The sequence below is a fragment of the Orcinus orca genome, chromosome 15 (genome assembly GCF_937001465.1).
Source record: "Orcinus orca chromosome 15, mOrcOrc1.1, whole genome shotgun sequence".
Lineage (NCBI taxonomy): Eukaryota > Metazoa > Chordata > Mammalia > Artiodactyla > Delphinidae > Orcinus > Orcinus orca.
Window position 1 is genome coordinate 23,186,316 of NC_064573.1, and position 121,896 is coordinate 23,308,211.

General features: G+C 42.0%; 2 protein-coding genes across 51 annotated transcripts; both read left to right on the forward strand.

Annotated features, from left to right (window-relative positions):
* Nucleotides 1–18,192: 18,192 nt before the first annotated feature.
* MBD1 (methyl-CpG binding domain protein 1) lies at nt 18,193–35,886 on the forward strand. Of its 50 annotated transcripts, none has more exons than XR_004481426.2 (17): nt 18,194–18,399; nt 19,615–19,748; nt 25,906–26,020; nt 26,116–26,282; nt 26,368–26,450; nt 26,622–26,662; nt 27,039–27,407; nt 27,571–27,645; nt 27,776–27,895; nt 27,979–28,047; nt 28,639–28,806; nt 29,181–29,480; nt 29,574–29,711; nt 30,062–30,196; nt 30,280–30,341; nt 33,241–33,535; nt 35,029–35,886. XR_004481426.2 is itself a non-coding variant. In XM_033421409.2 (17 exons), exons 2-16 carry the CDS (start codon nt 19,639–19,641, stop codon nt 31,510–31,512), a joined length of 1,992 nt encoding a protein of 663 aa, XP_033277300.1. In that variant the 5' UTR covers nt 18,194–18,399; nt 19,615–19,638; the 3' UTR covers nt 31,513–31,544; nt 33,248–33,386. The 50 variants fall into 50 exon arrangements, 49 of the variants coding, with proteins under 49 accessions (XP_033277295.1, XP_033277294.1, XP_033277305.1 ...); XM_033421409.2 differs by lacking the exon at nt 35,029–35,886 and adding an exon at nt 31,473–31,544 and having other exon boundaries at nt 33,248–33,386; XM_033421408.2 differs by lacking the exon at nt 35,029–35,886 and adding an exon at nt 31,473–31,544 and having other exon boundaries at nt 33,241–33,379.
* A 146-nt stretch (nt 35,887–36,032) lies between these two features.
* Nucleotides 36,033–106,746, forward strand: CFAP53 (cilia and flagella associated protein 53). Its single transcript, XM_004266087.4, has 8 exons — nt 36,033–36,427; nt 40,459–40,688; nt 41,190–41,363; nt 67,976–68,279; nt 72,984–73,202; nt 92,048–92,264; nt 94,080–94,182; nt 104,027–106,746. The coding sequence occupies exons 1-8, from the start codon at nt 36,359–36,361 to the stop codon at nt 104,253–104,255; spliced, it is 1,545 nt and encodes a 514-aa protein (XP_004266135.3). The 5' UTR covers nt 36,033–36,358; the 3' UTR covers nt 104,256–106,746.
* Nucleotides 106,747–121,896: the final 15,150 nt, after the last annotated feature.

Genomic DNA, 121,896 nt, shown 5'->3' on the forward strand with positions numbered 1-121,896 from the left:
ATTCTGTTCAGTACCTCTAGTTGAAGTGGGTATTGTTGAATATTAGGCGGAGGCTTGGAGTTGTCAACAGTCATTTAAATAGGAGTGGCTGACACAGAGGCATATAGTGACAGGGAAACATTTTATAGGCTATACATGTTATCAATCATATTGACTTGTGCACAAACACTGTACGTGTACTTTTAGCAGTAGGATTTAAGCAAGCAGTGATACACGCCATGCGTAGCTTGATAGCTAGGAAAAGGATAATAATACATACAGTGAAAATAATAATCATCTGTAAAACAGAGCAAAAAAAATTACCTAATCCTGAGGAGAGCCAACTAAACGGATCGTTAAAAGGGTCTTTTTTTTCTTTTAATGTCATAACCATTTTGCCTCTTAAAAATTTTATCTAGGAGCATCTCTACTTCTGCACAGGTATTGATGTAAGTGCAACAAGTAGTGTGAGCAATAGCACAACTCCTTGTTTAGCTAGTAGAAAATCAAAGGTAGGGAATTCCCTGGCGGTCCAGTAGTCAGGACTTCATGCTTCCACTGCAGGGGACACGGGTTCGATCCCCAGTCAGGGAACTAAGATCCTGCAAGCGGTGAGGCCAAACAAACAAACAAAAGATTAGAAAAAAGAAAAGGATATCGAAGGTAACTATTATCCAATACTACTTAGGTTAAGGAATTGAGGGATGTCTCTTGTGCTGCAATGCTTTTTGTAGTCTCTTCGGCTATTTGACCAACGGGTGGCTGATAGATTTCTGACCATATCTCTCTTTACATATATTCCTTCACTAGGAATCAAGATTCTCAAAAGACTTTGCTACCAGGTATCTTAATAACATTGATCTCTTCTGTAATGGAGAGAGAAAGGAGTTTTATCTGTCTCTTTTATATAGACAATGGGATAACATAACATCCCAATAAGCATAAACCTTCTGCCTGTCAGCTCTTAAGATATTTATGTGCCCAGTTTTGGGAAGGTGGGTCAATTCCAATGCCGTATATGAAGACAAAACCTGAGGATGCAAGTGATCCCAAAGTTGCAAGTCCAACAATCGGTTAAATGGCCCCCAGTAGCTATACTCTGTGACAACTTTACTAAAGAATTTTCTTTCCATCCTAAACACTGGGTCAAAAGTATAGCCAGAAGAGAAACAATAACTCTCAATGTTGACAGAGAGACAGACAGTTGGTAAACGGTACAACTGAACCAGTAGGATGGGTCTTAAAGAGCTGGTCTGGACTCTTGGGTTAGCTGTCTGCTACTGTTGTCGATTTCTTCTCATCCCAGCTTGGTGAAGCTTGTCTTAGTTGAAGTCAGGTGTCAGAAACAGGGGTCACGGTCCATTTAGGAGCAGAAGCCTTTTTAAAAAATGAGAGATAGGAACCTAGGAGTTTACTCCTTTGAGCTTTGCAGCACAGGGGCTAGTACTAATACCTGATATGGCCCTTTTCAACGCAGCTGCAAAGCATATTGTATTTATGCCTTTTCCAATGGACAAAATCTCCAGGTTGCAGTCCATGATCCATAAGGTCTTCACCTCCTGGGAGCTCACGGTGAAAGGAATGTTGCCAGCTTTTCATTTTCTTTAAGTGCCTTAACGAGTCCCTGATGATAATGCAACATATCATACCCTTATGCAATGTTGGTTCATACATGCCTTCATCTGGGCACATAGGTCATCCAGCGGTTATTTCAAAAGGACACAGTTGCTGCTTACCAAAAGGAGTGGACCTAAGGTTGAGAAGCACCAATGGGAGAGCTTCTGGCCATGAAAGATGAAAAACCCCTGAGAGTTTTGTCAGTTGGGTTTTGATAGTGGTGTTAGTTCTTTCTAACAGTCCTGAAGATTGGAGGGGGGTGATAAGTGCATTAAAGATGCTGCATTATTGGCTAAACGTCATAAATAGATTTAATTATTTGTCTGGCAAAGTGAGTCCCTGGTCACTATGTAACTCAGAAGGAATTCCCCAAACAGGAATTATTATTTCCAATGGTGATTTACCTACTGTTATACCCCTTGCTCTCCTGCAGGGAAAAGCTTCAACCCAGTGTGAAAACATACAGATCATCACCAAGATTATTTATATCCTCGAGGTGATGGCATTTGGACAAAGTCCAATTGCCATACCTCAAAGGGTCCCTTAGGAAGAAGAACGTGGCCTTGTGCCCCATGAAGTGGTTTTCTGGGATTATATTTAAGACACAGAGTACAGCGAGTACATACTTTATGAGGCACCATGGGAGAATGTTTCCAAAACTATAGTTTCCCCCGTAAAACCATGTTTCAGGTGCCTAATGAGTTAAAGAATATACGTGCTGGAGTAACAACCATTGTGCTCTAAGAGACACTATAGGTTTTTAAAATCAGGTCCAAAGCATATTTGTGTGATGGGCTCAAAAATTCCCCCTTTTTGTAGCCACATCTGTTTATCTTCTTTAGTGACGATTTCTTGAGCCTGTGGAAGGAAATCTTTTACTGGGTTAGCAGGGTTCACAGAGAGCAGTGGAAGTTCTCAAAGCTGAACAGGATGAATTTTTAAAGTTGTCTGTTTTTCTGCAGCATCAGCAAGTTGATTTCCTTTAGCTTCCTTAATGTCAGATTTGGGATGCCCCAGTGTTTTAATACTTGCCAACTGTTTTGGTAGTGGTGTAGAACTACAACCTGCAGTTAAGAACTCTGCAACCTGTTTCCATTTTTCGTAGGCTGCCTGAGTTAAGATGGATTTTAAGGTGTTTATGGCCTCTTTTCCTTTTGGCATCCGCTCAACCAGATCAAGCTGGTCAGACTTAAGTAATGCATATAAAGGTTGAGAAATAAGTGGAAAATTAGGTACCCAATTGCTACAATATTCAGTCAGACCCAGAAATCCCCTCAATTGTTTCTTATTTTGGAGAAGTGAGAAAGCTAAAATCTCTTTAATTCTTTTAGAGTTGACTAATAGTCCTTCCTTAGATATAAAGCGGCCCAAATGTTTTACAACAGATCAGCAAATTGGAGTTTATCTTTAGGCAACTTGTGTCCCTTAGAAGCTAGTTGTTGTAACAGATGGATGGTGTCTTTTTGAGAATCCAATTCATTTCTAGAACATAAAAGCAGGGGCTTCCCAGGTGGCACAGTGGTTAAGAATCCGCCTGCCAATGCAGGGGACACCGGTTCAAGCCCTGGTCTGGGAAGATTCCCACATGCCGCGGAGCAACTAAGCCCGTGTGCCACAACTACTGAAGCACACGCATCTAGAGCCCGTGCTCTGCCACAAGAGAAGCCACCGCAATGAGAAGCCCGCGCACCACAAAGAAGAGCAGCCCCCGCTCGCCGCAACTAGAGAAAGCCCGCGCTTAGCAACGAAGACCCAACGCAGCCAAAAATAAATAAATAAAATGAATAAATTTATTTTTAAAAAAAGAACATGAAAGCAAATCATCTACACATTGAATTAAAGTGGAGCCACCAGGAAAGTCTACATCAGCTAAATCAGCTTTAAGCACTTGAGAAAAGTAAGTGGGGTTCTCACTATAGCCCTGTGGCATGGCAGTCCAGGTATATTGATGATTTTCCCATGTGAAGGCAAAAACGTACTGACTGTCCTTCTTTACTAGGATACTAAGGAAGGCATAAATCAATTACTGAAAAAATAGCAGCTATCGGCTGGAATGACTGAGAGCAGAGTGTGTGGATTTGGGACCACAGGACAATGGGAATCACAATGTTATTTATAGTTTTCAGATCTTGAACACATCTCCAACCTTTCCCATTTGCCTTTCTCACTGGTAAGATATGTGTGTGTGACAAGGACTGGTACAAGGAATTATAAGTCCCTTCTTAAGAAAGTCCTGAATAACAGGGTTTATTCCATTTAATGTCTCTGGTTTAAGTGATATTGTCAAATATTAGGTAGAGGTTTGGAGTTGTCAACAGTCGCCTCAACAGGAGTAGCCAATTTAATTTTTTCAATATCTGAAGAAGAAGATGACCATAATTCTTTAGGCACTGGCAATAACAGGTCATTCATTTCTTCTTGGTCTGTTTGAACCACTGATTTTTATAACCATCTATTTTTCAGTAACTAGATTTTGCTCAGCATTAAAATTTCTAAACCTAGAAGCATTTCACCTTTTTTTGAAAAGGCAATATGAGCATTGCTGGCTTCTGAAAGATCTCTTCCTATCAGATGAATTGGGGCACACTTTACTAGGAGAAACACAAGTTTCCCTGTGATAGTTCCTAACTGAAAGGTTAGCGACTCTGATTTTAAAATTTGCAAAGGTAAATTAGAAACCCCTACTATTTGTTTTTTTTTTTTTTTTTTTTTGCGGTACGCGGGCCTCTCACTGCTGTGGCCTCTCCCGTTGCGGAGCACAGGCTCCGGACGCACAGGCTCAGCGGCCATGGCTCACGGGCCCAGCCGCTCCGCGGCATGTGGGATTTTCCCGGACCGGGGCACGAACCCATGTCCCCTGCATCGGCAGGCGGACTCTCAACCACTGCGCCACCAGGGAAGCCCACCCCTACTATTTGAATTGACCTTATACTCCAAGGGAGAGGGCAATGAATAAGGGTAGGGTAAAGACCAGAGATTGTAGCCCCAGTATCTACAATGGCCTTTGAAGTTTCCCCTCTGATTGTTGTCTCAATTTCCCCTAAGGTATTGGCGAAGAGCTGGGGGAAGTACCCTCTCATAATTGTCAAGCACTCCTATTTCTTTTTGTTTTTCCATGTTCCAAATTCCATTTAAATGTCTGGCACTCTCATTTGAAGAGACCATGGCTTTTGCACTAAAAACAAGTGTGGGCATTTCGTTTTGGGCCAGGGTTAGAAGAAAAGTGTTTTAATAGGGCCTCTAAGTTGCTGTAGTTGTACCTTCATGACTTTAGTGACTCTTTCTTCTTCTTTGGAAGGTTTTAGAGAGATTCTCTGCAATAGTGACAAGCATGTTAGAATGTATTATGGCCCGTTCCAATTCATGTCTTTTAATTAGCTTTGCTATTTTTTCATCTAATCCCTCTTAAAGATTGAATTTAGAATTGGATCATTTTGATGATTTTGAAAACTTTCAGGAGCCATTCCAGGGTGCTATTTGAAGGTTTTCTCAAACCTCTCAAAGGAAAAAAAAGTTTCTCTGCACTTTTGCTTGCATTGGTGGATCATTGCCCACTCTATTTTCTCAGGAAAAATTTTGGGGATGGCTTGGTACAAGTTACGAGCAAGTTCTCGACACCTGTGAACATCTGCATGCTCATGCTTATGAAAATCTTCCATACGTGTCTTCCATTCTCCCTTTTGTAGCCATACTTGGCTTTACTTTTGGATACCAGCAATTGCTCAAGCTATTACAAATCTAAGTATCCTGGCTCATGTATCCTTACAGAATGAATTCTCTTAAAAACCCTAAAGGATCTTGTAAAGGGCCTGGAAAATCCTTAGTTAAATTTTTAAGTTCAGCTCTAGTCCAGGGAGTATATATTAGTTCAGGCTCACCTCTTCCAGTAGGTTTCTCTTTAAAGGGACCCGCAATGATTTTAGGGCTCTCATTTATTCCCTGGGGTCCAGTTAATTTTTCCTTTGGAGGTGGAGGAGGAGGTAGAACAGACAAGTTGAGATATGGACGTTCAGAAAGGAGAAGAAGGTATAAAGTTCAGAAAGGAGGGGAAGGAGGAGGAGAAAGGGATAGGGTAGCTTCTGAGCTTTTCTCCAATTTAACAACAGTTTCTAATAATTTTCAGTTAGTTTCCTGTAAAGGTGTCATTTTATCATTACCATGCTTCAAAGCTTCTAAGTACCAATTGAAATATGCTTCCCATCCTGTCTATGTAATTTTTTTTTTTTTTTTTTTTTTTTGCGGTACGCCGGCCTCTCACTGCTGTGGTCTCTCCCGTTGCGGAGCACAGGCTCCAGACGCGCAGGCTCAGCGGCCATGGCTCACGGGCCCAGCTGCTCCGCAGCATGTGGGATCTTCCCGGACCGGGGCACGAACCCGTGTCCCCTGCATCGGCAGGGGGACTCTCAACCACTGCGCCACCAGGGAAGCCCAGTGTCTATGTAATTTTATAGCCAGCATTTTCCAATTTTGCACGCAAGTAAACTAATTTTGGTAAGTCGAATGTTCCCCGTTTTGGCCATTTAAGTGTTAAGTTAGAGCCTCCCATTTTACCAAGTTCTTGCAAGTATCAGCTCCATACATACTGTACATGAAGCCAGCCGAAGTTCCAGTGGGTGGCTATCCATCTGGGAACTGGTAGGCTTTAGAAGCACGATTTCCCATTTTCCTTTTGTTTAATTTGTATTATGAGGTCACAATTTCTAAGGGCGCTGCAGGGTCAGAAGTGTGCTGCTGGTGAGCTTAGCTCCTCAAGGTGTCACCCTTGAGTCGGTTCAGATCTTCTGTGTCTCCGTTTCTCCTGTAAGCTGTCTAAAGCCACCATGGGGGCTTGGAACACCGTAAATTACCTAAAGTGTTAAAAGGGCGTTTCCTATGGGACTGCTACTCATTATAAGGATTAATCCTCAGACACTTCCTCTAGGTTCTCAGTCACCAGAGAAGGCCTGGTGGCTGGAAGGAGCAAATGTCCGTTTTCTTCAGAGATGAATAGGTTCAGTCTCTTGTTCTGCTGTCAAACAGTTTGTTCAAACCATTTATACACAATCTTTCCAACTTGAGCCAAATTTAAAAAGGCCAGCCAACCCAGTTCACTCCAGAGTTCCTTCTTGGCTTTCCCCTTCTAGGAACCTCCATCTAGCCCATTGCCTAGGAAATTCCCCCTCCGTCCCTTTTACCTGGAAATGTACCGGTACCCTGTTAAGACTATAAATCCTAAAATTTTAACAGATTGGATAAAATTCAGGATCATCATGCAAAGCAATGAGGTCCAGATATCAGGAGAACTCACCAAAGCAACTGAGGAATACCAAAAAGCCGGTGGGGCTCAAAGGGCCAGTGCTGGTACTGAGCGCTGGTTTAGAGTAGACTCCAGGTGTCCTCTGGTGGGTGTCTCTGATATCCTGCTAACTACGCCAAGCAAATATCAACAAAAAAGTAATCAATATCGATCTAAAGTAGAAATAGAGAATTTTATTTGAGCCAACCTGAGGATTATAACCCAGGAGACAGTCTTTCAGAAAACACTGAGGATTGTTCCACCTGTTAGAAGTCGAAGGCACAATTATATACATTTTAAGACAAAGGATCATACATTAAAATGACACACTGATGTTTTATATAAGGTTCACCAAAGATACATACAGCAGATCTACACATACAAGGCAAGCAGTCACCATGACCCCTAACAGGATTAGGAAAGGAAAAATTAATCTTCTCTGTAGGTACACTGCTGGTGTCAGAAGAAGGAAAAAATGATCTTTGCAATTGAGCAGACATTCTTGCCTTTGAGGAACGCTGGTTAATGTATAATACAGATGCACATTGCCCATTAGGGAGGGCCCAACATGGACAGGGAGTATGCTACACTTAAATTTTCTTGTCCTACCTCAAAACATAAATTTTATTCCATCACCTGTTATTCAGGAATTTCTTTTAAAAAGGCTTATAGTTCCCTGTACTAGTCCTTGTAACATGTCTATCCTGCCAGTAAGAAAGCTGAATGGAAAAGACTGGAAATTTGTCCAAGATCTGAGAGCAATAAATAATATTGTAATTCCTCTTTTGGTCCCAAATCCACACACCTTACTCTCAGTCATTCCAACTAAAAGCTGTTATTTTTCAGTGATAGACTTATGCAGTGTCTTCTTTAGCATCCCAGTAGAGAAGGACAATCATACCTTTTTGCCTTCACATGGGAAAATCATCAATACACCTGGATAGCCATGCCACAGGGCTATAGTGAGAACCCCACTTACTTTTCTCAAATACTTAAAGCTGATTTAGCTGATGTAGACATTCCTGATGGTTCTACTTTAATTCAACATATAGATGATTTGATTTTATGTTCTAAAATTGAACTGGATTCTCAAAAAGATACCATCCATCTGTTACATCAACTAGCTTCTAAGGGACACAAGTTGCCTAAAGATAAACTCCAATTTTGCTTACCTATTGTAAAACATTTGGGCTACTTAATATCTCAAGAAGGACTATTGATTGACACCAAAAGAATTAAAGGGGGCTTCCCTGGTGGCGCAGTGGTTGAGAGTCCGCCTGCCGATGCAGGGGACACGGGTTCGTGCCCCAGTCCGGGAAGATCCCACATGCCGCGGAGCGGCTAGGCCCGTGAGCCATGGCCACTGAGCCTGCAAGTCCGGAGCCTGTGCTCCGCAAAGTGGGAGGCCACAACAGTAAGAGGCCCGCGTACCACAAAAAATAATTAAATAAATAAATAATAATAAATAAATAAATATATATACATAAAGTTATTTATTTTTAGCTGCATTGGGTCTTCGTTGCTGCACATGGGCTTCCCCTAGCTGCAGCAAGCGGGGGCTACTCTTCGTTGCGGTGTATGGGCTTCTCATTGTGGTGGCTTCTCTTGTTGCAGAGCGTGGCTCTAGGCACATGGGCTTCAGTAGTTGTGACATGTAGGCTCAGTAGTTGTGGCTCGCAGGCTCTAAAGCTCAGGCTCAGTAGTTGTGGCGCATGGGCTTAATTGCTCCACAACATGTGGGATCTTCCTGGACCAGAGCTCGAACCAGTATCCCTTGCATCAGCAGGCAGATTCCTAACCACTGTGCCACCAGGGAGGTCCCTAACAAATGTCTTGAAGAGAAAAAGACAAGTTGTGCCAGCAACTCCCTTATGTCAAATACCATATAGATGGCTCTTGGAAAGCCTGCAAGAGCAGTGACCATGTTTAATACCATGTTAGCAAAATTTCCAATTGATGAGGCTATCAATGAGAGCTCTCTTGGAAGGATCACTTGCACTCTCTCAGGTTCTGTCTTCATATGTGGTATTGGAATTGACCCACCTTCCCAAGAATGGACACATAAATATCTTAATAGCTGGCAGATAGAAAGTTTATACTTATTGGGATGTTATGTTACCCCATTGTCTATATAAAAGAGACAGATGGACCTCCTTTCTCTCTCCATTACAGAATCAAGAGATCCATGTTATTAGGATACCAAGATACCTGGTAGCAAAGTCTTTTGAGAATCTTGATTCCTAGTGCAAGAGTACATGGTCAGAAATCTATCAGCCACCATTGGTCAAATCATTGGTCAAATACCTGGAGTGACTGCAAAATGCATTGCAGCACAACAGACATCCCTCAATTCCTTACCCCAAGTAGTATTGGATAATTAGAATCACCTTCAATTTTCTACTGGCTAGTCAAGGAGTTGTTTGTGCTATTGCTCACACTACTTGTTGAACTTATATCAATACCTCTGCAGAAGTAGAAATGCTCCTGGATAAAATTTCCAAAAGGCAAAATTGTTGTAAGACTGAAAAAGAAAAAACCCTTTAAAAATCTGTTTTGGTCACTCCCTACAGGACTAGGTAATTTTTAATTTTTTTCCCTCTGTTTTACAGATGATTATTATTTTCATTGTATGTATGATTATTCTTTTCATAGCTATCAAGTTACTCATGGCATGTATCATTGCTCACTTAAATTCTATTGCTAAAAGTACACGTACAATGTTTGTGCACAAGTCAATATGATTGATAACATGTATAGCCTATAAAATGTTTCCCTGTTAGCATATATCTCTGTGCTGTTCACTACGTTCAATTAACTAATTTCTCCTTTAGTTTGCTTAATTCTGAAGTTTTTATGATGAGGAAATCAGTGTTGCCAAACCAAATGGATCTTGACATTTTAACTGCTTGGCAAGGAAGAATGTGTGCTATAATCCAGACTGAATGTTGTGTTTTCATGCCAGATCTGTCCTCTAGTATAACTCATCTAATGAATCACATTAAAAATTAAATCTCTGCCTTAGGGAATCCCCTTCCTAGTCTAGGTTACATCTTGGGTAAATGGTTCAGCTCTGGGGGTTCATGGTTTAAATCTCTGCTTATGACTTTATTATCGTTGTTGGCTATATTGATTGTGTTCTGTATCGTTTATAGAGTAATAATCTATTGTGCTTTTTGCTGCATATACAAACCTACAAGTAAAATAATGATGTCTATAAGACTTGAAGCCATTGATCATACGTATAGCTCTATATAAAATACTGGACAGGCACAATGCACGTAGGAGGAAGATTGGACAATAATTGGCATGAGTTCTATTGAACAGCATGAGATTAGCTATGAGTCCTTGTCTGGTACTTTACTGACACATAAACCCCTGAAAGATAGAAGAAACTGGCCTATTGGGACCTGGTATTGCAGGACCGGATAGATCCAGGGCAGGTAAGACACCACCCTGGTGTCGAGGGACCAAGCATTTCATAACCTAATACTTTCTATTGAAAGATTAATGATCAAAAGTGGGAAACGATGGAATAAAATTTATGTTTTGAGGCAGGACAAGAAAATTTAAGAGTAACATACTCCCTGCCTATATTGGTCCCTCCCTAATGGGCAATGTGCATCTGCATTATATATTAACCAGACCTCCTGAAAGGCAAGAATGTCTGCTCAACCATAAAGATCATTTTTTCCTTCTTCTCATGCCAGAAATGTAACTCCTTAGAAGATTAATCTTTCTTTTCCTAATCCTGTAAGGGGTCATGATGACTTACCAATCTGGGAGCATTTGCAGCTGCACTCTGTGCTGCTAAAAGGAGTACAGGGGCATTTAGCGGGGCCAAAGCTAAAGACAGAATCTGAATACTAAGTGAGAAACACATCCACATAATAGGAACTGGTGTTTTCCCTCCCCCTGGGGTTCTCGTGACCGTCATTCCTCATGGACCATTAACCATCTGTGTCAGCAAACAGACAAACAAACAAACAAACAAACTAAATGACATTCTTTCACTTTTCACATAAGATGAAGGCAAGGGTAAAAGTTGAACAGGGAACTCATCTGGCTTGGGCACATTCCTTGTGAGTAGGCTAAAGCTCAGTCACACGGAAAGGGGAGGGGATAAGACTGCAGGCCTAAGATGGAGCTGAGAAAAATGGAGTCTGTGTGGTTCAGCCACACATTTCACCCCCAACATCTATATGGCCCACACAATCTTATCTGCCATTCTTCCTTGAATACCCTAGGGCCAGATATTGGGAGGTAACCTGCATGCCTAACCCACAACAGCAATATACACAACAGCAAGCACCAAGAATCCCTGCTAGACAAGGAAGGATGCCTAACAGGGCCATACCCCATATGCCAGGTAAGGAGGTCAACCAATGGATGAAGTCGTCTGCAAAATAAATATTCCCTACATGGTTAATAGCCTTTTTCATACGAGACGATAAATCAGTGATGTTAGATTCATAAGAGGGGCTGTAAGTGCAGCATTGTTGTTGAATTAGGACATGTTTCCCCTTGTGCCTCTGTCAACATGTCCAGAGTCGTATGGTTTTGTAAAACTACTTTCCTCATTTGTGCAGTTTCCTGATTTAGTAGAAAAATGCTTTATCTAGAATTATTTAATACAGAAGCAGTGAACTTGGCTAGGGCTTGTATTTCTAATTCAGCATGAATGCCTACATATTGAGGGAGAAAGATAGAGACCAGCCATTCACAACAGGAGAGACTATGGTTCCACCTAGTTTTGAGAGCCAGCAAGTTTGAGAGTGTCTGGCAATGAGGAATAGATCTTTCTTGACAAAGAGGGAAAAGCAAGGGTATAGTGGCCAGTCCACCCATATGGGAGATAAGGCCAAAGATTGGTGCCACGTATCCAGATGCACCTTTGGGTGATAAGAAAGCCCCTGCCTTGAGAATCTTATTTTCTTGACCTGTCCATTCAGTTTGTAAAACCAGGTGGACAAAAGAACAAGAGGTTGGTGGTAGCCACTCGATATGTTTATGTCTGGCGAACCAGGTGTGATTTTGTCCCTCTTTACAAAAAGGAGCAGCATGTCCCAGTTGACCGTGTATAGCACATAACCTCCCAAGATCATCTCAGACATGATAGGCAGTGTCAAGTTTAGAGGAGTTGGGTTCAAGAACAAGCCAAGGAGAAAATACTTTTTACTATCATTACAGTCAAAGGGGGAAATGTGAGCCATGGTGACATCTAGTGCCCCCAACAGGAGTTTACCTGCCATGCCCACCCATTGTCCCCATGCCATGAGGTTGAAAGGCAGAATGACCCATGCATTCCTTCAGTGCTAGACACTGGCAGCAATCTGTACACGCAACAGTCAGAGCAGTTATGGACTTCAGCATAGGTGGTGGCCCAGGACAGAAACACATTGTTGGAGGTAGGTGGCATGAATCCCAGAAGGAAAAGGCTAAGAATGATAAGCGTTTGAAAGGTGCCAAGAAAGGCAAATGCTCATTCAGAAACAACACCATAGAAGTTTGGTCTCCATGTACCAGGATCACCCCAGGCTTTGGCACTTTTCCCAGAGGACAATACCAGACATTTTTTCCCTTTATGTCAGAAGTGGGCAGGGAGATATTACATGTGGGACTTCTGGTAGAGCCCATAAGAGGAGCCCTACTTCAGTCCCCCATCTAATTTCAAGGAGAAGATCACCTTGTTTATGGGTGGGCCTTCTCTTAGAAAGGTTGGGGAAATACTATACCAGGGGCTACCCCTTTCCACAAAGATATAAGGATGCCAAGCCACCTGGGAGGGGGATACCATTTAAGTCTCCAAGGTGGGAGGTCCTGTGACACTCTTAGGACAATATCTGTATCCTGCTAGATGGGTCGCAGTCCTCCTTCCAAGACTTGTATTTTTAAGGCCCTAGCTGATAGAGCAGGTGCAGTCAGTGTCTCATAAATAGGTGTTTAGCCTGCTGTGGGCTGCAGTGTTTAATAGCTGGGTGGCCCTCTAACAGTCGTGAAGACCATCCTCTTAAAGACCTGTCCAGAGAAGTCTTCTTCAATGTCTCTTTCAGTAACCCATTAACTCTTTCTACCCACCTTGCTGCTGCTGGGTTATAAAGCAGATGGAAGGTTCATAAAATCTCACAGGCTTCTGCCTATTCTTGTACATCATGTCCAGTGAAATGGGTCCTTTGGTTGCTATCTATGTGAGTGGGGTCTCTTATACACTTTCCAACTTGGTCAAACCCCTTGATCTGTCCATTCAGTTTGTAAAACCAGGTGGACAAAGAACAAGAGGATGGTGGTAGCCACACCATATGTTTATGTCTGGCCAACCAGGTATGATTTTTGTCCCTCTTTACAAAAAGGAGCAGTATGTCCCAGTTGATTATGTTTAGCACATAACCATCCCAGATTTGCTCTTTTACTAGTAAAGGATTGCATCAGACCAGAGGTGGTAATGTGTGTTTGTGTCTCTCTGATAAGGGTAGTAGGTCGATATAGTGCACTTTCCATCCGGTCACTGGGTCAGAGGCTCATTCACTGTGACCAGGGGTATGTCTCAGAGGTTATTGCTGCAGGTTTCAGTGGGGGCAGTCCCAATCCCATTTTTGTCCCTTTTTAACTAGAGAGTATAGAGGTTGTATTATTAGTGCCAGATGAGGTATGAACAGATGCCAATAACCTAGTAAGCCCCCCCTCCAAAGATTGTAATTCCTTGACCAACTGTGGAGTGGGCAAGGCTCGGATTTTATCAATAACTTCAGCCAGCATAACTTTTGTCTTACCCAACCAGACAATTCTGAAGAACTTTACTGATTGCTCAGGTCCCTGGATCTTGTCAGCGTTTATTTCCCATCCTTGGTTTTGGTTTGTGTAAATGTGTCTGTAAAGGGGCAGCAGCTTAGGAGAGGAGAGATAAGTCATCACAGGTTAACATAATGTCATCAGTATAAGATAATTCCAACTCAGAGTGGGGCTTTTGCCAGATTTCCAGGTCCTGGGAGACCATACCAGGACAAATGGTGGGACTATGTAAACAACCCTGAGGCAAGACCTGAAAGGTCCATTGCCTCCTGTCCCAGGTGAAGGCAAATTGATCTTGAGGGCTAGCATCCAAAGGAATTCTGAAAAACGCATTAGACCGGTCAAGCATACAATAAAACATTTTCATCACAGGGATATTCTAAAATAGTAGCATTATTGGGAACTGCCATATGGATGGGAGGGACCACCTTATTTAATTGGCTATCATCAACAGTCATCCTCCAAGTCCTGTTGGGCTTCTTTAGCAGCCACACTGGGCTATTATAATTGCTATGGGAGTGTCTGATAACTCTCACCCTTTCTAGTTCTTTAACAGTAGCAGTAATCTCTTCATAGCCCCTAGGCAGCCTATACTGTTTGACATTAACAATACAGTGGGGTGTGGGTAAACGGACATGCATGGCCTACCAACATTGGTGTCACACTCTCCAGTGGTGGTGGTCAAATCTAGGTCTTGTAAAACATCAATACCTAGGATATATTCTGGTACCAGGGAAATGTATACGTGGAACAGTCAGGTTGGCAAACAGACAATTTGGAAATATAATCTGATTTGTCTTATTTGAATAGTTTGACCCCCATGTCTGTCTGTAGCCAATATTTCTCCCTGAAATTTAGAGGGTTTGCCATACAGCAATGTACACTCAGCTCTAGTATCTACCAATGCTAAGACTGTTTGTTTATGTGGGACCAATAAACTGTCAATTCTACATGAAGCCTCCAGTCACTCCCACACTGCATGCACTACAGGGAAACGTTGGCCCTGCACCTAGTTCCTCAGTGAGAGGACAATCCACCCCTGGCATTCTACTTTTAGCGGGGGACACTGAGATGCATTGCCACATGTTTATTGTCAGTAGAAAGAGGAGTAATTTGTTTGTCTTCTGCTAGGGACTTCCACAAAGATGACAGGACTGAATTAGGTTTTCTGTTCTTTGGTTTTGCTGTTGTTGCTGTTGTTGTCATTGTTTTATCACTGTTTTCCTTTGGAGTCCCTGCTAACATTAAATCCTGCCAAAGTTGTTTATGTGATACCTGGGTTGGTCCTTTCCCTGCTTATTCTCCACCCTTTGTTTGTTTCTCTTTTATCTCTTTATTTTTTTCTACTTTTCTATTTCCTCCATGGAGGACTCTTTCTGTTTCACTGAGATCTGCTATAATGGCAGCTACCAGAGCTATCACTTTACTGAATATAGTTGCCAGAACTGATACTAAGGTGTCATACCAAACTCCAGGAGCAGACAGTAAGATGCAGCCCTTCATACCTGAGATAAATTATTCTTCATCTGGCCCCATAAAGTTGTGTGGATATATAGCATGTCTCATTCCCAGTTCTCTAATGATGTCTTGTAGTTCTTCCATGGAGTTCCAGCGTAATGGAGGAGATGGGACATCTCCTTTGTTAGGCCAGGGCAGCTTTACCCCAGCCCTAATCCAAGTAACCAAGTCAGCCACCATCCTCAGTTCCCTCCCATTCCAGCAGCATATAACCTTTGTCTCAGGGCTGGCTGTGCTGTCACCAAATCCAGTTTAGACATCTCCAGGCCATTTAGCATGATACTATCTGTTCCTCTGTCCCACAGGCAGAGTAACCATGCAGTTACTCCTTTCCTGGTCTTTTGTTTGAACCTGGCTGTCAACCCAACTACTTCTGCAGAAGAATACTCCCTCATAGTTATCTTTTGGCTAGTTGGTATCACTTCTTGTTCATCTTTGGGCTCACGGGTTGCCTGAGTCTTTGTTTGAATGAGGGTGCAAGCCTTTAGGTCATCTTCCCCTTCAACAACTATATTTCCCTTCTCAGAGAAATCATTACACCATAGATCCCATCGTTTGGGATACCAATTTTCCTGTGAGATAATGGTCTTCACCCTGTTGGATGGTGCCACCCTTGCATTTTTGCCACTTTGCATACCATGACCTCTAGGTGTTCCTCTTGTTGTTGTACCTTTTTGGCTAGTAGGTCTGAATTAGAGAAACAAACACTCTTAGATCCTTTTCTAATGCGAGGGCCTCTTTAGTTTTCCCCTAGTTCCTGCCTGAGTCGGAGTTCTTTTTCTGCACTCAGTCACAGGGCCCAAAGCAGCAGCCACACTACTGCGGCTATAACATGTTCAATTTCCTACCTTAGCTTCTCTTTACCTACTGCTTTGGTTAGAATCTCCAGTAACCCTTATAGCGTTTTGGGGGTGTCCCTGTACTCACACACTAGTCTGAAGCATTCCAAAAACTTGGCTAAGTCTACCCACATGGAAGAGGCTGGCCATCCTGGGATTTCCCCCACTGACAACAGGCTGTCTCCCATCATGGTCCCCTTACCCATGCCTATTTCATTTTTGGTCTCCTGGCTGGCTCGCCAATTCTTTGAAGACAGGGTTATTGAATAAATCCCCTGAACTGAGAAGAAACTTTGAGACTGAAAAACAAAGCAGGCAACTCCATAAAGTACAATTATGAAGTTTATTGTGGGTAGGTTACATACAGGTAGGATCGGGCAGATTTCAATCCGGAATCATTCACAGCTGCACTATACACCTCCAAATGTGGTACAGGATTATATAAAGGGGCCAAAGCTAAGGATAGAATCTGACTACTGTTACCAAGCCAGATTCATTTGCCTGTATGCAGCAAGCCAAACGCTGAGATGCCAAGCTTTGTAGTAGAGAAAAGCTTTACTCACAAGGCAGCCAAACAAGGAGATGAATCTCAAATCCACCTCCCAAAGATAGGTTTTAGGAATATTTATGGGATAAAGAGACAGGATGGTCTGAGGCATGGGGAAAAGTGATTGGAAATAAGAAAAGCGAGGTAATCAGTGATCTGTGCAAGTGTAGTCAAGCTTCATGGTTCTTCATAGGACACATGTTCAAAAACTGGCAGTGTTAGCATGTTCTGAGGGTGGAGTTTTGGGCCTTCTGATGTTAAAAGGTCATCATGCAGGTCCAGTTAGATTGTCAGTAGTCTCAACCTGTCTGAATCGGGCAAGAACTAGCTCCAAGTTCCTGAAAAACAACTTAAGCAACCATTACTACAGTGACCCATATGTCAGGGATGTTATATATAAGGAAGCTAGTGGGAGTTTAGTTTAAAATCAACTAAAAGCAAACTAAAAGCAAGTGAGGCAGGTTAAATTTGGTGGGCCTACTCAGGTTAGCCCTCCGTTTCACTACTAAGGGAGAAGCACGTCCATGCCAACGGGAACCAGGGTTTTTTCTCTTCCCAGGGGTCTCAGGACTATTATTCCTCACAAATCATTAACCATCTGCGTCAGCAAAAGGCATTCTTCGAATTTTCATATCAGATGAAGGCAAGGGTAAAAGCTGATAGAGAACTTCTCTGGCGCTCGTGCATTCCTTCTGAGTAGGCTAAAGCTCCTTCACAGAGAAAGGGGAGGAGGGTAGGACTGTGGGCCTATGATGGAACTGAAAAAATGGAGTCAGTGTGGTTCAGCCATACAGCACCTTTGGCTAACTTAATGTAAAGTGTCAGTGCCAGGCTTCCCTGGTGGCACAGTGGTTGACAGTCTGCCTGCCGATGCAGGGGACATGGGTTTGTGCCCCGGTCCGGGAAGATCCCACATGCCGCGGAGTGGCTGGGCCCGTGAGCCATGGCCGCTGAGCCTGCGCATCTGGAGCCTGTGCTCCGCAATGGGAGAAGCCACAATAGTGAAAGGCCCGCGTATCGCAAAAAAAAAAAAAAAAAAAAAAAGTCAGTGCCATTTTGATGTTTGATCCTTTGTCTCAAAGATGTACATAACTGTGCCTTCCATTTCTAACAGATGGAACAGTCCTCAGAGTTTTCCAAAACACTGTCTTTCAGATTATAATCCTCAAGTTGGCTCAAATAAAATTTTCTATTTCTTCTTTAGATCGACTATTGATTAATTTTTCCTTGACAGGAGGAACGGTAGAGCACAGGCGCGACCAAGGTAACAGGCGCGAGAGGAGTGTTCTGGCACGACCCCAGCCTTCTCCGCTCCTCCCTCCCAGTTACTCCTTGTGGAGATCGCCAACCAGAGACCAGGAACCCCAATCCCCCTCCTCCCCTTAGGTTGGGACTGGAGAGCGCAGGCGAGAACGAGATGGACGGAGGGGCGCGAAGCGAGGTGCGCAGGCGCTGCAAGTCTCCGATGAGGCGCCGGCCTGAGTGGGACGTCGGCGCGCAAGCGCAGCAGGTCCCTTTAAAAGGGGCACGCTCCTCCACCGGACTCAGCACGCAGGCGTGGAGTCTTCCCCGCTAAGGGTTCGCGCAGGCGGGGTATTAGCGCGCAGGCGTCCCGCCAGGGGGCGGAGCCCGAGAGTTGGGCGGCGGATATCCGGTTCCTGGAGCAACGAACGGCGGCGGCTGCGGCGGCGACGGCGACGGCGACAGCTACAGCTTCTGAGGAAGCGGTTGCGGAGGAGGAAGAAGAGGAGCTGGGCAAGGCGAGAGCCACAGGCGGGACCCTCGCCATGGGTCAGCGGACCTAGAGCGGTGGAAGGTACCGGCCGGGAGCCGAGCTGGTGAGACAGTCGTGGGGGTGGAAATGGAGACCGCTCAGGCGGAGAATGGGGAAGAATTGAGGCTCAGAACGCTGACGGAGAGCAGTGAAGGGCCCTCAGGCCGATGAGTGGGAGGAATGGCGGCGTCGGAATATTGAAGGGGAGTAATGGGGGAATTTAGGGGAAGGACGGGGAGGAATGGGCTCAGAAGACTGACAGGTGGAAGTGTCGGGGTCTTGGACGAGGACGGAGAGGAATAGGGGAGGATCCGAACGCTGAGGGCAGATATCGGGGCCTCTCAGGTTAAGGAGAGAGAAATGGGGGTCCAGAACGCTCAAGGGGAGAAATGAGGGGCTCTCAGGCTGATGACGGGGAGAAATGCGTTGGAATGCTGAAAGGGAGGCACGGGGGTCTCATATGGAGGACGATGAAAAATAGGGGGTCAGAGCGCTGACAGTTAGGGATGGCATGATCCTGGCCCAAGAGGAGAGGAATGGGGTGGGGGGGGTTCAAACGCGGAAGGGATGTCTAAAGCTGATGGGAGGATGAGGACGCTGAAGGGAACTTTTTAGCTGCAGAAGAGGGGAATAGGGAGGTTTGGGGGCTTGGGAAGAAATTGTGGCTTAGAGCACCGACGGAGGGAAAATAAGGTGGGCGAGGTTGTCAACGATATGGAGGAGCTGGGGGCTCTGTGGCAGAGGACACAGAGGAAGTCGAGGCAATAATACTGAGGTAGCAGGATAAGAGGACAGCAGACAGGGAAGGAATGGAAGAGTTAAAAGACTGAAAGAGAGAGATTAGTGACTCCTGGGTCAAGGAAGGGAATGAATGGGAGGTTAGGATACTGAGGGAGAGTTTGGGACCTGGGTCTGGGGACGAGTCGTATGGGGGCCTCTTACGCTGAGGATGGGAGGACTGAGGTCTCTCAAGCTGAGACTGGGGGGGGAATTGGGGATTAGGACGCTGAGAGTGAGGAATGCATTGAGGATGGAGACCCTTAGGTTGAGAATGGGGCTACCCGGTCAAGAAGTGGGGGGAATGACAAGCTCCTGGGCCCAGGACAGGGAAGAATGGAGTGGGGATGGGGGTTTTTCTCTTCCTTACATTGGCCAGTTGCTTGTGGCAGGTCCTAGATCTTAAACAAGCATTAATATCTCCGTGGGTTTGTGCGGCCTGGGGCACAACATGTTCCTCCCTAGAGCCTCAGTTTCTCCCACTGCCCCCTCCATGTTGCAGGCCGCTGCTCCTTCTTGTGGCCCCATGGCTGAGGACTGGCTGGACTGCCCGGCCCTGGGCCCTGGCTGGAAGCGCCGTGAGGTCTTTCGCAAGTCAGGTGCCACCTGTGGACGCTCAGACACCTATTACCAGAGGTACTGGGTGGGTTGTGGACAGAGTCAGGGGTTAGGGCTGAGCCTGGTTAGGCAGGGTGAAATCAGGGGTTGGGGTTAAATTATGCATATACAGTTGGTCCTTATTATTTGCAGATTCCATATTTGCAAATTTGCTTACTAAAATTTGTTTGTACCCCCAAAGTCATACTCACTGTGCTTTCATGGTCATTTGTGGATATGCACAGAGCAGCGAAAAATAAGTCGCCTGATGCATGTGTTCCCAGCCGAGGTTGCACGAGGCTTTCTTATTTTAGCTCTTGTACTGTAAACAAGTATCCTTTTTGAGGTGTATTTAGTGTTCTGTTTTTTGCATTTTTGTACTTTTTAATGGTGATTTTGCTGTTTGTAGTTGCCCCCAAGTGTAGTGTTGAAGTGCTGTCCAGTGTTCTAAGTGCAAGAAGTCGGGGATGTGCAATATGCAGAAAATACATATTAAATAAGTTTTGTTCAGGCATGAGTTGCAGTGCTGTTGGCTGTGAGTTCAATGTTAATAAATCAAAAAGGCAGTATATCTAGAAAAAGAAGAGGAAATTTGCCAATTAGTACATGAGGCTGCTCCAGAAAGTGCTAAAGTAACATCTATAGTATCTGATGAAGCTAAGGAAAAGGTGTTAAAGTGGCTGAATTCGCGGAACCATGAGATGATGATTAAAGTGTAGTGGACAGCGTTGTGAGGCTGAAAGCAAAGGACATTGACAGTCATGTTACCCAGGGTTATGAAAATGTTAAGCCTGTCTCAACTAGTGCTGGCTGGCTCACACGTTTCAGAAGGTGATACATCGTGAAATGTGTTAAATTTGCAAGTGAGGCAGGTTCTGCAGATAAGAGACTGTGGAAGAATTTAAAAAACACCTGGTAAGTGTTATACAGGAAAAGGGTTATGTAGAAGAGTAGGTTTTCAGTGCTGATGAGACTGGCTTGTTTTACATCGACAAAGGAACCTATATGACACAGATGTCTTCCAAAGCTCCTGGCTTTAAATCATTCAAAGACCATGCAGTTAATTATTTGTAAGAGGACTGTATTAAGCAGGGTGTCTTTAAACAGAAACACACGTAAAACAAGGTTACATACTGATCAGCTGACAAAATGTGACCAGAGGCTTACAGGAACCTAACCTGTAGTTCCATTAGGAGCAGTGGTTCTGTACTCACTAATTCAGTGTTCAAGGTGACTTTATAGAACAGATTACTGTGAATAATGAGAATTGACTGTAAATACATGAAAATACATTTTTATAAACCAGTTACATTTAAGGATTTAAGGTCTTTTAGAATATGTTAGTGATACGGTTATTAAATTTCTTAAACTTTTTTTGTATGTAAGTTGTTGTTTCCTTGGAGGAATATAGTAAAATTGTACCTACAATTACACTTATTTATATGTTTATAAATAAACATATGGTGTTTTTTAAATGTTTATATGTTTATTTATATTAGTTGTACGTTTATCCACATATTTACAATTTTTATAAAACTTTCAAAATTTACAAATACAAGTGCAATGATCAAGAACTGAAAAGGCCAGAGATTTTACCCTAATTAAGGCAAGATAGCAAGTGAATGTGTCGCGGTTCTGTGGATGCTAGTAGGAGATATGAGGCTTCTGGTTCAGAGATGAAAGACCGTTTATTACTCACAGCATTAGCAGTATCCAGTATGTCATCGTTATTGTGCCAGTTCACCAAATGCCAGTTCCCACAGGGTGACGTGAAGAGAGTAATTAATTAGCACCTACACACGCACTGGTTTGTGTTGTAGGAGAGGAACCTTGAGCTTAAGGAATCCAGTCTTTTATAATGTTAGGACAGTAAGGATGCCTTCCCTTTGCTCTGGAAGGACACCCTATCTCTTATCTTCCAAGGCTGATGCTGTACACATATCCTTGAAAAGATAGTTCATAACAAAGGATAGTCAATGCTGCTCTTGAAAGACATGTAGAAATGTGAGAGACCTGTGGAATATTGTCTCCCAACATCAGTTACTTATACTTTGTTTTGTATGTAGTTGCATTTATTTGTTTACATATGTATTTGTATGTATATCTATATGTACACTTACTTATATGTGTACAGTTGACCCTTGAACAATGTAGGGATTAGGGGTGCCAATCCCCTGTGCAGTCGAAAATCCACATATAACTTTTGATTCCTTAAAAAGTTAACTACTGGGGACTTCCCTGGTGGTCCAGTGGTTAAGACTGTGCACTTCCACTGCAGGGGCATGGGTTCAATCCCTGGTGGGGGAACTAAGATCCTGAGTGCCATGTGGCGCGGCAAAAAAAAAAACACAAAAAAATTAACTACTAATAGCCTACTGTTGACTGGAAGCCTTACCGATAACATAAATAGTTAACACGTATTTTGTATGTTGTATATATTATATACTGTATTCTTACAGTAAAATAAGCTAGAGAAGAGATTAAGAAAATCATAAGGGAGTTCCCTGGTGGCCTAGTGGTTAGGATTCTGGGCTTCCACTGCTGTGGCCCGGGTTCAATCCCTGGTCGGGGAACTGAGATCCTGCAAGCCGTGTGGTGCAGCCAAAAAAAAAGAAAATCATAAGGAAGAAAAAGTTCATTTACAGTACTGTACTGTATTTATCAATACCATAAGTTTACATCATCTGTTTACAAGATAAATTGCTTGTATGTCAGTACCTACATCAATATTGTCTTATATGATACAAAACATTGTAGATATTATACATATTACTAATACCAGACATCAAAAATGAAAAGATAATTGAAAAATTTATGTTTATTTACAGGTATAACAATTCATGCATTGATAACTAAGAAGGAGCAATATGATTGCTTTATGATAGGGTACTATAATTGATACGATTGCTTCATGGATTGCTTCATGGTAGCCTCACCTGTACACTAATGAATGAATTGTAAAATTTTTATGGCATACAGTATTATAATCATATTCATAATACAGTATTGGGAACATTGTTACATTTTTAAAAACCACTTACCTGTGACGATAGGCAGTTTTCCTGATTGCCAGAGAGAGAGGCATACCATATGGTAATGTAATTCTTTGAAAGCAAAGTTATAAAACAGTAAGAAAACTAACATGTTAAGTTTATATTAAATATCTCTCACCTTATGCCTGTGTAAGTATAGGCAATCCACTTCAAGTCTCGCACAGATGAATACTTGGGTGATGAAACGTCTCATACAGTTCTTGCCGTACAGTTGTTAGGTTTTCACACAAAGATACCCACGCACAAACATGATAGGTAAGTATTAACTGTACAGCCTGATGATTATTTACTGTTCGTTAAGTGGAAGTGGATCATCATAAAGGTCTTCATCTTTGTTGTCTTCACGTTGATTAGGCTGAGGAGGAAGAGAAAGAGGAGGGGTTTGGTCTTGCTGAGGAGGGCGGCAGAGGCAGAAGGAGAGGAGGTGGAAGGGAAGGCAGGAGGGCCAGAACACTCGGTGTAACTTTACAGAAGTACATGGTAATTTCTGTTTGACCTTTTTGCTTTTTCACTTTTCCAAAAATGTTTCTACACAGTACCAATCTTTCTTCCACTGTTTGCTTTAGTTTGTGTCCATATCATAGAATGGTCCGTGTTGTAAAATAAGTCAAAGTATTCTTGAATATCGGAACCCTTCTGCTAGATTGTCTAATGTCAGTTTTTTTCTGGCACTCCTTTTTCTTCGTCTTCTTCCTCATCATCTGGCACTGGTTCGGCAGCGTTCATCTCCATCAAGTCGTCTTGTGTTAATTCCTCTGATGTGGTGTCTGATAGCTCTTGAATCCAAGATCCATGTCTTGAAACCCTTCATCCCCTCCCCGCTTTTTGCCGTACCCACAATCTCTTTCATGATATCCTTGATTGACTTGGTCGTAAATTCTGGGAATTCATGCACAACATCTGGACACAGTTTTCTCCAGCAGCAGTTATTGTTTTGGGCTTGGTGACTTTCACAGCCTTTTCTATAACGATGGCGTCTTCAGTGGTGTAATTTTTCCAGACTTTCATGATGTTCTGTCTATGAAGGCTCTCTTCCATAGTGTTGACAGTCTTTTCTGTAGAGTACTGTGTGTAATGAGCCTTAAAGGTCCTTATGACCCCCTGATCTAGAGGCTGAATTAGAGACATTGTGTTTGGGGGCAGGTGGACCACTTCGACACCTTTGGTGTTGAATTCATGGGGTTCTGGGTGGGCAGGGGTGTGGTCCAATATCAAAAGAACTTTAAAGGCTGTCCCTTACTGGCAGGGTACTTCCTGACTTCAGGGACAGAGCATCAATGGAACCAATAAAAAAAAGGGTTCTCGCTGTCCAGGTCTTCTTGTACAACCAAAAGACTGGCAGCTGGGGTCTGTCTTTTCCCTTCAGGGCTCTAGGGTTAGCAACTTTATAGATAAGGGCAGTACTGATCATAAACCTGACTGCATTTGCACAAAGCAGTAGGGTTAGCCTGTCCCTTCCAGCTTTAAATCGTGTTGCTCACTTCTCTTTCTTACTAATATATGTCGTTTCTGGCATTTTTTTTGCAGAATAGGGCACTTTGATCTGCATTAAAAACTTGTTCAGGCAGGTATCCTTTCTCCTCAATGATTTTCTTAATGGCGTCTGGGAACTTGTCTGCTGCCCCTTGGTTGGCAGAACCTGCTTCTCCTGTTATCTTGACACGTTCAAAGCCAAACCTCTTTCTACAATTATCAGACCATCCTTTGCTGGCATTAGATTCTCTGGCTTTAGAGACTTCACCTTCCTTTTGCTTTAAGCTGTCATTACAGTGACTTCATTTTTTCTTGAATTATATTGGAATTTATAGGTATGCCTTTCTTATAGCAATCCTGCATCCACATAAGAGCTGCATTTTCAGTGCGAGATAAAAAGGTGTTTTGCAAAAAATACAAGGTTTTCGAGCTGCTGGTGTAGCTGCAGCGATAGATTCATGAATTTCCTTTTTTTTTTTTTTTTTTTTTTTACAATAGTCCTTACAACTGGATTCATTAATCTTGAATTGGAGGGCAACCACCTGCAGATCTCAGTCTATGGTACATGTCAAGCAATTCTGCTTTTTCTTGTAATGTCATGACTTTTTTCTGCTTCTTGGGAGCACTTCCAGCATCACTAGTTACACTTTGTTATGGGTCCCATGATGTTATTCAGGGTTTACGGTATTGCGCTAAACGCGATGAAAATGACATGAGAACCACTGCAAGGGGTCACTTTCTACTGTGATGTGCAGTTTACTGGAGAAACAGTCTGCTCACTTGGAGATGATTAGCCTTCCATGGCATTTTAAGCAGATACTCACAACACTTGAGCTCACTGCGGTAGCAACAGGAGGTGGCTGTTAGATGATTATAGTAGTACAATATGTACTATAGTTAATTTTATGCAGTTATGGTATAATACTGCATCTTTATGTTTGTTTACATTTCTCTTGACTGCGAATGGTACCACATACAGTCTTTAAGTGTGTGATAAATAAGTTTTGATGTTTAAACTTTTATAATAGATTTATGTATATTTTATGGTGGTAAAAGATGAAATAGACTAGTACTACATATATTTTATGCATTCATGACACACCTAACTTTTTCTTAATTTTTTCAATATTTCTAGGCTACGTGGTTCATTGAGTTTTTTTAAATAGTCACAAATCTCCAAAAAATTTTCCAGTATATTTCTTGAAAAAAATCTATGTATAAGTGGACCTGCACAGTTTAAACCTGTGTTGTTCAAGGGCCAGCTATATTTAAAACATTTGTTTGTGTCTTATATAAGTTTTCTTTGTCTATGTATTTAGTATGTAATGCTAACACAGTTACATTATTCAATGTATTTGTGCTCCTATTTGTGTTTATTTTCACTTACATAGAATACCACTAGTAGTACACATTATAAATACATGCACATCTGTTTACATTTATATTACTTATTACTGTTTGTATACTTGCTGGTATTTATACACCTTTTATCTTCCTGCTGTTCAGGATTATTTGGGGTGGTTACTTGGTCGGGGCTCGTAGGCTGATCCCAGGCTGCCTCCTGTATCCCACCAGCTCTGCAGGCCTATTCACCAGCCCAGTGGGAGGGTTGTGGGGGTGGAGTGGCAGTGGTTCCACCTAGGTACCAACCCGTCCTGGCCCACCCCCAGCCCCACAGGAGACAGGATCCGAAGCAAAGTTGAGCTGACCCGATACCTGGGCCCTGCGTGCGATCTCACCCTCTTTGACTTCAAACAAGGCATCCTGTGCTATCCAGCCCCCAAGGTACTGTACAGTGTGGGATACCCAGGCAGGAGTGGCTGAGCCACCTAACACCCACCCGCTGACTTACATCTTCCTGCCCTTGCTCTTATCTCCAGGCCCATTCCTTGGCCATCCCCAGCAGGAAGCGGAAGAAGCCTTCGAAGCCAGCCAAGGCTCAGAAACGTCAGGTTGGACCTTCGAAGAGCGAAGTCAGGAAGGAGGCCCCAAGGGATGAGACCAAGGCTGATGCTGGCACAGTCCCAACCTCACTTCCTGCGCCTGGGTGAGTGTCAGCCTCAAGTGAGCCAGGTCCACGAGGGCTGTGGTTGGGGGTGCACTCGGCCCCACGCCCATGTTTCCCGTCCCAGGTGCTGTGAGAACTGTGGAATCAGCTTTTCAGGGGATGGAACCCGACGGCAGCGGCTCAAGACTCTGTGCAAGGACTGCCGAGGTGAGTGGCCCCTGGGGCACTGGGAGGTAGAGCCGGAGCAGGCTTGGTGTCAGGCTAGGACACAGGTGTCTGGCTGGAGATTGAATGGTAGATGTCAGGATGGAGACAGTCATGAGGTCAGGTATCTGATGCTCCCTTTACATTTCTCTTCTACTCTCTTCCTCCCTGCAGCACAGAGAATTGCTTTCAACCGGGAGCAGAGGATGTTTAAGGTAAGCACGACCTGCTTCCTCCTCACAAGTGTGCGGTGGGAGCAGGATGTGATAGGGGCTGGTGAGAGTTCGAAGGAACAGTGATGGATCCATAGGGTGTCAGAGTCATTTTGTAGGGAGCTAGCTACAGTCAGCTGACAGTAATGGGAGTTAATCAGTAGACACAGTGACGAGGTTCACAGGGGAACAGTAGACATCGTTATGGCCTCAATGATGGTGGCTAATCAGTAGTCATCAGACAGTGAGTGATGAGACAAATGGGGGATGAGCAGACATGATGATGGGGGCCAGTGTGGGGTCAGTAGACACACGAGGGGCAGTGCTCCTGGAGCCACTTTGCCTGGACCTGTGACCTTGCCCCGCCCATTCCTGGCAGCGTGTGGGCTGCGGGGAGTGTGCGGCCTGCCAGGTAACAGAAGACTGTGGGGCCTGCTCCACCTGCCTTCTGCAGTTGCCCCATGATGTGGCCTCGGGGCTGTTCTGCAAGTGTGAGCGAAGACGGTGCCTCCGGATTGTGGAAAGGGTGAGTCGGGCAGGTGGGGTGGGCCCGAGGCTCACCTGCACTCCTGACCCTCATAGCCCTGGCCCCATGCGTCACACCTCCGGCCCCCCACAGAGCCGAGGGTGTGGAGTGTGCCGGGGCTGTCAGACCCGAGAGGACTGTGGCCGTTGTCGAGTCTGCCTTCGCCCTCCCCGCCCTGGTCTCAGGCGCCAGTGGAGGTGCGTCCAGCGGCGTTGCCTGCGGGTGAGTCAGGCTGGAGGGGCCGGTGCTGGTGGGCCGCGGCAGAGCTCACTGTACTGTTACAGCTGCCGCTGCTTCCTCCCAACCTGGCCTTGCCCACCTCATGTCTTCTTTTCTCCTCCGTCCCGTGCTCACCTCCTCGGCCCCGCCTGCCCCTGTCTGCCAGCACCTTGCACACCGCCTCCGCCGCCACCATCAGCGATGTCAACGACGCCCTCCCCTAGCTGTGGCTCCCCCTGCTGTGAGTGCCCCGGCCCACCCTCTGCCTGCCTGTCCCACATGCATGCTTTCTGCACACCTCGGGGGAAGCAGGTGGTCCTGTGTCTACCTGGTACCACCAAGCCTAAACTGTCCTTCTGGCTTTCTCTCAGGGTAAACACGGCCACCGCAGGGGAGGCTGCGACTCCAAGGTGGCTCCCCGGCGGCGCCCTCCCCGAACCCAGCCACTGCCTGCACTTCCGCCCTCGCAGCCTCCAGAGTCTCCAGAGCTGGTGAGGCCCTGGTGGGCAGGGGGAAGGCACAACCGTAACCTCACCCACTACCTGCCCTGACCCCACCCCATTTGCCTCTGCAGCACCCCAGAGCCCTGGCCCCCTCGCCACCTGCTGAATTCATCTATTACTGTGTAGACGAGGACGAGCTAGTGAGTGGCCTCACCCTACCTGGACAAGCCTAGACTCTCCCAGGGCACTTGGTTAACCCCAAAGAAGCAGATGCTGCCATGGGCCTAATAAGGGAATAGTAAGGCACAGTGATGGGTGCTAGTGTGGGATGAGCAGACAGTGGGGTAGGCACTAATATGGGATCAACAGGTGAATTGACAGTACCTAATGTCGGATGAACCAGCACTCTAGTGGGACTAATAGAGGAACATGGTGACTGAAGTTCACGCAGGTTGAGCAGATGTTGCAGGTGCAGTGATGGGAGCTAAAAGAGTGTCAGCAAAATCCTGCTGGAGATGGGGGTCAAAGACATTGTCTTGGTAGCTAGTGGGGGACTAGCAGACAGAACGATGATACCGTGCTGGAGCAGCCACAGTCCTCGTGGTATCAGGGGCCATCCGGTACAGTGATACTGCCTGGTGCTCGACTAGCAGACACTGAGGTGTGACTAGTGGGGAGTCAGGCTAAGACCAGTGTCCAGCCAGTTCCCTCCAGTGGGGCTAGTGGAGGAGTAACAGGAGCAGCATTGTAACTGTCTTAGTGACAGCGTCCCCCGTCCCTCTGCTCCCCAGCAGCCTTACACGAACCGTCGGCAGAACCGCAAGTGTGGGGCCTGTGCGGCCTGCCTGCGGCGGATGGACTGTGGCCACTGCGACTTCTGCTGTGATAAGCCCAAATTCGGGGGCAGCAACCAGAAGCGCCAGAAGTGTCGTTGGCGCCAGTGCCTGCAGTTTGCTATGGTGGGTGCAGCAGGATGGGTCAGGTGGGTGGGGCGATCAGTGCCAGGCCCCCCGGTGCCTGAGAGGGATGGGCCGGCCTGGTAGGTGGGTGGGGACCGGCCAGATGGGTCCTGCAGCTTCGGAGCGGTGGGTGGGGCAAGGGGTTCCGCCAGCAATTAGCTGACGTTGTGCTGAGATAAATGAAGAATCTGGGTGGCACTGGCATTGCCAACAGGAGACTAGCAGGCTCGGTGACGAGGGGCTCATACCTGAGGAGACTCTGTGCTGGGATTAACGGGGGTGGGGGAAGCGGAGTCACAGGCACATTGATCGGGGCAGGGTAGTGTGGTTGGCCATCGTACCCAGCGGCCATAACACCCCATCTCTCCTCACAGAAGCGGCTGCTGCCAAGTGTCTGGGCAGGTTCCGAGGATGGCGCCGGGCCACCCGCACCTTACCCGCGTCGAAAGAGGCCTGGCTCTGCTCGAAGGCCCCGTCTGGGTCAGACCCCGAAGCCTCCCTTGGCCACGCCCATGGCCCAGCCAGACCGTGCCCAGACTCCAGTGAAGCAGGAAGCAGGCAGTGGCTTTGTGCTGCCCCCGCCTGGCACCGACCTCGTGTTCTTACGGGAGGGTGCAAGCAGTCCCGTGCAGGTGCCTGGCCCAGCTCCAGCCTCCACAGCGGCTCTGTTACAGGTGAGGGTCCCACCTTATCCTGCCCTTCCCGACCCCACCCAGCCTCGTGTGGGGAAGCTGGGACCAAGTCTGCTGCCATCCTCCTTCACGCAGGAGGCCCAGTGCCCTGGCCTGAGTTGGGTCGTGGCCTTACCCCAGGTGAAGCAAGAGAAGGCGGATGCCCAGGAAGACTGGACACCGGGCACAGCCATCCTGACTTCTCCTGTATTGCTGCCTGGCTGCCCCAGCAAGGTGGGGGTCAGTGATGGGTGGTCTGTGAGCAGAGTGATGGTGAGCCATGATGGTGGTTCTTTGAGCAAAGTAATAGTGTGCTGATGACAGCCTCTCACAGAATCATCCCGCCTGTCTGACAGATGCCCCACCCTCCCCAGGCAACTAGTTTTGCCTGCTTTGCTGCCCAGCTAACAGAAGAATGGAAATCTGTGAGGAATGGGAAAGGTTTGTAGGCAGAGAGATGGTTTTTCTGTGCTCAAGTGTGACAGAAGTGGGATTGTCAGCACAGTGACATGTTGGCTGATAGAGACACTTTCCTCAGGCCAGCCCTACCCTTCTGACAACTGCCCGTTTTCCACCTCCCCCAGGCAGTAGACCCAGGCCTGCCACCTGTGAAGCAAGAGCCACCTGACCCTGAGGAGGACAAGGAGGAGGAGAACAAGGATGACCCCACCGCTGACTTGGCCCCAGAGGAAGAGGCAGGAGGGGCTGGCACGCCCGTGGTCAGTGCTGGGGGACACCTCACTCTCCTGACCCTGCTTTAGCCCCACCAGCCATGTTGACCCTGGTGTTAATTCTTCCCCAGATCACGGAGATTTTCAGCCTGGGTGGAACCCGCCTCCGGGACACAGCAGTCTGGTTGCCAAGGTGTGCCCTCCACAGGGAGGGGTGGGGATGGGATTGGGTGGGGTGCCTGTCAGATGTGGGCCCTGAGTCTTAAAAGTACACTCAGCGTTTTGGCATGGTGTTGTGGGAGGTAAAGGCCCCACACCACTGCTCTTGTCACAGTCAGTGACGGGGTTTGTACAGGACCTTAGAGATTTCTCCTGAGGTCCAGGTCAGGGCTGTTCTTGAGGAGGGTTACAGGAGGTGATGGGGGGGAGAGGATTTGGTGACCTGTGATGAGATTTGAAAGAAAAAGAAAAGGAAAGCCTTGTCCCCATATCCCTAAGAAAATCCACAGAGGTCAGGCTTAATATATAAATTCTTATTCAGAGAATTATCATTCGGGGTCTTGAAGGCCTGTGGAGTCTCCAAAAGATGAATGGGTGGGCTGGGCAGTGGTGGGTGGGCAGGAGACCTGGGTCCTAAGATGGCTTTGTGATCTGGATCCACATACAACTGGAGTATCCTCTGTGGAAGGGATTAGGCTGTGTTTCTTCAGCCTTTCCAGAGCCCGTTGAGGTCATTTACTGTTTTAGCTGCTGCACAGGACTGTCCCCGCAGGCGTGGCAGTAGAAGGCAGGATAGGTGCCTGTAAGGACTGGGACGGTGGGAGGAGGACAGGGGGATGCTGCCTCCTGCAGAACTGCTGACAGCCCTGAACAGAGCCCCAGACACAGGCAACATAAACCTGTTGGCCTAAACTCCTGGATTCCTTTGTTCCTGCAAACTAGTGTCTGCAGGCCAGAGACTTCTCCACCTGCACCTGGGCAAGTACTGAGGTACTGATTGCGGCCCTTCTGGGTACACTGCAGTGTGGCATACAGTGGTGAATCAATGACCCTGGAAGGCTTATCCTTCAGAAGATACAGGATTTCTGCCGTCAGGGAGCTTATAATCCAACCGGGGAGACTTATTTCCCCTATGCATGAAGTCATTACATATTACCGGAGAAGGTAATGATGTGCTTGATGTGCTACATTGTCTGTAATGGAAGATTTTAGAAGAGAGAAGGGAAAATTAAGGGGAAATGGAAGAGTAGGGAATGGTTTGTGATGCTCCATTTTGCACATAGGGAACCTCATTCAACATACAGACCTGCTCCCTCTTCTCTAGGTCCAAGGACCTTAAAAAACCTGGAGCTAGAAAGCAGTAGACTGGAGGCTTCTGCAGACTGTAGGACTCAAGGTGATATTTACAGACCGACTTTATGAGAGACAACACTGATCTGCTCAGAGGCTGGACCATAGATGGATTGCCAGGGCTTGTGTGGGAGTCAGTAGGAACTGGGAAAACCTACCACCAAACCAGAGGAGCAGGCCTGTTCAGTACTTTGAGCTTATAGAGGAAGTAAGCAGAAAAGGAAGGAAAAGAGTAGAAAGTTGGTGCACCTGCTCCAACCGGTGCAAATCCCAAGAGCCTGAGAAGTGTGGATATTAAGGATGGGGGAGTTGGGATGGGATGTAATTAAAGCCACCTTCAGCCTAAACAAGCCATCATCATAAATAATTTTAAATACATTTGGATGAGACCTGGCCGTGACTCTAAACATTTCCTCAGGGAGACAGCAGTTGGGAATGTAATGTGAATAAATGAGGAAAGGAACTGCTATTTGGTGAGTTCCTCCCATGGACCTAGTTTAGTCCTCAGAAACATCTTTCTAGAAAGGCATTGGTTTTGCCCATTTTTGCAGACAGGAAAACTGAGATGCAGAGAAACTACATAACTTGTCCAGTGTCGAACAACTAACATTGATAGAGCCTAGAATCAGACCCAGGTTGTAAAAGCCTTGTCCTAAGTTAAGCCACTAAACTGTTAACTATAACCTATATCTAATAGTGTGTAATAATGTTATATTAACGCAAGTTTCCAGTGACCTTGAAAACAAGGTGGATTACTCTAAGCTTTATAACAAATCCCTTAACACTGCTGCCCTTAGGGTGGTTTAGGGAGCACCAAGCCATTGTGGATGGTGCCACCTTATCAGAGCACCCGCAACTCCTGAGACTGGGTTCTTCCCAGGCCTTGGGTGCTGCATAGGATCCCTCAAACCCAAAAGGCATCTTTCCCCATTGGCGCTGCTTGTCACCGTCACTCCCCGTCCTCAGCCAAAGCAGCCTTCAGAAGTAAAGCTCCTGGCCTGGCTCATCATTCCTCACAACTCGAATCCCCTGTCCCTTGGTGACCTTTGTGCTTGGTTTCTGCTCTCAGCCCCTATCTACTAGGAGTCCGAGTTCCTGCTTCACGTCCTGCCTAAGGGCCAGTCTTGGCTCAGCCCTGCCTCACTTTCCAATTCTGCATAAAGTGCCAAGAAAATTAGACCTGTGATTCATCACTTAGTTAGCTTTACAGTGGCAGGACTGAGTGCATGCCTCCCTCCTTAAATTTTGTAGCCTATGTGCTTTGCTTGCCTTACTCAAGTCCCAGCTCTGCAGCTTTAGATAATTCAGATGTAGATTAAACTTTTCTCTAGTTTAACTCATTATATAGCCCTCTGCCACCCTCCTCTTCTCCTTCCGTTGCCTCACCCTGCCTACTTCAGCCAGAGGCAAGACTGGATAATTTTATTGATACTGTTTTGCTCCCCCCCCACAAGGATCCAACCACTCAGCCCTAGTATTCTAGTGGTATTTTGACAGTGATGTCCTAAGTGAAATTTATTTGAATAGCATTCTGATTCATGAGATAAGAGTTTGGTTATTGTGTGTATGAGGATACAGTCAGAAAAGCAGCACCACTAATATAAAGATTTTATGTGTATATGTACATATAAATATGTATATTAAAAGATTTATTGTAGGGATTTGACCTTATGCAGTTGTGGGAGCTGGTTGAACAGTCTCTGTAAGGCTGTTGTTTTTACATCTAATGCTGGAGCTTGAAGTCTGCAGGGCAGGCAATCGGGAAGGGAAGATGGATGTAAAGAGTGGGAGACCGAGGAGACACTGGCGCCCACGAGCACGAGCTGCAAACCACGCGGATGGCCCGGAACCCATGTCAGCCTCTCACCACCTCCAACTTCGATGATGTGGGTTTCCTGCAGAAGAAGCTGGTGCCCTTCATCACAGAGTTAAATATGCATCTGGGCCAGGAATTAGAGAAGCTGAAGGAAGACCCTGGGGAAGGTGGAGCAGCTGCAGGCCTGGCTGCAGGCCTGACTGCTGCCCCATACCAACGAGGTGAGCCAGCAGATAAATGACATGTGTGAACTGCAACAGTGCCTGGTGCCCCTGCACCAACCTTCCGAGTGTGCTGCTGCTTCACTTCTGCCCTCCAGATATCACGCAAAATGTCTCTTGTGGCCCATCCTAACCGGAAGCGTACGGGGAAGGGAGTACTGGGAAACGTAGCCTAGTCAAGGTGACACGTTACAAAGCCACCCTGCCATGAATCAGCTCCCAAGGGTCTCACTACTCACCTGAGGATAAAGGATAACGTGATAAAGCTGCGTTGCTGAAAATGCAAAGCTGAAGACCATGGATTTCATGGTGACCCCAGCAAGTACAGAAATTCTGTCAAGCCCACCCAGAAAAAACTTGCTGGTCTCGGCTATTTTTGTGTCATTCGAGTATTGAGAACCTGGCCCATGGTAGGCACTGTACTTAATACTGGGATTCAGGAATGAAAAAGATATAGTCCATGCAGTTTTATTAAATACATCAATATGTATTTACAAATGGTGAATGGATTTCCAACTTTATCGTGGAATTTAATGGTGAAAACACAGAATTCAGGAAACTGTTGGGAGGACAGCCCTTGCGTGAACCTTGTTGGGGCACAATAGGCATTGGAAATAATATAAATAGTTTCTATCTCTATGCTGTTCTATTTTAAAATTATTTTTAAATGATTTTTATTGTCCCGTTTACTGATTTATACACTTAGTGTTTCTTTTGGAGACTCTTGATGGTGCTTAAGTGTTGATTGACTGCCTCTGAGAAAGTGGTATAGTGGGTGGCAAGAGCAAGGTCAGGTTCTGTCCGTGGACCTTGGGTGAATCACTTCTCTTAGGCCTCCCAGGAGGTTGAGACTTGGTTGAAAGCCTCGTCTCACCGGGCTTGGCTCCTGGCCCAGCCCCTCCACCCACTGAATAGGCCCGCCAGGGGGCTCCGGCGCCCGGACCGCGGTCCTCCCACCGGGGCTCGGGAGACGCTGCCCCTCACCCGCCTGCCTTGGCGGCCCTGGGGCGTGGGCGTGGCCTCCGCTGGGTCCAGGCTTCTGTTCCCAAGCCGAGCCGTCACGGTGGGAAGCCGAATCCCCTCTTCACAAAGTGGCTCAACAGGTAAAACCGAAGCGGAATTAAATTACGGGACACGCCCAGGGTGAGGGCGCGGCAAGACGAGCTCAGGACCAACGCTGGGATGTGCAGGGCAGCCGGGTATTGCAAAGGGTCCATTTCCCCTGTCTCGCTGAAAACTCCAGGCTGTAGACCTCGGAGGTTACTTACCGACGGGCGCCCAAGGATCTCAGTGGCTTTTACCAAAACCCGCTCCTAGGCCGAGGGCGTTTTCGTCGCTTCTCTTGCCCAAGGGTGTGGTGTCAGGGTGCTTCCACCCAGACCAGCCGGCGGGCCAGGCACCCGTGGGAATCGAAGATCAAGGAACTGGCCCTCAGGACCGTGTCCAGGGAACGGAGACAACCATCTAATTTCTTTCTTTTTTGTTTGTTTCAGGCTACGTAAACTCTTAGCAGTAAATGAAAATGAGTATTTTTCCGAACTGCAGTTGAAGGAAGAAGCTTTATAGGACATAAAAGACAAAATGAGAGAATTATTAAAAGAAAGTTTGAAAGAGAAGAGAGACACTGTTTTGTGGCTGAAAGCCTGAACCAGCAATTCAGGAAATGGAGTCCAAACCTAGAAACATTACTGCCTACAAAATCCGAAGTGGGCGCATTACAAATGATTAAGCAATGCTAATTTACCGTAAATTGCGGTCTTAAGATGGGATGCACAGTACTATTTGTACTTTGGTTGTTACACGTCAGTGACCGACTAGGTGCTGATTTTTTTTTGTGTTGTAGTGATGGTTCTATGTTCACCCCCACTATAGAAAGAGTACCAAAGTGTTATTTGGCTTTTAGGTATTAACTACCACCTTGCTCTTGACCAGAAGTACAGCTGTGGTCTCCACCTGTGCTGAGGGCCCCTTCTAGGTTTCCTGACCTGTGTTGTTTTCCTGCCTGGGATCCGGAATCTCAGAGCCCGATCACCTGCAATTCTAATCCACATCCTACCCCTGCCCTAGTTTTTATTGTGCCCAGCCAGGTCGTGTCACTGCCGTACCAGCCCATCTGATTGCCCCCCATCCTAGGGTACCTCAAGTCTAAGCCCCGGTTTCCTGATTTTATTAACAAATTTGTCATTACTGGTTGAGTTGGCTGACAAAACAGGCTCTCTCAGCTTTAATTGTTTAGTTGTAAAATGAGGATAATACCCGCTGTTCCATCAATCTTGTAAGATATTTGTGAGGCTCAGAGGTTTCATGTGTGAAAATAACTTGTAAATTCCTGTAAAGAACTACGCGAATAAGGTTGTCTTGTGATGATTTATGTCATGAAGATTAACTTAGAGATGGGCCTCAAATTTTAGCCTACCAACAAAATGCCCACTAACCTTTCTCATGCTTTTAGACCGATTACAAGATATAAATAGAAAAGTCAATTGGAATGTAGTTAGATCTTCGACTAAACTTCGGGTTAAGGAGGCTCTTTTTCTGCTATTTGATGAACCCTGGAAGAAGGGAGTGAGGTCGGCGGGAGGCCTGGCGGAGGGCGGGGAGAGGACTGCGCAGACTCAGCTTTTCCACTCCCAGAGGAAGTCGTGAGTGCTGGAGTCTATGGTCACCATGGTGACGGGACCAACTTCCGCCCCCCTCACCTGCCCTGATCCCCGCGAGGCGCACCATGGCAACCGGACCTCTGCGTCGCGGAATCTGGTCCCTCAGGTCGCTGTGGTTGGGTAACCGCGGCGGGCGTCGCCCCGAACCCGAGGGGACTCGAAAATGTACAGCCAGCGATTTGGCATCGTACAGCGGGAGGTTAAGGGCCCCACTCCCAAAGTGGTGATCGTGGTAAGCACGGGATGTGTGTGCGGGACCCTACCGCTTTCTGCGTTTCCCCCAACTCAGCGCAGCCCACCCTGGCCCCCAGCAGGGGCTCTCTCGAGGGAAGCAGGTGCTTGATGCAGCAGCTTGCATTTTGAAAGAGGGAAGGATAAGGTCTCTTGCCTAGCTCTCGTACTCCGTCCCTCCCTACCCCCCAACCCCCCGCGTCATATAATATTTACTTTCTGTATTTGGAGAAACACCACTTTAGATCTTGAGAGTTTTCAGTCTTCCAAGACTGCTGAAAGAGGTCGTCCCTTTGCAATGCGGAGGGTGTGTCAAGGAAACGGTGCTGGGTCAGGCGGCAGGAAATCTGGGGTCTGGACTGGCAGTGATGCAGCTGTACGGTCTTGGGCTAGTTCTACACGCCTAGGAAAATCGTGTGTTGAAGGAGTATTGGGCTGTGAGGGGTTGTGAGTGGTTATAGAGCCCTTTCTCTGCTGACTCAACCATAACAGAAGCGTCCCTGCAGGCCTGGGAATAGGAGGTTGGTTGCCTTTAAGGCAGGGGAGGTGGTAGGAGGCCAGGGGAATGCTGCGTGCTGCAGATCCTGCTCAGAACCCCAGACGCTTGGTCCATGCACCTTTGTTTCTACACACTGGTTTCTACAGGCTAGAAAACCACGTGTAGGCAGGCAATTATAGAGGTATTACTTGAGCCCCTGCTGTGTGCACAGCTCTGTGGAAAATACAGGGGTGAATACAGTGACCCTGGGAGGTTTACCCTTCTTTAGAAGTCTGATCCCTGCCTTCACGTTGCTTATCATCTAACTGCAGAAACAACTTGCTCATGCACAAAACCATCAAAGGTTAACACAGTATGTAATGATGTGCTATACTGTCTGTGTTGGAACATTGTGGAAGAAATATCAGGGATAATGAAGGGTGCAGTTTTATTATGGTCCATAGTGCGCATAGCAGTTCTCAATGCCCCCTCTTTTTTAGGTCCAGGGACTGTTGGATCTGGGTTTGGAAATCAGTAGAGTGGAGTCTTTTACAGTCTGTACGGTTCAAGGTGATCATTATAGACAGACTTTATGAGGGACAGAAATTGATGTACTTTGGGTTCTGTACGCGAACACTGAGCTCGGGCTGGGCCATTGGTCAGGTGATATTACTTGTGTTGGGAACCAATAAGGATTTCTGTTCCACCAAATTACCACCAAACTGGAGAAGGAGGCCTATTGAATACTTTAAGCTTATAGAAGAATAAAGAGGAAAAGGAAGAGGTCAGAGCTGGTGTATCTCAGGTGTCAGAGTGTGATAAGAAGTGTGGATGTTAGAGGTTGCAGAGTTGTGGTGGGAGAAGAATTAAAGCCACCAGAGATGAGACTTGGATGCTAAACAATTCCTCCAGGAGAAGTTGGTGAAAGATGAAATGTCTGAAGTAATGGAGAAGCAAAAGGAGCGGCTATTTGGTGAGTGCCTCCTAGGAACCCAGTTATTTACTTCTTGAAATAGTTTTTTAGGAGGACATTTATTTTGCTCATTTTGACAGGTGAGAAAACTGAGACTTAAAAAGATTAAGTAACTTGCTCAAGATCACACAATTAGTAATCAGTAGAGGCCAGGATCAAACCTAGGCTGTAAGACATCATTCTTTAAGACATTAAACTGTAAACTGTAATAGTAGAAACTAATTTGAGATGTTGCAGTAACAAAAGCGTTCAGTGACCTTGAAAGTACAGAGTAGTTATTAAACCCTTTGTTCTGAATTTAGCATGGTTTAAGAGTTGCAGTGTCCATTATGGTGGGCACTAGCCACAAATGGCTTTTGAGCACTTGAACTATGCGTAGAGTCACATGTTGAAATGATAATATTTTGGATATATTGGTTAAATAAAAATATATTATTAAAATTAATTTCCCCTGTTTCTTTTTACTTTTTAAAATACAGCTACTAGAAAATGTTATTAAATTACATATCTGGTTTATATTATATTTCTGTTAAACAGGACAGGTTTTGATTACATAATGCTAAGACTCTGCATGGATTGGCACCACCTCGTTGTTCGAGAACTCCAGATCATACCTGTTCATCCAGAGATAAGGTCCTTCCTGATCACAAAGTCCTACACAGGATGCCCAAGCCTTAAAGTGCTTCCTAATCCCCAGCTACTGCTCAGGCTGTTTCTCACCACCCTCCACCCCCATCCCCCTCTTCAGTCAAAATGTACCTCAGAACCTGGTTCTTGCCCTGACAATTTGACAATTGATTCCTTATGACCTTGGTGCTTGGTTCCTGTTCTCAGCCCATTTGTCTACTGGGAGCATGAGTTCCTATGTATATCCTGCCCAGGGTGCAGTCTTGACCCAGCTCTGCTTTGTTGTCACTGAATCCACGTTCATAAAATGTTTTATGTATTAGAGAACAGTAGTTTGTTAACTAAATCTAGGCTCTAAATAATTTGGATATGAATTAGCTACTTCCCATGATGTAACCCTCAACATCATCCTTTGTCTCCAACCTACCTCAGTTTTGTATTATCTTGTTCAACTAATCTAGGTGTGTGTGTGTGTATATATATATATATATATATAAAATATATATATATATATATATAATATATATACACCCTGAGCCCTGAATCTTTTCATGAAGCTATCTTTAAATGTTTATTTTCTTTCCCTAGGAGATTCCCTTACCAAGTCCCAATTCTAAGTGTAAATGATCAGATTGACTCTGCCACATGAGTTAAAAGTTTTGTTACTGGGCTTCCCTGGTGGCGCAGTGGTTGAGAGTCTGCCTGCCGATGCAGGGGACACGGGTTTGTGCCCCGGTCCGGGAAGATCCCACATGCCGCGGAGCGGCTGGGCCCGTGAGCCATGGCCACTGAGCCTGCGTGTCCGGAGCCTGTGCTCCGCAGCGGGAGAGGCCACAACAGTGAGAGGCCCGCGTACCGCAAAAAAAAAAAAGTTTTGTTACTGTGAATCAGCACACCAGAGTCTCACTACTCACCTAAGGATGATTTGATAAAACTGGCTGAAAATACAAAGCTCAAGACCATGGATTTCATGGTGGCCCAGGAGGAGCAGGAATCACATCAAGCCCACCCATAAACATTGTTTCATTCATTCATCTTTCCAATTCATATTGAGAACCTGATGCTGGTAGGCATGTTCATTGCTAGGAATACAGAAATGAAAAAGATATAGTCCATATGATTTTATTAAATGTGTCAATATGTATTCACAATGATATATGCATTTCCAACTTTCTGGTGGAAGTTTGTATAAAATGAACATATTTACAGAAATTCAATTTACCCCAAAATGTCAGGAGCACAGCTCTTACATTAAACTTCTGGGCACAATAGAAATAGGAAAAAAGTTCTACCACTAGGGTTTTTTTTTTTTTCCCCCTTTTCTTTTCCTTCTTTCCCTCCCTCCCTTTCTATCTTCCTTGCTTCCCTCTTAGTAAAGGGTTTTTCATTGTCACAACTTGTTATATATTGATATATCCTTATACTTAGATAGTAGTCTCTTAATTGAAAGAATTTTTATGTTGGTAACTATGTTGTCCACCCCTGAGAAACAATGTGGGGTAGTTGGTGGCAAGATCAAGGTCAGGAATTAGAAGACCTCTAATTCTTGTTCTATCCAGGCCTGCCCTAACTATTTAAAGCACTTTGAGCAAATAACTTATCTATTGTTAAGTTATAACTTATCTAGATAATCCAGAGATTATCTAGTCAATTATCTATTGACTAGATAATCTCTGGAGCCCTGTTCAAATTTTTAACTTTATAATTCCATGAACTTTTACTCAAATGGCATTTGAGAAATATTTGAGACTGATTTGATGACATCTTAGGTATAGGTTCAAAGAATCAAACAAGTTACATCTTAGGCACCTAAGTTTTTTGCAGTTGTAGCAGGATGTATTAGTTTTATATACCAAGTTTTGATTAATATGAGTATTGGTGGAGGTCATGATTAATTGAAAATATGCAATTGATTTTGGGTCTATCATAAGTGATAGTTGCTATTTGTTTTCAGAGAGCCAAGCCTCCCAAAGGCCAAGGGGCTGAACATCATCTGGAAAGAATCCGACGCAGCCATCAGAAGCATCATGCTATTTTGGCTTCCATTAAGTCAAACGAGCGGGATCGCTTGAAAGTTGAGTGGGACCAGCACAATGACCGCAAGTTTGTGGACAGTCTTGTGAAAGCAAGAGTCAAGGATGCCATGCAAGGGTTTATCATCAATACTGAAGAAAGACGAAATAAGTAAGGCTCGTAAACCAGCTGATCCAGACTCTGAAACATTCCTAAAACCACAGTTTGAGATTGATCAATCAAAAATCAAGTGAATTTTTACAGTAAGGATCATGGCTGAGCTATGCCTATTCCTACCAAACCAATAGCTATTGCTTGTTTCTATTTTCACTTGTGATAACCTATGTTTGATAGAAAGCAAAAGAACATATTGTTTCAGATTTCTTTATTTTTAATTAAAATCTGCTCATTTTGCTTTTTTGTTGAAGATATACATTACATATCTCATCTGTATGTGATCAAATAAAACATGGCATAGATTAGTATCTTTATTGCTTTAAATGGCAACTAGTCTTATTTTATGGAATACTGTAACGATCTTTCCTTCTTACAAAATTTATGACTGAACGTGTACTTCTGAAATCAGATTTAACAAAATAAAAATCAGTTAGTGAAATGTGGCATGATAGTTTTAATTTCCTTTTCTCTTGTCATTTTGTTTTGTGAACTTAGGTTACGTGAACTTTTAGCATCAGAAGAAAATGAATATTTTATTGAAATGCAATTGAAAGAAGAAACAATTGAGGAGAAAAAAGATAGAATGAGAGATAAAATCAGATTATTAAGAGAGAAGAAAGAAAAAGAGAGACAGGATTTTGTGGCTGAAAAGCTAGACCAGCAATTCAGGTAATGATATCAGAAAAACACACACAGAATCTGAAGTTGGTATATTAAAAATTATTTAGGAAAGCTAACTACAGTAAAGTGTAGCCTTAAGAGGGTATACACAGTAGTTGTACCTTTAAGTCTTGTTAATTATATATACATCATCGCATAATGCAGATACTGAGGAGTTTTGTTTGTTTTGTGGTGAGAATGCGTAAGATTCACTCTCTTAGCATATTTCAAATATATAATACAGTATTATTGCCTGTAGTCACCATACTGTATATTAGATCCCCAAAACTTATTCATTCATCTTATAACTGAAAATTTATATTCTTTGACCAATATGTTCAGATTTCTCCCACCTTATAACCCCTGAGAACCAGCATTCTACTCTCTGTTTCTATATATTCAACTTTTTTTTCTTAGACTCCACATTTAGTGAGATCATACAGTACTTGTCTTTCTCTGTCTGGCTTATTTCACTTAGTATTATATCCTCCAGGTTCATCCATGTTGTCTCAAATGGCAGAATTTTCTTTTTTATGCTGAATAATATTCCATTTCATACTTTCTTTATCCATTCATACATCAATGGACACTTAGTTTGTTTCCATATGGTAGTTCTGGTTTTAATTTTTTGAGGGATCTCCATACTGTTTTTCAGAACGGCGATACCAATTTATATTCCCACCAACAGTGTACAAAGGTGTCGTTTTCTCTACATCCTTGCTGACACTTGTCACCTCTTGTCTTTTTTATAATAGCCATCTGAACAGGTGTGAGGTGATATCTCATTGTGGTTCTGATTTGCATTTTTCTGGTGATTAGTGATGTTTTCACATACTTGTTGGCTATTTGTATGTCTTCTTGGAAAAATGTCTATTCAGGACTTTTGCTCATTTTTTTAGTCAGATTATTTGGTGGTTTTTTTTTTTTTTTTTGCTATTGAGTTAAATGAGTTTCTTATGTATTTTAGATATTAACCCTTTAACAGATATATGGTTTGAAAATATTCTCTTCCATTCTGTAGGTTGCCTTTTTATTTTGTTGATTGTTTCCATTGCTGTGCAGAAGCTTTTTAATTGGATATAGTCCTACTGGTTTATTTTTCATTTTGTTGCCTTTGCTTTTAGTGTCATATCCGAAAAATCATTGTCAAGACGAATGTCAAGGAGCTTTTTCTCTATGTTTTCTTCTATGGGTTTCAGGTCTTATGTTTAAATTTTTAATCCATTTTGACTTAGTTTTTTTTTTTTTTTTTTTTGTGGTACGCGAGCCTCTCACTGTTGTGGCCTCTCCCGTTGCAGAGCACAGGCTCCAGACGTGCAGGCTCAGCAGCCATGGCTCACGGGCCTAGCCGCTCTGCGGCATGTGGGATCTTCCTGGACCGGGGCACGAACCCGTGTCCCCTGCATCGGCAGGCGGACTCTCAACCACTGTGCCACCAGGGAAGCCCTTGAGTTAATTTTTTTGAATGGTGTATATAGGGATGCAATTTCATTCTTTTGCATGTAGATATCCAGTTTTACCAAGACTGTTTATTGAAGAGACTATCCTTTCGTCATTGTGTGTTCTTGGTCTCCTTGTAAAAGATTGGTTGACCATATATGCCTGGATTTATTTCTGGGCCCTCTATTCTGTTCCACTGGTTTATGCAACTGTATTTATGCAGCTACCATACTGTTTTGATTATGATAGCTTTGTAATATAGATGGAAATCAAGTATGTGATGCTTCCAGCTTTGTTCTTCTTTCTCAAGATTGCTTTGGCTATTCATGGTCTTTTGTAATTCAGTTGGAATTTTGGGATTTTTCTTTTTATGTTTCTGTGAAAATGCCATTCGAATTTGGATAAGGATTGCATTGAACCGGTAGATCACTTTGCGTAGTATGGACATTTTTTTAAATTAATTAATTAATTTTATTTTGTTTATTTATTTTTGGCTGTGTTGGGTCTTTGTTGCTGCGTGCGGGCTTTCTCTAGTTGCGGCAAGCGGGGGCTACTCTTCATTGTGGTGCACAGGCTTCTCATTGTGGTGGCTTCTCTTGTTGTGGAGCACAGGCTCTAAGGTGGACGGGCTTCAGTAATTGTGGCTCATGGGCTTAATTGCTCCGCGGCATGTGGGATCTTCCCAGACCAGGGCTCGAACCCGTGTCTCCTGCATTGGCAGGTGGATTCTTAACCACTGCACCACCAGGGAAGCCCCAGTATGGACATGTTAAAAATATTAATTCTTCCAACCCAAGGGCAAAGGATATCTTTCCATTTATTTGAGTCTTCAATTTCTTTCATCAGTGTCTCATAATTTTCAGTGTACAGATCTTTAACCTCCTTGGTTAAATTTATTCTTTCGTATTTTATTGCTTTTGAAGCTGTTGCAAAAGGGATTGTTTTCTTAATTTCTCTTTCAGATCGTTCATTATTAGTGTAAAAAATGCAACTGATTTTGTTTATTGATTTCAAATCTTATAGCTTTACTGAATTCATTGATTAGTTCTAACAGTTTTTGATGGAGTCTTTAGGGTTTTCTATATGCAAGATCATGTCATCTGCAAACAGATAATTTTACTTCTTCCTTTTCATTTTGGATGTCTTTCATTTCTTTTTCTTGCCTAATTGCTCTGATTAGGATTTCCAGTACTATGTTGAATACAAGTGGCAAGAGTGGGCACCCTTGTCTTATCCCTGATTTTAGAGGAAAAGCCTTCAGTTTTCTACTTTTGAGCATGATGTTAGCTGTGCACTTGTTATATATGGCCTTTATTGTGTTGAGCTACATTCCTTCTATAAGTAATTTGTTGAGAGTTTTTTTTTTATCATGAATTTGTCAAACCTTTTTCTGTATTAAGATGATCATATAATTTTTATCCTTCATTCTGTTAATGTGGTATATCACATTTATTGATTTGCATATGTTGAACCATCCTTGCATCCCAAGGATAAATTCCACTTGATCATGGTATCTGCTTCTTTTAATGTGCTGTTAAATTTGCCATGCTAGTATTATATTGAGGATTTTTGCATCTGTGTTATTCAGGGATATTGGAAGTGTTTTCTCTTCTTCAATTTTTTTGGAGGATTTGAGAATGATGGGTATTAATTCTTCTTTAAATATCTGGTAGAACTCACCAGTGAAAGCATCTGGTCCTGGACTTTTCTTTATTGGTAGATTTTTTTTTTTTTGCAGTACGCGGGCCTCTCACCGCTGTGGCCTCCCCCGCCGCGGAGCACAGGCTCCAGACGTGCAGGCTCAGCGGCCATGGCTCACGGGCCCAGCTGCTCCACAGCAAGTGGGATCCTCCTGGACCGGGGCACGAACCTGCGTCCGCCACATCGGCAGGCGGACTCCCAGCCACTGCGCCACCAGGGAAGCCCTATTGGTAGATTTTTGATTACTGGTTCAATCTCCTTACTCATTATTGGTCTTTTCAGATTTTCTATTTTGTCATGATTCAGCCTTGGTAGTTTATATGTGTCTAGGAATTTATCCATTTTTTAGATTATCTAATTTGTTTGCATATAATTGTTCATAATAGTCTCTCATGATCCCTTGTATTACTGCAGTGTCAGTTGTAATGTTTCCTCTTTCATTTCTGATTTTATTTATTCAAATCTTCTCTTTTTTCCTTAGCTAGTCCAGCTAAAGATTGTCAATTTTGTTTATCTTTTCAAAAAACTAGCTTTAGTTTCATTGATATGTTTTATCATTTTTCTAGTCTCTACTTCATTTATTTCTGCCCTGATCTTTGTTATTTTCTTCCTTCTGCTTACTTTGGGCTTAGTTTGTTCTTTTTATGGTTCCTTGAGGTTTAAAGTCAGGTTGTTTATTTGAGATCGTTCTTTTCTCTTAATATAGGTGTTTATTGCTATAAACTTCCCTCTTAAAGCTGCTTTTGTTGCATCCCATAAGTTTGGGTATGTTGTATTTCTGTTTTCATTTAAGATATTTTTTGATTTCCCTTTTCATTTCTTCTTTGACCCATTGGTTATTCAGGAGTGTGAGTTTAATTTCCACATATTTGTTAATTTTCCAGCTTTCTTCTGGTGTTTGGTTTCTAGTTTTATGCCATTGTGGTCAGAAAAGATACTTATATGATTTTAATCTTTTTAAATCTGTTAAGACTTTTTTGTGACCTAGCATGTGATCTATCCTGGAGAATGTTCCATGTGTACCTGAGAAGAATGTATATTCTGCTGCTATTAGATGGAATGTTCTGTGTATGTCTGTTAGGTGCATTTGATCTGAAGTATGGTTCAATCCAGTGTTTCCTTACTGATTTTCTGTCTGGATGATCTATGCACTGTTGAAAGTGGAGTATTGAAGTTCCCTACTATTACTGCACCGCTGTCTGTTTCTACTTTGATATCTGTTAATATTTGCTTAACATATTTGAGTGCTCTCATGTTGGGTGCATATATAGCTGACCCCTTGAACAACACAGATATGAACTCTGCAGGTCCACTTAAATGTGGTTTTTTCAATAAATGCAGTACTACATGATCTGGGATTAGTTGAATTCGCAGATGTGGAACCAGGGATGTGGAGGGCTGACTACAGGACTTGAGCATCTGTGGGTTTTGGTATCTGTAGCAGGTCCTCAAACAAATCCCCTGCGGATACCAAGGGATGAATCTATATTTATAATTGTTATATCCTCTTGATGAATTGCTCCTTTTATCATTATATAATGACTTTCTTTCTCTCTTATTACAGCTTTTGAGTTAAAGTGTATTTTATCTAACATAAGTGTAGCTACCTCTGCTCTCTTTTGGTTTCTACTTGCATGAAATATCTTTTTCCATCCCTTCACTTTAAAGATATGTGTATCCTTAAAGCCGAAGCAAGTCTCTTGTAAGCAGCATATTGTTGGATATTGTTTTTTATACATTCAGACACGCTGACTAGATGATTTCAAATTACCTGTCTTTGAGTTCTCAGATTTTTTTCCTTTGTTTTGTTTGTTCACGCCTGATGTTGATGCTGTCTCTTGGGTTTTTCATTTCATTCATTGTATTCTTCAGCTCCGGAATTTCTGTTTGGTTCTTTTTGATGATTTCTATCTCTGTTGAATTTCTCATTTTGTTCCTGTGTTGTTTTCCTGATTTTGTTGCATTGTCTATCTGTGTTCTCTGGTAGTTTACCAACCTTCCTTAAAACAATTGTTTGGAATTCTTCATCAGGTAATTTGTAGAGCTTTATTTCTTTAGGATTGGTTATTAGAAAATCATCGTGTTCCTTTGTTGGTGTCTGTTTCCTTGATTTTTTGTAAGCTTCGAAGCCTTGTGTTGCTGTCTTTGCATTTAAAGAAGTATTTACCCCCTCCAGTTTTTACTAGCTGGCCTCAGGAAAGAAATACCATCACCAATTAGCCCAGCAAGGGATTCTGAGACCTTTCTCAGACCTTTTCTATGGATGCACCTGCTCTACACTTCTTGTTCTCTCGAGTGTATGTAAAGCATAGCCTCACATCCTGTCTTTGGCAGGATCTGGATTCTCCCTACTGGCTGCTAGAGGAGAAGATGCTGTAAGGGGCAAAGGGGACACTGGGAAGTGAATTTCAATGAACCATTAATATATTTTCCACTCTCTAGTAAATGTTTTTTGACACAGTAATAAAAATGAAGTTTCATAAGTGGTTTGTGCTCTTAAAATACGTATTAATTTGGTAACAATTTTTACAGATTTCATAGAGAGATCTTATATAACTAAGTATACAACTTCAAGTTGTATAACTTGCTAGTTAGATGAATTATTAGAATTTTTGAAGAAACAGTTATATCCTGCAACAATATACAGTAGCCCCCCCTTATCCATCCCCAGTAAATGTCTGAAACTGGGGTGAGTACCAAATTCTGTATATACTATGTTTTTTCCAATACATACAGACCTATGATAAAATTTAATTTATAAATTAGGCACAGTCAGGGATTAACAACAATAATGAAATGGAACAGTTATAACAATATACTGTAATAAAATTCATGAATGTGGTCTATCTCTCTATCTCAAAATATCTTATTGTACTGTACTCACCCTTCTTCTCGTGATGATGTGAGATGATAAAATGTCTATGTGATAAGTAAGATGAAGTGAAGTGAATGATGTAGACGTTGTGATGTAGCATTAGGCTACTGGCCTTCTGACCACACGTCAGAAGCAGGATCACCTGCTTCGGGTGATCCTGGATCATTGATCAATGACGATGTTGATGGTTGATGTCAGGAGCAGAAAATGTTGACGGTTGGAGATCCCAAGTGGGTGCAAAATTTCATTACAGTACTTAGAACAGAGTGCAGTTGAAAAACTTATGAATTGTTTATTTCTGGAGTTTTCCATTTAATGTTTTCAGACCACAGTTGACTGTGGGTAATAGAAACTGTAGAAAATGAAATGGTGGATAAAGGAGACTATCATAATTCATTTGAAATCCAACTGTTTTCAGTGTTTTTAATGTAATACCACCAACTCTTTAATACAGAGCAGCAAATATAGTTTTAATTCATTATAACGGTGAAAGGGCAGTGTTAAATTTTGATCAAGGATGCTAAATCAGGCCCCATTACTGAAAATATAATTGAGGCTTTAATGTATACATAAAGTGAGATGAAATTTTTCCTCTTCCTCTCCTTTCCCTTCCTCTTCCTTTTAGTATTCCATTGTGTGAATATACCACAATTTATTCATCTTCCAGGTTATAGGCATTTCAGTCATTTCCAGTTTATTCTTATAAATAAAGCTGCTGTGGACATTCTTGTACATGTCTTCTGGTAGACAAGCACATTCATTTCTTTTAGGTATATTCAGTGGCATACCTAGAACATTTGACACTCTAGAACGGATCATTTTTATTGCTCCAGGTCTTCCAAACAGCAAAATTATTTTCAGTAATAATAATGAAATGAAATGAATAACAGTGACAAGATAACCAGTGATTTTAAATTTATTTATTTATTAATTTATTTTTTGCGGTACGCGGGCCTCTCACTGTTGTGGCCTCTCCTGTTGCGGAGCACAGGCTCCGGACATGCAGGCTCAGTGGCCATGGCTCATGGGCCTAGCTGCTCCGTGGCATGTGGGATCTTCCTGGACTGGGGCACGAACCCATGTCCGCTGCATCGGCAGGCGGACTCTCAACCACTGCACCACCAGGGAAGCCCAAAATTTTTTAAATTTTTAAATAATTATATATTCACAGAAATTGAAAAGATAGTACAAAAATGTCATGTATTCTTACAGTCCCAGTTTCCTCCAATGGTTATATCTTATGTAACTATAACACAGTATCCTACAAGGAAATTGACATTGGTATAATGTATGTATATAATTCTGTGCCATTTTATCACATGTGTAGATCCATCTAATCGGCCACCACAATCAAGATACAAAACTGTTCCATCATCACAAAAGTCTCCCTTGTGCTCCCCTTTATAGTCACAACCACCACTGTCACCCCCATCATTCCTAACCTCAGGCAACTTCTAATCCCTTTTCCGTCTCCATAATTTCATCATTTCAAGAATTTTATATAAATGGAATCATACAATATGTGATCTTTTGAAATTGGCTCTTTTCAGTCAATGAATTGCCTTTGAGTTTCATCCAAATTGCTGCATGTATCAATAGTTTGTCCTTTTTATTGCTGAGTGGTATTCCATTGCATGGATGTCCTTAAGTTTCTATAAATCATTCACTTATTGCAGTACATTTTGATTGTTTCTAGTTTTTAACTATTATAAATGAATCTGATATGAACATTTGTGTACAGATAGTTGTGTGAACATAAGTTTTCCTTTCTCTAGGATAATTGCCATATGCTGGGTCTTATATGTATGCTTAATTTTCTAAGAAACTGACACATTGTTTTCCAGTGTGGCTGTACGATTTTATATTTCTACCAATAATGTGTAAAAGATTAAGTTTTTCCATATCTTTGCCAGCTTTTCATACTGTCACTAGTACAGCAGAGGTGTGTAATGATATCTCTTTGCCACCTTTACTGGCATTTCCCTAATGAGTGGTGGTGTTGAACAACTTTTCATATGCTTATTTGCCATGTGTACATTCAATTTGGTGAAGTGTCTCTTCATATCTTTTCCCATTTTCTAATTGGATTAGCTGTTAAGTTTTGAAAAGTCTTTGTATATTCCAGATATGAGTCCTTTGTAGGATATGTGGTTGAGAAATAGTTTTTCCTAGTCTGTAGCTTGTTTTTTTTTTCCCTCTTAGGGGTGTCTTTCACAGAGAAAAAGTTGGTACATCATGAAAAAAACTTTTTTAATCTCCTACCCCTGTATTGCCTTTCCCCCCTTCCCTCTCCCCACTGGTAACCACTAAGTTTGTTCTCTATATCTCTGAGTCTGCTTCTTTTTAGTTATAGTCATTAGTTTCTTGTATTTTTTTGGATTCCACATGTAAGTGATATCATATGGTATTTGTATTTCTCTGTTTGACTTATTTCACTTAGCATAATGCTCTCCAAGTCCATCCATGTTGCTGCAACTGGCAAAATTTCATTCTTTTTTATGGCTGAGTAGTATTCCATTGTATATATATGCCATATCTTCTTTATCCATTCATCTGTTAATGGACACTTAAGTTGCTTCCATATCTTGACAATTATAAATACTGCTACTATGAACATTGTGGTGTGTGTGTCTTTCTGAATTAGTGTTTGTTTTTTTATTTTTGGATATGTACCCAGGACTGGAATTGCTGGGTCATATGGTAGTTCTGTTTTTACTTTTTAGAGAAACCTTCATGCTGTTTTCCAAAGTGGCTGCACTAATTTACATTGCTACCAATAGTGCAACATCCTTGCCAACATTGTTACTTATGTTCTTTTTGATGATAGCCATTCTTTTTTTTTTAACATCTTTATTGGAGTATAATTACTTTACAATGTTGTGTTAGTTTCTGCTTTATAAGAAACTGAATCAGCTATACGTATACATATATCCCTATATCCCCCCCTCTTGCATCTCCCTCCCACCCTCCCTATCCCACCCCTCTAGGTGGTCACAAAGCACTGAGCTAATCTCCTGTGCTATGCAGCTGCTTCCCACTAACTATCTATTTTACATTTGGTAGTGTATATATGTCCATGCCACTCTCTCATTTCGTCCCAGCTTACCCTTCCCCCTCCCCGTGTCCTCAACTCCATTCTCTACGTCTGCATCTTTATTCTTGTCCTGCCACTAGTTTCTTCGGAACCATTTTTGTTTTTAGATTCCATATATATGTGTTAGCATACGGTATTTGTCTTTCTCTTTCTGACTTACTTCACTCTGTATGACAGACTCTACGTCCATCCACCTCACTACAAATATCTCAATTTCGTTTCTTTTTATGGCTGAGTAATATGCCATTGTATATATGTGCCACATCTTCTTTATCCATTCATTTGATGATGGACACTTACATTGCTTCCATGTCCTGGCCATTGTAAACAGAGCTGCAATGAACATTTTGGTACATGACTCTTTTTGAATTATGGTTTTCTCAAGGTATACACCCAGTAGTGGGATTGCTGGGTCATATGGTAGTTCTATTCTTAGTTTTTTAAGGACCCTCCATACTGTTCTCCATAGTGGCTGTATCAATTTACATTCCCACCAACAGTGCAAGAGGGTTCCCTTTTCTCCACACCCTATCCAGCATTTATTGTTTGCAGATTTTTTGATGATGGCCATTCTGACCGGTGTGAGGTGATACCTCAATGTAGTTTTGATTTGCATTTCTCTAATGATTAGTGATGTTGAGCATTCTTTCATGTGTTTGTTGGCAATCTGTATATCTTCTTTGGAGAAATGTCTGTTTAGGTCTTCTGCCCATTTTTGGATTGGGTTGTTTGTTTTTTTGTTATTGAGCTGCATGAGCTGCTTGTAAATCTTGGAGATTAATCCTTTGTCAGTTGCTTCATTTGCAAATATTTTCTCCCATTCTGAGGGTTGTCTTTTGGTCTTGTTTATGTTTTCCTTTGCTGTGCAAAAGCTTTTATGTTTCATTAGGTCCCATTTGTTTATTTTTGTTTTTATTTCCATTTCTCTAGGAGGTGGGTCAAAATGGATCTTGCTGTGATTTATGTCATAGAGTGTTCTGCCTATGTTTTCCTGTAAGAGTTTGACAGTGTCTGGCCTTACATTTAGGTCTTTAATCCATTTTGAGTTTATTTTTGTGTACAGTTTTAGGGAATGTTCTAATTTCATACTTTTACATGGACCTGCCCAGTTTTGCCAGCACTACTTACTGAAGAGGCTGTCTTTTCTCCACTGTATATTCTTGCCTCCTTTATCAAAGATAAGGTGACCATATGTGTGTGGCTTTATCATTGGGTTTCTATCCTGTTCCATTGATCTATATTTCTTTTTTTGTGCCAGTACCATACTTTTGATTACTGTAGCTTTGTAGTATAGTCTGAAGTCAGGGAGCCTGATTCCTCCAGCTCCACTTTTCTTTACAAGATTGCTTTGGCTATTCGGGGTCTTTTGTGTTTCCATACAAATTGTGAAATTTTTGTTCTAGCTCTGTGAAAAATGCCAGTGGTAGTTTGATAGGGATTGCATTGAATCTGTAGATTGCTTTGGGTAGTAGAGTCATTTTCACAATGTTGATTCTTCCAATCCAAGAACATGGTATATCTCTCCATCTATTTGTATCATCATTAATTTCTTTCATAATTGTCTTATAATTTTCTGCATACAGGTCTTTTGTCTCCTTAGGTAGGTTTATTACTAGATATTTTATTCTTTTCGTTGCAATGGTAAATGGGAGTGTTTTCTTAATTTCACTTTCAGATTTTTCATCATTAGTGTATAGGAATGCCAGAGATTTCTGTGCATTAATTTTGTATCCTGCTACTTTACCAAATTCATTGATTAGCTCTAGTAGTTTTCTGGTAGCATCTTTAGGATTCTCTATGTAGAGTATCATGTCATCTGCAAACAGTGACAGCTTTACTTCTTCTTTTCCGATTTGGATTCCTTTTATTTGTTTCTCTTCTCTTATTCCTGTGGCTAAAACTTCCAAAACTATATTGAATAATAGCAGTGAGAGTGGACAAACTTGTCTTGTTTCTGATCTTAGAGTAAATGGTTTCAGTTTTTCACCATTGAGAAGAATGTTGGCTGTGGGTTTGTCATACATGGCCTTTATTATGTTGAGGTAAGTTCCCTCTGTGCTGACTTTCTGGAGGGTTTTTATCATAAATGGGTGTTGAATTTTGTTGAAAGATTTTTCTGCATGTATTGAGAGGATCATATGGTTTTTCTCCTTCAATTTGTTAACAAGGTGTATCACATTGATTGATTTGAGTATGTTGAAGAATCCTTGCATTCCTGGGATAAACCCCACTTGATCATGATGTATGATCCTTTTAATGTGCTTTTGGATTCTGTTTGCTAGTATTTTTTTAACATCTTTATGGGAGTATAATTGCTTTACAATGGTGTGTTACTTACTGCTTTATAACAAAGTGAATCAGTTATACATATACATATGTTCCCATATCTCTTCCCTCTTGCGTTTCCCTTCCTCCCACCCTCCTTATCCCACCCCTCTAGGTGGTCACAAACCACCTAGCTGATCTCCCTGTGCCATGCGGCCGCTTCCCACTAGCTATCCACCCTACGTTTGGTAGTGTATAGATGTCCATGCCACTCTCTCAATTTGTCCCAGCTTACCGTTCCCCCTCCCCATATCCTCAAGTCCATGCTCTAGTGGGTCTATGTCTTTATTCCCGTCCTACCCCTATGCTCTTCATGACATTATTTTTCCTTAGATTCCACATATATGTGTTAGCATATGGTATTTGTTTTTCTCCTTCTGACTTACTTCACTCTGTATGACAGACTCTACGTCCATCCACCTCACTACAAATAACTCAATTTCGTTTCTTTTTATGGCTGAGTAATATGCCATTGTATATATGTGCCACATCTTTATCCATTCATCTGTTGATGGACAGTTAGTTTGCTTCCATGTCCTGGCTATTGTAAACAGAGCTGCAATGAACATTTTGGTACATGACTCTTTTTGAATTATGGTTTTCTCAGGGTATATGCCCAGAAGTGGGATGCCTGGGTCGTATGGTAGTTCTATTTATAGTTTTTTATGGAATCTCCATACTGTTCTCCATAGTGGCTGTATCAATTTACATTCCCAACAACAGTGCAAGAGTGTTCCCTTTTCTCCACACCCTCTCCAGCATTTATTGTTTCTAGATTTTTTCATGATGGCCATTCTGACCGGTGTGAGGTGATACCTCAATGTAGTTTTGATTTGCATTTCTCTAATGATTAGTGATGTTGAGCATTCTTTCATGAGTTTGTTGGCAATCTGTATATCTTCTTTGGAGAAATGTCTATTTAGGTCTTCTGCCCATTTTTGGATTGGGTTGTTTGGTTTTTTTTGCTATTGTGCTGCATGAGCTGCTTGTAAATCTTAGAGATTAATCCTTTGTCAGTTGCTTCATTTACAAATATTTTCTCCCATTCTGAGGGTTGTCTTTTGGTCTTGTTTATGTTTTCCTTTGCTGTGCAAAAGCTTTTATGTTTCATTAGGTCCCATTTGTTTGTTTTTATTTCCATTTCTCTAGGAGGTGGGTCAAAATGGATCTTGCTGGGATTTATGTCACAGAGTGTTCTGCCTATGTTTTCCTCTAAGAGTTTGACAGTGTCTGGCCTTACATTTAGGTCTTTAATCCATTTTGAATTTATTTTTGTGTATGGTGTTCAGGAGTGTTCTAATTTCATACTTTTACATGTATCTGTCCAGTTTTCCCAGCACCACTTATTGAAGAGGCTGTCTTTTCTCCACTCTATATTCTTGCCTCCTTTATCAAAGATAAGGTGACTATATGTGCGTGGGTTTCTCTCTGGGCTTTCTATCCTGTTCCATTGAGCTGTATTTCTGTTTTTGTACCAGTACCATACTGTCTTGTTTACTGTAGGTTTGTAGTATAGTCTGAAGTCAGGGAGCCTGATTCCTTCAGCTCCGTTTTTTGTTTTCAATATTGCTTTGGCTATTCGGGGTCTTTTGTGTTTCCATACAAATTGTGATATTTTTTGTTCTAGTTCTGTGAAAAATGCCAGTGGTAGTTTGATAGGGATTGCACTGAATCTATAGATTGCTTTGGGTAGTAGAGTCATTTTCACAATGTTGATTCTTCCAATCCAAGAACATGGTATATCTCTCCATCTATTTGTATCATCTTTAATTTCGTTCATCAGTGTCTTATAGTTTTCTGCATACAGGTCTTTTGTCTCCTTAGGTAGGTTTATTCATAGATATTTTATTCTTTTTGTTACAATGGTAAATGGAAGTGTTTTCTTGATTTCACTTTCAGATTTTTCATCATTAGTGTATAGGAATGCAAGAGATTTCTGTGCATTAATTTTGTATCCTGCTACTTTACCAAATTCATTGATTAGCTCTAGTAGTTTTCTGGTAGCATCTTTAGGATGTTCTATGTAGAGTATCATGTCACCTGCAAACAGCGACAGCTTTACTTCTTCTTTTCCGATTTGGATTCCTTTAATTTCTTTTTCTTCTCTGATTGCTGTGACTAGAACTTCCAAAACTATGTTGAATAAGAGTGGTGAGAGTGGGCAACCTTGTCTTGTTCCTGATCTTAGTGGAAAAGGTTTCAGTTATTCACCATTGAAGACTGTGGGTTTGTCATATATGGCCTTCATTATGTTGAGGAAAGTTCCCTCTCTGCCTACTTTCTGCAGGGGTTTTATCATAAATGGGTGTTGAATTTTGTCAATAGCTTTCTCTGCATCTATTGAGATGATCATATGGTTCTTCTCCTTCAATTTGTTAATATGATTTATCATGTTGATTGATTTGCGTATATTGAAGAATCCTTGCATTCCTGGAATAAACCCCACTTGATCATGGTGTATGATCCTTTTAATGTGCTGTTGGATTCTGTTTGCTAGTATTTTGTTGAGGATTTTTGCATCTATGTTCATCAGTGATATTGGTCTGTAATTTTCTTTTTTTGTAGTATCTTTGTCTGATTTTGGTATCAGGGTGATTGTGGCGTCATAGAATGAGTTTGGGAGTGTTCCTTCCTCTGTACTTTTTTGGAAGAGTTTGAGAAGGATAGGTGTTAGCTCTTCTCTAAGTGTTGGATAGAATTTGCCTGTGAAGCCATCTAGTCCTCGGCTTTTGTTTTTTGGAAGATTTTTAATCACAGTTTCAATTTCAGTGCTTGTGTTTGGTCTGTTCACATTTTCTATTTATTCCTGGTTCAGTTTCGGAAGGTTGTGCTTTTCTAAGAATTTGTCCATTTCTTCCAGGTTGTCCATATTATCCGCATATGGTTGCTTGTAGTAATCTCTCATGATCCTTTGTATTTCTGCAGTGTCAGTTGTTACTTCTCCTTTTTCATTTCTAATTCTGTTGATTTGAGTCTTGTCCCTTTTTTTGTTGATGAGTCTGGCTAATATTTTATCAATTTTGTTTATCTTCTCAAAGAACCAGCTTTTAGTTTTATTGATCTTTGAGATCGTCTCCTTCTTTTCTATTTCATTTATTTCTGTTCTGATCTTTATGATTTCTTTCTTTCTGCTGACTTTGGGGTTTTATTGTTCTTCTTTCTCTAACTGCTTTAAGTGTAAAGTTACGTTGTTTATTTGAGGTGTTTCTTGTTTCTTAAGGTAGGATTGTATTGCTATAAACTTCCCTCTTAGAATTGATTTTGCTGCCTCCCCTAGGTTTTGGGTCATCGTGTTTTCATTGTCATTTGTTTCTAGGTATTTTTTGATTTCCTCTTTGATTTCTTCAGTGATCTCTTGGTTATTTAGTAGTGTATTGTTTAGCCTCCGTGTGTTTTTAGTTTTTACAGATTTTTTTCTGTAATTGATATTTAGTCTCATAGCGTTGTGGTCAGAAATGATACTTTATACTATTTCAGTTTTTTAAAATTTACCAAGTGTTGATTTGTGACCCACAATATGATCTATCCTGGAGAATGTTCTATGAGCACTTGAGAAGACAATGTATTCTGTTGTTTTTGGCTGGAATGTCCTATAAAATATCAATTAAGTCCATCTGTTTAATGTATCATTTAAAGCTTGTGTTTCCTTGTTTATTTTCATTTTGGCTGATGTGTCCATTGGTGAAAGTGGGGTGTTAAAATCCCGTATTATGATTGTGTTACTGTCGATTTCCCCTTTTATGGCTGTTAACATTTGCCTTATGTATTGAGGTGCTCCTATGTTGGGTGCACAAATATTTACAATTATTATATCTTCTTGGATTGATCCCTTAATTATTATGTAGTGTCCTTCTTTGTCTCTTGTAATAGTCTTTATTTTAAAGTCTATTTTGTCTGATATGAGAATTGCTACTCCAGCTTTCTTTTGATTTCCTTTTGCATGGAATATCTTTATCCATCCCCTCACTTTCAGTCTGTATGGGTCGCTAGGTCTTAAGTGAGTCTCTGTAGAAAACCTATATATGGGTGTTCTTTGGTATCCATTCAGCCAGTCTGTGTCTTTTGATTGGAGCATTTAATCCATTTACATTTAAGTTAGTTATCGATATGTGTGTTCCTGTTACCATTTTGTTAATTGTTTCGGGTTTGTTATTGTAGATCTTTTCCTTCTTTTGTGTTTCCTGCTTAGAAAAGTTCCTTTAGCATGTGTTGTAAAGCTGGTTTGATGGTGCTGAATTCTCTTGGTGTTTGATTGTCTGTAAAGGTTTTAATTTCTCCGTCAAATCTGAATCATATTCTAGCTGGATAGAGTAATCTTGGTTGTAGGTTTTTCCCTTTCATCACTTTGAATATGTCCTGCCTGTGCCTTCTGGCTTGTAGAGTTTCTGCTGATAGATCAGGTGTTATCCTTATAGGGATTCCTTTGTATGTTATTTGTTGCTTTTCCCTTGCTCTTTTTAATGTTTTTTCTTTTTATTTAATTTTTGATAGTTTGATTAATATGTGTCTTAGCATGTTTCCCCCTGGAATTATCCTGTATGGGACTCTCTGCACTTCCTGGACTTGATTAACTATTTCCTTTCCCATATAGGGAAGTTTTCAACTATAATCTCTTCAAATATTTTCTCAGTCCCTTTCTTTTTCTCTTCTTCTTCTGGGACCCCTATAATTTGAATGTTGGGGCATTTAATGTTGTCCCAGAGGTCTCTGAGACTGTCCTCAGTTGTTTTCATTTTTTTTTTTTATTCTGCTCTGCGTTAGTTATTTCCACTATTTTTATATTCCAGGTTACTTATCCGTTCTTCTGCCTCAATTATTCTGCTATTGATTCCTTCTAGAGAATTTTTAATTTCATTTATTGTGTTGTTCATCATTGTTTGTTTGATCTTTATTTCTTCTAGGTCCTTCTTAAACGTTTCTTGTATTTACTCCTTGTATTTCCAAGATTTTGGATAATCTTTATTATCATTACTCTGAATTCTTTTTCAGGTAGACTGCCCATTTTCTCTTCATTTTTTTGGTCTGGTGGATTTTTACCTTGCTCCTTTATCTGCTGTGTGTTTCTCTGTCTTCTTATTTTGCTTGACTTACTGTGTTTTTGTGTCTCCTTTACATAGGCTGCAGGTTTGTTGTTCCTGTTGTTTTTGTTGTCTGCCCTCAGTGGCTAAGGTTGGTTCAGTCGGTTGTGTAGGCTTCGTGGTGGAGGGGACTAGTGCCTGTGGTCTGGTGGATGAGCCTGGATCTTGTCTTTCTGGTGGGTAGGACTGCATCTGGTGGTGTGTTTTGGGTCGTCTGTGAACTTAGTATGATTTTAGGCAGCCTGTCTGCTAATGGGTGGGGTTGTGTTCCTGTCTTGCTAGTTGTTTGGCATAAGGTGTCTAGCTCTGTAGCTTGCTGGTCATTTGATGGAGCTGGGTCTTAGCATTGAGATGGAGATCTCTGGGAGAGCTTTTGCTGTTTGATATTACGTGAAGCCAGGAGGTCTCTGGTGGACCAATGTCCTGAACTTGGCTCTCCCACCTCAGAGGCACAGGCCTGACACCTGGCCAGAGCACCAAGACCCTGTGAACCACATGGCTGAGAAGAAAAGGGAGAAAAAAAGAAAGAAAGAAAGAAAGAAAGAAAGAAGAAAAGAAAGAAAGAAAGAAAGAAAGAAAATAAAGTTATTAAAATAAATTTTTTTTAAATTATTAAAAGTTATAAAGTAATTTAAAAAAAGAAAGAAAGAAGAGAGCAACCAAACTAAAAAACAAATCCACCAATGATAAAAAGTGCTAAAAACTATACTAAAAGAAAAAAGGGACAGACGGAACCCTAGGACAAATGGTAAAAGCAAAGCTATGCAGACAAAAATCACAGATAGAAGCATACACATACACACTCACAAAAAGAGAAAGGGGAAATATATATGTATGTGTATATATATGTATATATGTATATATATATATATATATAGAAGGAAGCAAGCAACCAAATCAATAAACAAACCTACCAATAATAATAAACTCTAAATACTAAACTAAGGTAAACATAAAACCAGAAACGAATTACATGCAGGAAGCAAACTGCAAGTCTACAGTTTCTCCCAAAGTCCACCGCCTCAATTTTGGGATGGTTCGTTGTCTATTCAGGTATTCCACAGATGCAGGGTACATCAAGTTGATTGTGGAGGTTTAATCCGCTGCTCCTGAGGCTGCTGGGAGAAATTTCCCTTTCTCTTCTTCATTCGCACAGCTCCTGGGGTTCAGCTTTGGATTTGGCCCCGCTTCTGTGTGTAGGTTGCCTGAGGGTGTCTGTTCTGCACCCAGGCAGGACAGGGTTGAAGTAGCAGCTGATTCGGGGGCTCTGGCTCACTGAGGCCGGGGGGAGGGAGGGTTACGGAATGCGGGGCAAGCCTGCAGCGGCAGAGGCTGTCGTGACGTTGCAACAGCCTGAGGTGCACCATGTGTTCTCCCGGGGAAGTTGTCCCTGGATCACGGGACCCTGGCTGTGGTGGGCTGCACAGGCTCCCAGGATGGGAGGTGTGGATAGTGACCTGTGCTTGCGCACAGGCTTCTTGGTGGCTGCAGTAGCAGCCTTAGCAATTTATGCCCGTCTCTGGGGTCCGCGCTGATAGCCACAGCTCGCGCCTGTCTCTGGAACTCGTTTAGGCGGTGCTCTGAATCCCCTCTCCTCATGCACCCCGAAACAATGGTCTCTTGCCTCTTAGGCAGTTCCAGACTTTTTCCCGGACTCCCTCTCGGCTAGCTGTGGTGCACTAGCCCCTTCAGGCAGTGTTCACGCAGCCAACCCCAGTCCTCTCACTGGGATCCGACCTCCGAAGCCCAAACCTCAGCTCCCAGCCTGCACCCACCCTGGCGAGTGAGCAGACAAGCCTCTCAGGGTGGTGAGTGCTGGTCGGCACTGATCTTCTGTGTGGGAATCTCTCCGCTTTGCCCTCTGCACCCCTGTTGCTGCACTCTCCTCCGTGGCTCTGAAGCTTCCCGCCTCTGCCACCTGTATCCACCAGTGAAGGGGCTTCCTAGTGTGTGGAAACTTTTCCCCCTTCACAGCTCCCTCCTAGAGGTGCAGGTCCTCTTCCTATTCTTTTGTCTGTTTTTTCTTCTTTCTTTTGCCCTACCCAGGTACGTGGGGAGTTTCTTGCCTTTGGGGAGGTCTGAGGTCTTCTGCCAGTGTTCAGTACGTGTTCTGTAGGAGTTGTTCCACATGTAGATGTATTTCTGATGTATTTGTGGGGAGGAAGGTGATCACGTCTTAATCCTGTGCCAGCTTGAAGGTCTCCCCCGACGATAGCCATTCTGACAGGTGCAAGGTGATATCTCATTGTGGTTTTGTTTCTTTCATTTTTTTTGGCCATGCCTCGTGCATCATGGGATGTTAGTTCTCCAACCAGGGATTGAGCCTGGGCCCCCAGCAGTGAAAGCATGGAGTGCTAGCCACTGGACCACCAGGGAATCCCCTCATTGTGGTTTTGATTTGCATTTCCCTGATGATTAACCATGCTGAGCATCTTTTCATGTGCTTTTTGGCCATTTGCATATCCTCTTTGGAGAAATGTCTTCAGTTCTTCTGCCCATTTTTTAATCGGGTTTTTTTTTCTTTTCTTTTGATGTTGAGTTGTATGAACTGTTTATATATGTTGGATATTAACCCCTTATCAGTCATATCATTTGCAAATATTTTCTCCCATTCAGTAGGTTGTCTTTTCATTTTGTCGATTGTTTATTTTGCTATGCAAAAGCTTTTAAGTTTAATTAGGTCCCATTTGTTTATTTTTGCTTTTATTTCCCTTGTTTAAGGAGACAGATCCAAAAAAGTATTGCTATGGTTTATGTCAAAGAGTCTTCTGTCTATGTTTTCCTCTAGGAGTTTTATGGTATTCGGTCTTACATTTAGATCTTTAATCCATTTTGAGCTTACTTTTATATATGTTGTTAGAGAATGTTCTGATTTCATTATTCTACATGTAGCTGTCCAGTTTTCCCAACACTTATTGAAGGGACTATATTTTCTCCATTGTATATTCTTGCCTCCTTTATCATAGATTAATTTACCATAAGTTCATGGGTTTATTTCTGGGCTCTCTATTCTGTTCCATTGATCTGTGTGTCTGTTTTTGTGCCAGTACCATATAGTTGTGATTACTGTAGCTTTGTGGTATAGTCTGAAGAAAGGGAGCATGGTTTCTCCAGCTGTATTCTTCTTTCTCAAGATTGCTTTAGCTATTTGGGGTCTTTTGTGTTTCCATACAGATTTTAAAATTATTTGTTCTATTTCTGTGAAAGATGCCATTGGTATTTTGATAGGGGTTGCATTGCATTTGTAGATTGCCTTGGGTGTGGTATGATCCTTTTTTAACAATATTAATTCTTCCAATCCAAGAACACAGTGTATCTTTCCATTTCATTTTGTCATCTTCAATTCCATTCATTAGAGTCTTTTAGTGTTCCAAGTACAGGTCTTTTACCTCCTTAGGTAGGTTTATTCCTAGGTATTTTATTCTTTTTGATGTGATGGTAAATGAGATTGTTTCCTTAATTTCTCTTTATGATAATTTGCTGTTAGTGTATAGAAATGCAGCATATTTCTGTATATTTATTTTGTATCCTGCAACTTTACCAAATTCACCAATGAGCTCTAGTAGTTTTCTGGTGGTGTCTGTAGGATTTTTCTATGTATAGTATCATGTCATCTGCAAACAGTTTTACTTCTTTGTTTCCAATTAGAATTCCTTTTATTTCTTTTTCTTCTCTGATTGCTGTGCCTAGGACTTCCAAACTGTTGAATAAAAGTGGTGAGAGTGGGCACTCTTGTCTTATTCCTGAGCTTAGTGGAAATGCTTTCAGTTTTTCACTGTTAAGTATGATGTTAGCTGTGGGTTTGTCATACATGGCCTTTATTATGTTGAGGTATGTTCCCTCTGTGCCCCAGACTTCTTTTTAAATGTCCTATATTTGTACACAGTCATTGGACCCCAGATTAAGGAAGGAATTTTTTGGCTTTTTAGTATTTTGTGGTGTTTTTATTAAATGAATATCCTAGGATGTGTGGTCAGAACACTTGATGATATAATGAAGTACCAAGGAACTCCAGGACCAGACTGCCAGGTCTTCAGTCCCTGCTCTACTACATGTTGAATGTATGAAATTACGTAAGATATTTAACAGCTCTGTGCCTTCATTTCCTCATCTGTAAACTGGGGATAAAATAATAAGAATAATTAGCTTACAATAGTGTTTGTTGCAAGACTGGTTGTTATGACGATCATAAGAGTTCAAATATGTAAAGTGCTTAGAACAGTGCCTGGCAAATAATAAGCACTTAATAACTGTTGCTAATAATATTACTACTCTTGGGTCTGTGGCTTGGAAAGATACTTAGGCTCCCTGAGTTTCTATTTCTTTCTTTCTTTTCTTTTATTACTATTTTTTATTTATTTATTTTTGGCTGCGTTGGGTCTTCGTTGCTGTGCGCAGGCTTTCTCTAGTTGCGGTGAGTGAGGGCTACTCTTCATTGCAGTGCATGTGCTTCTCATTGTGATGGCTTCTCTTGTGGCAGAGCATGGGCTCTAGGTCCACGGGCTTCAGTAGTTATGGCACACGGGCTCAGTAGTTGTGGCTCAAGGCTCTAGAGTGCAGGCTCAATAGTTGTGGCACATAGGCTTAGTTGATCTGCAGCATGTAGGGTGTTCCCAGACCAGGGCTCGAACCTGTGTCCCCTGCATTGGCAGGCGGATTCTTAACCACTGCACCACCAGGGAAATCCGTCTTTTTTAAAAAATATTTATTTATTTATTTGGCTGCGCCAGGTCTTAGTTGTGGCATGTGGTATTTTCATTGCCACATGCAGGATCTTTAGTTGCAGCACGTGGGATCTTTTAGTTGCGGCATGCGGGATGTAGTTCCCTGACCAGGGATTGAACCCGGATCCCCTGCATTGGGAGTGTGGAGTCTTAACCCCTGGACCACCAGGGAAGTGCCAGGTTTCGATTTCTTTAACTTTAAAATGGGGATAATACTTGCTGCCCCATCTAAGTTACAAGGCACTTATGAGGATGAAATAAGATTTTGTGTGTGAAAGTGCCATGTGAAGCACTGACAAAATGTTTTCCTCTTATTAATGATTATTATCATTAAAATAGATAGATATTCTATTTGATGTTTTTTAGCTCATCTATTTTAATTTTTGCATATAAATAATTTATATGATATAGTTACATATTAATAACCTCATATAATTTATAAACAATGTTGTGGGTGCTTAGAAGTTTTTTTACTGAAAGACATACATAATCAAAAAAGCTTGAAAACCTACTGATCTAAAGAAGTGTTTATGATATGAGCTCATTCATGCAGTGTTAACACATTATTGACTGGGGGATTTTTGCATAAACTAATGCCTGTGGCCAAAGATTTGTTTTGTAAGTGAATATTGAAACACCCACGTTTGAGTAAATATCAACAACTTTTTTTGCACTTAATGTATTTATTTGAAACTTTGTACATGTCTTACGAAAGCATTCTAATATTTCGTTAGAGTGTGATAGACCCTAGCAGGCACCTCTGTGTGGGGGAACAGAACATCTATTACAAATATACCATGTTTCACTGCACTTTCCCCTGGAAGAGCAGACTCTACACTTTCTGGTGACATTTTTTTTTTTTTAGTCCTGTGGATATTATTTCCTCTAGAATACGTTATTTTATTTTACTTGATAGTTGACAAGGTGGATCTTTGCGGTGGACTCTTTTAGAAACGCCACAAGAAGGACCGGGTGCGGGACTACCACTACATTCACCAGAATGGTCAGTTACCCATTCTCTAACTATTGCTAACAAAAGTTGCTTGTAAGTCATTTTATTCTGTGCATTAAAGCTACAATTAATTTTAAACACATTGAATAAACCGCAATTACTCAAATAGAAACCCACTTTCTTATACCATTTTTGAGTTTTCCAGAGGATATTGAAGTTTTCCAGGCATTGATCAGATCGATCAACTCCTTCTATATTTATTATACTCTATTAGACAAGTGGGCTTAGTTATCTGATGGCCACTCCTCCTGTCTTCCTTTCCTGTAGATGCTATGGAGGCGTCATGAATAACTGTCACCATGCGGACTAACCTCTTGTCTTTCCATATAAGAAGAATCACTTCTCCCTTCCATAAGAATGTCATTTCTCCCCTCTGTAGATTTTTAGATTTATCCTTTAATTGGTTTGGTAGACCACAATTATCTCTTATAGTCCCACAAACTCTGGTTTTATTTTTCAACAGTATTTCAGATGTGGACACACTGTTGTAATAATTGTCTTGGTAAATATGGTGCCATGAACTAAGATAAGGTTGTAGGACTGAAACCGTTTCTTGAAGTTTCTTTTCTTCACCCATGTAAATCTCAAGGTTGCATATATATCCGGTTTCACTTTTGCTAACCATCCTGACCGAAATTCCATATTTTGTAAGTTTTCCGGGATTATAGGTTTTGAATCTGAGTCGTCCTCTCCACTTTATCATTGCCTCATCAAGTGATAGCTCTTGTTTGAGTATATAGATCAATTGAAATTTTGGTAGAAAATAATCCAAAAGAGCTTTAACTTTTGAAATTCTGTCTGCAGGAAGTGGAATTTCCAAGTTATCGTTAAAGTGAAGAAATGTCATTATTTGTTCGAACCTTCTTCTGGTCATAATCTCTGGAAAAATAGGTTTCAAGTAAGGGATCAACCGACTATTCTTTCCAGTGTGACTTTCTTATTTGTCCCATCAAAATTTTTAATCCAAGAAACTTCTTCATGTCACTATTGGTTACATCAGTCCATTTTAAAGCCTTATCATACTTTTTATATGATTTTTCATTCTGTTGGTGATACAAGTTTGTTTGAGAAGCGACCAACTTGAAAAAGTCATTACCAAAAATTAATTCTGTTATTTTGCTAATACTTTGCGGGTTATTACATTCAATCAATCTTCTAATTTTTGTTATGAAATGTTGTCCTCAGTCCACTCTTCTGTAGAAGCAAAGGAGCATTCTCCAGCACCGTGAGTTTCATTTTCACTTTCTGTATCAGAATCAATCACTAAGGTTTTTTGTCTTTTTGTTGGTCTAATATTCACATCATCTGAATCAGAACTGTATTCTGAAGAACTACCATCTTCTGAGACACTAGCATATATGTCACTCAGACAATCAGAGAAAGTATCTGCATAAAATTCACTGAAAAATTCTTCTTCACTCAAAATTTCGCAATGCGTTATTTTTGAAAATTTTATGATAATAAACTTGCATTTATAATATACACAGGGTTGGAACAAAAACCTAACTGAGTGGCCATCATCAAAAAATCTAGAAACAATAAATGCTGGAGAGGGTGTGGAGAAAAGGGAACCCTCTTACACTGTTGGTGGGAATGTAAATTGATACAGCCACTGTGGAGAACAGTATGGAGGTTCCTTAAAAAGCTACAAATAGAACTACCATACGACCCAGCAATCCCACTACTGGGCATATACCCTGAGAAAACCATAATTCAAAAAGAGTCATGTACCAAAATGTTCATTGCAGCTCTATTTACAATAGCCCAGAGATGGAAACAACCTAAGTGTCCATCATCGGATGAATGGATAAAGAAGATGTGGCACATATATACAATGGAATATTACTCAGCCATAAAAAGAGACGAAATTGAGCTATTTGTAATGAGGTGGATAGACCTAGAGTCTGTCATACAGAGTGAAGTAAGTCAGAAAGAGAGAGACAAATACCGTATGCTAACACATATATATGGAATTTAAAAAAAAAAAAAAGTCATGAAAAACCTAGGGGTGAAACAGGAATAAAGACACAGACTTACTAGAGAATGGACTTGAGACTATGGGGAGGGGGAAGGGTAAACGGTGACAAAGCGATAAAGAGGCATGGACATATATACACTACCAAATGTAAGGTAGATAGCTAGTGGGAAGCAGCCGCATAGCACAGGGAGATCAGCTCGGTGCTTTGTGACTGCCTGGAGGGGTGGGATAGGGAGGGTGGGAGGGAGGGAGACGCAAGCGGGAAGAGGTATGGGAATATATGTATATATATAACTGATTCATTTAGTTGTGAAGCTGAAACTAACATACCATTGTAAAGCAATTATACTCCAATAAAGATGTTAAAAAAAAAAAAAACCTAACTGAGCAAAATGTGAATGATAATGACAATCATAAGTTGTGATCAATTTTAAGCTCTAACAACTTCGCATGGTGATGTTAATTGTATCACTCTCTAAAACCATATTGATACGTCTCTGGTCGATAATGTTCGGGTAACAAAAGACGTATTAATACATCTCTGGTCAATAATGTGTTAATTCTGGCATTCTTGGCAGCATGCATCATCAACTGCCTTAAGAATGTCTTTGTACTCTTAGATTTCATATTAAGGAAGGAATTACCTTAAGAAAGTCATTAGCAATAAACAGAAAGAGCTACAGAAACAATGTTCATTGCAACATTGTAATAAAAGTTAGACATAACCTATATGTTCATCAAATAGGGGAATGTTTAAGTAAACTGTGATATATTTATAGGCTGTAGCCTCTGTTATGCAGCTTAGTAAACTATAATAAAGTTCTAAGGTTAGGAATTGTTTTAAAGAATATTTCATGAGGAAGCATTCCCAATATAATGGTAGGTGGAAAAATTAACATACAAGGAGATATAGATATGCAGAATAACTCCAGTTCTAGTAAAAATGCACATACATAAGACTGGAAAGAAATATATTAACATGCTAATAGTGATTATCTCCTGATAGTAGGATTACGTGTTATTTTTAGTGTCTTCATACTTTTCTATATTTTCTAGTTTTTCTGCAATGAACATGTATTAGTTTTATACTTAGGAAGAAAGAGTTGATTTTAAATAAAAATTTAAAAATATAAGCCATACTTACTATCCTTAGGCTTTAGATTTCCATTAATTGAATACCTTTGTTAGAGTATGAATCATAGGATTGGGAAGGACTTTAATAAGTTATCATGGCCAATTCTGAGAATTTCAGTGATGAATTTCAGACAGCTGAATTCGTTTTTTTAAATGTTAAAATGTATTTTGGGGGTTTCATTTTGTGTGAAATTGACCACTCTTGCAATAAGAGCTTAGACCTCATCTTTTCTTTCAGTCTTAACAACTCGAATTTCTTTAAAAGTTCTTTATTGAGCCTATTCTCCAAACTTTAGCTTCTTGGTGTAGAATTTGATTTAGAAACCAGGAAGACTTGATGTTTATAAAAAACATTGCCTTCCATCACAGGTTCTCAAACTTGGCTATAGGTCAGAACCATCTGAGGAGCTTTTAAAAAGTACAGATGTGTTAAACATTCTGATTTAACAAGTCTGGTCTGGGAGGGGGTAGGGAGGAAGAGGAGAGTAGGGTTTTGAAAATATTCCTAAATAATTTCACAGCTCTTAAATTAAAAATGGGCTCAGTCAAGAACATTTGAAGAAATTTAAATTACTGAGGCTGAAAGAAAGGATGAGGTCCAAACACTTACTGAGATAGCATTTCTTCTTGAATGGTGACACAAGCCTGGTTGTAAAAAGGCAACAAGAGGGCTGTTTTCTCAACTCTAGCAGAAACCCCTTCAGTGGATGTGTGCCCTGCCAGGAATCTAGATGCAATGGGGAAACATCACCATGATATGCTAACTCTATCCTTGGGTCTTTTCTTGGATGTACGTGCAGGGTCTCTTTCTACCAAAGCCTTAATCTACTTGTAATGTTGCAGGGACTCATCCCTCTTCTATTTCCTCTATAGTAATAATAGTAGTTGCCATTTACTGAGTTCCTGTTACCTACTAGGTATTTATGTCCATCTAGCTCTGATTCTTACCAGAACCTTGAAAGTCAGTTCTTTCACAGATATAGAAACAGGCTCAGATAGATCGAGTTTTTGATCTAAGGTCACATAGGAAATATCAAAACCAGATTTCAAAGCCTGTTCTGCTTGACTCCAGTGCCTGTGCTTTGTCTGTGGCATCATGGTGCCTGCCTCCTTGCTGCTCCCTCGTGTGTTTCCGGTGTTCAGATGGCCTACATCCAGGTCTTTAACTTTCTTACTTCAGTGTCTGACTGTGCAGATTTGTGCCTACAGAGACCAATGTCTTATGAAAGGCTGGGTTTCTTTTTAAAATTGTCCTTTCAGGGAACGCTGTGAGGAGCTCCGTGTTGAGTTGTCCTGTATCCATCAGAAGGCAGTGAGCAAGGATCGGAAAGCACAGATAGCATTTAATGAGGAGCTGAAAAGGCAGAAGCTGGTGGAAGAGCAGATGTTCTCAAAGCTCTGGGAGGAAGACCGACTGGCCAAAGAGAAGCGAGAAGCCAAAGAGGCGAGGAGACAAAGAGAGCTGGTGGAGAACACACGGCTGGGGCTGAATGCCCAGATCACCAGCATCCAGGCGCAAAGGCAGGCAGCGCGGCGGCTGAAGGAGGAGGAGGCGCGCCTTGTGGTGGGTCTTTTGAAATGCTTGTGATAGGACGATGAACTCAGTGGCTAGAATACAGTTTGCCGGCCTGCTACTGTAGTTTGCCTGATGGCCAAGGCTCATTCACAGAGCAACAGACCATGGTCAGAGCCTTGGATTTCAAGGCCCAGCTGACAGTGCCATCTCATTGTATAGGGCAAGTTACTTCACTACTGTGATTCAGTTTCCTCATCTGCAAAATGAGGCAAAGGACACTTGTCTTTGTTGTGAGGATGAATTGGGATAATCATCGGCAGTGCCAATGAAGCCTAGTGGCAATTTGGCAACATCCCCCCATTCTTTGATATGGATAATTGATAGTTTCCAAATCCTATATAAAGTGCTTATACAACAGCTACAGTGACCCCCCAGACCACCAGCATCAATAATTTTGTTCCTACAAGATCACTGCCCCTAGTATATACAAATTAGAGTTGTCAATGGAAATGTGTGCAAGCACTCAAAAAGGTAGCAATTTTATACGTATATAAAGCTTTCAACATCTGATACTTTAATACCACTGAATTTAGGAAGATGGTAGTATTTTCTTGGAGAATCCCAAGTATTGAAATTTGAAACCATAAGAAACATCAAAGGTAAGGTACATGCAGAGCCCAGAAATCTTCTCTGGGTTTAAGATTGTTTTATTTTGAAGAGTTTAGTAGATCTCTAAGAAAATCAAAATAGTGGCCCCCAAATGGCCTTATATATACCCCCTCCTCTGGTGTAAGATAGTTAGTGAGCCAGTTTTACTCACAACACTTCTGACACCAAATGTGTGGTTTTTTTTCTCACATCAGACAATACTCTGATGCTCTGCAGACACTGATTAGGTGTCCTACAATTTGATTCAGTTCTGATACTATATGGAGTTAGTGTCAGACTCCGTAAGTTGAAGGGCTTAGTCCCACAAGACTGCCCTCACTTCAGATACCCATCACAAGTAGTGGGTCCCTAGGTTACCCACACTTCTGTCCAGCTTGGCTACAAAGTCCAAGGTTCTCATGACTCCCCCTCAATTTCAGTAATTCACTAAAACAGCTCATAGAACTTAGGAAAGTGCTTTACTTACCATTACCAGCTTATTGTAAGGTATACAACTCAGAGATGGTCAAATGGAAGAGATGCATAGGGGAAGGTATGTGGGGTGGTACACAGAGCTTCCATGCCCCCACCACCTTGATGCGTTCAATCCAGAAGCTCTCTGGACCTCATCATTTGGGAGTTTATGGAGGGTTCATCACATGGGCATGATTGATTAATTCAATCACCATTGGTGATTGAACTCAATCTCTGGCCCCTCTTCCCTCCCTGGAGGTCAAGGGGTGGAGCTAAAGTTCCAACCCTCTGATCACATAGTTTGGTCTTTCTAGTTATCATCTCCCATCCTGAAGCTATCTAGGGGGTCCAGCCACTGGTCATCTCATTAGGCTACAAAAGATAATCTTATCACTTTGGAGATTTCAAGGGTGTTAGGAGCTATGTGCCAGGAAGCAGGGGCAAAGACAAAATATTTATTTTTTATAGCACACCTAGCTATCTCTATTTCTACCTTACTTTAAAAAAAATTTTTTTTGGAAATAACTTTAACAAGGAGTTGCCAAAAATATTAGAGTTTCTGTGTACCTTTACATGACAAAATATTATATATAGAGACTTATAAAGACTTATACTCGTATAATACTTTCAACTAAAGTTACTCCCTTATTTAACTAAACTAAAAAGCCCTCCTTTGGATTTCACCAGCTTTTACATGCACTCTTTGGAGGAAGGGGTATAGTTCTATGAAATTTTACCATATGTAACCACTACATTTATGTAATCACTACTGAATCAGGATATAGAATTGTTCCATCATTCAAAGAAACTCCTTCCAGCTACTCCTTTACTGTTATAACCTCTGTCAAAGAAAATTCAATTAACAATCAAGTTAAGAAGGAAAAGAGAATTTTATTCAAGCCAAACTAAGGATTATATAATACAAGAGACAGACTCTCAGAAGCTCTAAGAATTGTTCCACCTGTTAGTAGTTGAAGGCAGAGTCATATACATTTTCAAGACAGAGGATCATACATCACAATGACACACTGACATTTTACATAAGTTCACCAAAGATACAGTCCGGGTAAGCACATACAAAGCAAGCAGTAAGTCACCATGACCCCTTACAGAGTTGGGAAAGAATATTAATCTTCTATAAAGTTCTATTGCTGGCGCCAGAAGAAAGAAAAAAGAATTGATCTTTGCCGTGAAGTAGGCATTCCCATCTTTGAGGAGGTCTGGTTAATGTATAATAAAGATGCACATTGCACTGTAAAGGGGGAGGGAGGAGGCCCAAACAGAGAGAGAAAGAATTTTATGTTTACATTTTCATCCTACCTTAAAATATAAATTTTATTTCATCACCACCCTCAACCCTAACCCCTGGCAGCCACTGATGGGTTCTTTATCTCTATTATTTTGTAATTTCAAGAATGTTTTTCCACCCTTTTTAATGTTATAATTATAACATTTGTTATAATTATAACAGTAATGTCATATTAAATAATAATATGCACATTTTCAAATGCACAGAAGTGGAGAGTACAATGATCATACTCATGTACTGATCTCCCAGTTTCAGCAGCTGTTGCATTTTGACATGTTGATTTCCTATATTCTACCCGCTTCTGTTTTTGTTTTAAAATATGTCCCAGAGACTTCCCTGGTGGTCCAGTGGTAAAGAATCCACCTTACAATGCAGGGGACGCAGGTTCAATCCCTGGTCAGGGAACTAAGATCCTACATGCTGCAGGGCAACTAAGCCCATGTGCCACAACTACTGAGCTTGCGTGCCTCATCTAGAGCCTGCGTGCCCCAAACTACAGAGCCCACGTGCTCTGGAACCCAAGCACCACAACTAGAGAAGAGAAAACCCACACGCCACAACTAGAGAGAAGCCCACATACCACAACAAAGAGCCCACACGCTGCAATGAAAGATCCCGCGTGCCTCAGCAAAGATCCTGTGGGCCACAACTAAGACCCGACGCAGCCAAAAATATATGTGTGTGTGTGTGTGTGTGTGTGTGTGTGTGTGTGTGTGTGTGTGTGTGTATCCCAGACATGTCATTTCTCCCTTAAATACATCTCTAGTATGCATCTCAACAACATGATTAAGGATATTTTCTTATACAATGCCAATATCAAACCTAAAAAAATTAATAATAATTCATTGCTATCATCTAAAATCAGCATCAAATTTCCATCACTGTCTAAGTTATTCGACATTTAAATCAGGATCCAAACGTTGTTGTCCTCTTATAAGTCTCTTTTAGAATGAGTCACTGTTTATTATTCAAATCTGGTCACATTTGAGATTGAAAGGGGTGCATTTAATTCAGTACATAAGCACAACAGTGTAAAATCAGAACTATCCTGGGGAAACCAAGACATAGTAAACTGCTTTCAGGTCTCTTAATTTTGAGCAGTTCTCCCCCCATACCATCTTTACCTGCTTCATAGTCTGATTTGGCTGATTGCTGCCTCCTGGTATAGTCAACCTTACTTTTTAAAAAGTGTGGCCTGGAACTTCCCTGGTGGTCCAGTGGCTAAGACTCCACACTCCCACTGCAGGGGCCCCAGGTTTGATCCCAGGTCGGGGAACTAGATCCCACATGCCACAAGTAAAAGTTTACATGCCGCAACTGAAGATCCTGCATGCCGCAACGAATGTCCTGCACGCGGCAACTAAGACCCAGTGCAGCCAAATAAATAAATGAATGAAAAATAAATAAATAAATAAAAAGTGTGGCCTGCTATCCCACTGGCTTTCATGTTTGATATCCATCATTTTTCCTTAAATATTGCAGAGCATTTTTACTTTTATTGTCTCATTTGACCCTCACAATTCAGTGTGGAATTACTCTCATGACATTAATGGAAAAGTCTAGCATATAACTTCCCTCTCACAAGCCAGAAATCGTGGCAATCATGGCTGTTGTGAGTCTCAGTTAGATCAAGTCAATTGGGGATTGTATCCCTCCTCACTATAAATGTGTCATCTCCTGTCCCCGCTGGGCAAGGACTTATCCCTCCAGGAGAGTGCAAATGCCTTTGACAGGAGGATTAATGCCTCAGTTTATACCAAACTCACAGCACCCAACAGCAGTGGTACCCCAGTTAAAACTGATTAGTCAGGCAGTTAAGCTAGCCAGGAGGGTCAGATAGATAAGAAAATGAGAGGAATGGGGGAGAGCTTTTAAAGAACAAAATGCTTAATTTACTTTTGTATTTAGCTGATGTGGACATCTCCATTTCTGGACTCTTATTGCTGGTTAATAATGTATCCAAATCTAGATGTGCAGATGTGCATAGAAGACTAAAGTCTGGAAGGTCAATACACCAAAACGTTGAGAATGGTAGCGGGTGAATGGGTATTAAGAATAAAAGTGATTTATCCTTATACTTTTCTGCATTTTGAACTCCACAACTATTTATTACTTTATAATCACACACAGACAGCAATTTCACAAAGCCGTATTGCTGATTCAGCAATGAAAAGGCAAGTTTTATTTCTTATAGTACCTTTTCACCCAGGAGTGTGTGTTTCCAAGAAACCGTTTATTCTCACCTCTTAAATGAAATGCATTAACTTCTTTGTTTTGTCCAACTGTACTGATACAGTATCTTCACTATTGTTCTGCCATAGGAAAATGACAAAGCACAGGTGAAACTTGAGAATGAACAGGATAGGCTAAAGAAACAGAAGACAAAACAGGAAATAAGGGCTGCTTTGCAAAAAGCCCTCCAAGAGAAGATGGAGCATATTCAGCAGGAATACAGAGAAGATCAGGACTTGAACCTGAAGCTCATGCAAAGCGCCCTTCAAAACTTACAGGAAGAGGCTGATAAAAAGAAGCAAAAAAGAGTAAGACATTTATTCAGTGCCTACTGTGTGCTGGATGAGGTTCCTTGTTGAGCTCTCAGTCTTACGGGAGCCAGCCATGTGTAGAATAAAGCATAACTGCTACTGTAAGTGTGGTCCACAAACCAACAGCATTAGCATCATCTGGGAGGATGTTAGAAACAGAAATTCATAGGCTTCAGACTCAGAATCTCCAAATTCAGATCTTGACCGGGACAAGAAACCTGTTTTAACAAGTTCTCCCAGGTGATTCTGATGCTCACTAAAATTTGAGAACTCCTACTCTATAACATGGTGTTAGTACTGTGATAGCAGGATGGGATCGCAGGAAGTGGAGTGACTAAGTATGTCCAGAAGTTGGGGAAGACATCACTGAGAAAGTGGTGTTCAAGTTGTACTTTGAAGGATATGTAGTTTTGACAGGCAAAGAGAGTAGAGAAAATCATTCCAGTGTTTATTTAGCTGTTTCTTTAAAATTTGTATTGAACTCTTTAGGGTGTTGTTCTTTTCCTAAAGGTACTATGATTTGTTTTGTTTTGATAGACTATTTTTTAGAGCAGTTTTAGGTTCACAGCAAAATTGGGCAAAAAGTACAGAAACTTCCCATATACCCCCTGCCCCAACACATGCATAGCCTTCCCCATTCTCAACATCCTCCACCAGAGGGTACATTTGTTACAATCGATGAACCTACATTGACACATTATCACCCAAAGTCCATAGTTTACATTAGGGTCCATTCTTTGGTGGTGTAGATCTATAGGTTTGGACAAACATATGATGACATTTATCCACCATGAGAGTATTATACAGAGTGATTTCACTAGGCTAAAAATCCTCTGTGCTCCACCTGTTCATCCCTTCCTCCACCCCAAACCCCTGGAAACCACTGATATTTTTACTGTCTCCATAGTTTTGCCTTTTCCAGAATGTCATATCATTGGAATCATATAGTATGTAGCCTTTTCAGATTGGCTTCTTTCACTAACTAATATGCATTTAATTTCCCTCCATATCTTTTCATGGCTTGATAGCTCATTTACTTTTAGCACTGCATCCATTCCATTGTGTGGATGTACCACAGTATATTTATCCAGTCACCTTCTGAAGGACATCCTTGGTTGCTTCCAGGTTTTGGTGATTATGAATAAAGTTATTGTGTACATTCTTAGGCAGATTTTTGTGTGAACATAACCTTTGGGTAAATATCAGCATAACCTTTGGGTAAATATCATTTGGGTAAATATCAAGAAGCGTTATTGCTGGATCATATGGTAAGAGTATGTGTAGTTTTGTAAGAACAGCCAAATTGTCTTCCAAAGTGTCTATACCATTTTGCATTCCCACCAGCAGTGAATGAGAGTTCCTATTGCTCAGCATCCTTGTCAGTATTTCGTGTTATCAGTGTTCTGGACTTGAGCCATTCTATTAGGTGCGTAGTGACATATCATTGTTGTTTAATTTTAATTTCCCTAATGTCATGTGATATAGAGCATTAAGGATTCTGAACCCAATTCCAATATGTAGAGTGGTATCCAAGCAATGCTCGGGACACGAGCTGGGTGTCCTACAATTCTGTTCAATTCTGACACTATCTACCCAGAGATAGCATCGGATTCCACAGGGAAAGGGCTCAGTTCTATAAGACTTCCCTCTACTTCAGTTGCCAGTCACAAGCCCAGATGGTTACCTGTGCTTCTGACCAACTGGCTACAAACTGGAAGTTCCAATGATTTCCCCCTCAAACTCAGGATGCCAATTGCAAATCCAAGTTGTTACTTGACAGACTGGCTGTAAATCAGAGGTTCCCATGACCCCCTCCTTGAGTTCGATTGATTGGCTAGAGCAGCTCACAGAACTCAGGAAACCAGTTTGCTCACTAGCTTACCAATTTATTACAGAGTATATTAAAGGATACAAATAAATAGCCAGATGAAGAGACATATAGGATGAGGTCCTGAACAAAGGAGCTGCTGTCCTCATGGAGTTTGGGGCCTGGCATGGTGGAAGTGTTCTGGTTCCCCAATTCTGAACCCTCTCCTTTGGGGTTTTTATGTAGGCTTCATTACATAGACATGATTGGTTAAGTCATTGGCCATCAGTGATTGATTTCACCCTCCAAACCTTCTCCCCTCCCCAGAGGTCAGGGAACTGGGACTGAAAGTTCCAACCCTCTAATCACATGGTTGGTTCTCCTGGCAACCAGAGGTGTGGTCCAAAAGTCACCTCATTAACAGAACAAAAGACAACTTTGTTGCTCTCATCACTTAGGAAATTCTAAGGGTTTTAGGAGTTCTGTGCCAGAAATGGGGATGAAGACCAAATATATATTTCTTATTATAAATCATAATATCACAAGCATCTTTTTATATGTTTGCCATCTGTATATTTTTGATGAGGTGCCTGTTAAAGATATTTGGCTCATTTTTTGAGTTGTTTGTTTTCTTCTCGTTGAGTTTTAAGAGTTCTTTGTATATTTTATCGCGAAAGCACCTTTCCTACCGTCTTGTTGTAGCTTCTTCTTTGTCTTTGGACGTAGAATATCTCTTCTGGTAGGTCCCAGTCTTTTTTTGTTAATGGTTGTTCAGCAGTTAGTTGTGATTTTTGTGTTTTCATGAGAGGAGGGGAGCTCAAGTCCTTCTGTTCCACCATCTTGTCTCCAATGCTCTCTGTATATTTTAGATACCAGTCCGTTATCAGATAAGTTTTTAGCAAATATTTTCTCCCAGTCTGTGACTTGTCTTTCATTCTCTTGATCAGAGCTTTCATAGAGCAAAATTTTTAATTTTAATGAAGTCTAGCTTATCTATTCTTTCTTTCATGGATTATGCCTTTGCTGTTGTATCTAAAAGCTTATCACCAAACCCAAGGTCACCTAGATTTTCTCCTTTGTTATCTTCTAGGAGTTTTTTTTTTTTTTCTTTTACAACTTCTAGGAGTTTTATATTTTATGTTTAGATCTTTGGTCCATTTTGAGTTAATTTTTGTAAAGGTGTAAGGTCTGTTTCTAGACTCTATTTTTTTTTTTTTTGGCATGTAGATGTCCAGTTGTTCTAGCACAATTTGTTGAAGAGATTCTCTTAACTCCATTGTATAGCCTTTGCTTCCTAGTCAAAGATCAGTTGACTATATTTATATGAGACTATTTTAGGGCTCTGTGTTCTTTTCTATTGATCTATTGATCTATTCTTTCACCAATTCCATACCGTCTTGATTACTATAGCAAGTCTTAAAGTTGGGCAGGGTCAGTCGTCTGACTTTGATCTTGTCCTTAAATACTGAGTTGGCCAATTTGGGTCTTTAGCCTCTTCATATAAATTTTAGAATCAGTTTGTTGATTTCCACAAAATAATTTGCTGGGATTTTTTTTTTAAATTACATTGAATCTATAGATCAAGAATGGAAGAACTGGCATTTTGACAATATTGAGTATTCCTATTCATGAATATGGACTATCTCTCTATTTAGTTCTTTGATTTTTCTCATCAGTTTTGTGCTTTTCCTCATATAGATCTGGTACATATTTTGTTAGATTTGTACCTATGTATTTCATTTTTGGGGTGCTAATGTAAATGGTATTGTGTTTTTAATTTCAAATTCTACTTCATTGCTGGTATATAGGAAGTCAGTTGACTTTTGTATGTTAACCTTGTATCCTGTAACCTTCCTTTAATTGCTTATTAGCTCCAGGAGTTTTTTTATAGGTTCCTTCAGATTTTCTACATAGACAACCAAGTTATCTGTGAAAAAAGACCAGCTTCATTTTGTTCTTCCCAATCAATATACCTTTCATTTCCTATTCTTGTTTTATTGTTTCAGCTAGGACTTTCAGTATAATGTGAAAAAGAGTGCTGAGAGGGGGCATCCTTGCCTTGTACCTGATTTTAGTGGGAAAGCTTCTAGTTTTTCGTCATTAAGTATGATGTTAGTTGTAGGTTTTTTGTAGATATTCATTATCAAATTGAGGAATTCCCACCTTTATTCCTGGTTTACTGAGAGGGTTTTTTTTTTATTTTAACATGAGTGGGTGTTGGATTCGGCCAAAACTTTTTTCTGCATTACTTGATATGATCATGTGGTTCTTCTTCTTTAGCCTGTTGATATGATGGATTACATTGATTTTTGCATGGTGAACCAGCCTTGCTACCTAGGATAAACCAATCAGAGAAGAAAAGAAATAAATGGAATCCAATTCAGAAAAGGAGAAATAAAGCTGTCACTGTTTGCAGATGACATGATACTATACATAGAGAATCCTAAAGATGCTACCAGAAAACTACTAGAGCTAGTCAATGAATTTGGTAAAGTAGCAGGATACAAAATTAATGCACAGAAATCTCTGGCATTCCTATACTCTAATGATGAAAAATCTGAAAGTGAAATTAAGAAAACACTCCCATTTACCACTGCAACAAAAAGAATAAAATATCTAGGAATAAACCTACCTAAGGAGACAAAAGACCTGTATGCAGAAAATTATAAGACACTGATGAAAGAAATTAAAGATGATACAAATAGATGGAGAGATATACCATGTTCTTGGATTGGAAGAATCAACATGGTGAAAATTACTCTACTATCCAAAGCAATCTACAGATTCAATGCAATCCCTATCAAACTATCACTGGCATTTTTCACAGCACTAGAACAAAAAATTTCACAATTTGTATGGAAACACAACAGACCCCAAATAGCCAAAGCAATCTTGGGAATGAAACATGGAGCTGGAGGAATCACGCTCCTTGACTTCAGACTACACTACAAAGCTACAGTAATCAAGACAGTATGGTACTGGCGCAAAAACAGAAATATAGATCAATGGAACTGGATAGAAAGCCCAGAGATAAACCCACGCACATATGGACACCTTATCTTTGATAAAGGAGGCAAGAATATAGAGTGGAGAAAAGACAGCCTCTTCAAGAAGTGGTGCTGGGAAATCTAGACAGCTACATGTAAAAGAATGAAATTAGAACAGTCCCTAACACCATACACAAAAATAAACTCAAAGTGGATTAAAGACCTAAATGTAAGGCCAGACACTATCAAACTCTTAGAGGAAAACATAGGCAGAACACTCTGTGACATAAATCACAGCAAGATCCTTTTTGACCCACCTCCTAGAGAAATGGAAATAGAAGCAAAAATAAACAAATGGGACCTAATGAAACTTAAAAGCTTTTGCACAGCAAAGGAAACCATAAACAAGATGAAAAGACAACCCTCAGAATGGGAGAAAATATTTGCAAATGAAGCAACTGACAAAGGATTAATCTCCAAAATTTACAAGCAGCTCATGCAGCTTAATAACAAAATAACAAACAACCCAATCCAAAAATGGGCAGAAGACCTAAATAGACATTTCCCCAAAGAAAGAATGCTCGGCATCATTAATCATTAGAGAAATGCAAGTCAAAACCACAATGAGATATCATCTAACACTGGTCAGTATGACCATCATCAAAAAATCTAGAAACAATAAATGCTGGAGAGGGTGTGGAGAAAAGGGAACACTTTTGCACTGTTTGTGGGAATGTAAATTGATACAGCCACTATGGAGAACAGTATGGAGATTCCATAAAAAAACTATAAATAGAACTACCATACGACCCAGGCATCCCACTTCTGGGCATATACCCTGAGAAAACCATAATTCAAAAAGAGTCATGTACCAAAATGTTCATTGCAGCTCTGTTTACAATAGCCAGGACATGGAAGCAAACTAACTGTCCATCAACAGATGAATGGATAAAGATGTGGCACATATATACAATGGCATATTACTCAGCCATAAAAGGAAATGAAATTGAGTTATTTGTTGTGAGGTGGATGGACCTAGAGTCTGTCATACAGAGCGAAGTAAGTCAGAAAGAGAAAAACAAATACCGTTTGCTTACACATATATATGGAATCTAAGAAAGAAAAAAAAAAGATCATGAAGAACCTAGGGGTAAGACGGGAAAAAAGACACAGACCTACTAGAGAATGGACTTGAGGATATGGGGAGGGGGAAGGGTAATCTGTGATCAAGTGAGAGACTGGCATGGACATATATACACTACCAAATGTAAAATAGATAGCTAGTGGGAAGCAGCCACATAGCACAGGGAGATCAGCTCCGTGGTTTGTGACCACCTAGAAGGGTGGGATAGGGAGGTTGGGAGGTAGGGAGACACAAGAGGGAAGAGATATGGGAACATATGTCTATGTATAACTGATTCATTTTGTTATAAAGCAGAAACTAACCATTGTAAAGCAATTATACTCCAATAAAGATGTTAAAAAAAAAGATCAGCTGTTATCCTTATGGGGGTTCCCTTGTGTGTTATTTGTTGTTTTTCCCTTGCTGCTTTTAATTGTTTTTCTTTGTATTTAATTTTTGATAGTTTAATTAATATGTGTCTTGGTGTGTTTCTCCTCGGATTTATTCTTTATGGGACTCTCTTTGCTTCCTGGACTTGATTAACTATTTCCTTTCCCATATTAAGGAAGTTTTCAACTATAATCTCTTCAAATGTTCTCTCAGTCCCTTTCTTTTTCTCTTCCTCTTCTGGGACCCTTATAATTTGAATGTTGGTGCATTTAATGTTGTCCCAGAGGTCTCTGAGACTGTCTTCAATTCTTTTCATTCTTTTTTCTTTATTCTGTTCTGCAGTAGTTATTTCCAGTATTTTATCTTCTAGGTCACTTATCCATTCTTCTGCCTCAGTTATTGTGCTATTGATCCCTTCTAGAGTATTTTTAATTTCATTTATTGTGTTGTTCATCACTGTTTGTTTGCTCTTTAGCTCTTCTAGTTCCTTGTTAAATGTTTCTTGTATTTTCTCAATTCTGTTTCCACGATTTTGGATCATCTTTACTATCATTATTCTGAATTCTTTTTCTGGTAGACTGCCTGTTTCCTCTTCACTTGTTAGGTCTGGTGGTTTTCTCCCTAGCTCCTTCATCTGCTGTGTGTTTCTCTGTCTTCTCATTTTGCTTAACTTACTGTGTTTCAGGACTTGTTTTCGCAGACTGTAGTTCCTGTTGTTCTTGGTGTCTGTCCGCAGTGGCTAAGGTTGGTTCAGTGTGTTGTGTAGGTGGAGGGGACTCGTGCCTGTGTTCTGGTGGATGAGGCTGGATCTTGTCTTTCAGGTCCACGTCTGGTGGTGTGTTTTGGGGTGTCTGTGGCCTTATTATGATTTTAGTCAGCTTCTCTGCTAATGGATGGGGTTGTGTTCCTGTCTTGCTAGTTGTTTGGCATAGGGTGTCCAGCACTGTAGCTTGCTGGTTGTTGAGTGGAACTGGGTCTTGGTGTTGAGATGGAGATCTCTGGGAGATTTTCACCATTTGATATTATGTGGAGCTGGGAGGTCTCTTGTGGACCAGTGTCCTGAAGTTGGCCCTCCCACCTCAGAGGCACAGCACTGACTCCTGGCTGCAGCACCAAGAGCCTGTCATCCACACGGCTCAGAATAAAAGGCAGGAAAAAAAAAAGAATGAAAGAAAGAAGAAGATAAAATAAAATAAAGTTATTAAAATAAAAATAATTATATTAAGAAAAAAAATTTTTTAAGTAAAAAGACAGACAGAACCCTAGGACAAATGGTAAAAGCAAAGCTATAGAGACAAAGTCACACACAGAAGCATGCACATGCACACTCACAAAAAGAGAAAAAGGGGAAAAAATATATGTATCGTTGCTCCCAAAGTCCACCTCCTCAATTTGGGATGACTTGTTGTCTCTTCAGGTATTCCACAGATGCAGGGTACATCAAGTTGATTGTGGAGAATTAATCCGCTGCTCCTGAGGCTGCTGGGAGAAATTTCCCTTTCTCTTCTTTTTTCGCACAGCTCCTGGGGTTCAGCTTTGGATTTGGCCCCGCCTCTGCGTGTAGGTCGCCTGAGGGCGTCTGTTCTTCGCTCAGACAGGACGGGGTTAAAGGAGAAGCTGCTTCGGGGGCTCTGGCTCACTCAGGCCGGGGAGAGGGAGGGGTACGGAGGTGGGGCAAGCCTGCGGCGGCAGAGGCCGGTGTGACGTTGCACCAGCCTGAGGCGCGCTGTGCGCTCTCCCGGGGAAGTTGTCCCTGGATCACGGGACCCTGGCAGTGAGGGGCTGCACAGGCTCCCGGGAGGGGGTGTGTGATTAGTGACCTGTGCTCGTACACAGGTTTCTTGGTGGCAGCAGCCACAGCCTTAGCATCTCATGCCCGTCTCTGGTGTCTGTGCTGTTAACCGTGGCTCACGCCCGTCTCTGGAGCTCCTTTAAGCAGCTCTCTTAATCCCCTCTCCTCGCACACCAGGAAACAGAGGCAAGAAAAAGTCTCTTGCCTCTTCGGCAGCTCCAGGCTTTTTCCCGGACTCCCTCCCGGCTAGCTGTGGTGCACTAGCCCCCTTCAGGCTGTGTTCACACCGGCAACCCCAATCCTCTCCCTGGGATCCGACCTCTGAAGCCGGAGCCTCAGCTCCCAGCCCCCGCCCGCCCCGGCGGGTGAGCAGACAAGCCTCTCAGGCTGGTGAGTGCTGGTTGGCACCGGTCCTCTGTGCGGGGATCTCAACGCTTTGCCCTCCACACCCCTGTTGCTGCGCTCTCCTCCATGGCTCTGAAGCTTCCCCCCTTCGCCACCCGCAGTCTTTCCCTGTGAAGGGGCTTCTAGTGTGTGGAAACCTTTCCTCCTTCACAGCTCCCTCCCACTGGTGCAGGTCCCGTCCCTATTCTTTTGTCTCTGTTTATTCTTTTTTCTTTTGCCCTACCCAGGTATGTGGGGAGTTTCTTGCCTTTTGGGAGGTCTGAGGCCCTCTGCCAGCGTTCAGTAGGTGTTCTGTAGGAGTTGTTCCACATGTAGATGTATTTCTGATGTTTTTGTGGGGAGGAAGGTGATCTCCGTGTCTCACTCTTCCGCCATCTTGCAGCTCCTCCATAGATTATTGATTTTAGATCTTTTTCTTTACTTATATTTATGTGTGTGCATATATGTATATACATGTGTGTATATTTATATATATATTCTAGAGGAAGTACATGGCATGCCTTCAGGGACCACAGATAGTAGTCAAAGCAGAGTGCAGACAGAGAGAGGCAGGACCTGAGGCACATGCCTTTGTTAGGATCCATGGGTGGAGTACTTTGTGGTTCCCAGGCTAAGGCTGGATTGGTCAACTCAAAACAAAAGTGTGGGGTTTCAGTAAGCCCCACAGGGGTCTTATCTAAGAGGTATATAAGGGGAAGATGTTGGGAGGTGGGGCACTGTTGATCACAGGGGCTCTTGGGGAAGTCATATTAGGAACTTACATTAGCTTGTGACTCTGTGGACTGCTATCTAGAGCATGCACTTGCATGAGGGCTCGTGTCAATTTGAGATCCCTGCAGGATACTTAGCCAAACAATATGGATTCAGAGGCAGCGATGCAGTAGAGTAGCTTAGCTAAACTCTTTTTTTTTTTTTTTTGTGGTACGCGGGCCTCTCACTGTTGTGGCCTCTTCCGCTGCGGAGCACAGGCTCCGGACGCACAGGCTCAGCGGCCATGACTCATGGGCCCAGCCGCTCTGTGGCATGTGGGATCTTCCCGGACCGGGGCACGAACCCGTGTCCCCTTCATCGGCAGACAGACTCTCAACCACTGTGCCACCAGGGAAGCCCTTAGTTAAACTCTTGACAGTCTATCCTGTGATTCCTTGTCATCAGGAATAACAATCACTTGTGTAGTGGGTAAGTTAAAGGACATAGGTATTGTTTTCTTTCTTTAAAAAAAAATTTTTTTTTTGACCATGCCGCATGGCATGTGGGATCCTAGTTCCCATACCAGGGAGCAAGCCTGCACCCCCTGTATTGGAAGCATGGCGTCCCAACAACTGGACCACCAGGGAAGTCCCAGTATTGTTTTCTGAAGCCACCTTAAGGCACATTTAACCAAGGCAATAATGATGAAGCCTATGATAAATAGACTTGCTACTGTTTGGAATCCAGGTCTTAACCATTGCCCTCAGGTGGATGTCGAGAGCCATGAGAACAAATCAGGGACCTCGGAATGTGGGAATTTGTTGAAATACTTTAGTGATATTAAGCATGACCTGTATCTCTTGACTTCTGGAGGTTGGCCTGTAACAGTGTTACAATAATAGGGATCATCTCCATGGATAGCTTGCAGACTGGGCAGAGTCAAGTAGACCTGCTCCAGCCCCTTGAGTCAGATCCACAACAGACTATGAATGAGGTGTTATTCATCATTAAGAGGCGATGAGTATACAGGGTGAGGTCCAGCCTTTGTGTCTGAGTATAGTTGGTAGCCCTCAGAAAGTACTGCAGTTACTTTGATGCCTACCCACAGGGTGCCATGTGTAGGGTCTAGGTTAGGGTTTGGTCCAGCCTAAATGAGGCTCGAGGTGTTTTGGAGGGAATTAGTACAAGGGTCTGATAACCAGGAAGAGCTATAGGATACGTAGGGACATGGGGCTGTACATCTCGCCCTGAGTGCTCACAGACCCACCATCTTTTTACTTGCAAGTCCTGAGCTGCCACCTTGCAGGTTTGTATGAATATATTTGTCATGTAGGATCTAGGGTTGTGGTGTGGGGCAGGGTTGTGGCATGCAGCAGGAAGGAGTTGTGGATGAGATGTAGAGAGGTGTGGAGGTAGCTTTTTGGGTATGGAGGATGTGCTGGCAGTGGTGGTGGTGCTGGGAATAATGAGGGGAGTAGGCCTGTTGTGGATACATCAGGTAGAAAGCAAAAGCTGTAATCTAGTACACTGAGCAGGGAACACAGCACTGAGAATTCCCTGACCATGGGGTCTAGGCAGGTCAGTCAGGCTAGAGGTGCCTCATTGTGGCTCATATAGTTTAGAATACATTGTTTGGCTTGCCATAAGCTGAAATGATGTCTAATGCTGCCAGGCAGTCAGCAGGGGACTTACAGATTTTCAAGGGTTTTTATAGAGGCAAGGGTCATGAGGCAAGCAGTTAGCTATTTCAGGAAAGTAGTACTCTGTAGAGTCTTCTGGGTTGATCCACTGGAGGCGTTTTTGCATCTTGGCCTTGAGGTTAACAGTCACTGTCACCGAACTGCACTTGGGTCGGCTCGCCCAACACGTGCAGCAAAGCCAATCTACTGACACGGGATTGTGGTGAAGGAAAGTACAGTGTTTATTTGTAGGGCACCAATCAAGGATAACAGGTGGCTCATGCTCAAAAGACCTCAATTCCCTGATGGCTTTCAAGGATGAGTTTTTAAAGACAAAGTGAGGGAGAGGGTCATGGGTAACATGATCAGCTCGTACACAGTTTTCTGACTGGTGAGTGGTGAGGCAACAGGATAATGTTTCGGGAACCTAAATCATCAGTCTTCTGGCTCCCCACAGTTGGGGGTCTCTCCTATAGTCGGGGGTCCATGTGCTGGTGGTCAGGATCTGGTGGGGTGCTGGTGTCTATAAAAACAATTCAAGAGTGTGTATCAGATTGCTATCTGGATCCCTCAGGGAGGAACCACAGTCCTCTGACTCTGTTTTATGGCTGACTTATTGTTTAAGTTACTATTACTTTTCTTGCTTGACTGCTTTTTCTTTGTTTCTGCATTACCCCGATTCTCTAATTATTAACTTATTGAGCCTGGTCTTTAAAACTCAAGAGGACGAGGAAACCAAAGCTTTTCCTACAAAAAAGAAGCAGGGGACACAGAGAGCTCTGTGACCGGGAAGGTCCCATAGGGTCCTGCTTGGTTTCAGCAGCCTTGAGGTTAACAGTCACCACAGTCATCACCCCCTGGTGTGGAGGGGATCTGGGAGACAAAAGTCCCAACGTCCAATGAGGTTGGGGCACGTTGTCTCCCTCTTTGTTCTATTGGGTTGTTGTGTTGTCACCTGAGGTGCAGTTATGTCCAGCAGTGAGCCCTTGGTCTGGGGCTATGTTCTCTGTGGAGCTAGTGTGCTTCGGGGTGGCAGAGGCTAGCTTGCACTAGCCTTACACTAGCCTCTTCCCAGGTGGAGAGTCATGAAGGGTAGGAATGGCTGGTTGGTGTTAAGTTCTGAGTATAAATGCTAGAGGCCTGACTCAGGACGAAACTACAAGTATGCGCTCTACTACTAGTTGAGCAGATTCAGTGAACTCCACAGGGTCATCAGGGGCATACCTTGCAAAGGAACACTTGGTGTCCATGACCAAGCTTTGTGGGGACTCTAACCACAATGTGTATAGATTCTGGGCACAATGATAGGCTAGTCCTAGGGACATTTTGTGGATGACAGCTTTGTAATCCAGAGATCACCCCATTAAAACTATACATTAGAGCATGAACTTGCCAGCCAGAGGAGTCTGATTTGGTTACATTGAGATGGCCATTCTGCCTGGGATATAATTTGAGGCATGGTATAAAAGGGAGTGACTCACTTAAGCATCGCTTCTACTGGCACCATTTAATGTAGAGGGAGGTGAACTCTGGGTCAGAATCCATGCCTGCTGGCAAACTGGCAGAAACTCTTCTAACAGGGCCTGCCAGCACCTGGTGCTCTGCTATCCAGTTGTGCCCCTGGCTGGTTTTGTTCCAGCGTATCTCCTGAGACATGGTTAGGCCTGAGGGGTCTACTGGTAATCCTATTATCCATGCTGTACACAGTGAGAGTAATAGGCACATCTAAGATCATTTACATTTGACTGACTTGCAGAGGCCTCCTTTGGGGCCAGCAATCTGGATACTGACCAAAGGTGGGGTATAGTTGCTTTGGAGCATGAGCTCATTTACCTCTTCATCTAAGGTTAGGTAGGGACCCAGCCCACATCTGCTGATAGAGGCTGCTAGATCCCAGGATCCTTTTTGGATTTCATTTCCTAATGTGGTTGACAACCACTAGGTTGAGGGCCACTTTTCCTCTCTCTTAGATCCACACAGTTCAGCTAGTGGGTCCTGGAGCTATAATTTCAATCTCCAGCAAAATTTGTGATGAATTTGTTTTAATTAACCAGCCTTTATAACCCAAATAATGAGTCGTAGCTGGTGGCCCTAGATTCGTGACTGATACTGAGTCATCTTCTGGGTCAATAAAATCTGTATAATCATGATTCTAAGGAATTTGGTAGGGATTTGTCCTCTCGGGCTTTCAATTATAAGAGGATCATATTGCACAATCTGCCCTTGACTGGGTTGCCGGCGTGTGGAAGACAGAGAGAAAATGGAATAATCAGAATGGTAAGGGGAGTATTCACCTGGTGAGTGGATGTGAGTGGCATCCTCTCTAATGTCAAAGGATTGGAGGTTCCCTTTTAGTACTAACAGGGGAGTCTTTGGAGGAGACTGGTAGTACGTGTGGTGGTGTTTAGAGACATGAAGCTGGGAATTAAGTAGTATTAGAGCCTGGGGCCAAATTTCTGTCCATTTGGGGGACAACACAGTGTATAAGAGCTTGAGGAGTATATCTATGTGTAGGCCATTGTGTCTTTCTGTAAGTCCAGCTGCTTGAGGCTGGTAAGCTAAGTAGAATTCCACAAGATTCCGTATTCTAGAGCCCATGACGGAACAACTTGGGAGGTGAAATGGGTACCTTGATCTGAATCTACTCTTGGTGGGGCAAAGGGGATGAGCACATACTTGATTAAGAAGGAGGTCACATAATGGGAAGCAGCCAGCAGACATCCAGTGAAGGTATGGATGATGGTGTTTGCATACCTATTAGATCTCATGGAGGGCAACAGCAGCCTGATAAACTCCGTATGCCATCTGAAGTAGAGTCTGTCGCTTGGGGCATGTGTCCCCACCAAGCATCTTTCCAGAGTTTTGTTCGGGAGCAAAGGAAGCAATTATCTACCACCACTTTGGCTAGAGCTGGAGTAAAGGGCATACACCTGTATGCCCAATCAGTAAGTGCTGTCACTCCCCTATGGCCTGATATAATATGGGCCCACTCTGCTAGTGGGTATGGCACTGAGGAATAGTTGTGTCCAGGGTCGCTTTTGGTACTCCAGGAGGGGGCTCATACATGTAATTTAGATGAGTCTGTAATGTTACTATATGCTTCTGGTGTTTGCTGTGTGTGTGTGTGTGTGTGTGTGTGTGTGTGCAGAGACGAGTGACCCTAATCGGCATGTGTGAGTTGGCTATTTCTTTCCAAATGGAGGCACCCCAGATGGGCTTTCCCTGAATCATGAAATTATCCTTTTGCCATTGTCCAGACTAGACTGTGAATCCATTGGCTACCTCCCAGGAGTGAGGGAAAAATATGTGCCCTTAGAAATCTCATTTTTATGATCTGTCGTAGATCAAGGTACACTGCCTCTAACTCTGCCAGTTGGACCGAGTCAAGAAAGCTGTCCTATACTAGGGATGTGCCATGGCCTATGTGTACAATGGTGGTGCTGCCAATGGTGAAGAATACCAACTCCCTTTCCATGTCAGATTTTGTTTGCAAGGAAGGGCCTCCCCAAACTACTAGATGGGCTGGCATGAGGGTGCCACTAGTTGCACCTCAATGTCAGTGAGCAAGGGGCTGGGCATGGGGAAACCACTTTCCTGTAATTTGGAAAGACCCTTGATATCAGATTTAGCCCTTTTCTGAAGGTGCTATTTCCATTTTAACAGTGAGGCCTCAGTGGCCGTGCCGAGCCTCTGCCAGGTTGAACCCCTCACAAAGTGGAGGAACATGGCCTTGTAATTTGGGGGGGGGACTCCCTGTAAGAAGAATTATCTGGATTTGGGGCCAATTAGGGCCTCTTCAGGATTGGAGGTGAAATCTAGGTCATCTGGGTTGCTCTGTTCAAAGAAGTGATAGATCCATTGACCCATACCAGTCTTACAGAGAGGGAGTCAGGCCTCATCTAGTGTTTTCCATTGGCTTTGAACCTTTGTGGTAATAACCACAGTAGAAGGGTGATCTCAGTGCCAAGCGTTAAAAATCCAAGTAAACAGGGGAAGGGATTCTCTTTCTATACCTTTAGGGCTAGTGCCTTTGGGTTTGGACTCTCCCTGGTCATTGGAAGCCTCAATTATGGTGTTTCCCTTTTCCCACATGGAAGGCTAGAGGTTGCCCAGAGTTGGGTATTTCCCTTCCCCCAGGTCAGTGAGGCTTTGATAAAACCCCAGCAGGTTAGGCTCTGGTTAAATACTTTCTCCTGAGGCCAAACCTTATTAAGAAGAATAGAATGCTCTGGTGTATTTCAGAATGGTTCATTTTCCCCTCCCCTTGCCATAAGCATGAGGGGATTTTTCTCTGATATTTACTGTAGAACCTGAGGTAAGGTTTTGTGAGTTTACAGGAGGTAAAACTCACAAAAGTGTGGGGTCCCCCTGGATGATTGGGTCCCCTTAGAGTTTTTAACTCAGAGCAGTCCACACTGAGCCTCCAGCCAATCTCATTGTGTTTTCAATTTGCATTTCCATAATAGCTAATGATGTTGACCAACTTTTTTTTTTTTTTTTTTTTGCGGTACGCGGGCCTCTCACTGTTGTGGCCTCTCCCACTGCGGAGCACAGGCTCCAGACGCGCAGGCTCAGCGGCCATGGCTCACGGGCCCAGCCGCTCCACGGCATGTGGGATCTTCCCGGACCGGGGCACGAACCCACGTCCCCTGCATCAGCAGGCGGACTCTCAACCACTGCGCCACCAGGGAAGCCCTGACCAACTTTTAATGTGCTTATTTGCCATCTGTATATCCTCTTCAACCAAATGTCTTCTGATATCTTTTGCCCATTTTCTGATTGGATTGCTTATTTGATTTTTCCCTTTCTTTCTTTCTCTTTCTTTCTTTCTTACTATTTTTGCTATTGAGCTTTTTCTTCTCAATTGGATATTTTTTTATTAATTTCTTAACAGCTCCATTAAGGTATCATTCATAAAACATACAATTCACCCATTTAAAGTGTACACTTCAATGGATTTTAGTGCAACCATCACCACAGTTGATTTTAGAACATTTTTATTATCCCACTTACCCTCTTCCCCTCCCTCCACCCCCAATCCTAAGCAACTACTAATAGTCTGTCTCTATTGATTCCCTATTCTGGACTTTCATGTGAATGAAATCATATATTATGGGATCTTCTGACTGGCTTCTTTCACTCAGCATAATGTTTTCCAGGCTTATCCATGTTGTAACCTGTATGAGTAGTTTATGCCTTTATACGGCTGAATAGTATGTAAGTGTATGGATATACCACATTTTGTTCATACATTTGTCAGTTGATGGGCATTTGAGTTGTTTCTACTTTTTTGCTATTATGAATAATGCTAATGTGAACATTCATATGTGAATTTTTGTTTGGACATATATTTTTGTTTCTCTTGGGCATATACCTAGGAGTAGAATTACTGACTCTATGTTTAAGCTTGTGAGTGATCACCAAATTGTTTTTCAAAGTGGCTTCACTGTTCTACATTCTCACATACTTAGGAGGGTTCTGATTTTTCCACATGCTTGTTAACATTTGTTATTGTCTGTCTTTTTTATTTTAACCATCCTAGTTTGTCTAAAGTAGTATGTCACTGTGGTTTTCATTTGCATTTCCCTAATGAGTAATAACGTTGAGCCTCTTTTTCTGTGCATATTGGCCATTTATATATCTTCCTTGGAGTAATCTATCTAAAGGCTACTGAAGTCTTAAGAAGTATATTCAAGTTATTTGCCCAGTTTTTAACTGGCTTGTCTTTTTATTATTGAGTTGTAGGAGCTCTTTTTATGTTCTAGACACAAATCCCTTATCACATAAGTGATCTGTAAATATTTTTCTCATTCTGTGGGTTGCCTTTTCACTCTTGATGGAGTCCCTTGAAGTACAAGAGTTTTAAATTTTTATGAAGTAAAATTTATCTATATTTTCTGTTGTTGCTTGTGCTTTTTGGTGTCATATCTAAAACACTCTTATTACCCCAAGGTCATGAAGATGTCCTGTTTTCTTCTTAAAGTTTTATAGTTTTAGCTCTTACATTTAGGCCTTTGATCCATTTTTTTTAAAGATTTTTTTGATGTGGAGCATTTTTAAAGTCTTGATTGAATTTGTTACAATATTATTTCTGTTTTATGTTTTGGTTTTTTGGCCGCGAGGCATGTGGGATCTTAGCTCCCTGACCAGGGATTGAACCCACACCCCCTGCATGGTAAGGTGAAGTCTTAACCACTGGACTGCCAGAGAAGTACCTGCCTTTGATCCATTTTGAGTTAACTTTTGTATATGGTATGAGGTAGAGGCCTAACTTCATTCTTTTGCATGTGGATATCCAGTTGTCCCAGCACCATTTGTTGAAGAGACTATTTTTCCTCTATTGAATTGTCTTGGCACTATGTCAAAAATCAATTGACAGTAAATGTGAGGGTTTATTTTGGACTCTCGGTTCTATTCCATTAATCTATATATCCATTCCTAGGCCAATATCATGTCTTGATCACTATAGATTTGTAGTAAGTTTGAAATCAGGAAATGTGAATTTTCCAACTTTGTTCTTCATTTTCAAATTGTTTTGGCTATTCCAGCTCCCTTGAATTTCCATTTGAATTTAGGATCAGCTTGTCAATTTCTGCAAAGAAACCAACTGGGATTTTGATAGGGATTATTTTGAATTTATAGACCAATTTGGGGATAATTGCCATTTTAACAATATTGTCTTCTGATCCATGAACATCGGATATCTTTCCATTTATTTAGGTCTTCTTTAATTTTTTTCAGTAATACTTCTTAGTTTTCAGAGTATAAGGTTTGCACTTCTTTTGTTAAATTATTCCCCAAAGTATGAAACTATGTATACAAGCCATTCTGAGGGTGCAGCTACACCGTCAGATCTTGCTAGTTCTACCTCAAATCTGTGATATTCTCAAAAGAGATCACAGATTGGATCGAACAGCACAAATATAATACCATGAAAGACAGAAGGCAACTGAAATTACCTGTGTTATAAAGCCTAGTTCACAGCCTTAGCTGCACAGTCAAATCACCTGGGGAACTTAAAAGCTATCCATTAGATAGGAATCTCGAGGGGTGAGACTTAGCACTTTTTAAAGCTCCCCAGGTGATTTCAAAGTGTAACTAAGATTGACATTTGCTGTTGTAAATTATCAACTAACTCATCTTCTAGTCAAAGACAGTGCTGTAATAATAGTAGCGACTTATTTTATCAGGTTGATATTTCATCTACCTAAATTAAAATAAAGTTGTATAATTGAAAATTATTTGGGAACTTCTTTGAGAAAGTATTTGAATTACTATTTGAACTGTTCAAAAATGTGTTATAAAACATTTCAAACAGTTGCAAAGAATAGTACAATGAACCCCCATGCATCAATTTCCTAACTTCAACAACCATCAACCAATAGCTATTCTTGTTTCATCTGTCCCTCCCACCCATTTTCCACTGTCACCCGAATTTTTTTTTTAATAAATTTATTTATTTATTTTTGGCTACATTGGGTCTTCTTTGCTGCACGTGGGCTTTCTCTAGTTGCAGCAAGCGGGGGCTACTCTTTGTTGTGGCGTGCGAGTTTCTCATTGCAGTGGCTTCTCTTGTTGCGGAGCACAGGCTCGAGGCGCGTGGGCTTCAGTAGTTGTGGCATGTGGGCTCAGTAGTTGTGGCTTGCGGGCTCTAGAGCACAGGCTCCATATCTGTGGCGCATGGGCTTAGTTGCTCCGCGGCATGTGGGATCTTCCCGGACCAGGGATCGAACCCATGTCCCCTGCATTGGTAGGCGGATTCTTAACCACTGCGCCACCAGGGAAGCCCCACCCCGAACATTTTTAAGTAAACCCTAGAAATAATATTTTACAATATCTGTAAATGTTTCAGTATGTAATTCTGAAATATTGGAATTGTAGCTCTAAAAGATTATTTTAAAACTTATCCTCTATATCATTATTGCACCTAAAAGTTTTAACAACATGAGGTAATTTTTATGTTATGTAGGAAGATATGATAAGAGAACAGAAGATATATCATCAGTACTTGGCACAGCGGCGTGAGGAAGAAAAAGCTCAGGAGAAAGAACTGGACAGAATGTTAGAGAAAGAGAAGGAAAAGAAGATTGCTGAGAAGGACAAGGAGCTGAGACTTAAAAAGGAGGCAAGAAAACAACTTTTGAATGAGGTCATGTGTACAAGAAAACTGCAAGTTCAAGAAAAGTGTAAGGAAATTAATTATAATTATATTATATTTGGGCCTTAATTCAATTTAAGTAGCAACCAAAATATTTATTAAATAAGTATTATGTGTGAAATACTATGAAGAATGTAAAAAGGATTAAGGCAAGATCGCTGCTTTGCAGGGACCTTACCTAATTGAATACTTGAATATCTTTCTGCAGTTGTCTCCATACATCCATACTTGCATGCCTTTGCTTGTGTAGTTTTCTCTCCCTATGATACTTTTGATCTTGAGAAATCCTGGACATCCTTCAAGGCCAGCTCAAATATCTCATTCCTTGAGAGGCCCTCTGTGTTCCTCTATTCATAATAAATCTTCTTTCTGGGGTTCTCACCATTGCTTGTTCACATCTCTTAGCATACCACTGAATTCCCTCAGCTTCAGTGCTTGGTCACAGAAGGAAATATTTGTTGAGAGGATTTCTATACCCAGATGTAAACATTTACTAGTAGGGTACTATGGACTTCACACTAGCTGTCTTTGCAAGAGAAAGCTCATCTTGGTTCCACTGGTTAATTCTCCACTCCAGGAATTATAATGGCAGTTGAAAATTGTTAAGCCAGTATTAGATGGAGTTTTAAGAAATGAGAAGAAAGCTTCTATGATAAAATGATTTCTGTATTGTCCCATGATAAATATTTTAGAATATATTGAGAAAACATGGAAAATTTAAGTATTTGGAACCATTTATAAACAAGGAAATAAAATCAACCATAATGCACCACCCAGGAATAGCTACTGTTCACAACTTCCTGTATTTCCTTTCTAGTATTTTTTATTATATATGTCATTTCCCCTCACCAATTAGGATCTTGTTGTATATATTTTTTTACAGCCTGCATTTCCCACTTATCATTAACATTTTTCCAGGTTATTTTTCTTCAGTTGTAAGATTTGTAATGCTGCCTAGAAATCCATTATAAAAATGGACCATAATTTATTTTACCTAAACACAGCTAATGGACCTTCAGCTTGTTTTGAATCTTTTTCCTCCTGTGTTAGCATTGGAGGTTACTGTCTCTGTACATAGGTTTTTTGGCTCATATATGATTAAGATAAATTCCTGTAAATGGATTTGGGACCAAAGATATGTACATTTTAGATGTATATTGCCTGGTTTTATTTATTCTTTTGTGAACTCTGTTCTGTCATTTTTTTACCTACTGGGTTGTTTAAGTTTTCCTTATTTAATTTATAAGAGACTTACATACTGTTTTTCCAATACTTATTTTGTAATAAATAAAGTCCCCTATTAATATAAATGGCAATAGAACTGTTTGTCCTCAAGAAGAGAAAGGTGAGAAGTGTTCAAACAGTGGTAATCTGGTATGAAAAAGGCTGATCATAGATTTCAATGACAAATGATTAAGAGAAAATCTCTGTAGATTGCAGCACTTATGAATCTAAACCCTATTCTTTCCTTAAAGGAGATGACTACTTCTACCTTATTAAGCTAAGATCCAGCCCAGTGATTCTAAGCTCTGCCTTTCTAAAGACAATATGGCATTGATGCCCCGAAAGATGTCAGCAAGTCTTTTCTGAAAAAGTCATTCAGCGGGCTTCCCTGGTGGCGCAGTGGTTGAGAGTCCGCCTGCCAATGCAGGGGAGGGGGGTTCATGCCCCGGTCTGGGAAGATCCCACATGCCGCGGAGCGGCTGGTCCCATGAGCCGTGGCCCGCTGAGCCTGGGCGTCCGGAGCCTGTGCTCCGCAACGCGAGAGGCCACAGCAGTGAGAGGCCCGCGTACCGCAAAAAAAAAAAAGTCATTCAGCAAAAATTACTTTTGTCTTTCTTAGTGCAACGAAAAGCAAAAGAACAGGAAGAACGTGCTATGGAACAGGAATGCATAAATGAAGGTCTTAAAGAGCTTAACCGTGAAGAGAAGGAGGATTTTACAAGGTATGATTTTGTTTTCTTTATTATTACTAACTAACCAAAAATAGGAGATTTTTAGCATAGAAGACAATGTGCCGTAATTCACGTATTATTGATGTTATTTTACATCAGTCTTACGTTTGTCCTAAAAGCTCAATTCAGTTTATAAAATTTCATATAAAAATAAGCAACAACCATTTTGGTAAAATTAAATTCTGTACATTGTGTAATTCTGATTATACACATTAGGTATTAAACTAGATAAACATCTTAAAAAATAAAACAAATTAGAAACATTTTTTATAAAGTAGGCACCAACCCTAAATCATAATGAAATAAGTTTTTTCCCCCATGAAATAAACCCGGAAATACAGCATGACCTAATTAGTTAGATTAACAGAAATGGCTTATGGGGTTATGATTCCATGCAAATGTCCCAGGAAGATTTTTTGTAGCCTCGCTGAGCTGGAAAACTGAAGTGCTCTGGGTGCTTTGAGATGTACCACTTCCCTCCTCGGGCAAGTGTCCCTCTGATCACCATAATCAGGCTCAGGTAGAGAAAATTGGCTGATGCCTCCTTGCAGCCTTTCACAGATCATAGCAGTCCCTTCCCACTGATGACTATGACACCCAATTCAGGTGACCAGTGTGGTGGAGAAAGAGGACCTGGCTCCTCTAATTGCTGGTCACCCTCCCTGTCCCTAGGGCCTGTTCCCCGGCTCACCCATATTTGGTGCATAGAAATAAGCTCTCTTCTTTATAGGAAGAGTATGGTTTATATACCTGAGCCTATTGTTACTTTGGGGGCACTACCAACAATATCTGGCCGACCCTACTGACTTCCTCTACTTGTTCTGCTCTGGAGGTCCTTCCTTCTCACTTTTGAAAAGTCTGTTGTTGGAGATGTGAAGGGAATTTAATGAATAACAACTCTCTTCCCTGCCCAACTTTTATTTTTTTCTTATTTTAACATCTTTATTGGAGTATAATTGCTTTCCAATGGTGTGTTACTTTCTGCTATATCATAAAGTGAATCCGCTCTACGTATACATATATCCCCATGTCCCCTCCCTCTTGCGTCTCCCCCCCACCCTCCGTATCCCACCCCTCTAGGTGCTCACAGAGCACCTAGCTGATCTCCCTGTGCTATGCGGCTGCTTCCCACTACCTGTTTTACATTTCGTAGTGTATATATGTCCATGCCACTCTCTCACTTCATCCCAGCTTACCCTTCCCCCTCCCAGTGTCCTCAAGTCCATTCTCTACGTCTGCATCTTTATTCCTGTCCTGCCCCTAGGTTCTACTTCACTCTGTATGACAGACTCTGGGTCCATCCACGTCACTACAAATAACTCAATTTCGTTTCTTTTTATGGCTGAGTAATATTCCATTGTATATATGTGCCACAACTTCTTTATCCATTCATCTGTCGATGGACACTTAGGTTGCTTCCATGTCCTGGCTATTGCAAATAGTGCTGCAATGAACATTGTGGTACATGAGTCTATTTTCTCTTTTTTCAGTTTTGCTTCAGAATGTATTTATTTAGGTTTATAAAATATTAAATATATTTATAATATATGTAAATATATATTTTTTAATCTGAAATTCAAATTTAACCCAGTGTCCTGTTTTTTTTTTTAACACCTTTATTGGAGTATAATCGCTTTACAATGGTGTGTTAGTTTCTGCTGTATAACAAAGTGAACCAGCTATATATAAACACACATCCCCATATCTCCTCCCTCTTGCGTCTCCCTCCCACCCTCCCTATCCCACCCCTCTAGGTGGTCACATAGCACGGAGCTGATCTCCCTGTGCTATGCGGCTGCTTCCCACTAGCTATCTATTTTACATTTGCTAGTGTATATATGTCCAGTCCACTCTCTCACTTCATCCCAGCTTACCCTTCCCCCTCCCTGTGTCCTCAAGTCCATTCTCTACGTCTGTGTCTTTATTCCTGTCCTGCCCCTAGTTTCTTCAGAACCCCCCCCTTTCCCCGCCCGCCTTTTTTTTTTTAGATTCCATATCTTGTGTTAGCATATGGTATTTGTTTTTTTTTTTACATCTTTATTGGAGTATAATTGCTTTACAATGGTGTGTTAGTTTCTGCTTTATAACAAAGTGAATCAGTTATACATATGCATATGTTCCCATATATCTTCGCTCTTGCATCTCCCTCCCTCCCACCCTCCCTACCCCACCCCTCCAGGCACTCACAAAGCACCGAGCTGATCTCCCTGTGCTATGCGGCTGCTTCCCACTAGCTATCTACCTTACATTTGGTAGTGTATATATGTCCATGCCTATTTCTCGCTTTGTCACAGCTTACCCTTCCCCCTCCCCATATCCTCAAGTCCATTCTCTAGTAGGTCTGTGTCTTTATTCCTGTGTTACCCCTAGGTTCTTCATGACATTTTTTTTTCTTAGATTCCATATATATGTGTTAGCATACGGTATTTGTCTTTCTCTTTCTGACTTACTTCACTCTGTATGACAGACTCTACGTCCATACACCTCACTACAAATAACTCAATTTCTTTTCTTTTTATGGCTGAGTAATATTCCATTGTATATATGTGCCACATCTTCTTTATCCATTCATCTGTCGATGGACACTGAGGTTGCGTCCATGTCCTGGCTATTGTAAATAGAGCTGCAGTGAACATTTTGGTACATGACTCTTTTTGAATTATGGTTTTCTCAGGGTATATGCCCAGTAGTAGGATTGCTGGATCGTATGGTAGTTCTATTTTTAGTTTTTTAAGGAACCTCCATACTGTTCTCCATAGTGGCTCTATCAATTTACATTCCCACCAACAGTGCAAGAGGGTTCCCTTTTCTCCATACCTTCTCCAGCATTTATTGTTTGTAGATATTTTGGTGATGGCCATTCTGACTGGTGTGAGGTGATACCTCATTGTAGTTTTGGTTTGCATGTCTCTAATAATTAGTGATGTTGAGCATCCTTTCATGTGTTTGTTGGCAATCTGTATATCTTCTTTGGAGAAAGGTCTATTTAGGTCTTCTGCCCATTTTTGGATTGGGTTGTTTGTTTCTTTGATATTGAGTTGCATGAGCTGCTTGTAAATTTTAGAGGTTAATCTTTTGTCAGTTACTTCATTTGCAAATATTTTCTCCCATTGTGAGGGCTGTCCGTTCGTCTTGTTTATGTTTTCGTTTGCTGTGCAAAAGCTTTTAAGTTTCATTAGGTCCCATTTGTTTATTTTTGTTTCTATTTCCATTTCTCTAGGAGGTGGGTCAAAAAGGATCTTGCTGTGATTTATGTCATAGAGTGTTCTGCCTATGTTTTCCTCTAAGAGTTTGACAGTGTCTGGCCTTACATTTAGGTCTTTAATCCATTTTGAGTTTATTTTTGTGAATAGTGTTAGGGAGTGTTCTAATTTCATTCTTTTACATGTAGCTGTCTAGATTTCCCAGCACCACTTCTTGAAGAGGCTGTCTTTTCTCCACTGTATATTCTTGCCTCCTTTACCAAAAATAAGGTGACCATATGTGCATGTGTTTATCTCTGGGCTTTCCATCCTGTTCCATTGATCTATATTTCTGTTTTTTTGCCAGTACCATATTGTCTTGATTACTGTAGCTTTGTAGTATAGTCTGAAGTCAGGGAGCCTGATTCCTGCAGCTCCATTTTTCTTTACAAGATTGCTTTGGCTATTTGGGGTCTTTTGTGTTTCCATACAAATTGTGAAATATTTTGTTCTAGTGCTGTGAAAATGTCAGTGGTACTTTAATAGGGATTGCATTGAATCTGTATATTGCTTTGGGTAGTAGAGTCATTTGCACAATATTGATTCTTCCAATCCAAGAACATGGTATATCTCTCCACCTGTTTGTATCATCTTTAATTTCTTTCATCAGTGTCTTATAGTTTTCTGTATACAGGTCTTTTGTCTCCTTAGGTAGGTTTATTCCTAGATATTTTATTCTTTTGTTGCAGTGGTAAATGGGAGTGTTTCCTTAATTTCTCTTTCCGCTTTTTCATCACTAGTGTATAGGATTGCAAGAGATTTCTGTGCATTAATTTTGTATCCTGCTGCTTTACCAAATTCATTGATTAGCGCTAGTAGTTTTCTGGTAGCATCTTTAGGATTCTCTATGTATAGTATCATGTCATCTGCAAACAGTGACAGCTTTACTTCTTTTCCGATTTGGATTCCTTTAATTTCTTTTTCTTCTCTGATTGCTGTGGCTAAAACTTCCAAAACAATGTTGAATAATAGTGGTGAGAGTGGGCAAACTTGTCTTGTTCCTGATCTTGGAGGAAATGCTTTCAGTTTTTCACCATTGAGAACTGTGTTGGCTGTGGGTTTGTCATATATGACCTTTATTATGTTGAGGTAAGTTCCCTCTATGCCTAGTTTCTGGAGGGTTTTTATCATAAATGGATGTTGGATTTTGTCAAAGTTTATTCTGCATCTATTGAGAGGATCATATGAATTTTCTCCTTCAGTTTGTTAATATGGTGTATCACATTGATTGATTTGCGTATATTGAAGAATCCTTGCATTCCTGGGATAAGCTCCACTTGATCATGATGTATGATCCTTTTAATGTGCTGTTGGATTCTGTTTACTAGTATTTTGTTGAGGATTTTTGCATCTATGTTCATCAGTGATATTGGCCTGTAGTTTTCTTTCTTTGTGACATCTTTGTCTGGTTTTGGTATCAGGGTGATGGTGGCCCTTAGAATAAGTATGGGAGTGTTCCTCCCTCTGCTATATTTGGAAGAGTTTGAGAAGGATAAGTGTTAGCTCTTCTCTAAATGTTTGATAGAATTTGCCTGTGAAGCCATCTGGTACTGGACTTTTGTTTGTTGGAAGATTTTTAATCACAGTTTCAATTTCAGTGCTTGTGATTGGTCTGTTTAGATTTTCTATTTCCTCCTGGTTCAGTCTCAGAAGGTTGTGCTTTTCTACGAATGTGTCCATTTCTTCCAGGTTGTCCATATTATCCGCATATGGTTGCTTGTAGTAATCTCTCATGATCCTTTGTATTTCTGCAGTGTCAGTTGTTACTTCTCCTTTTTCCTTTCTAATTCTGTTGATTTGAGTCTTCTCCCTTTTTATCTTGATGAGTCTGGCTAATGGTTTATCAATTTTCTTTATCTTCTCAAAGAACCAGCTTTTAGTTTTATTGATCTTTGCTATCGTTCCTTCATTTCTTTTTCATTTATTTCTGATCTGACGTTTATGATTTCTTTCCTTCTGCTACCTTTGGGTTTTTTTGTTCTTTTTTCTCTGATTGTTTTAGGTGTAAGTTTACGTTGTTTATTTGAGATGTTTCTTGTTTCTTGAGGTAGGATTGTATTGCTCTAAACTTCCCTCTTAGAACTGCTTTTGCTGCATCCCATAGGTTTTGGGTCATCGTGTTTTCATTGTCATTTGTCTCTAGGTATTTTTTGATTACCTCTTTGATTTCTTCAGTGATCTCTTGGTTATTAAGTAGTGTATTCTTTGGTCTCCATGTGTTTGTATCTTTTACAGATTTTTTCCTGTAATTGATATCTAGTCTCATAGTGTGTGGTCAGAAAAGATTCTTGACAAGATTTCAAGTTTTTTAATTTACCAAAGCTGATTTGTGTCCCAAGATATGATCTGTCCTAGAGAATGTTCCATGAGCACTTGAGAAGAAAGTGTATTCTGTTGTTTTTGGATGGAGTGTCGTATAAATATCAATTAAGTCCATCTTGTTTAATGTATCATTTCATGCTTGTGTTTCCTTTTTTATTTTCATTTTGGATGATCTGTCCTTTAGTGAAAGTGGGGTGTTAAAGTCACCTACTTTGCTTGTGTTACTGTTGATTTCCCCTTTTATGGCGGTTAGTATTTGCCTTATGTATTGAGGTGCTCCTATGTTGGGTACATAAATACTTAAAATTGTTATATCTTCTTCTTGGTTTGATCCCTTAATCATTATGTAGTGTCCTTCTTTGTCTCTTGTAATAGTCTTTATTTTAAAGTCTATATTTTCTGATAATAAGACTTGCTAATCCAGCTTTCTTTTGATTTTCATTTTCATGGAATATCTTTATCCATCCCCTCACTTTCAGTCTGTATGTGTCCCTAGGTCTGAAGTGGGTCTCTTGTAGACAGCATATATATGGGTCTTGTTTCTGTATCCATTCAGCCAATCTATGTCTTTTGGTTGGAGCATTTAATCCATTTACATTTTAGGTAGTTATTGATATGTATGTTCCTATTACCATTTTGTTAATTGTTTTGGGTTTGTTATTGTAGGTCTTTTCCTTCTCTTGTGTTTTCTGCCTAGGGAAGTTCCTTTAGCATTTGTTGTAAAGCTGGTTTGGTGGTGCTGAATTCTCTTAGGTTTTTCTTGTCTGTAAAGGTTTTATTTTCTCTGTCGAATCTGAATGAGATCCTTGCTGGATAGAGTAATCTTGGTTGTAGGTTTTTCCCTTTCATCACTTTAAATATGTCCTGCCACTCCCTTCTGGCTTGCAGAGTTTCTGCTGAAAGATCAGGTGTTAACCTTATGGGGATTCCCTTGTATGTTATTTGTTACTTTTCCCTTGCTGCTTTTAATATTTTTTCTTTGTATTTAATTTTTGATAGTTTGATTAATATGTGTCTTGGCATGTTTCTCCTTGGAATTATTCTCTATCGGACTCTTTGTGCTTCCTGGACTTGATTGGCTATTTCCTTTCCCATGTTAGGGTAGTTTTCAACTATAATCTCTTCAAATATTCTCTCAGTCCCTTTCTTTTTGTCTTCTTCTTCTGGGACCCCTATAATTCAAATGTTGGTGCATTTAATGTTGTCCCAGAGATCTCTGAGACTGTCCTCAATTCTTTTCATTCTTTTTTCTTTATTCTGCTCTGCAGTAGTTATTTCCAGTATTTTATCTTCCAGGTCACTTATCCGTTCTTCTGCTATTGATTCCTTCTAGAGAATTTTTAATTTCATTTATTGTGTTGTTCATCATTGTTTGTTTGGTCTTTAGTTCTTCTAGGTCCTTCTTAAATGTTTCTTGTATTTTCTCCTTCTATTTCCAAGATTTTGGATCATCTTTATTATCATTACTCTGAATTCTTTTTCAGGTAGACTGCCTATTTTCTGTTCATTGTTTTGGTCGGGTGGGTTTTTTCCTTGCTCCTTCATCTGCTGTGTATTTCTCTGTCTTCTCATTTTGCTTAACTTACTGTGTTTGGGGTCTCCTTTTCACAGGCTGCAGGTTCGTAGTTCCCATTGTTTTTGGTGTCTGTCCGCAGTGGCTAAGGTTGGTTCAGTGGGTTGTAGGCCTCCTGGTGGAGGGGTTGGTGCCTGTGTTCTGGTTGATGAGCCTGCATCTTGTCTTTCTGGTGGGCAGGACTGCATCCGATGGTGTGTTTTGGGGTGTTTGTAACCTTACTATGATTTTAGGCAGCCTCTCTACTAATGGGTGGGGTTGTGTTCCTGTCTTGCTAGTTGTTTGGCATTGGGTGTCCAGCCCTTGAGGTTGCTGGTCATTGAATGGAGCTGGGTCTTAGCGTTGAGACGGAGATCTCTGGGAGAGCTCTCGCCAATTGATATTACGTGGGGCCAGGAGGTCTCTGCTGGACCAATGTCCTGAACTTGGCTCTCCCACCTCAGAGGTTCAGGCCGCACACCTGGCAGGAGCACCAAGACCCTGTTAGCCACACAGCAGCTGTGCAAACTTGGGCAGCCTATTTTATTTTCCATGCCTCAGTTTCTGCATCTCCAAACTTCTGGACCTCCACACTCCAGAGGCCCTCCTTTCAACGTGCTGCCTCTCCCCTTCTGTGCAGGTCCTAAGCCCCTGCCCAACTTTTGAGTCAACTGAGAAATAAGAAAAGTAGTGTGAGCAGAAGGTATTACAGTTACCTACTGGTGTATAACAACACACCCCCAAATTTGTGGTTTAAAGTGAGTTATGATTATGTCTCATGATTCTGTGGTTGACAAGGCTCAGCTGGGTGGTTCTTGCTTGGGGTCTCTCATGTGGTTCAAGTCAGATGCTGGCTGGGGCTACATTCATGAGAAGGCTCAGCTGGAATGCACACCTAAGATACCTATTCATATAGCTTGTAGCATGTACTGACTGTGCCTGGGGATCTCATCTGGTATTACCAGCCGGAACACCTACACATGGCCTCTCCATGTGGCTTGGGGTTCTTACAGTGTGGTAGCTGGTTTTGAGAGGGATAGTTCCAACAGCAAGCATTCCAAGAGACAGGAAGAGCAAGCTGCCAGGCCAATTAAGGACTACATCTAGGACTGCTATAGCATCATTTCTGTCATATTCTGTTGGCCATAAAAAGCAGCCAGTGGCGCAGTGGTTGGGAGTCCGCCTGCCGATGCAGGGGACACGGGTTCGTGCCCTGGTCCGGGAGGATCCCACATGCCGCGGAGCGGCTGGACCCGTGAGCCATGGCCGCTGAGCCTGCGTGTCCGGAGCCTGTGCTCCGTAACGGGAGGCCACGGCAGTGAGAGGCCCACGTACCGCAAAAAAAAAAAAAAAAAGCAGCCATGGGGCCCATCTAGATTCAGTGGGATGGAGAAATAAGCTCCACCTCTTGATAGGGGAGTAGAGGTCCACATTGCAGAAGAGCATATGAGAGGGGGCGATATCACTGTGGCAGTCTTTGGAAAATGGAATCTGCCACACAGAGGCGTATGCATGCTGTAATCTCTATTTCTGATAAAGTCTTATATTAATAATGTGGCTTATAGATTGTAAAATGGTAAAACTGCTATGGAAAACAATATGAAGTTTCCTCAAAAAATTAAAAATAGAAATACCATATGATCCAGTAATCCCACTTCTGGGTATAAATCCAAAATAAATGAAAGCAGGACCTTAAAGAGATGTTGTATACTTGTGTTCATAGCAGCACTATTCACAGTAGCCAAGGTGGAAATAACCCAAATATCCATTAACAGGTGAATGGATAAACAAAGTGTGGTATGTACATACAGTTGAATATTATTCAGCTTTAAAACGGAAGGAAATCCTGTCAGATACTACAGCATGGATGAACCTTGAGGACGTGCTAAGTAAAATAAACCAGTCACAAAAAGACAGATGCTGTATGATCTCACTTACTTGAGGTACCTAGAATAGGCAAATTCATAAAGACAGCAAGTAGAATGGTGGTTACCGAGGGCTGGTGGGAGGGGACAAAAAAGAGTTGTTGTTTAATGGATATAGAGTTTCAGATTTGCAAGACGAAAAGTTCTGGAGATCTGCTTCACAACAATGTGAATATACTTAACACTACTGAACTGTACACTTAAAAATGGTTAAGATGGTAAATTTTACATTATGTGTTTTTTACCACAGTAAAAAAAATCACTATAAATTTTAAAATGTGGCTTATATATTTTTAACTGTGGCTTATATATGGAGGAAATCATCTAGTTAATACTGAACAGAATGAGTCAAACTTACCCACCCGGTCACCAGCAACCCACCCAGTCACCAGCAGTGCCAGACCACTGCAGGCCTCCCCTGCAGGGAGAATATGCCCCCTTTGATACAGAAAGCGGACAAGAAATAGGCAGAACAACTTGTTCCATTTTACCTTCTTCCTTGGAGGGGAGTGAGAGGGGATGGAGAGAGGCCAAGGGCTCTCTCCACATAGCAGCCAATATTTTGAAAGAAGAAGAAACATTCCCTCGCTAAAATCAATTTGTTCTAAGGTTGTCTTAATTATTATTGGGTAATAAACACATTATTAAATTTTTCATCTATTTCTTCCCCACTCACCCTGATTTTAATGGGAATTTTAATTTGACTTTAAAAATTACATTTTAAGTGTAATGGTCTACATAAATCCAAATACTTACTTTGACAGTTTTATACTTTGACATTTCTGATACCTTAGACGCTCCAGTTTAGCCCAGGAGTACAGGAAGCAACTTCAGATGCAAATGTGCTCCCAACAGCAGGCCCGTGAAGCGGAGAAGGAGGAGGAACGCCGAGAGTTTGAAGCAGGGATGACAGCAGAGAAGAATTTCCAGGACAAGATCCAGGAGATCCTGTCCACCCATCAAGTGCTGCCCCGAAATATTCATCCCATGCGGAGAGCATGCCCTAATAAACTTCCACCATAGTTTCATAAACATCAACCTAGTTTTTCTCAGTCTTTTACTATTTTAAACTATAGCATGCCTGTATATCCCTTTTAACTCATGGATAAACTGTTCTTTTATACTGAGTTTGCATAATTATATGCCACGAAAGTTTCTTCTTACAGATTAAACTGTTCCTTTTTGAGATTTCATAGACTGACAAATCTGAATGATCTACTTCCTATCACATAGTTATTTTCCTTATTTATCTCCATGCCTCCCTTTCTTGTTCATTTATTAATAGCTTCACTTTCTTCCATCCATCTGCCAATATGCCCATTTCCTCTTGCCTCCTTTCTCTTCTCTCTCACAGACATAATTCACAATATTAGCAGGGCATTTTTGCAGGAAGAGCTGGGACTATCAGCCACTTTCATTAACCTGCTTATTCAGTCATTAAACAAATGTTTACTGAGTGCCTTTCATGTGCCAGCACCATTCTGGATCCTGAGACTTCAGCAAGAACAAAGCAAGCCCCTTGCTCTCATGGAGATTACATCCTAGTGGAGGAAACCAGGTAGGTGTTAAGTGCTATAGGCAAGAAGTGGCAGGAGTGCTATTTTATTTTATATGTGATAGAATAGATCTCCTGGAGCAGCTGATATTTGAATGAACCAGCCATGTGGCTGTCTGGGGGGAAGACATCCCAGGCAGAAGAAAGAGCCAGTGCAAGGGCCTTGGGGCAGAAGTCTGCTTAGTGCATATGAGGCTTTGCATTTGTGCTGGAGTAGAGTGAGGAGAGAGTGGTAGAAGACTAATTGGAAAGGTAGTGGGGGCCAGATGATGTAAGGCCTTGGAACCAGGGTAAAGACTGGCTTTTACTTCTATAGGAAGCTGTTATAGGGTTTTGAGCAGAGGAGCAACGTGATACGATGTAAGAGGGTTACTGGCTACCATGTAGAGAATAGACTTCAAGGAGACAAGAAACAAGGATTCAGTTAAGAAGTGATCACAATATCCCAGGTTAGGGGTGATGGTAGTGTGGTAGCCAGCCTCCAAGATGACCCCTAATAATTCTCGATGTAGAGAATGTACACACAGAAGTATGTGTTTATGCCCTCGTATAGTCCCCTTCCACCCTGAATCTTGGGCACTATGTAAAATGTGTGCATATACTGGTTAAAAAAGAAAGGTAGAAAGAAATCGACATGTTCATATTCCTAAAGTTCAGTATTATAATTATTTCTACTTCTTTGAAAAGTTCCCTCCAAGGCTTTTTTTATATGGATACTCATTTTTACATTGTAAATACTCTGCCATGTTTCTTCACCTATCACATTTACAAATGGCTACATAATAGTCTACTGTTTTTCCTATAATTTATTAAACATTAGACTTTGAGTTTATTTCAAATTCGTCAGTATTACAAATTTTTCTATACAACACTCATTTGAATTGTTTCCTTAGAGTCATGCGGTTCCCTGGAGTGGGATTTTTGGGTCAAAGGGGATAAACATTTATATACTTTTGCTTTCAAGCACCACATTTGCAAAAGAAGTTTTTAGAGTTGCAGACTCTTTAGGGAAATATTTTCAGGGCCAGTTGGTATTCTCCCTGAAGGTTTAAAATGTATTTAAGCAAATTGTTTGCTAGAATCTCTGAGAGGTTTTTTCTTTAACCTTTCTACCCATTCATCCACTCTTAACCTCAGCTCTGGGAATCTAGCTCCTCCTTTGGATCCTTTCGAGCCTCCCTGTAGCCAACATTAATCTCTAATCCAAAAGTGGGAGTGGGAGTCTTGGCCACAAAAAAAAGAAAAAAAAGTCTATCATTGAAGTTTTGTTGAAAATCAACTGACCGTTAATATAAGGATTCATTTCCAGACATGCTACTCTGTTCCATTAATTTGTCTGTCCTTACACCAACACAAAACTGTAGTGATGATCACCGTAGCCTTCAATAAGGCTTGAAATTGGTAGTGTAAGGCATCCAATGTTGTTCTTTTTTTTTCCCGCCCAAAATTGTTTTGTCTATTCTAGTTTCTTTAAATTTCCATATAATCGTTAGGATCATCTTGTCAATTTCTACAAAGATGCCTACTGAGATTTTGATAGAGATTGCATTGTGTCTATAGATCAATTTGGGGAGAACTGCCATCTTAACAATAATGAGTTTTCCAACCCATGAAGATCTATCTCCCCATCCACTGAGGTCATGTTTAAATTTTTAAGCAATATTTTATGGTTTTCAGTGTGCAGGACTTGTGCTTCTTTTGTTCAACTTATTCCTAAGTGTTTCTCTTCAATGCTATTACAAACAGAATTGTTTTCTCAAATTCATTTTTGGATTTTTCATTGTTAATGTATAGCAATGTGACTGATTTTTGTATATTGAACTCGTATCCTGTGACCTTGCTAAACTCACTTATTAGTTCTTGTAGGGTTTTTTTGTTTTTTCTTTTTTGAGATTGTGTAGGATTTCCTACATTCAGGATCATGTCATTTGCAAATAAAGGCAGTTTATTTCTTTCCAATTTGGATGCCTGTTGTTTCTTTTTCTTTCTTTAACTGCACTGGTTAGTGCAATATCAAGTATGATATTGAATAGAATTAGAAAGCATAGACATTCTTGACTTGTCCCCAGTTTTAAGGGAAAACGCTGATTCTTTAACCATTAAGTATGATGTTATCTGTAGGTTTCTCATAGATGCCCTTTACCACGGTGAGGATGTTCCCTTCTCTTCCTGTTTTATTGAGAGTCTGTATATAAAGAGGTGTTGGAGCTTATCAAATGCTTTTTCTGTGCCTGTTGAGTTGAACATGTGATTTTTGTTCTTTTGTTCTATTAATATGGTGTATTACATTAATTTATTTTCAGATATTAACTAACCTTGCATATCTGGGATAAATGCCACTTGGTCATGGTTTATGGTTTATTTTTTTTTATTAAGTTGCTGCATTTCATTTGCTAATTTTTTTTTTTTGTCACTGTGTTGATCTTGGTCTGTTGGGTATCTTCCATCTAGGTCTCTTGTGATGTTGTCTGGGTCTGGTATCAAGATATTATCGGCCATATAAAATGAGTTGGAGAGTATTCCCTCTTCCTTTATTTTCTGAAAGATTTGTGAAGGATTGCTATTATTTCTTCCTCAAATGTTTAATAGAATTCACCAGGGATGCCACCTGGGCTTTCTCTGTGGAAAGATTATTTTTTATTGCTAATTTAATATTTTTACTGACTTAGGTCTAATCAGATGTTCTGTTTCTTCTTGAGTCAGTTTTGGTAATTTGTGTTTTTCTACAAATTTGTCCACTTCATCTAAGTTGTCTAATTTAAACACATAAAGTAGTTCATAAAATGTCCTTATAATTATTTTAACTTCTAAAAGTCTGTAGTAATGTGCCCCTTTCATTCTACTTGGAATTTGGGGTTATTTTGCTACTCTGTGACCAGAAAATAACTGGAAAGTATGACCTCTCCATCCAGTGTCTTTCCCTGCCCCCAACCCAGAATAACTCTCTACCAGAGAGCGTTGCACTTTGATGATTGAAGCAATGTTTAAAAACAAAAGTAAAAATCACTTATTGTTGAATTATGCTGTTTATCTTTTTCTTATTTTTATGTAAAGGAAACTAGCCTTTCATCATATAGATGCAAACATTTTTTTCTAGTTTTTCTGCCCTTTTGATGGCAGAGCAAGGGTCTGGATTCCTGACATTTTATTATCTGGTAGGGCTGATTTCACCACTTTGGTCTCCTTTTACAGTTTTTTTTTCAGAGCTATCATATCATTTTTTTTTCCCAGATCAATACTAGTATCATTTGATTATCCCAGTAATATTTTCATTCAGATTGCATTGGGTTTATAAATTAGCTCAGGGATGCTGTCAACTTTACAATGTTGCATTTATTCAAGAAAATCCACTAAACCTTGGTGAGAATGGTGGGAGTCTGTGGCATTTTGGCCTGGAGCTGCTTCCAGATCCCCCTCAGCTGCATGGACCAGTGGTTCTATCAGGGCAGAGTAGGTTGTAAGGACCTACCTGCAGCCTCACTGCCAGAGGGGGTTGACTTGATTGACAGCAAATTTGGAATAATCCATGCTTGGTATATTGTCAAAACAAGAGCAATCTTGGTGGCAATAAATCAGGGAATGCCAACATCACAGCTGGCTTGAGACTGTGATACTGGTTGAAGCAAGCAACAGACAGACCAGCCAGAAATTTCACAGGAATATCTGGGGAACATGACAGCTATTATGAGCTTTGATAAGCTCCCACATATTCTTGGTGATATGGAAACTGCTTAGACAAAAAACTACATGCATGCTTATGAGAAACCTAGCAGGCCCTCATAGTCTACTGATCCTTGGCCACACATGAGGCCTTGCACATACAAAAAGTGAAAGCTGGGGCGGATTTGCTAATGGCCTAAACTTTGAATGTGTTCCCCACCCCCTCACACATATCCATCAGCAGAAGGTGGAAGCCTTACTAGCTCAATCACTCACTGACCACCCAGGGCAACCCCTGGGAAGCCATGCTTAAAACTAAAAAGAGGAATTTAAGAAAATGAGCAGAGACATCAATGTTATTTTTCCAGGTGGTATAAAGGGTCACATGAAGTCAAGTATGTGTAAATGACTTGATTTACCATAAAATGTTATACATACATGGGCATTATTATCGAGTCCATTCACCTAGTGCAGGGAAATCGATAAGAAAAAGATAACCCAGTAGAAAAATGTACGAAAGACTTGTGCAGACACTTTGCAAAGGAGGATAGGAAGATGGCCAATGAACAGAGGAAGAGATGCTCAAAATTATTACTCATCATGGCAATGAAATTAAAACTACTGTGTGTCAGGAAGGGGGATATTTCCCCCTTTAATCCATCTTGAGTTCTTGTGGCTGGACTAATAATAAAATTGACACAAGACAGATTAACAGAAGAAAACCACAAATTTTAATTCGTGCACACAGAAGTCTCATAGAAATGGAACCTAAGAAGTGGCCAAAGCAGGCAGCTTTCATATCTTTTAGATAAAAACAATAAATTTGTGAGAAATTGACAGGAAATTTGTGAAGAATCTAACTAAACAGAGTTTGGGATTGGGGTAGTAAATTCAAGAAGTAACAAGTTTTGTTTGTACAGGCTTCTTGGCCTGAACGCTCTATCTCTGGTGATAGGGTGTCCTTTTACCTCCAGATGCCAGGAGTACACCTGTTGTCGAACCCAAGTTCATGTGCCTGAGGCACAGTGAGGCCAAACAAACCGAAATGTTGGAGTTTGGAGCAGAGGTAGGTTTATCGCCGGGCCATGCAAGGAGAAGGGGATGGCTCATGCTGAAAAGACCCACACTCCCTGATGGGCTTCAGGGAAGCATTTTTAAAGGCAAGGTGAGGGAAGGGAGTTGCAGGCTGTGTGACTTGCCTCACGCACAATTCTCTGGTGGTGAGGTAACAGGGCCATGTCACAAGGGTTAACATTGTCAATCCTCAGACTCCCGTAGCTCTGGGGACAACATGCTCATGGTCATCAAGTAGTTAACTTCTTCCATTTGGTGGGGGTTTTAGCATCTATAAAATGACAGTTCTCCTGGCCCAACTGCTGTTTTTGTCACTATGTGTTCACATTCTTTCAATCATTAATTCTTGAGCCAGGCTTTTGTGACTCAGGGGAGGCCTGGGAGACAACGGCTTTTCTACAAAGAAGAGGCAGGCAGAGGATATGGGGGCAGGAGTCTGTCCCAGGAAAGCCCCATAGGGTCCTGCTCACTTACACACCTTTCACATGAGAGATTTATTTCCTACTTGCAGGGGGACAGAGAGGTGGGTTCGATCTCCGGGGCCATGGGGTGCAGTGGCTTGAAGCAGAATCTTAGTTCCCTGACTGGGAATTGAACCCAGCCCACAGTGATAAGAGTGTGGGATCCTAACCACTAGACCACGAGGGCCAGCAGGCTTGAAGCAGGACCTCTCTCCTTGACTTCTTTGAAGAAATAATTCAGTAAAGAGACAGAGGCAGTGAAGCGGGTTAAGTGTTTATTAGAGGCGAAGTACATGTGGAAGAACACACAGGCGGGCTTGGAGTGAGTCATGCGCTTTTGGGGTGGCTTAAATTGCTTATGTTGGGGCAGTTTTCTGGGTTCCCTCTGGCCAATCATCTTGCTCCATGCCCATATTTGGTCTGACTCAGGGTCCTCTCTGATGTCCGTGCATATCTTTTAGCCAAGATGGATTCCAGTGCAAGGGTTTCTAGGAGGTTGGCAGGACATATTATGGGCTGGCATCCCTTCCCTTCCCTGACTCATGAGGATCTTTTCTGCGTATATGTGGTCTGGGAGGTCTCCTTGACCCAAGAAAAATGTGGTCTCCTTATCTTTTACTCAATCAGAGTTCTGCTTCTGCTGTTATCTTCATCTTGAAGTGTCAACAGCAGACAAGTTCCAGCGGCTCAGCCTGGGGCCCAGCTATCTCCTGCCTCAGGTCAAAATGTCCCTCTTGCATCAGTCATTTCTTAACTAACTTTAACTCAAAGCAATCAATATACCATTAAGTCATATGTTGGGATGGCCTGCCTTGGGCCTTAACACATGCAATAACTCTACACACTCACCAAAGTGGGTAAAATGAAAAATACAGGCAAGCATCAGTGAGAACGTGGAGCAACTGGAACTCTCATACCCTGATGGTAAGAATATAAATGTAAACAATCACTCTGGGCTGCTAAAGCTGAAAATATATGCACACTGTGATCCGGAAATTCCACTCCTAGGTATTTACCCAACAGAAATGCATACGTATATGCAGAAAATGACGTACGTGAGATTGTTCACAGAGGCACTATTTGAAAAAGACCTAAATTAGAACTAGTCCAAATGCCCATCCAGATGAGAACGGAAAATCTCAATTCTGTACACAATATATATGAACAAACTTTGCTACCTGCAACAGTAGGGATGAGCCTTATAGCCAGAATGATGAGCAAAAGAAGTCAGACACAGAAGAACACGTGCTATGTGGCTCCACTTATGAAAAGCTCAAAAGCAGGCAAAACTAATTTTGGGTGTTAGAAGTTAGGTCATTACCCTTTTGGAGAGAATGAGTGGAAGGGGGACTTGGTATTAGTGTTCTGTTTCTTGATTTGTGTGGTGGTTATTCAGTGTATTCATCTTGAGAAAATTCTTCAAGCTGTACATTTAAGATTTATGTACTTTTCTGTATGTGTGTTATACTTTCATTAAGAGTGAAAAAAAAAAAACCAAACTTCACAAAATAGCTACCATTGGTCATTGTGCTGGTTTCTGGAGGTTTCCAGACTAAATCTAATGTTTGGAGACTACTATCATGTGTCTTACCATTTATTCTCCAGGTAAACACCTCTAATTTGTCCATCTACTCCAGACCCTTCATCATCAGTTTGCCCTCTAGTGGTCTCACCTCATTTTTCTAGGTTTGTATTGAAACAGGATGCTCAGAATTAGATAAAAGCAGTCCAGAAGAGGTCTGCAGAGCAGAATACAATGGGACCATCACCTCCTTCAATCCATGCATTATACTTCATTTAATGTAGCCCACAGGTGAATGTCCACCCTCTAACCACAGTTGAAAAACTGTAGGCGTAATTGTCTTGTCCCTGGCAGGCCCTACCTGCCTGTTATAAACAAGATAGTGAGAAGCCATGTTTAATACTTCAGAGGACAAAGTATTTTCACTAACTTTATCACCTTCTATTTGCATATAAGTTACCAGAGTGCTAACTACTGGTGATTCAACTTAGTTATTAATGAAGACCTGGCAAAGCTGCTATCTGGCAACACTTTGTTAACAGTTAATTTGAATTACTTTATACATTTATAAACAGCACTTCATTTCCTGAGTCATTCTGACTTTTTCCTTTTTCAGGTTGACCTTGCCCTCTATCTTTCAGTTCTAATTAAAAAGATTAAATAATGACAACTAAACTTTACATAGGGCTTACCGAATACTAGCTACTACCCTACTGCTCTTTACATGTGTTTACTCATTTAATCCTCATGACATCTTTTTGAGGGAAGTACTATTATTTTCAGACCCATTTTACAGCTGAGGAAACTGAGACATGGCAGGTTAAGAAAACTTGCCAAGGCTACATGGTTAGAATAAATATTTGGTCTTTGTTCCCAGTTCCTGGCACAGAGCCCCTAAAGTCCTTGGGATTTCCTGAGTGATAGGAATGCCTTTTGTTCTCCGCAAAGAGCCCCTTTTGATCACACCTGAGTTTATGCTAATAAGGTGACTTAGGATGCGGCCCCTAGAAGCCTCAGGTTAGGGCTGGTCACCCGAAAGACCAAGTGATTAGAGAATTGGAACTTTTAGCCCCACCCAGAAAGGAGAAAGGCTCCAGAGAAAGGGGAGGCTAGAGACTGAGCTGCAAAACAGTTGTTTGATGTTCGGAGAGCTCTGGCTGGTGAAAAGACGGAGGAGCTCGGAGGGGGGCGCACTCAGAGAGGGCGTGGAAGTTCCCCCTCCCCCATACCTTGCCCTGTGTATCTCTTCTATTTGGCTGTTCCTGAGTTGTTTCCTTTCTAATAAACCAGTAATGTAAGTAAAGAGTGTTCCTGAGTGCTGTGAGCAGTTCTAGCAAATTACTGAACCTGAAGAAGGGGTCGTAGGATCTCCTGATTTATAGCCAGTTGGTCAGAAGTACAGGTGGCCCAAGACTTGTGGCTGGCCTCTGAACTGGGGGAGCAGTCTTGTGGAACAGAGCTTTTAATCTGTGGGGTCTGTGCTAACTCCAGGTCGTTAGTGTCAGAACGGAATTGAATGGTTGAATGTTGGTGTCTGGAGAATCACAGAATTGGTGGCTGGTGTTGGAAAAACCCAGTCAGTGAGTGATGGTGCTGGCATTTGAAGCCCGTCTTGTTGCAGAGCCCATGGCTTTCAGGCTCTCTGCTTTACTGCCTCCCCACAACAGGCAAAACTCAATGAATTTCAGACTTTTAAAGCTTAAAAACCCACCACAAATACTTTAATTAGTTTACTTTGCAAATGAAGAGCCAGAAGTCCAAAGAAATCTCCTATCTATCTCTTGGTTCAGCACTTTTTCCATTATATAACATCATGATTTCTTACCAAAATCCAGTTTGTTATCAAAGCACCCTTAGTCACCAATATGCCCTTTCTACAGGCTTGCAGTTCAGGCAATATATAGCATGAGACTATTTTCACTCCATTTCCATCACTTTGTGGTCTCTATCCAAACCTTTATGTTTGCTAACATAGCATTTTGGTGCAAGTCCATCAAGTACATTTATGCATACACATTCCATAAATTACACAAGGGCATGAATATTTTTCCTTCTATAAACCATTCTTCTGATATTTTGATTACCTTATACAAACTGGGCAAACAGCTTCTCAGAATATAGATGAGAGTTGCATTTAATAAAAAGAATAGTTTCCTATATAGAGAAGCCCCCAAGGTAACTGGAAAGGGTATTTTATCACACCTAGTACAGGTCACAGTAAAAGATGTGATTCTGTTTATGTCTCCTGTGAAGCTGTTGGCTGGATCTTGGGCTCTGAGAGCCAAAATTCCTCCAGATCTGAATTCTTTAGAGAATTCTTTAGAGAAACTTTAGAGAACTAAAGTTCTAAGATGTGTGTTTTGGATAGAAGCTGAGTGTTATTAGCTTAGTGCTTCCAAGTATTGTGATGTGGGACTTTTATCTGAAATGACTTTGTAGATATGGTTCTGGGAAAACTGATAAAACAAGACAATTTCATGCTAAGTCTTTGCCCGAATGTGCCATTAATCAGCTGTGTGACCTTGGCAGGACTTTCTGGGCTACAATTCTCTTGTCTAAAAACTGAGGGGCTTCTTGAGCTAGAACGGACCTGAGAGGGTGTCTAGTCCAAATCCTTCACCTTATAGATGAGAAAGTGTCTGGGGTTTGGTGGCCTCGCAAGCAGAACCCGTTAGGAGGACTTGGATGCAATTAGGTTCTTTGGTAGGTGACCCAGGAAGCAGAAGAATGGGGTGGGCAGAGTAGCAGGGGAGGAACTAGTAGAAGAACGTGTTACAGGGTGGTTATCACAGTAGGCAACTGGGTCTTAATCCACTCAGGAGCCTTCTGAAGAAATGTGTAGGCCTCACAGGTATCTACTGCTCAAGGTGGAGGCTGGGGCCTTTATCACTCCCACCCCCTTTAGTTGAGGGGTGCCCCTACCGGCATTGACTTCCCCACCATAGACGGTAGGCTAAAGAGGCTGTGAGAAAGCCCTGGGACAATAAAGCAGAATGATGCAGGGCCTGCACCTGAGGCAGACCCTGGTGCCCTGGACAGAACCATGGCTGGAATCTGAGAGGCGGAGGGAAACAAAGCCAGAGAAGTGATGACTTATGATTTGACCTGCAGCACACAGCTAAAACTATGTTTTTTTAGGAGGTTTTTTTTTTTTGCATATTTTCGTGGTGTGTGTATGTTTTCTTTCCAATTAGGCACTGTTGCTTAAAGCAGTTACTAAGTGTTAGACAACTCTGATGAATCCAAGCTTTCAGCAAAAGTTCTGCCCAGAGCAGCCCCTCAGAGAATATTTCCTCATTTGTTCTGGGGGTAAAGAGGAAGGCTAAGTGGCCAGAGTGAAAGGGTGACCATAGAGCCTTCCTTCTGATTCTTCAGCACCCAGACCTAAGAGAGCCAAGCAAAGCTAAAATGGGATAAGACCAGAGGGACAGCCCTGAAATGGCCAGCAGCCAGCGGAGATGACAGGAGGCAGAGAACTGTGACGGTGAAGAGGCCAAGCCAGACCTGAAGCGGTGGGTGCTGGGCCAGAAGATGAGCCGTCGGAGGTAGCAAGACTCGGACATTTCTACAGCTCCCAGCTCCGGACAGGAAATGGCTTTAGCTTCCAGAAGCACAGACATTGACATGGAGCAGGCAAAGGCGGGTAAGGTGTTTGTGCTCTCTCTCCCCTCTGGGGGAGCTAGAATTCAGACTCCCATCTTGACCGTGCACCCAAGGCTGGTGACCATGGCTCTCATCTGCTTTTTTTTTTTAAATTAAATTTATTTATTTATTTTTGGCTGCATTGGGTCTTTGCTGCTGCACGGGTTTTCTCTAGTTGCGGCGAGCAGGGGCTACTCTTCGTTGCGGTGCGTGGGCTTCTCATTGCGGTGGCTTCTCTTGTTGCAGAGCACAGGCTCTAGGCACACGGGCTTCAGTAGTCGTGGCACGCAGGCTCAGTAGTTGTGGTTCGCGGGCTCTAGAGCGCAGGCTCAGTAGTCGTGACGCATGGGCTTAGCTGCTCCGCGGCGTGTGGGACCTTCCCGGACCAGGGCTCACACCCGGGTTCCCTGCGTTGGCAGGCGGATTCTTAACCACTGTGCCACCAGGGAAGTCCCCTCTCGTCTGCTTTTGCTGTGCCACTAGATGCTTTCAGGGGAGAGGCTCCTCAGAGCTGGGAGCAGGTTAGCCAGGGTGATGTGGAGAGAGTGGGGTTGAGGGAAAGGCATCTTGCCCCTTTGTGTCTTCTGGGTACTGAGTAAAGGGCGCTCCTTTGGTGGCAGATTTCCCTCTGCCACCCTGCAGGACTTCAGTGGGTTTGGGGCTGATCAAGGACCACAAGGCGGCCATAGCACACACAGCTTCTGTTGGGTGGTGTTTGGACAGGGTTGCTGGAGAGGTTACTCCTCACAGCACAAGACCATCCAGAGGCCTGCAGAAATCAAGGGCCAGCGTCCGGAAGGGCAGGAGGACAAGGGACCTCCCAGTGGGGAGAGGGACCGGGCAGGGGCTTACATGTCTAGGTGATGCTGTGCAACAGCGTGGTGGGGATTCTCTGGGTGCAAGAACTCCCAGGGCGCCCTAGCGTTTGGGGCCTTATTACTGCAAGGTCCTATCTCATCGACAGGTAATAGCTGTTGGGTGAGGTTTCATGGGGTTTGCAAAGCAGACAGTCTCTAAATGGCTAAACATTTGTGTGTCTGGGCTGTTTTTTAAATAATTGGATGTGTAAAAATTTAAGTTTGGCACTGACAGGCTTTTCAACTAACAGGTCTCTGCCTGCAGTGAAGAAGTACATAACCTAGGGGCTAATCCGCAGAAGCCACGGTTGGCTGTTTTATATAACATTCTCTGAGCATCAGGAACACAGCTATGCAGAACTGAGAGTTACCGTTCCCCCAAACAGACACCCTCCCTCCTCCTCACACGTAGGCACTTTTCCCCACTGCTCTGCCTGGACTCAGAGGGTCCACATGCCCCTTGGAATTCCAACCTTTCCTTCACCGTGAGCTCAACTCAAACAGCATCTGTTGTGTAGTCCCCCCAGACTCCCTGGCGGTTCACCTCCCTGTTGTTCACCCCCAGCTCTCTATTTCTCTTTTCTATCACAGGGTGCAGTTTAGCTGTGATAGGCCTGTGTCCACTACTAGACTATGAGCTGTTTGAGGGAAAGAGCCAGGTATGAACTGAACTGTGTCTCCCCAAAATTCATATGTTGAAGCCTTAACCCCCAGTGTGACTGTATTTGGAGATAGGGCCTTTAGGGAGGTAATTAGGTTTAATGAGGTCATAAGGGTGGAGCCCTAATCGGATAGGGCTGGTGCACTTATAAGAAGAGGAAGAGACACAGGAATTGCCCTCTCGTTGTGCACAAAGAAGCAGCCATGTGAGGACACAGCAAGAAAGTGACCATCTTCAAGCCAGGAAGGGAGTCCTCATCAGAAAACAACATGTTGGCACCTTGATCTTAGACATCCAGCCTCCAGAGCTGTGAGGAAACAAATGTCTGCTGTTTAAGCCACCCAGCCTGTGGTATTTTGTTATGACAGCCTGAGAAGACTAATACAGAGCCCTATCTTTTTCCCCTGAAAATCTCTCACAGCACTTAGAACAGTGGCACATGGAAACCCCTTAACAAATGTTTACTGAATTGAACTGTAGTCCTCAAATAAATGAGGCATTCATGGTGCTGGTGGTGCCCTGGGTCTGGAATCTCTGACAAACCCAGTGGTCAACCCTTCTCCTTGCACACTGTAGGAGAGAGACCAGCCCGCCAGTCTCCTCTGCAACAGAAATATCCACAAAGCTCTTAGACCAGAAAGTCTGATGCTAAGCCTCATTTAGCAGCAAAATCTGAGCTGAACAAGTATAAAACTACTTAAGATTGTCTGTAGGGTTTACTACAGAACCATGAATGATTTTGACTACTGAGCACCACCCCAGCTCTGGCTAAATGCATTATAAGAGCTATGGCTCAGGCATCTACTACACTTCTAAAATCTAAAAACTTCAGAATTCCAAAACATATTTGGCCCCAGACTTTGGAATAAAGGATTGTGGACCTGTGCTATATAAAGGGGTTAATACCAAGCCCACAAGTGTCAACTTGAGGAAGACCATGGGAGGCACTGCTTATCTGGTGTGTAAGTAAACTGCAATGGCTATTTGAACAGAATGAGAAATAACTAACCTAAACTGGGGAGTTGCCTGATTGGAATTAAAACGTTGTTGATGTGCATGCTACGGATGCCGGCATTGTTTTTGAGCAGTTTATTCCATCAGCCTACAGAATGTGCTGAGTACAGTTTTTAAAGATGCACAATGTTACCTAGGAAAATAGCAGCCGTGTAGTTTAAATTCCAATTGGCTTTTTATAAATTGTATTTAACAACTGGAGAAATCAATAAGAATGAAATTATAAGAACACTCACAACTCTTCATTATGACTATCAGCGTTGCTACTACAAATAATATGAATAAAAAATTAATCTGCTGAATTTACAAAGTCAAGCATGTTTTTAGCAGAGCATCTCAAAGTGTTTAGTATCTAGACTCTACAAAGCCTACAATATGAGACTGACACTGTTTCTTCCCTTGAGGAATTTATAGTCTTGTTGAAGGTCAAGACCCAGACACAAGAAATCATTGTGAATGTTACGAGGCAACATATAACCCAGTGCTGCGTTAAATATAATCAAGTACGTGGAGCAGATTCACTGCTAAGCCTTCTTAAAGGCTCCAGAATGCCTGTGCAGCTTGGGCTGGTGGGAGGCCCCTGGTTGGAAGCCAGGCTTAGAAAGTGTGTCTTGAAACTGCATTTGAATAGCAGTGCACTGCCTCTGCTTAGATTTTATGGGGTTTTTAAAAAAATTAATGTTTAGGGCTTCCCTGGTGGCGCAGTGGTTGAGAGTCCGCCTGCCGGTGCAGGGGACACGGGTTCGTGCTCTGGTCCGGGAAGATCCCACATGCCGTGGAGCGGCTGGGCCCGTGAGCCATGGCTGCTGAGCCTGCGCATCCGGAGCCTGTGCTCTGCAATGGGAGAGGCCACAAGAGTGAGAGGCCCGCGTACGCAAAAAAAAAAAAAAAAAAAATTAATTTTTATTGGAGTATGGTTGCTTTACAATGTTGTGTTAGCCTCCACTGCACAACAAAATGAATCAGCCATACACATACAGATATCCCCTCCCTTTTGGACTTACCTTGCATTTATGTTTTTTTTAAAAAATAAATTTATTTATGGCTGCGTTGGGTCTTCACTGCTGTGCGCGGGCTTTCTCTAGTTGCGGTGAGTGGGGGCTACTCTTTCATTGCAGTGTGAGGGCTTCTCATTGCGGTGGCTTCTCTTGCTGCGGAGCACAGGCTCTAGGTGCACGGGCTCAGTAGTTGTGCCTCGTGGGCTCTACAGTGCAGGCTCAGTAGTTGTGGCACACGGGCTTAGTTGCTCTGCGGCATGTGGGATCTTCCCGGACCAGGGCTCGAACCCGTGTCCCCTGCATTGGCAGGTGGAATCTTAACCACTGCGCCACCAGGGAAGCCCCCCATTTATGTTTAATTGGAGGATCTTGGAGGAGCTTTTGGCGAGTTGGAGGAGGGTGGTACCAGCTAAGTCATGCTTCAGAGCCACATCACTGCTGCTCTGGGTTTTTGGCAAAGCGAAAGGTGAACTATGGCTGGGGCAATCAAGGAGGCTTCCAGGAAAAGTTGGCCCTTGAGCTGGACTTATAGGTCGTGTGGACTATAGATGACCTGGAGAAGGAAGAGGATCTTTGGAGAGGAGTCTGTTGGGGGCAGGTCATAGTGAGAAGTACACTCGACTCAACTGGAGAATCTGTCTTGGGGACAGGAGGTCAGAGAGTTCTGAGGCAGACCAAAAAGTCCTATTTTCCAAATGAGTAAAAGGAAAATCTGCTAAACGTCACCAGATTCCAATAGAAATGTATTGCCTTAGAATTTCAGTAACTGCACAACCGGCTTAGGCGCGCTTCATGAGCGGACACCTCACCTCCTTTCCCACTAGGGGCACAGTCTTGGCGGTACGGATAACACCGTGTGACGGAATCGTTTGGAATGTTGACCTCAGCAATAAGAAGGTGCATCAGTACGTGACAGGCAGTGGGTGCCTGACAAGCCTTGGCAGCTTTGAGAGCTGGGGCCTGGGTGTTTGACTGACTTCCAAAACCGTTTGAAAGGTCAGAGCTGAGGGCCGCAGGGGCAGCCCTCACCTTGACTGCTGGGGAATTAAGTGAGATGCTACAGGAAAGGGTTAGTGTTCAACAGACGGCAAGTGCTATAACTCAACATCAGAAATAGTGCAGACCCAACACGTATCCTATCCTTCCAGTGAAATGATGTAACTTCCCAGAAGCTCTCTGTTTCTATTCCAAGTCGAGGTACTTCTGGTCTGCAAGAGCAACCTGGCTTTCTCGAGAATCTAGCATCTTTCTAACACATTATTATTACTTAACAGTAACCGTTCGTACGTGTTTGCTGTTTTACAAGTATGTCCAGTTTTACTTGTCCTCACCATAGCCACAGGCATTTGACAGGGATTTTTTTTCTTTTTTTTGTAACTGAGATATAACATACATACAGTAAACTTTGTGAAGCACATGGTGTGGTGAATGTTTACACGTTTGCTCCTGTATAACCAGCAGGTCAACATATGGAACATTTCCAGAATCCTGGAGGTTCTCATGCCCCTTCCCAGTCAAGGCCCCTCAGAAATAACCACTATTCTGATTTCTATCATCACCCATTAGTTCTGCCTGCTCTTGGACTTCATGTAAATGGAATCTGCTATCTTCCACTCGACATAACGTGTATGTGATTCCTCCGTGCTCTGCACACATACCGATAGTTCAATAGTTCCTTGCTGGGCACTATTACATTGTCTGAATGTACCACAATTCATTTATCCATTTTCTCGTGGGCAGACATAATTAAACAAAGTTTACAAATGAAGAAATTCAGGGCCAGAGTGACTTAGTCCCTTAGACCCTAAGGTCAGGCAGCGGGAAGGTCAGGATTAGAACTGGAGCTGTCTGTCTCCAAATCCAGGGCTCTTTCTAACATTCCACTTTGGAGCAGCCGTATTTTCTAGAACTTTTTTTTAAGGTTTCAGAATTTTGAACTACTTAGTTCAAACTGCTGAACTAAGGAGTTCAATCAAAAGATAAAAGCAAACAATAAAATCCCCATTTTGTTGGGAATACCATGTGAAAATGTAGGTAGGTACTCAGGATGAACACTGTGCCCGTGGCAGGCTTTGAAGAAATGCTTAATGGTCCTGATTCACATGGAAGAAGTCCTGGAGTGATGGATCCAGTCCTTCAACTCTCTGTGTTTATAGTTACAGTCTGAGTGAGACAGGAGGAGAAGTACCACTGTTTCCCTACAGAACACTCTGCACATGGTTGGCTGGTCCAGGGTGTGTGTGTGTGTGTGTGTGTGTGTGTGTGTGTGAATCTAGCATGCTGCTAATCGTGAAATTCCAAAGCCCTGCTGTGCACGTAGGCACACACCTCTCCCTGCATCCCTGCATTGTAAACCCAGACACATTGCTTTTCCCCTGCAGGCCCTGGGCTCCCAGGACCTGGCTGTGGCCACTCAAGCTCTTTTTTTCAAAGGGCGAACTGCAGAGTCTTGCTCCAGCCCTGGGAAGCTAGTGTCTGGCACCTGACAGGGGGAGAGAAGCTGGACGCAGCTCAGAGTGATTTGTGCGAAACTGGGATGGGGAAAATAGAGCCAGATAAGGATTTGGAGCAATTAGACAAAATAACAAATCACTTCTTTGTAAATGCTGCAAATCAAATCCTAAGTCTAGGGCCGAGAACCTGTTTTCTGTTCAGCAAACAGGTTAGGAAGGGAACCACTCAGACTGAATGTGCTTTCTCCAAAATGGGTGCTAAATACGGGAGTCTGCACTGTCAGGAAGAAGAGAGTCTTTTCCATTTATTAGCAGAGAAATTACATTTCTTGTAAGAGGTGTCACCCAAGCCACCTCGGCTTACAACAGTAAAAAATTCAAAAATCAAGTTTTCTCTCTGGCAGTCGTGTGTCCACTTTCAGACCCCCTCCCCCCATGACATCATCTCTCCTCCCAGCCCAGCACCCGGTGGGCAGGGTCCCCCTCCATAACCACCACCCCTGGACATGTCTGTCATGACTTTTTCTCCCACAAGGACACATAGCTACCTCCCCTCCCCTCATCCACAACCAGCTCTCCTGTCTCTCTTTTCTGACCCCAGACTCAACTGTTCTCATGTGTGCAATGCTCTCCCCTCATCAGAGAACATTCTGGCAAAGAAACCTCTGAGATGGCTACCACCCAGGTTTGGACCGATATCTCCATGGACAAACCTTAGAGCTTCATGCCAGCAGGAGACTACTGCAGCTGGGCATTCAGGTGGCTTC

What these genes read in the sequence shown, in the direction of transcription:
- MBD1 (XM_033421396.2), top strand. Translation starts at nt 19,639, where the DNA reads ATGGCTGAGGACTGGCTGGACTGCCCGGCCCTGGGCCCTGGCTGGAAG. An exon ending in TGTGCTATCCAGCCCCCAAG is followed by an intron (nt 26,021 to 26,115) that starts GTACTGTACAGT and finishes TCTTATCTCCAG; the next exon opens with GCCCATTCCTTGGCCATCCC. An exon ending in TAGCTGTGGCTCCCCCTGCT is followed by an intron (nt 27,646 to 27,775) that starts GTGAGTGCCCCG and finishes GCTTTCTCTCAG; the next exon opens with GGTAAACACGGCCACCGCAG.
- CFAP53 (XM_004266087.4), top strand. Translation starts at nt 36,359, where the DNA reads ATGTACAGCCAGCGATTTGGCATCGTACAGCGGGAGGTTAAGGGCCCC. An exon ending in AGGAGGAGGCGCGCCTTGTG is followed by an intron (nt 68,280 to 72,983) that starts GTGGGTCTTTTG and finishes GTTCTGCCATAG; the next exon opens with GAAAATGACAAAGCACAGGT. An exon ending in ACTGCAAGTTCAAGAAAAGT is followed by an intron (nt 92,265 to 94,079) that starts GTAAGGAAATTA and finishes TGTCTTTCTTAG; the next exon opens with TGCAACGAAAAGCAAAAGAA.